Source organism: Pinus tabuliformis, chromosome X (genome assembly GCF_031772625.1).
Source record: "Pinus tabuliformis cultivar Carrire ecotype Pingquan chromosome X, CPIR1, whole genome shotgun sequence".
Taxonomy (NCBI): Eukaryota; Viridiplantae; Streptophyta; class Pinopsida; order Pinales; family Pinaceae; genus Pinus; species Pinus tabuliformis.
Window position 1 is genome coordinate 1597743674 of NC_142308.1, and position 144179 is coordinate 1597887852.

At 40.4% G+C, this 144179-nt stretch overlaps 1 protein-coding gene across 1 annotated transcript; it reads right to left on the reverse strand.

Moving 5' to 3' along the window:
• Positions 1–45870: 45870 nt before the first annotated feature.
• Positions 45871–116707, reverse strand: LOC149146137 (GDSL esterase/lipase At5g45910-like). The gene is made up of 4 exons (XM_089452675.1): positions 116512–116707; positions 46567–46800; positions 46248–46481; positions 45871–46058 (listed from the first exon to the last, which is right to left on the reverse strand). The coding sequence occupies exons 1-4, from the start codon at positions 116705–116707 to the stop codon at positions 45871–45873; spliced, it is 852 nt and encodes a 283-aa protein (XP_089308801.1).
• Between the last annotated feature and the right edge of the window lie 27472 nt (positions 116708–144179).

The following is a 144179-nucleotide window of genomic DNA, read 5'->3' on the forward strand; positions in this document are numbered from 1 at the left end:
GTTAAAGTGACCGGAAGAGCTATCCCTCCTCTAGATTTTAATCTTTTTGGACCCGAGGGATTATTACACAAAAAGGTCGAGCGCTTGTTTTATTCGGCTCGTTAAAATTATCGAAAATTCATCCCTTCTGTATTGTTTTATACTTTTTCAGACTTAAGGGATTAGATGACGAAAAAGGAATTTTGGAGTTAACTTTCTGTACCTTTTCAGACTCTCTAAAAATGAAAAGGACCGAGTTTTCCTTGTCGTTAGACTCGTTAAAATGATTAAATAGCGACAAACTTGTCTTTAGACAAGAACGAGTTTCCCTATCGCTAAGCTCGTTAAAACATAGCGATGGGCTTGCCCGAAGGGCAGGTTATAGAACAAGCATATGTTATCCTCCTCAAGCTTGACAAAAATAAAGAGGTACTGGTCAGAAATGACTGGGGAAAAATTGGGAGAATCTCAAAGCTTTAATGGTAGCAAGTCGCTCTTGAACATGACACTTTTCCTCCGTATCACATCGGGTTGGGTTGTTTCATTCACCGGTCTCATCACCATGGTCTTCGCCAAACCATCCACATTTGGGGTAATGCTACCGATCCATCGCATCAGTGTCATTATATGTTCAAGAGATGTTGTTCAGAAAGAGTCAACCGTGTCCCATCCACTGCCATACATTATCCTTCATCCACCCATGATCGCCACCCTGAATCATATCTCACAGATTGTTTTCACCTCCACTAAAATCATTAGCTCCGTTCCGTGTCACTAATGTGGGATTCATTAAGGCCCTCCTTTGACAGATCGCTTCTTGTCGACTTCAGCTCATTATGCAAGATGTTGATCTAGGAACAACCCCCTCAGTACTTTGAAGCTTGCATGCCTCAATGGCAAGTTTCTCACTTCCGGCGACAGGTATACATCAATGACCTTCGACCAGAAGATTTTGCGTGGTGTTTGACGCCAAGTCCTATATTCGCACCACGTGAATTGTACTGCAGTACCTTGAGGGTCATTATCATTATCGGTGATTCCTCTCACGCTTGTTAACGGTTTACATCATTGACCGGTAATCAAGCGATGTCTTTCCATGTTCGACTTCAGCGCAATTTTCGCATGGATCGACTTGTACTTAGAGTGAAGATCGAACGAGTTTGAAGACCCCAGATCTAGTTTCATCCATCTGGGCTGCGATATATATTCAGGAAACATAAAGACATTTGACATGTACATCATTGCAGCAAAGGATGATAATTTCAACAGAAGAATTATCAGTCTACCATCAGACGGTCATCTATTCTATGTACCAAAATGAATTTATAAACCTGAGCATGGGAATGCCCGCCTCAGCTAGATCATGAAAGTAGAATGAAAAATAATGTATTGTATTGTATTTTATTACAGGTCACCTCTCCGCGATTGAATGAACTTCGGATCCTCCTGATAAAGCATTTCACCCGATAAACAACCTCATACTTTAGGGGGCAACTGTTATAGACATTTTTGTGCCTTACAGCATGAAGCATGAAATGTCAATAATCTAAGGGATCCAAAGTCCCTAAACATGTTGTTCCTACCCCTAGAGGAACAAGGTCAGCAAACCACAGCACTGAATATCAGTTCTCCACCTGAAAACACTCAAAAACAAGCTAATTCTGGATCATGTCAACTGCTCCACTGAGCATCTGCGCTGAATGTCAACTGCTCCACTATGTACCTGCACTGAATGTCAACTGTAAAGAAGGCTACCTGCGCTGGGCGAGTTTGGCCAAGTGGCACAGTCATTCCTCAAGGTGTCAATGCTCAGGAAGCTTCCAAAATGACACTTGGATCAGAGAATTCGCCTAGTGATGAGTAAGAGGGTCTAGATCTCCAAGTGGAAGCAAGAACCTCCAAGTGGACTCAAGAACTGAAGAATAATTGAAGTGGGAGAGGACACTAGTCAGCTTCATGCCAGCCTCAAGCTGACTCATCCTTTCTCCAAAACTCTTATATATAGAGCTCTCTCATGAGGTCTAGGGAGGCTGGAATCTTGTGAATGTAAGGAAGTGCTGTTGGTTTGAGTATAGAACTATTGGGTGATTTTCTTGAAGGAGGTGAAGAGGAGATTTCTTTCTGCTGGGAGGTGATGCTGGATTGGGCCTTTTATGGTTGTATCACTTCCTGAACTTTACTTCTTCCATTAATAAAGCATTTGAGGTTCTTCTATATGCATGTGTCTCAATGGTGTATTGTTATACTTGTGTATTTGATTTATTCTAATCCTTGAATCAATTATGAATGTATGCTTCTTGTAGTTTCCCTCTCTTGTCATTTTGTAGGATCTTGGTGTAGCTGGGCCAGTGAAAGAGCAAGGAACTGGGAGCAAGCAGCAAAGAGAGAAGACTGGATCAAGCATTAGCGGAAGACATCGGTTAGTGGATCTCTTCCTCCTCTCTCTTACATCTCATAAAGAAGTAATCTTGAATAGCTTTGCTTTGATTGTTGCTGAGGTACTATCACCCTTAGAGTGGGATAGGGTCATTCCGTATTGGATACTTTTCCCAACAACAGTATGCTCTTTTTTCAACACAATTTTCAAAAATTTGAAGTTTTTGGATTTTCAAAATGGTTTAAGATATGAGTTTCTAAATAGAATGTGAGACTTATTAGACATGGAATAAGGTTGTTAGAGTTTATTTGAATATGAGAAATGAGAACTTTGAGACTCCTAACCTATCCCCTACCCATTAAAACATAGGATGACTTGACACTTATCTAAGACCATGACTAGGAACAATGTAAACTCTTATTTTGGTGATAACATAATGTATTGCTTGACGCATAAGTAAAAATAATTAAGAGATAAAAGTACCATTTATAATACGTTATACTCATGCGCTCCAGCAATATTAATCTACTTTCAAATCATCCAACATCATCTAAGAGTACAGAAGTGCAATTTCAATACAAGATGTCAAATTCAGTAGAAAATAAATCTTGTTCCATTAATTTCACTAGAAATTCCTCAAAGGGAGTAGAATTGCATGTTCTGAAGAATGTTTCTGATAACATTTCTGGACCCCTCTCTAAATGCATGAGAGGGGTTTAAATACTAACCTATGAAACTAAAAATAGATTATTACAAAAAAAGTTGAGGAGGTTTAAACGACCTACCTCAATTTAAGAAAAATAAAACAAAAATAGAGATGTGCATAATGACTAATCCTGCATTTGATCTTTCAAATCGCAAATATCTAGCATGGTCTTGAGGAGTGTAGGTTGACTGACTTCGGCTTTTAGTTGTCCTGTAAACATGACATTGATGAGCGCTGGCACCATTTTCTAGGTAGAAACAATTAGGAATTTCATGGTCATACATTGGCTATGCAGTTTTACTAGATATTTCCAATATGCCTCCCACTTTAACCCGGTCACTTTCCTAATTGCTTCTGTTCTTTCTTCTGCTACCTGTTTCCACTGTAATTCAAGTTGTTTTGCATTCGGAAGGAAACTAGGAGTGGTCTCTGCCACAAGATTAACACTACGCAAATTTTCATTTAAAGTTTCAATGACATTGTTTGTTGCTGGTATTGCATCCTCTATTGCCTATTCTTCCTCTTTGAGTCGAGAACCCCAACTTGCAAATAAGAACTCCTTATGTGATTCATCCATTTTGGGCATGTCGTCTCTTCTCCCATTCTCAGAATTTTGCCAAGTTATGAAATCTGAAACCTTTTTAAGAATTTTATCATATTCCAGTCACAATTCCACAACTTGGCTTGTTAACTTGTCGCTTATTTCACAGTGAGAGTTCCACTACAAGAGTTTTTGGCATAGCAATTCTTTTTGGTGTGTGAGCTAGGAATTGAGGCTGAGTACTTCGGTGACAAACTGATCGATCTTTGGGTCATATTTATGCAGAGCTATTATGCTCTGTATATGTGCCTCATTACCTGCCAAGCTACTTTGATGTTCTATTTGCATTTGTTGGAACTCCTATTGCAGTTTAGCCAATTGTATTTATGCTTGTTGGTTGGTTTTGGCTTGTTGTAACTATTGTTCTAGTGACAAAATTTTGTTTTCTTTTTTTTTAAGAAACATTTGTACTTCTTTTGCTTTGTTAATGGTTGTCATAGCGTATGCACCTACGAGCTGCAAGAGCCTGGTGAGGTTGACCGATGGGTTGGTGGATGAGTCTTTCCAAAGGACATCCATCGGCTCATTGTCTGGAGTGGTAGCAGTTGTGGATTCCACTTTTCTTTTCTTTCTTTGTCTCCTAACAAAAACCTTATTTTGTGGGCTATAAAATACATCAAGAGGGGGAATTTATTTTATTCTTAAAACAATCTCAGAGGTGGGGGTAACAGGAATGTGTTCTATTTCTTGAGTATTCATAGTTCCCTATGTTATAATTTCCGGAGTTGTTTCTTGATGTGTCATTTGTGTCTTCGGTGCTTGTTCCTCTGCGTTGACTTTTCTGTTGAAATTATCCCACTCCTCTTCCAAATCAATTACCAGAGGCTTTATTAGCTGTATAGGGGGAGTATGGGATTCAGTCTACTTGATGGTCGAAGTCTGTTCATCTGTCTTTGCTACAGACGGGGTTGTATCCTAGATTGATTCCCTTTTCTTGCTTTTCTTATTTTCTGAAAACTTCTCGGATCCCTTTCTAATTTTTTTTTTTTTTTTCCTTAGAGTCACCATCTATGCTTACACTAGGAGTGGGCTCCCTTATTGGTTCAATTAACAATTGGTCCAATGGGACCTTTGATAATCTCTTTTCTTTGTAGCTATAAAATGGTTCAAGACCCTCTCGATAAAAAAATATCTGTGCCATATGCTTCACTTCTCTAAAGGTATTCTTCTATAAGAAAACATCATCAAATGGTTCCTTCTCATGGCTGAATATTTTTACTTTGACCATAGCGGTAAAATCCTTGACAATATCGAATGGGTCATATTGTCTTCCAGGGAACTTAGGTAATCGTAAAGACAACATATTATCTACTTCCGTGAACGCATGTCCAAGGTCATGTAATGCAAACACTCCACATGACAAAGAAATTGAAGCCAAATGGCGTTCTTTGACTCCTTTAATGCTTTGCTCATCCCTCCTTCACTGCATGTCTGATAGGCTATCTCTCTAGCCATTAATTTATCTGGGACACAGAAAGGAAGAACATGGGGAGAGGTGATGTTTCCAAACACTCTGATATATGTAAATGTTCCTTCCCCGAACCATCGGGCTATTGGGAGGATGTCTATCTCGGCTTCTTGGGAGAATCTGGGGGCATCTCGGTTATAACTTCGTTTATGGATGGGAAGCATAACCCTGTGACAAATCTTGAAAAAATTTGGTTTAAAATTGGATTCCCACGTATTTGTGGTGGATGTGAATAGGAAGTGGATCTTGAATAGTCCACTTCCATCCCATAAGAGGGAATTTAGAACCAAAACAAATAACGTCCATAACAGAAGCACACATGAAAAATGGAGGGTAAACCCTCGAAGCAATACTCCTTTTCTTTCTATACTCTATAATTTCTTTAGCTAAATTATCAAACAGGATTTGTGCCCAATCTATTATTATTGAATTAATGACTGCATCTATTAAGGGCAACCATTCTGAGGAGAATTTGTTACTGTTGGGTTTGCCAAATAGTCTACAGAGCATATCCGTAACAAAATAGAAATGGGAACAAACAGATGTGGTGGCGTACATACCATTTTTGTCTTTCTTGGTTCTTTCTTCATTTTTGACCCCTCATTTTCTTTAATGAATTTCTCAACAAATTGCGTGTTGTAGGTAACCTGTGGCTTCAGTAGGTGATACATAAGCCTTAGGTTATCTGGAGTGAAAGATCCTATAATTTCTTGGCCTCCTGTATTGAATTCTTTGTCAGATATATTAGCGTCGTCAATTATCCACTTAACCATGTCGGTATAGGGGATTATTTTTGGTGGAGTGGCTATTAGGTGCAGAAATGAGCATGCAAGCTCAATTATGGAAGCATCAAAGGAATCATTCCCATCAACTATAATCATTGTCTCAAGAACCCTTGGTTATTCTTCCTTCAGTAACTAATACATAGCCTCCCATGTAGACGTCCCTGCTTCCCTATTACATGTAGTATCCGTGAACAGAGGAGTCATTTCCGACTTCTAAGAGGTGACTGCTTTCCATTTCTTCACCATTGTTTTCAGCTCCCTGTTCTGTGGCTTTTCCCTGAAAGTTTCAAGAGGAACAATTTATTGAATAAAAATGATACGGAATGAATCAATGAAGAAAACCAGTAAAGGTGATAAAGGTGTTTTATTTGAAATCACGTAAGAAGATATCAAATCACTCTAAATGGCCTTTCACACATAAATGCAATTACTTATTCATAAATTCCCACTAATGATCCATTATCTTTCAACTTGAATGTCCATAAATATTCACATCATAAATCAGAAAACAATCTCCTAGGGTGGTGAGCCTTTAAATTGTGATAATAATGATTTTTTGATTTGCAAAGCAATATTGCAGATTGCTATATCGCATAATTTGTTTTTGTTTAACTTACCACTTTTTGAGTTTGTGCGAGATGATGTGAGATGCGAGAAACAAACATCATTACTTATCGGGCTTCTTTTTAATGAATAATGGACCTCCGCATGTGTTGGTGGAAAGATTAAGAGGTGGGTCCAAGACGTGATCGCATTTTGCAATATTGGTTTATGATAGGTTGAGGCTTGTGTCGTATGATTGAAATGCAATGCGAGAAGGCTATTATACCATCGCAATTTTGGAGATCGCAATCTCGCAGATCGCAATACTTCGGGGTAGCCTCTTAAGAGAATTCTTTTATAAACAACGATGTTGTGATGCGAGACTTTTAGCTTTTTAAAGAAGCTTTAAGGACTTTCTAACATTATGACCATTTTTCGAATATAGATTTACTTTTTTTATTGTTTCATCGTAGATCGTGGTGGGTTAAAAAGGTATCGTTTGTGATGCATTTCATGCTAAATATGGAAAAGTAGCATTTTAATGGTTTTATAGGTTTTGTTTGATATCTTGATTTATTCTAAAAACAAAAGAAATACTTATTTGCTAGGATTTATTTTTTTAGGTATATACATTTTTTGAAAGGGTCCCCATTTATTAAAGTAATATTTTACTACTAACTTTAATAAATGGGGGGTTGTTGACAAGCACAAAACCTACTTATCCATTAGTTGGTTAAGGGGTTCATTATTGTAAAATTTTCCTAAATTATCAAGCCCCTCGATGTCCAAATATATTTTCTGAGAGGATGCAAAAAGCATATATAATTCAACCCTATTAAGAGGAGAAGAGTTAGTTCTAGATATTTTGAGTTAGACTAATTGATTGGGAGCTCAATTTCACTTCCACTTGGTATGAGATTATCCTTGATTTAGGAAGTGGCTAGGATGAAGGATGAGAAAGATCAATAGGGAGATAAAGGTATAATGTATATATTTCATTGATTAATAAGAGTATTTATGAATTTTCCTTCTTATATTTCACACATTTCTCATATGTGTGTTCAATTGATTATGGTTTTCACATGCTAATCTACCCTTTATGGAGGAACAAACATTTTTTGTTTATTGATGCTTGTCTGTAAAGGTTTGAATCAAAGTGGCTATGAGCGGGATCCTTGTGAAGAAGCAAGATCTCTAGCAACATATTTAGATTCTACAATCTTCACCATCTTGCGAGTGATCAAGTATGTATTCCATGGCCCATTAGCTTATTAGAGCCATATTATGTATGTGCTTGCCTTACATTGAGGAAATTCATACACTTTACCACACACCATATAACATATTTAGGGAAAGATCCATGGATCAATAACTCCTTGTCTCGGGAACATTTCCTAGTACAACACTTACTAACAAGATCTTTAACTTGTCCTTGTGTGCATTGATGATGAATGATTTTATGTTCTTAATGAGGCAATATTAGTTAGCTCTCCACGTGAATATTGCATCTTGCATTTACATATAGGGACTCCCAAACACAACTCCATATACATTAAGTTGAAATACATTCAATTCGACCTAATGAACATAGTTAACACTGATAGGAAATTTTACTATGCATTATTTAGTTACCTTTATCTCTTCTTTCTTGTTGACCAACCCAATTGATATGGACTAGGATGGTCATGAGAATCTAGTCCCAGTTTCTTGACCATATCTTTTTCTATGAGTTTTGCTTATGATCTTGAGTCAAATAAAGGATCAATTTTCATATTCTTGACCTATGTCTTTATATGGAAGATCCTGTCCTTTTTGTCTTCTCTTATTATTGAAGGATACTCATATTCACACCTTTCTACTCTAATTTATATACAATATTCTCATCCAAATTTGTGCTACTTTCGACTTTATTACTATAATTTCTCCAGAATATTTTTCTTCATACCATCCTTCTTTCAATTCTTCGGGTTGGGCTCTAGAAGCAACTTCCAACACTTCTCCCTAATATGACCATCAATGTTATAGTGGTTGTTGGGATATTTTCACTAGTATGTTGTTGCTACTATTTATTTTTCATTTTCCCCTTTCATTTCTTATTCTTTTCCTTAGAAGAATTCTCATTCTACTTTGATCCAATTGTTTTCCCTTTCTTTTGTTTGATGTTCTCTAGATATTGTATCTGTACACAAGCCTCATCCATTAGTCTATGTATGAATGAAATCACTTGCTTCTACAAATGGCTATGTAGACCCCCAAGATACTTGACAAGTACATTTAAGTTATTTTTGGAGATATCCAACATTATGACCATCCTTCTAAATTATGTGGTTTAATCCTATACACTTTTCCCCTATCTATACCTGAAGTAATGCCATCAGATCCACTAGTCCTATACATGCGTGATAGGGTAAAATTGTTATTTTATAAGAGTTTGAAATCCTATCACTTAGTCACTAGAGGATCTCCCTCCAACATTAAGATCTCCATGTGGATTTCCCACCAACATAGGGGATGGCTATCTAGTTTTAGACTAGAAAGTGACATTTTCTATTCTTCCTCTATACGATGAACATTAAAATAAACTTCTAACTACTACAGACAATGATTTAAATTCAAAGCATCAATCTCACCTTGATATTTTTTTATTTCAACCTTCACTTCCATCTTGAATAAAGGTTGTGACTAGTTCACAATGCTTAAACTAGGTTGACCCTTTTCGAGTCGTCTCTTAGACTCCGTCTCTAGTTCTTCTTAATCACCTAGTCTACCCTCTAATCTAACATGTTAGCTCTGCTATACAACACTAACTTTCTAAGGTCATGGAAGAGTTATGGTATGTGTGATGGTGTCTTCAAAGGGGCCCCTCATGGGTCATTTTCCCTTTTCCTTCTATCCCGCTCTCTCTACACCACCTCCATTCCTCTATTTTGCTTCTAAACCCTCCTCATTCCCTGAATAAGCATTCCGAAACTTGAAAAAGCCCCTTTTGGCCTTAGCCCCAAGTACCAAACCCAAATCCTATCATAAAACCTTACTCATACGCCATCACGCTCTAATAAAACCTCTCATCGCATTCCAACCGTTGATCACACCCCGCCAATCCAACGACCCACATCGTGCCTGATAAAGTAACCTGTCTAACCACTCTCCACCGTCAAATCCATCTCCGCCCGATCCAACGCCTTTCGCCCTTATCACGCCCGCAACTCAATCAAATGCTAGTGCGCAATAAGAGCGGTTTTTCTCTCTCATCTGCCGCTACATGTCGATTGCTGAATGGAATCGCATGACCTCTGGCTTTTACCGCTTAGGGCCCAAAAGTAGTGGGATGAATCCCTTTACCACCTGACTAATCCGCCCACCTGATAATGACCATGCAGCTCCATAGCCCAATCACCATCCGATCTGTCTGCTGAAGATCTGATGGCCCTAATTCATCCTGCTCCCACCTCGGCTGACAGCCTCCGTCGAGCCATCTCTGCCATCCATTTCCTCGATCTAACGGCCATTCTTCCCGATTATCCAAATTATTCACCTGCCCATGCATTTCACGTCCTCCACCATTCTATTTGCCCAAAGTAAGTTGACAAGTTCCACCATCATCAGTCACTATTAGACCCCCGAACAACCATATTAAATAGAAGACATGGCGAAGGGAGAAAAGGACAAGCACAAACCTGTAACTGAATTTGTAAATTATGGACTCCACTGGTACGAGCACCCCAACAACCTAAAAGGACAGCACAACACTTGAGCAAATTAGATTCATCCGTTGAAGCAAGAAAATGCATTCAAAGACTCCATCAGGCAATTAAACGCGGTTGGTGGTCAATTATGACCCCTCCATACCAAGAATCGCCAAGTGCCCTTGTAATGAAATATATAAATACTCAGAAACAAGAAGTAATCAAGGTTGGAATTTGATGTAAGGTTCAACTTCTGGAGACTATAGATATTTTTTCACTTGCAGTGTTTCGTCTTCATTTTCAGCTAATACAAGCTTCTTTTGTTGTCAACTTCTCACTTTCCATTTTCTTCTGTTCTAAGTTGTGCCTGATATGCTATGTTCTTGATCTCTTGATAGCTAGCACTAGATAACTGTCATCTTATCTCTGTGATAGAACCCTGTATGCATCATTGAATAGGTTGTCCAGGTTTCTTTATATCTAATGCAGGAGAGTTGTCATCCTGTCTTTGCATTAGTAGATTAGATTTACAGACTTATTTACTAGTTGCATTTACTAGTTGCAGCCGACCATCACATGGTCTTGTGCATCTGCTGGTGTGGTTAGTATTCTCCATATTCACCTTATAACTCAAACTATGAGCAATTGGTTGTCTAAAGCCTTATATTCTGGGGGTGTTCATTCACGCATGTCTGGAGTAAAACAATGTAGAAGTGGTTATTTGGCTTGAACCAAACCATCATTCATTCCATTAAACCCACAACAATAGCTGAATTTATATGTTACCAGGCACCTCCAAGCTACAACCGAGGAGAGTTTATTGGAATCCTAACATAATTGGCACTGTTGCTAGGGAGAGGAGATTGAAGCTTAGCTTCCCTGGGAGAATGACAGAGACCCTACTTTGATGATATAAAAAGTTTGGACACATTATTGGTTGTAATCATTTATCTAGCGACTCTACTGGAGGACTGACCTTTTGGCAACTCCACATCACAGTTCTAGTTCAGTTTGTGAGACATACTCGGAGAAATCCTCAGAAATCACCGGCTAACCCAGTGCCTGACCCTTAGAAGATTGTCAAGCAGAGAAATACATCACAAAAAATAGCATCAGGATCAGGTAAGCCTAAACAATCTTATGTATCTCTGCAAGTGAGGCTTGTAGCTGAGCATGTTCATTTTGAAAATATAGAGCCTAACACTATCAGTGAAGAAATAATCCCAGAGATTCATAAATATACTTGTACAATAAGTTCCCCTTTGGATCTCAGTCCAAAGAAAACCTCCCTTGTAGTCCATCATATTCCTTTATCCTTGTCAGTCATTTCTCAGCTCCCTACCTTTCAAACTGCCAGTACCCTTCCATCTACCCTAGTCATGGCAGGCCCACAAGCACCCACTAAAATGGAAAGAATCATTGCTTCTAGGTATGGACCCTTGGTCCTACCTATTCCTTTGAATGCCATGCCTATAGGAGAATATCAGACATACATGCCTAAGTTCACTGGTACAGCAGGAGTAATAGCTAAAGAGCACCTTGGGTCTTTTTATAGCTATGCTGATAACCTAGATATCAATGAAGATGATGTGTGGATGAGAGTATTTATCCAAAACCTTAATGGACAGGCTAGAAAGTGGTTCAGAGAGTTGAACCCTAGGTCGATAGCAGACATCGAAGCATCAAATGATGTGTTTTTAAAGCATTGGGGAGATAAGAAAGACCTACTATACTACCATACTCAGTTTGGCAACCTCAAAAGGGAAAATGGGGAATCATTGTCCAACTTTAATAAAAGGTTCAACCATATGTATAGCAAAATACCAGCTAAAGTGAAGCCTACCCCCACCTCTGCAAAACTCACCTATGTTAATGCCTTTGATTTTGATTTCTGCCTGATGTTAATAGAAAGAAGATGTGCTACTCTAGCTAAAATGCAAGATGCAGACTTAGAGGTGGAATCTAATATCATGGCTGTAGAGAAACTTAAGGGTCATGCTGATAGAAGGAGGCAGAAAGGTGAGTATTCTTCCTAGTCTTCATCTTCAGAGCCTAAAATAGACAAAATGGCTAAAATGTTAGAGTCATTGGCTGCTGAGATATCCAAGCTAAAGGTTGAGCAGAGTTTTGGGAAGGTAACGCTGCCTAGCACATTTTCTCCTAGAAATCCAAATCCATTCAAAAGAGCAAATGAACAATTGAAGATCATTCAAAGAGGCAAAGAGACCAGTGAAGAACAAAGGGTTAAGACTCCTTTCCAAAACATAGTCATGGAGGAGGAGTAGTTTGATGAAGAGGATGACATTCATTACATGGAAGGCAAGGGTAGTGCTGCCTTTTTGATGTTGTCTGCCTATGAAGAGTCATTACTCAAGGACCAGACTAGTCAAGAGTGGGATAGAGAAGCTGTTCTACAGAATGAAGACCAGAAAAGATACAACTTGAGGTCAAGAACAAGCAATGTCAAAGAGAATGATGCCCAAAGAGTTGCTGTCCCCACGGAGTAGCAGGGCAACAAATAGAAAAAATCAGCAACTGATCCCATCATCCTCAAAGCACCAACTCAAGTGGTAAGAGGCCCTGACAAGTCCCTTTCCCTTTTCATTTTTGAATCAGAAGTCCAGAAGTTGAAAATACCGGTACCTTTGTTAGAACTTGTAAAGAGTGAGTCCTTTACGAAACCTATCCTTCATGCCCTTGAGCTAAAAGCCACACAAGCATCCAATGACTACGTGAATTTACCAGATGATAAGCCTGCAGTTGTGCTTAGCCCAATGACTAAACCCTCTGATAATAGCTCCACATCATTTTATGTCTCCATGACCATTCATGACAAAACCCTCCATAACTGCCTATTGGACACAGGTGCCAGTCATAACTTGATGCCCAAAGCTGTCATGGAAGAGTTAGGCCTTGGCATTACCAGACCTTATCATGACTTTTTCTCCTTCGATTCGAGGAAGGTGAAATGTCTAGGGTTAATCAAAGACTTAGCCATCACCCTAAATCATTTTCCCATGAAGAGCATGATGATGGATATTGTGGTAGCAGATGTTCCCCCTAAGTTTGGCATGCTACTTTCTAGAGGATGGATTAAGAGGTTGGGTGGGACATTGCAGAATGATTTATCTTATGCCACTATCCCAATTTTTGGAGGAGAAAGCAGAAGACTATACAGGGAAGCCTAGCTGGCCTATATTATCAGTGATGAGAAAAATCCCGCTAATCATCCTATTTTCACTGTGGACACTGATTTTGGAGCATGTATTCTCCAAATTGAAGAATCCTAGAAGGCCTTGGTGCAGCTCAAGAAACTAGTATGCCAAGCCATGGAAGGGGAAGGGACACAGGTTTTGGATATGTTCTTTGATGGAGAATGTTCAAGGGAAACTACAGGAGCAGGAGTGGTGCTGGTGTCTTCCAAACCAAGAAAGCATACTTCTGTCTTTTAAGCTGACTTTTCAGGTCACCAACAATATAGCAGAATATGAGGCTCTGATATTGGGCTTAAATGCTACCAAAGACAGAGGGATCAGAGACATAAAGGTTGATCTCATCATTCAGCAAGTGAACAAAATGTTCCAAGCAAGGCACCCAAGGCTGAAAGCCTACAGAGATGAGGTATGGAGACTCAAAGATTCTTTTAATAGTTTTTGTATCTCATATATCCCTAAAGTCAAAAATCATCTTGATGATTCCCTTGTTGTGTCTACTAGCATGTTCATCTCTCCCATGCCCCCTAGATTGGTCTACGAAATTCAGATAAAATATAGGCCATCCTTGCCTGATAATGTCCAGCACTAGAAATTTTTTGAGGATGATGATGAAGTAAATAGGTTTCTACAAGTCATTGATCAATTCTCTGAAATGAAAATTGATCAAGAGAATGAAACCTTGGAAGAATGTCCCCAACCCCAGCTAAGGAACAAAATTGGCCAAGACAACATTGTTCAGTTGCCTAGCAATCATATCCCTAAAGGGCTAGTGCCTTTAGAGAAGTTGTTTGACCAAAATGATGTGCCTCATAAGGTTCCCTAGAGAGAAGATCAGTCTACAGTCCATAAGCATAACATAGGGAGTCCAGAGCATCCAAGGTATATAAATCTATCCACCAATTTTTCTGTTTCCTAGAGTTATAAGTACTTCACCTTAATGAAGCAATTTGCTGATGTCTTTGCCTGGGATTACAGTGACCTCAAAACTTATGACAAAAAGATCATCCATCACAAGATCCCATTAGAGAAAGAAACCATTCCTTTCAAGTAGAAGCTGAGGCCCATAAATCCTGTGCTCCTCCCTTTGATTGAAAAGTAAGTCAAGAAGTTGTTGGCTGCCAAAATCATAGTTCCCCGGAGATATTCAAAGTGGGCAGCCAACTTGGTAGTGGTGAGGAAGAAAAGTGGAGAAATCAGGTTGTGCATTGATTTCAAAAACTTAAACAAATGCTCTAAGAAAGACAACTATCCTCTACCCAAGATGGAGCATTTGTTGTAGAAAGTCTCAGGAGCCAAAGTCATGCCTTTCCTGGATGGGTTTTCAGGGTATAACCAAGTTGTTGTACATCCAGATGACCAAGAAAAGACTGCTTTCACCACTCCTTCAGGTACTTTTATGTACTCAAATATGCCCTTTGGACTGATGAACGCTGGAGCTACCTTACAGAGAGCTATGGATATAGCAATTGTAGGAGAGAAGGATAAGTTTGTCCTTGTCTACCTAGATGATATAACAGAATACTCCAGCAACCATCAAGACCATTTGCAGCATTTAAATGTTTTTGAAATGCGGGAGGTTTGGAATATTAGTGAATCTCAAGAAGTCACAGTTTTCTTTAGAAGAAAGCAAGCTGTTAGGACACATTGTTTCTCCTGTAGGTGTCAAAATTGACCCAGAAATAGTAAAATCAATATGAACCTTGTTTGTCCCAAGATAAAAAAAAAAAAGGACATCCAATCCTTCCTAGGCAAAATAAATTTTGTAAGGAGGTTTATTCCTAATTTTGCAGAATTGGTAAAACACATCACCTCCATGCAGAAAAGGGGGTCAGAGGTAAAATGGAATGATGCAACAAGAAGATCTTTTGAATCCATCGAAAGAGCCATTATGGAAGCTCCCACTTTGATCAACCCAGACTATGGAAAGGAGTTCCATATTTTCTCCTTTGCCTCAAGTGACACCCTTGCAGCAGTCTTGTTACAGAAAGATGACAAGGGTTCAGAGCATCCAGTGGTATTTTTTAGCAAAAAATTAAGAGTGTCAAACTAAGATATCACATCATTGAAAAGCATGCTTATGCTCTGATCAAATTCTTGAAAGCCTTCAGAATATACATTCTACACTCCAAGGTAATTGCATATGTGCCCTCTGCTATAGTAAAAGATGTCTTAATGCAACCAGATGTTGATGGAAGAAGGGCTAAATGAATTGCAAAGCTTATAGAATTCATTATAGAATTCATTATAGAATTAAAGCCCACCAAGCTGGTCAGAGGTTATGGCCTTGCCAACCTAATGGCTGAAGAAAATTGCAGAATGCCGGACATGAATTGGATAGGCACAAGCTCAGCTGATAGACAAATAGGGGAAGAAACAGTTGAACCAGGGCTGAACCAGTCATTAGTAGAAAATCTAGCTTCTTGTGAATGGTATTCTATAATAGTTCATTTTTTGCTGAAGCTAGAAGTGCCTCCAGACCTAAGTTCGAGCCAAGCCAAAACTATTAAGATCAGGGCAGCCAAGTTCTGTGTTCATGAAAACCTGCTTTATTGGAGCGATGCATCTGGAATCCTTTTGAGATGTCTGGACAAACAACAATCCATGGAGGTCATGAATCAGTTCCATTCCAGTATCTGTGGAGGACATAACTATTGGAAAACCACGGCCCACAAAGTCCTTAAAGTTGGGTATTATTGGCCCACTTTGTTTTCTGATGTCTTCTCATTTGTAAAATCTTGTGACAGGTGCCAGAGGTTTGAAGGAAAACAATAGTTGAAGTCTTTGCCCTTGGAGCTAATACATGCCAGTGGTCCTTTCCAATAGAGGGGCTTGGATTTCATAGGAGAAATTAATCCACATTCCAATGGCCAGCACAGATGGATCTTAGTAGCCATTGACTATTTCACTAAATGGATTGAGGCCATCCCTACTAGGAAAGCTAATCACCATGTGGTCATGAAGTTCTTGACAGAAAATATTTTCACCAAGTTTGGATGTCCACACAAATTTATTACAAACAATGTAGCAGCCTTCAGGGAAAAAGAGTTGGTGGACATGTGTGACTCAATGGGCATTAAGCTAGTGCATTCCACCTCATATTACCCTTAGGGTAATGGCCTAGCAGAATCATCCAATAAGAGCCTGATAAGGATAATCAAAAAGCTACTAGAGGACAACAAAAATAACTGGGATTCCAAGTTGAAGTATGCATTGTGGGCTGACAGAGTGACCACCAATAAATCCACAGGGAATTCTCCATTCAAGCTAGTATATGGTGCTAAGGTCGTATTACCAATTCAGTTGACCCTCCCCGTGGCTAAATTCTTGCAGAAAGAGCAGAATGAGGAAAATTACATGACAAAGAGGATTACTGACTTGGCAAAAGTACATCAGATTAGGGATCAACTGGTTGAAAAGTCTGTAGCACATCAAAAGAGAGTCAAGGAAGCCTTTGACAGAAAGGAAAAGATGGACAATTTTCAGGTTGGAGACTTGGTGCTTAAATGGGATGCACTCAAGGAAAAGAAAGGAAATCATGGGAAGTTTGATGCTCTGTGCACTGGACCCTTTGTCATTTCTCAGATCCAGGGGAACAACACCTTCATGCTACAAAGTATGGAAGGAGAAATAGTTTTTGATGGCCTAGTCAATGGGCAGTTTTTGAAGATTGATGTTGTTTAAAAGCCTTTAGGCCTCAACATTGTAAATATTTTCTTTTACAAGTTTTAGTATAGGCTTAATTAGACTCCATGCCCAATGGAACACTAGGAATTTTTGCTGATCTTGTTTTGTATGAAAGGCAGTGTTCTATGGTTCTTGAAACCTCACAAGGGGATTTCACCCCTAGAAGGAGCCAATGTTAGCTTTGCTATATAATGCTAACTTTCTAAGGTCATGGAGGAGTTCCGATTTGTGTGATGGTGTCTTCAAAGGGGCCCCTCATGGGTCATTTTCCCTTTTCCTTCTATCCTGCACTCTCTACGCCATCTCCATTCCTCTATTTTTCTTCTAAACCCTCTTCATTCCCTAAATAAGCCTTCCAAAACCCGACAAAGCCCCTTTTGGCCTTAGCCCCTGTTATAGACAATTTTGTGCCTTACAGCAACAAGCATGAATTGTCAATAATCCAAGGGATCCAAAGTTCCCTAAACATGATGTTCCTACCCCTAGAGGAACAAGGTCAGCAAACCAACAGCTCTCAGATCAGTTCTCCACCTGAAAACACTCAAAAACAAGCAATCCTGAACTCAAAGCAGGTGCTCCACTAGGTTTCTGCGTTGAAACTCAGTTGCTCCATGGTGTACCTGCGTTGCAAAGCAAGTGGGACAAAGGCCACCTGCGCTGAGCGAGAAGGGACAAGTGGCACAGTGAGTCATTGCTTTAGAATCTTCCAAAAATGACACTTGGATCAGGTATTTCGCCTTGTGATGAGTCAGAGGCTCTGTTTCTCCAAGTGGAAGCAAAGTTCTCCAAGTGGACTCAAGAACTGAAGATCAACTAAAGATTAACTGAAGAGAGAGAGGACACAAGGCAGCTACACATCAGTTGCAAGCTGACTCATCCTTTCTCAATTCATCTATATATTGAGCTCTCTCCTATGAGCTCAGGAGGCTGGAATTTTGTGCAAAGTAATGATATGCTGTTGGTTTCACTATTGAGTTATTGGGTGATTGTTTGAGAGAGGTGAAGAAGAGCAATTCTTTCTGCTGGGAGGTGTTGCTGGGTTGGAGCCTTCAATGGTTGTAATACTCTCAGAACCTTTACTTCTTCATTAATAAAAGCTATTGAGGTTCTTCTATGTGCTCTTGTTTCAATAATATATTGTGATGATTGCATGTTTGGTTTACACTAATCCATGAACCAGTTATGATTGCATGCCTCTTGTAGTTTCCTTCTTTGTTATTTTGCAGGATCTCATTGTAGCTGGGCGAGCAGAAGAACAAAGAGCTAGGAGCAAGCGGCCAAAGAGAAGAGTTTGGATTCGACATTAAGCGCAAGGCAACGGTTAGTGCATTTCTCCATTCTCTTTTGCTTTCATAAAGAAGTAAACCTTAAGTAGTTTGTTTTACAGTTGTTGCTAAGGAACTGTCACCCTTAGAGTGGGATAGGGTCATCCGAGTCGGATACTTTTCCCTACAACAAACTGGCGACTCCGCTGGGGATCGTATCCGTTTGATTGTGTTTGTAGTATTTTGCTATTCATTTCCTGAACAAAAGAGTACCAAATCGAAAAGCTTTTGACTATATCAAAAGCGAAGTAGAGGGCAGCTACTCTAGCTCATTTCTGAGCAAGTTCATGATTTGAAGAGCTGATCTACAAAGATCCTTGTAAGCTCTTAGTGATAGCTTTGCACCTTCCTAATCATCCCTTTGAGTGTGCTTGACTGATTGCTTCTGATTTGAGCAAAAACCGTGCATTTTTGAGAAAATTATGACCCGAAAACTGTGAAAACGCAATTCTCGTTTTCCAAAGCAGGTAGTACACAGGCTACTTGCTTTGCAACGCAGGTCCCGAAGGGGCTACCTGCGCTGAGAGCCAGTTTGGCTGTGCAGAGCCTGCGTTGGCCCAAATTTGCCTAGTGCATTTGGGGTTTCCTCCTTTCTCTTGCCTGTTTTCACTTAGTTTTGCTGCTAGGTGTCAGTCTTGTGCCTGTTTTGAAACCAATATTACTTGCCATCATTCTGCCTCTGTTATATAACGAAATTGTACTTGTTCTTTGTATTTCTTACTCATTTACAATTTCCCATAACGAAAAGTAAACTAGTCATGCTTTTGGCCTCTTAGATCTGAACCTGTGTTAGGCATTTTGCTGGTCTAAAGAGTTAGCTTGTTTGCTGTCCATAGCTGATTAGTCATTTTACTTTCGTTAGTATGGTTTGATTTCATGTATTTCCAGTGATTAAGCAAGTGAATCTTAAGGTGTCTTTTGATTTTGGACAAACTTGTTTACTTTCGCTTTAAATCGAAATCAAAGTTATATAACCACTTTCTTTTTGTAATCCATCCACATTAAGAAAGGGAAAAGAAAATACATGCATTGTGCATTTTGCATTTGAAAAAGTTTGCATGATGATTTAGGAGAAAGTGCATTAGTTTGTGTTGTATGAACTGTGTGAAAAGAATTTGCCTTCCTTCTCTCTCAGTAGTTAAGATTTTCATCAGTCAAAAAGATTTGAAAAAGCTTGCTTCTCATCTTAGGCTGCATTTAGGAATTTGTCGTATACATCTCGTGGTGAACCTTGAAAGGCAAACTTTAAAAAGATCAACTTAAAATATACTGAATGAACCTAACAACGCATTTGAAACATAACGCAAACATCTAGAGGTCTAGGTAGAGACGTGTTCCGGCGTCGTTAAACATAGTGACTGTCGATCTCTACGAAGGTGGGTGATTCCTCCTGAGAGTCGGTGGCACTAATACGGACTTGTGCTCCCACGTACCGTCGCGTATATATTGGGAGACCCCTATAGGCAATTATCCTTTATCCATAGGAAGCTGTGTCGGCTGCCCTACTGATCGCGATGCAGTGAACACAGCATTCACGAAGATCGACCACCCGTACCGTAAAACGTATTTTGTGGTTTCGCGAAAGGTTTGGCACACCCTCTGCCTAGATCTCCAGAGCAGTTTCTTTTGGCCCTTTTCAAACTCTATAACTGAAAAGGTCCAACCGAGCATTTGTCACTTCGGGCTCGTTAATACATCGAAGGAGACTAGAGTCATCTTTAGCTTTTTCTCGACTCTTAAAACATGAAAAAGCAAAGTTATGTTTAAAAGCGTCTAATAAAATTCATTCAAATCAGAAACACAAATTTCCCCCATTTATATTTTAGTTGATCGAGTAATCCGCAATCGTGGAAGAAAGTCAATTGAATATCCGTCGTTCTCAGAGGCTTGCGAGTCAACCGTCTTTGTCTCCGGAATCGAAAACAATCCGGACAAAGCGAGCTCGTCGAACCAGTTCAAAATCTCCTTTAAAAGTTAGAACAAGTGTTCCAACAACATCTGAGATTCTGGTCACTCCAAACATTTCCGGAAACCCTGCCTCCATAGAAGAAGTTCAATCGCCACGGAGGGACAGTAATACTGATCCTAGTCTGGGGGCAAATACTTGTATGACTGAACCAGTTCCATCTGTAACCGCTCCAGAGAGTTTTGTTCCTCAAACATCCGTCGCGGTCGATACAACCCCTTCTTCGGCACCGGAAATCTTTTACGGACCTGACGGTCTTCCTCTTCCACCTGGTCTGATTGCGATAGAGGAAATTATAGAAGAACCGCAAGTATCCACTCCAATTCAATTTGGAGTAGGGGTCACTCTATTTCCTGCTACAACAGAAGTTTGTCCATCACCAGTGGAAGTTCCTGTAGAATCACTAGGTGATCAATTGGATAGACTAAAAATGACTGAACAACCGTCGACATCTAGGACTGTGTCGAGTGACACGGCGACGGCAGAATTACCTGCTGCAAATCCAACAATGTTCGCCGGCATACCATCTGTCCCAACTAGCTCTCAGTCGCTAGAAGGAGTCCACCAAGAGACTATCTCGACAGTATGGTCTGTTCCTGTTTGTTCCGGAGTAATGTCTGGTAACTCTCATGGTGAGACTCATCAAATTGACCCTTTTGGGAATCTAATTAGGCCATCCAGTCCTCCAGGACAATCAATTGCCTTGAGTTCTGGATTGCTACCGTATGGGGGGCAGTATGCCCTTTCATTACCCCCTTCGGGAGGGTACCCATACGGGAGTTCTCAACCTTATTCAAGTTATGGCGGAATTGCAACGAGTAGTTGGGTACCTATGATATCCCAGCCACCGAGAGTTGTATATTCTATGCAACAGTGTGTACCTGTGACAAACATCCCAACTACATCGGCTATTGTGACCGTGTCGCAAGTTCAAACAATGCCTGTTGTATGTTAACCTCATATTTCTCAGGTTCTCATGCAACACCCCCTTGACCCTGCAACCCAACCACAATCACCTACTGGTGGGGCAACACAAGTACAGTTGGGTACAACTACCCCACATCTTGGTCCAATGGTTAGTGTAGCGCAACAACCCATGGTGTCTCAACCGTGGATAGTGCAATACCAACAGCCGCAATTCCAACAAGTGTACCAAGGTTCTGAACAGCAAATATTTGCGAATACTAGACAACCATATATTCAAAATGGTCAAAATCAACCACTTTATAGTGGTCAATTCCATCAACCGTATTCATCATACCAACATCAACTCCATTATGCTGGTATGCAAAGACCAACTGTTCAGGCGATTCCATCGTATCCTGGTTACGCTTCACCTAACTTGAACCAGCAGTTACCATTCGTGGTGACTTTAGAGTTGCCTGATTTACATCGGTTAACCAACGATCCAATTGCTTACGCCCCTTGGTGGCCAGTGATTCCGCACAAACTTCCATCCGACATTCCTAAATTCAATGGAAATCCAGGTGAAGACCCGTCGAATCATGTGATGACATTTCATCTATGGTGTTCGTCGAACACTTCGAATGGCGATTCGATAAGGCTTCGCCTCTTTCAGAGGACATTAACAGGTCCAGCGGCAAAATGGTATATAGAATTACCTAGAGCTTCGTTCGACAATTTTGGCTCCCTTGCCACGACATTCTTGACCCACTTTCAATTACCAATAAGGTATGAAACGGGAACAGAGATATTGACTAACTTCAAACAGACAACCGCAACCCATATATCAGATCATATACATGAGTGGCGACGTCGACGAAGAATGGTTAAAACATACGTTCCTGATCAGCTTTTAGCTGAGTGGTTTATAAAGTCGTTACTTCCGGCCATAATGGAAGATGTAGAAAAAGGAGGAGTCGTAACAGAAGAGCAGGTTATCGCTCGTGCACAATACTTGGATTTAGTATACACTCAGTACGGCACGCTCTATGACAAAATACCAGACGCCCCTAGACCAGAGTTTTCAATCCCTCCTCCTCCTAAATCAAACAGTGACTCTCATGCCGGTGATGGCGTGATTGGCACGGCAAACACGAATCCGAAAAAGACATAACAAAAGAAGGCCCATAAGGATTCGAATCAAAATGCGCATGAAGAAGTTCTTGCTTCGGAAGTAAATGCCGTATCGACAGATAAGGGCAAAGAAACCAATCAACCAGGAAGCAAGAAGAATCAAAACAAAGGGAGGAAGAATAAACAAGATGAGTCATCCCCTAAGAAAAATTCTTCAAACCCTCCTGGGAATAGGAAACAGTTTCCGTGTCAAATATGCGATGACAAAGATCACAACACTAAGGATTGCCCATTCAAAGCTGAGTTAAAGAGGTTCTTTAAAAGTCCTCATACCTCAACTGTGTCAAGTGATCAATTTCCTAACCCAGGTCAAAATCTGGTTGATAGTGGAAACGCTTCCCCGTCCCAAGTACTTATGTTGTCGATTTCAAAACAGCAAAATGATGCTTTGATTTCGACAAGGAGCAAAGATTATGGGAATCCACAGGTGTCGAACGATAAAGGGACAGATCAACCTAGTAGTTCAACAACAACTTCGGCAGAAGTTGTGCCCCCCATCACACATGAATTAACAATAAAACCGCCAAAGGGAGTAGTACACAAGTCGACATTTCTTCCTCGTGCCCGAGCGGCACAACATTACAACATAGTAGAAGATTTAGCGCAATCGCCATCTGCTATGTCGACTCTTGAGGTATTACAGCATTGCCCATCCCAAAGGCAGGCATTGTTATCAGCAATTGGTGGGGTGGATCCTAAAGATTCCAATCTGGTATCCTTTGATCACAAAGGGTATGATCCTCAGTTGCCGGCTCAATTAGCTTTCCTCGTCCAAGTGAAAGCCCTCAACAAAACAGTTCACAGAACGATTATTGATGAGGGAGCATCGACGTGTATTATGTCAATGAGTTGTTGGAAAAATTTAGGATCTCCAACCTTGTCGCGATCATCGACAACATTAAAAGCATTCGACGGAAGGATATATACCCCTTACGGTATCCTTAGTAACCTGAAGGTTGAACTAGGGGGCAAAACAGTAGAAATAGATGTTGAAGTCATCGATGGCAATCTTGACTATAACATCCTACTAGGAAGGCCATGGATTTATGCCATGCAAGCTGTTGTGTCGACTTATTTTAGGAAGATCGCATTCCCCTTTGAAGGAGGGATTACGGTCGTCGATCAACAAAACTTCCTCCCTAATGGTTCACAAGTTACAGGAAGCGTTCCCATGATCCATGGCAGCGACCGGTCGATTCAAGACATTGGAGTAGGTCTGTTGAAAGACCCCACTATGATGGGAACTTTCGCGCTACCACCTCCTATTTGTATAGGAAATGTACCATTTGTAGCAACATGCAATATGGTATCCACCTTGAAAGTCACAGAAGGCAGAGTCGCTATGGATCATGCAATGGTTTTTCCACCAAGCCCCATTGAAATATTGTAGCAATCAATGTTTCATGCATGGGAGGCAAACCCAAATCAACGCTCGTCGAGCGTTTGGGTAGATAGATCTAGAGAATATGGTACCCCATTAGATCCTTGGTCGAAAATACATGGGACTGACGAAGGAATCTTACAATCAATGATGATTGAGGGGGCACCATGGAATGATCACCACCATCGTTCCCTTCTTCCAGAATACGAAGAAGATACTCAGAAAGATCTTTACCACCCTTCAGTCTTTGAATTCCTAAAAAATACTGTAAACACGGTGGATTCCGAGCGAAACTTATCAAATATCGAAGAGACTATAGCCATAAATATCTCGACAAAACCTGATGTTGTAGAGAATATTCATGTTGGCAAAGGTTGTTCCCCTTCAGAACTGAAAATATATAATGCTCTCTTTCGCAAATTTAGAGATGTCTTTGCTTGGTCATATGATGAAATGCCAGGCATCGACTCGAGTATCGTTGAACATGAAATTAAAATGTATCCTGATGTCAAACCAGTAAGACAACGGCTTCGATAGGTGCACCCTAAGAAAGCCGCTGCCATTAAAGCAGAAGTTGAGAAACTTCTCCATGCTGGATTCATCTACCCGGTTCCTCTAACCGATTGGGTATCGAATATTGTCCCTGTTATGAAAAAACAAGGGACGATAAGAGTGTGCGTCGATTATAGGGATGTAAACCAAGCTTGTCCAAAGGACAACTACCCTACACCCTTCATCGACCAAATAATTGATGAATGCGCCGAATGTGAAATCTTTTCCTTTATGGATGGATTTTCCGGGTATAATCAAATAAATATCCGCCCACAGGACCAGTCGAAGACTGCATTTATATGTCCGTGGGGCACGTTCGCTTATCGAAAATTACCCTTTGCCTTGAAGAACGCAGGGGCAACTTTTCAGAGGGCTATGAATTACGCATTCCATGACATCAAGAGCATTGTTCAACCATATCTCGACGATCTTCCGGCTCATTCGCGAAAGCGGACTGATCATCCGCAGCATTTAAGAGCGATATTTCTACGTTGCCGAAACTACAAGATAAGACTCAACCCTCACAAATGTGTGTTTTGCATCGGTTCTGGTCGTTTACTTGGCTTTGTAGTCTCTAAAGATGGGATTCGTCTCGACCCCTGTAAGGTTCAGGCAATCATTAATTTGCCTCCACCTTCGAATTTGCTTCAGATTCAGAAAATCCAAGGGAAAGCAAACTTTCTGAGGAGGTTCATTCCAAATTACGCAGAACTTGCTAAAGGTTATACACGTCTTTTGAAAAACGATGTACCCTTCGATTGGGACCAGGTTGCGCAAGCTTCCTTTGACGCTTTGAAAGAGTCCCTAGTAAAAGCATCATTAATGTACGCCCCAGATTATCTTAGGGATTTTAACCTATATCTAGCTGCGGCAGATACAACCATTGCGATGGTTTTAGTGCAAGAAGTCGATGGAGTTGAACATCCTGTATATTATTTAAGTAAAAACTTAAATGATACAGAAAGTAAATATTCTTACGTTGAAAAGCTAGCGCTCGCTGCTGTTCAAGCGGTACAGAGATTTCGATATTATATCCTCTTTAGGAAAACTACCATTCTGTCAGATTGCAACCCCATGACTTATATACTGTCGCGACAGTTGCTGGGGGGCAAATATTCCAAATGGATAGCGATCCTTCAAGAGTTTGATATGGAATTTGTGAAATCCAAGTCAAAGAAAGCTCTAGTATTCGCAGAATTATTATGCGATCTCCCATCATCGTCCAACGACGAAACTTCCAAGGAGTCAGTAGTGGACGAGACTTTATTTCTGATATCTGCAAGCGATGAATGGTATGGAGATATAATTATCTATCTCCAAACCAAAAAGTTTCGGCCTGACACCTCTCACTCCGAACAGAAACGTATACGATACCAAGCAAAAGACTACATGATCGTCGGTGATACTCTTTACCGTCGTGGTATCGATACCATTCTGAGGAGGTGTCTCACCCATGAAGAAGCCGAAAAAGCCCTGAATGAGTGTCATTCAGGCGCGTGTGGGGGGCATCAATCAGGTTTCGCTACAGCCCAAAAGATATTAAGAGCAGGATATTTTTGGCCAACAATGTTCAAAGATTGCATAATCGCAATCCGAAGTTGTCATTCCTGCCAAATCTTTGATAGCAAAACCAGAAGACCACCCGCACCGCTGCAACCAATAGTTGCGGTTGGGCCTTTCGCCAAATGGGGCATCGATTTCATGCAATGTAACCCCACCTCGACCGGGGGGCATGGGTATATTATAGTCGCAGTTGACTATTTTACCAAATGGGCCGAGGCGATGCCTACATTGGATAATACTGGTGAAACAGCTGCCCTATTCTTTTTCAATCATGTAGTCGCCAGGTTCGGTGTACCCCAGGCTATAGTTACAGATCATGGATCGCACTTCCGCAATCACATGATGGTCGAATTAGCTGCCAAACTAGGGCTATCTCACGACAGCTCTACTCCGTATTATCCACAAGCCAACGGACAAGTTGAAGCAATCAACAAGGTCCTGAAGCGTATGTTGCAGAGGATGATCGGAGTTCATAAAAGAAGATGGCACCTAATCCTGTATGCAGCCTTGTGGGCCTACCGAACCTCGGTAAGAAACGCGACCGGTTTCACACCTTTTCAATTGGTTTACGGTCTAGAAGCAGTCTTACCGATCCAGTGTGAAATTTCGTCGCTTAAACTCGCAATTGATCTCCTCCCCGGAACTTCGGAAGAAGAGGCTCGTTTCATGGAATTAATCCAATTGGATGAAACCTGTCGTGATGCCGCTTTGGCTAACGAAGCCCATAAGAAACGAGTCAAGGCTCAGTTCGACAAAAATGTCAAACCCCGTGTCTTCTCAGAAGGTGATTTGGTCTTGCTTTATGACCAAGAATCCGATAAATTAGGAGCAGGTAAATTCAATTCCTTATGGATGGGCCCCTATATTGTTAAAAGAGTATTAGCAAAAGGAGCCTACGAGTTAATAGATTACGACGGAATTCCACTGGCACAGCCCCGGAACGGGCTGTACCTCAAGCGTTACTATGCTTAAATAGTAACCTGCGTGCTTTTGTTGTATTTTGTTTTCGCCAAAGTTCTTGCTCTGGTTGAGTGATTCCCCTTTTTCATTCGTTGCAGATGTCAAACCTTATGGAGACATGTGTTGGATATGCCGACGGAGCAAGTCGTAGTTCGCAGAACCTATCCTCCGCAGCATGGGCCATTTTTAATCCAAATGGCGAGTTAGTAAGTTTCAGAGGTGTATGTATTGGGAAATCAACGAATAACATCGCTGAATATAGCGTGTTGATAGAACTACTCTCTGATGCCATCACACGAGGCATACGCCGACTAATTGTCAGGCTAGACTCACAGCTCGTAGTACTACAACTCAATGGTATATATTCTGTTCGTAATCCAGCTATTTATCGCATGTTCTTAAGAGTAAAGATCTTGGAAAGACGATTTGATTCAATTCAATATCAACATATTTCAAGAAATCTAAACACATTAACTGACTCATTGGCAAACTATGTGTTAGACAGACATTTGCAACATTTATAAAGGACACATCATAAAAAGTGTACATATGAATCATCCAAAGCAACCAGAATAAGACTCGAAAATCAAAATATATATATAAGCTGTTCATAAAGTTCATACATGATGTTCTGTAACCAAGACAAAATTGGTCATATGACCTAAAAACTCAAAATGCTAGGGGGCACCCTAGCCTAGTGATGCTCCTGATAGTAAGCCACAGTATGTGCGATCATGCGCAGAAGACGGGTCCATCGTCTAGGTACACCGATAATATGCTGCTGCATCGGTAAAGGTAACTCGTCAATCTGTACATCCGGAAGACCACGGGTAAGGTTCTCGACCTGCCCCTGCACAGCTGTAAGGGTCTCTGTGTCGCTAAGATCACGGATAATAACTCTCCGAGCAGGTTCCTCTGCCGGAACAGTAACAGGTGGTCTCGGACGAAATGCCGGACGAACAGGACCGACATCTGCAAGCGCACATGAGTTCAATTAAAGTCTTGAAAGAATAAAGCACAAGAACATTATGAATGAAAACAATGAACGGTAATATGGTTGAAGTTCTTACCAGTAGCATCCCACTGAGCACCGTCTGGCAGTACCATATCCGGATCGCCCCGGAAATCCATACCAACATATGGGTACTCGGAAAAAGCCATCTCCTGGCGATCGAACCACCTAAAGAAAGCAACATTGAAAGAAATATGGGATTGACCGGCATGCCTGGACATTGTTGCAGCAAATTGAAAATGCAGTGCTATCAATGAAAAAGAGAAGCTAATTATGGTAAAAATCAAAAGTAAACCATATAATCGAGCAGTTTTAGCAATGTTCATGCTCGTTAAAAAATAAACGCAAGAATCGAGCAGTTTTGTACAGAGTTCATGCTCGTTAAAAAATAAACACAAGTTGTGAGCAATCTTTCCCTACAGTTCAAGCTCATCCAGAAAAAATGAACCGGTAAATAGCCTGGAGAAATGTAACCTTTGAAAGCCATATTAAAAGCCCTTGGTCGTGTTTTCACCTCCATCCGTTCATTTGGCCAATCGTTCACCTCCATATGTTTGTTTACCCATTTTGAGGAACAGCTGCGAAGAGTGATTTCACTTAGCCATCCTTGTGACACTGCCGTGATTGGAGAATTCCAACCTATACCTGGAATCTGCTGCTATCCCTGTTCATCACTCGTTCCTCAAAAGACGAGTCTTCTTTGAGCTCTTTTCACTGACTCGTAAAATATGAAAAGTTTGCCGAGTTTTGGCCTTCCAGCTCATTAAAGGACAAGAAGAGCTATCCCTCCTCTAGATTTTAATCTTTTTTGACCTGAGGGATTATTACACAAAAAGATCGAGCGCTTGTTTTGTTCGGCTCGTTAAAGAAATCGAAAATTCATCCCTTCTGTATTGTTTTATACTTTTTCGGACTTAAGGGATTAGAAGACGAAAAAGGAATTTTGGAGTTAACTTTTCGTGCCTTTTCAGACTCTCTAAAAATGAAAAGGACCGATTTTTCTTTGTCGTTAGACTCGTTAAAATGATTAAATAGCGACAAACTTGTCTTTAGACGAGAACGAGTTTCCCTATCGCTAGGCTCGTTAAAACATAGCGATGGGCTTGCCCGAAGGGCAGGTTATAGAACAAGCATATGTTATCCTCCTCAAGCTTGAAAAAAATAAAGAGGTACTGGTCAGCAATGACTGGGGAAAAATTGGGAGAACCTCACAGCATTAATGGTAGCAAGTCGCTCTTGAACATGACACTTTGTCCTCTGTATCACATCGGGTTGGGTTGTTTCATTCACCGGTCTCATAACCATGGTCCTCGCCACACCATCCACAATTGGGGTAATGCTACCAATCCATCACATCAGTGTCGTTATATGTTCAAGAGATGTGGTTCTGTAAAGAGTCAACCGTGTTCCACCCACTGCCATACATTATCCTTCATCCACTTCATGACCGCCACCCCGAATCATACATCACAGTTTGTTTTCACCTCATCACAATCACTAGCTCCGTTCCGTGTCACTGATGTGGGATTCATTAAGGCCCTCCTTTGACGGATCGCTCCTTGTCGACATCAGCTCATTACCCAAGGAGTTGATCTAGGAACACCCCCCTCAGTACTTTGAAGCTTGCATGCCTCAATGGCAAGTTTCTCACTTCCGGCGACAGGTATACATCAATGACCTTCGACCAGAAGATTTTGCATGGTGGTCGACGCCAAGTCCTTTATTCCCACCATGTGAATTGTACTGCCGTACCTTGAGGGTCATCATCCTTATCGGTGACTCCTCTCGCGCTTGTTAACGGTTTACATCATTGACCGGCAATCAAGCGATGTCTTTCCATGTTCGACTTCAAGAAATTCTCACATGGATCGACTTGTACATCGAGTGAAGATCGGAAGAGATTGAAGACCCCGGATCTAGTTTCATCCATCCGGGCTGCGATATATATTCAAGACATAAAGACATTTGATATGTACATCATTACAGCAGATGATCATCCTTCTCAAAGGATGATAATTTCAACAGAGAATTATCAGTCTACAATCAGACGATCGTCTGTTCTATGTACCAAAATGTATTTATAAAGCTGAGCATGGGAATGCCCGCCTCAGCTAGATCATGAAAAATGTATGAAAAATAATGTATTGTATTGTATCTTATTACAGGACACTTCTCAGCAGATTGAATGAACTTCGGATCCTCTCAATAAAGCATTTCACCCGATAAACGACCTCATACTTTAGGGGGCATCTGTTATAGACAATTTTGTGCCTTACAGCAACAAGCATGAATTGTCAATAATCCAAGGGATCCAAAGTTCCCTAAACATGATGTTCCTACCCCTAGAGGAACAAGGTCAGCAAACCAACAGCTCTCAGATCAGTTCTCCACCTGAAAACACTCAAAAACAAGCAATCCTGAAATCAAAGCAGGTGCTCCACTAGGTTTCTGCGTTGAAACTCAGTTGCTCCATGGTGTACCTGCGTTGCAAAGCAAGTGGGACAAAGGCCACCTGCGCTGAGCGAGAAGGGACAAGTGGCACAGTGAGTCATTGCTTTGGAATCTTCCAAAAATGACACTTGGATCAGGTATTTCGCCTTGTGATGAGTCAGAGGCTCTGTTTCTCCAAGTGGAAGCAAAGTTCTCCAAGTGGACTCAAGAACTGAAGATCAACTAAAGATTAACTGAAGAGAGAGAGGACACAAGGCAGCTACACATCAGTTGCAAGCTGACTCATCCTTTCTCAATTCATCTATATATTGAGCTCTCTCCTATGAGCTCAGGAGGCTGGAATTTTGTGCAAAGTAATGATATGCTGTTGGTTTCACTATTGAGTTATTGGGTGATTGTTTGAGAGAGGTGAAGAAGAGCAATTCTTTCTGCTGGGAGGTGTTGCTGGGTTGGAGCCTTCAATGGTTGTAATACTCTCAGAACCTTTACTTCTTCATTAATAAAAGCTATTGAGGTTCTTCTATGTGCTCTTGTTTCAATAATATATTGTGATGATTGCATGTTTGGTTTACACTAATCCATGAACCAGTTATGATTGCATGCCTCTTGTAGTTTCCTTCTTTGTTATTTTGCAGGATCTCATTGTAGCTGGGCGAGCAGAAGAACAAAGAGCTAGGAGCAAGCGGCCAAAGAGAAGAGTTTGGATTCGACATTAAGCGCAAGGCAACGGTTAGTGCATTTCTCCATTCTCTTTTGCTTTCATAAAGAAGTAAACCTTAAGTAGTTTGTTTTACAGTTGTTGCTAAGGAACTGTCACCCTTAGAGTGGGATAGGGTCATCCGAGTCGGATACTTTTCCCTACAACAGCCCCAAGCGCCAAACCCCAATCCCGTCATAAAACCTTACTCATACACCCTCGTGCGCTAGTAAAACCTCTCATCGCATCCCCGCTGTTGATCACACCCCGCCAATCTAACGGCCCACATCGCACCCGATAAAGTAACCCATCCGACCACTCTCCACCGTCAGATCCATCTCCGCCCGATCTGATGTTTTTCGCCCTTATCGCGCCCGCAACTCAATCGAACGTTAGTGCGAATGAGAGAGGTTTTTCTCTCTCATCCACAGCTACGTGTCGATTGCTAAATGGAATTATGTGACCTCCGGCTTTTACTGCTTAGGGCCCGAAAGCGGTGCGATGAATGCCATTTACCGCTCGACTAATCCACCCGCCTGATAACGACCGTACAGCTCCATAGCCTGGTCATCGTCCAATCTGTCCACTGAAGATCTGACGGCCCCAATTCATCCCGCTCCCACCTCGGCTGATAGCCTCCGTCGAGCCATCTCTGCCATTCGTTTCCTCGATCCGACGGCCATTCTTCCCAATTATCCAAATTATTCACCTGCCCATGCATTTCATGTCCTGCACCATTTTGTTTGCCTAGAGCAGGAGTTGATCAGTTCCACCATCATCAGTCACTGTTAGAGCCCCCAACAACCATATTAAACAAAAGGCATGCCGAAGGGAGAAAAGGACAAGCACGAACCTGTAACTGAATTTGTTAGTTATGGACTCCACTGGTATGAGCACCCCAATAGCCTAAAAGGACAACACAACACCTGAGCAGATTAGATTCATCCACTGAAGCAAGCAAATGCATTCAGAGACTCCATCAGGCAGTTAAATGCAGTTGGTGGTCAATTATGACCCCTCCATACTAAGAATGGCCAAGTGCCCTTGTAATGAAACCTATAAATACTCAGAAACAAGATGTAATCAAGGTTGGCATTTGATGTAAGGTTCAACTTCTGGAGACTGTAGATATTTTGTCACTTGCAGCGTCTCGTCGTCATTTTGAACTAATACAAGTTTCTTTTGTTGTTAATGCTCACTTTTCATTTTCCTCTGTTCTAAGTTGTGCCTGATATGCTATGTTATTGATCTCTTGATAGCTATCACTAGATAATTGTCATCTTATCTCTATGCTAGAACCTTGTATGCATCATTGAATAGGTTGTCCAGGTTTCTTTCTTTCTAATGCAAGAGAGTTGTCATCCTGTCTTTGCAATAGTAGATTATATTTACAGACTTCCTTACTAGTTGTAGCTGGCCATCACATGGTCTTGTGCATCTATTGGTGTGGTTAGTATTCTCCATATTCACCTTATACCTCAAACTGTGAGCAATTGGTGGTCTAAAGCCTTATAGTCTGGGGGTGTTCACGCATGTTTGGAGTAAACACAAAGTAGAAGTGGTTATCTGGCTTGAACCAAACCATCATTCCTTCCATTAAACCCACAAAAATAGTTGAATTTATATGTTACCAAGCATATCCGAGCTACAACCTAGGAGAGTTTCTTGGAATCCTTACATAACCTATATCATTTAGAAGCTCGATATTCTTCAATAACCCAAGCTTATTGTCAAGGCCGCATGAGGAGGATCACATTGTTGTTTATATCTATGATACTTAATTCCTGCCATGCAAACCTCTCCTTCGTGAGATCTTGAGGGTTATTAAGGGATTTGTTGGTCATGGTTGGGTTTTTATGACTTTCAACTTAATTCCACAAAATATACCTAAAGAAACTTTGTCTAAAACCAATATGATCTGTAAATTGCAATGAGTATTCCACTAGAAAGTTTGTCACAATAGATCTACTAATATATAATGAAAATATGAAATCTACACTATGAGTGTTAATTTTTCCTTAGATTTTTTTATTGATTAATTACTGTATTATTCTTAGGCGTGTAATATATGAAATATGCAAAATAGAGAATAGACACAAATACAATCACTCACAAACATAATAAAACACAATATGACCTAGGAAACCATTATGCGAAAAAACCCAAGTAGAAGGAGCATAGAACCCTTATGAGAGAAAACCCAACTAGAAGGTGAGGTTACTCTGCTCTCTTTTTCTCTAATTAGAAATGGGTGCAAGTACAAAAAAGTGAGATATGTGGCCCATGGGATGCTACAATTCACAAACCTTCTTTTTTCTTTTACACACTCTATCCTCTCATAGTTACTCTGCTCATTTATGGAGAAAAATGCACTCGAATAGAATGGAACCCCTTTTCTTCCTAATGGCTTGATTATAACACAAATCGATAGCCTACTAGTGGTTAAGTTTAAATTCTTCAACCCTTAATTAGAGTTACAATATTGACTCTTCTAGTGGCTTCTTCATCATAATCACATGGCTAGCCCCTTTTGCATGAATAATGGAGGTTGACGTGGGATCATTTTGAATCATGGTGGTAAAAATATAAAGGTCAACCTTCAAATGTCATAACCTTTGAATATAGACTCTCATTGAGGTGATTATTATGCGTTGGAAAGGTATTTGTGTGTAAAATATCTCTATGGGATCCAACATTTAAGTTGTAGATTTTTACCCCCCAAAAAATATCATTTTATGCCTGAAACCACTTTTAGAAGGTTTAAGATCCCAATTCGCCAAATTGGGACTTGTTCATAAAAATGGTCTTGTGAGTTTATTACTCCTTTTTTCTGCTCAAAAGCATCAATATGGATGAAGAAAAATATAACAATCCAATATGGTTCATAAGTGCATTGTAAATTCCATTACTAGGCTAATAGTACAAAATACAAAAAATTGTGGTTTAATTCCTTTGTTATATGTGCCTGCTTGAATTTGGTTAAGATTCTAGTTGAGTTGTGCATGTGTTGTAGGTAGGGGTGATTCATGTCCATTTTCCCTTGTAGTTTAAACTAAATGTTTCTAATCAAACATTGATGATTTTATTGAGTTCTTGTCAACTACTAGGCCTACGCACATTGAATACAGATAATGTTGTCAAAGTACTAGACTATCCTTCTCTTCGACTAAAAGTAGTGCCTAGTTTTGGATGTGGCATCTACGAATGATATAAAATGATTTTGGAACCTAGTTTTTCAAGGAAAATTTTGAAAATTTCTATGAATTTGTGAAGAACTATATATAGGAAGATAGGTGGTCACAATAATTATTTTCCTTTATTTGATTCAAGGATAGAGTAAGGATTTACCAATAATGCTAAATGGGATGCATATATCTTTATCAATTAGTTGTATAATAATTGGTTTCATGAGATGCGGTCTTGCTTATGGTGATTTGTCATCATGCATATTCCTACAATATGACGGAGGAGTAAGTTATGAGAATGATGAAGATCATGAGAAGTGGTTAGAGATGACCCAACTAGTTAATCATAAGTGACAATTTCTCATGAGGCTTGAAAGAGGATAGAGAACAACCAAAAAGAGAAAGTGGTTGTGGCCTAGGTTTATGCCAAATATCGTATGTTTAGGTGGTTTTGTTCTAGTTCATTCGTTATTTCATGGGAAGGAATTTTGGTGCTATGGTTGAAAGGGACATTCTCAAATGCAATTAAAAATTGGCTTCCATTCTTATTCAAAGAAAAAATCATACATTGTTGATGGAAGAACTTTTCTTAAATCTATCATAACTCAAGAACACTAATAAAGTATATAAAGGTTATTATATATACATTGGACATATGCCTACTTGGTGATGATTGACTATAGTAGTGTAAATTTGAAAGCTTTGTATTGGCCTTAAAATAATGGTATTTGGCATGGAAACACAAATTATTAATGGAAATTCTTTTTCTTGTGATATATTAATGAGAGCCTTTCTATGTGAACTTAAGATACTTGTGTTAACTATGTTTTGTTACATTTCATGGAAGCCATCACAAGATACATTTTAGCTTATAATGAGGAAAATATTCATGTTGATAAATTAGGTTAGGATGGTGCATGAAAGGTGAATATTGGGATCATTTAATAGTGTGGGTCTGCTATGAGAGATGGTAAGGTAAGAATAATCTTTGAAATCTACGCTATTTTGTAATGCATATACTAGTGTTTATCATAGTATTATATGTCACATGATTGCTCACCAGTGAATGAATTATCTTCATGTTTAATGGTTATCGAGTTTATGAATGAGTTTTTCATCATGGCTAAGGGAGTGTTATTTTGATGCGCGGTGACTCAAGAACACATGATGGTAATTTTTTAAAGAGAAAATTAGTCTCTACCTACTCAAGATTCTTAAAATGTAGACGAGGGAACAATAATGGTGGAGTCATCAAGGGAGGAAAATACACCTCACTGGTGGTTAGAAAGTATGATGAGGTACTTCATGATGAAGGTTATTCTTTGAATTTTTCTATCGAATTCTATAGTGTGGGACTGATAGATAACAAGTTCAAAGCATTATAGGGAAGGAAAAAATTATTAGAACAAAAAGAAAGGATAATGTAAGAGATTGAACCTAAGTTACCGGAAACGGCTGCCTGAACACAGGAAACGCCGTTTTACGTTTCTGATACGTATGAAGTACGGAAACGTCAAAAAAACGACTTGAAAATGTTTTGGGTGTCGTTTTATGATTTGGAAACGGGTCGTTTTTTCCCTAGCCGTTTTCCAGCCGTTTTCCAGAAAAAAACCTCCCGTTTTAAAAAAAAAAATACGTTTCAGGGCCTTGCTGTAGTGAAGAATGACCAGATTGGATGCAAAATCCAACCTCCACACGGATATCTAACCTCTGTCCAAAGTGTGAGGCCTGCACACTGTTCATATTTCAGAATTTGTAGAAGGGGCAAATTCAAACCCTTTGATGGTATTTTTTTTGAATGGGCCATTTTATTTGGAGGAATTTATATACTGCGGCAGTGATTTTTTTTCAAGGGTTAAATGAGTTGTCCTAAAGGCTAAAACATACTTAGGTGACCTAACCTTAGGTTTTGAAAACTTGGATTGATTATATTCAGAACTGCTAGGCCAACCTGTGCATATATACTTAGAGCTGACCCGTTTTCTGAGCTGAGTTTAGTTCATGTGTTTTGTGTGTACTTTGAAAGGAAAGAGATGCTGAGGTATCTTGTTTTGTTGGGGGTTGGTGTGTCCACTTTGTTCGGACAATCTTTAGACTCCAGACTCTATGCCAAATTCATATTGTACAGCAGTTCCCCAAATTTTTGTCACAAGATAATAGCCATTGAATGTTTCAACTTTCATAATGTACATTCACATTGCCATTAATTGGCATTTCCATGGTAACCTTGTACAGACAAATTTACACTGTACAGACTTAAAACTTCAAAGTTCAGTCTTCAATCTTGAATCGACAAAGTGGAACTGTGGAACACATACATCTAAAAGTACAGTCAACATCTTGATATTCAAAAAAGATTATTAAACTTTAAAAGAGAGTTGTGAAACTATTTGCAGCTAAGTAAGATCTTAAATTTATCTAAAATGATGGTAATATATGTGGTGGGAAAGTGTTTGCTCATGCTCAGTGCTGAGGTACCTTTTTCTTTATTGCTGGTGTTTCTGCTACATGCATTCACGTCATTTAATCCTCTAGGAAAACCAGTAAATGAACTTCCTTGATATTAGATAACTTGATGTTTGAAATTTGAAGCAAAAACTTGATGATATGTTGAAACTAGAAACTTGAATCATGAATGTTATAATAATCGTTAATGATGATGGCAATGTTGAATGTTTATGCCATATGGCATATGTTGAAAGTTGAAACTTGAATTGATGATGATGAATCATGAATCATGATAGATCATAGATGATAATTTAGATTCTGAAATATGAATGGTAATATGAATTTTTTATTTTTAATATATATATATATATATATATATATATATATATATATATATATATATATATATATTTATATTTATATATTTATTATGTGCCGTTTCCTGCCGTATCGTATCCAGATTTTTTGAAAATTTGCCGTATCCGTTTCAAACCCCGTACCCGTATCCGTTCCCGTATCCGTTTTCTGGTAACTTAGGATTGAACATGAAAAAGTGTGGTAACATAGTTGTAGTTCCAAGTAAATCATAATGCTTAAGAGATTCAATCTATGGTATCAAACTCTCGTTGTTCGAGATTTGTTTACTCTATTCAATGTTCTTATAGTGGAGATTTTTTTTGAAGAAAAAGAGAGTGGACAATATGAAGCACTTCCTTTGCAAATTGGAGTTTGGTGAGGAATCTTGATAAAGTCAATGATTGTATTTAATTACTTGGAACAAAATTTTGTAGTTGGACATATGAGGCAATGGAATATTAAGAGGACACTAGAATGAAGAGTACTCAATATAAGTGTTGATAACTTTAATTGTATTTGTTGTATATGAGGAAGTTTCCTAAGAGAGTGAATTTGGTACTCTCAAAAGAAAATGTTGTTCTTAGAAAAATAAGACCATGGAATTTGAAAATGAAAAAAGAATATAGTATACATGGTACAAGCATAATTATAATTATAAAAATAAATGAAAAATTCATTATTAAATTAACCCATAAAATTAAAGAAAAATATATTGATTACTATACCGGAAATCAAATTTAAAAAAAAATAAAAAAATATTAAATTAATTAGATTAAATAACTTTAACACGATAAAAATGTTTACAACACATGATATTAGTTACCATAATTTAACAATTCTCATTATACTCTCTCTTTAAAATCTACTTCAAAACCCAAGTACACTCAAAAGTAATCACTAATATTTTAGCTAGGATAAGATAATAAGATAATAATTTCGATTTTAACATATTTTCTAAATTTATTATTAATTAGATTTTCACAAAGAAAAATAATTAAAAAATTATGACAATAATTTAAGTAGGAAATATTTTCCCATCCATATAACATTAACCCAACCCAATATTTATGTTGAGTAGTTATAACCCAATATCTATATACTTAAATAAGATATAAGTACTACCAAAACATATTTTATATATATATATATATATATATATATTATTTTTTTTGGTCACTTCACGGTAAAGCTTTATACTAGTGAAATTATTTCACAAATCAGTAATAATTTACCGATCACTTATTTTACAAATTAGTGAAAATCACATTATCAATTTTATAATAAAGAATATAATATAAATATTGGTACCAGATTTATTAAATTGGTCGGTGAAAATCTAAAAAAAAGGGGGTCAGAAACCCACCCCAAATTATATATTATAATAAAAAATATAATATAAATATTGGTACAAGATTTATTAAATTTGTCGGTGAAAATCTTAACTAAAAAAAATGCTTAAAAACCCACCTCAAATTAGATAAATAAAAACTGAGTAGATACATGACAGGAATACAGATAGTTTATTTTAATTTATTTCCATCTCATTGATTGGGAGTCAATGGGCATACCCGTGATATCATAATTTATTTCCATCCCATGGATCGAAAGTCAATGGGCATACCCTTGAACGCAATTGATGATTCCTTCTCTGAGATTAAGCTCCGCATAGAGTGTGAAGAGGGGGAGCTGCGTAGGTGCCGTCCAAAAACGAAGTGGCGATTTCACCATAAGCGACATCCATCAAATGAATCCCATCCTAGTTGATATATTGTGCAGGATTTGTACAAGAAACCGCTAACACTAATCCGCAAGGCATTAAAGGATTGTAGTTATACGGTCCACCCGCTCCGCAGCATGCATCTAAAACAGTTTTGCTCACGAACCCTGAACAGGAAAATCAAATATTTTGTCAAATGTTTCAGAGTATATCTGATTTTCTTGTAAAGATTAAAGAAAAATGAAAATCAGTCAAAGAAATCCTGTAAGATTCTTCTTTCATTTATTTGAATCCTGAACAAGAAAATAAAAATTCCTGTCAAATGTTTCAGAGTATATCTGATTTTCTTGTAAAGATCAAAGAAAAATGAAAATCAGTCAAAGAAATCATGTGAGAGTCGTCTTTCATTTGTTGAAAATATAATTACAACTCCCGTGCCGCTGAAAACCGCTGAGCCATTTATCGCACCACCTTTTCACGGACAGTGGTATTCTCCGGAGGGGAAGCGATACAATCACCCTCTGACGCGTGTTCTCAGTGCATTTTCAAAACAGCATTTCATCCGAGCATCAAGTTCGAATGAAGAGGGCCGCGCGATATTGTTGTCAGCCGTCGGATTAGATTTACGGTTGTGAAGAAGCCTGCGACATTTACTTGAAGTGAAATTTTTGATTTTGACCGGCAGCTTTTATCATCAAAATATTTAATGAGTATTTACTATGGATCAGTGAATGTTGGTAATGTTTTTAATTTTAATGTTTTTTATTTTAGGGAAGAATGGGCATAGGATATGTATTGTTATGTTTTTTTTTTGACAGCATATGAAATGTAATATGAAAAAACGCAGAAGCATGAAGTTTTTAGTTGTTCATTGTATATGAAATGAAATGTGAAACTCGCAGCATCGAAAGTGAAAGGAGAAATTTTTCAGTAGGTTGGATGTAAAGCGCACATCCGTGTGAAGGTAAGGGAAATGTTTTGTTGAGAGAACATATATGCAATGTAATGAAAAATAGAATGAAGAAATTTGTAATACACAGCAATGTTAATGTTGAAGAAAAGACAGAGTATTTTCCAGAATAGACAGTAATTTTTTTTTATATGTAATGTGTAATGCAATATGAAGCATGCAGCGAGCGAATGTAAGAGATTTTTACAGCAGTAAATGTAAGTTTTATTTTTACACACAGTAGTGTAAAAATTTGCAGCTGAAACAGAGTGAATTTGCAAGGAGACAGTAATTTTTTTGTGAGGAACCAAAGTGTTTTTGTGTAGATCCCTCTGTGAGAGGAAGAAGTCTGTAACAGGCAGTCTTTTATTAATGAATACAAAGAGTTTGTTATGCGTGTGAAACTCTGTTCTTCAGAAATCAAGTTTAGCTTCCCTGTGTTAAGATCCTGTGTAAAAATAGAGCATTGTTCTCTGTTCATTATTTTGTATTGGAATTTAGCAGAAAATTCCCAACAGTGGTATCAGAGCTTATCCAGGCTCTTTGAAGGTGTCAAAGAAGCTGAAGGAATGATTTTTTTGTTGCAGCAACTTCTCTAGCAAAGTGAAGACTCAGTCAAAAAAAATCCAAGGTATTTCTCAAGATTAGTTTTTTGTTGAAGACAATCAGTGATTTTAAATACACAGTCAAGTATTTTGAAACATAGTTTAGAGTGCAAGAATGGCTGGCTTCAGCACCAGCACTAGCATGGGTATCTTTAATGCTCAGCTCCCATAGTGTAATGGAAAAAACTATGACTATTGGGCAATAACCATAAGAGTTTTGCTTGCCTCACAAGACTTATGGGAATTTGTTGAGGATGGATTTGAAGAACCAATAGATGAAGATGAGTTTAATAGGTTAACTCAGGCAGAGAAAGATCTGTTGAAGAGCTATAAGAAGAAGGATTCTAAAGCCCTCATATTATTGTATCAAGCAGTGGATGAGAGTGTGTTTCCAAGGATAGCAGCAGCCAAGACATCCAAAGAAGCATGGCCAACCCTCAAGACAACCTATCAAGGCATGGAGAAAGTGAAGACAACAAAATTACAGTGGCTGAGGAGAGATTTTGAAAATCTGTGCATGAAGGAGTCAGACAATATTGACTCATTCTTCACACAAGTGATTGGTTTGGTCACACAGATAAGGTCTCATGGAGAGATTTTTGAAGAAAGGAGGATTGTGGAGAAACTATTGAGGGTCCTACCTTCAAGGTTCGATGTGATTGTCACCACCATAGAAGAGACAAAGGATCTCACAAACTTCATAGTTGATGAACTACATGCATCACTGATAACACATGAAAAAAGATTGAGTACGAAAGAAAACTCATCTCTAGAGCATGCCTTCAAGACCCAGATGTTCTTTGGAAGAGGAAGAGGTCAAGGCAGAGGAAACAAGAGAGGAAGAGGCAGAAGCCAAAACAGAAGTAAAAGAAATAGTCTAGCAAATGCTCAACGAAGAGGCAGCAATCCAAATCAGAATCAAGGCCAAGGCAGCAGCCAACAAAGTGGACAACATCATGCTTAAGGACAAAGGTATGAAAAATCCAATGTTCAATGTTACTATTGTAAAAAATATGGGCATTATGCAAATGAATGTAGGAAGAAGCAACATGATATGAATAATAGATCTAATGCAAATTTCACTAGGGAAAATATCAGCCAAAATAATTTGTTTTTAGCTTGTAATATGGCTGAAGAAAAGAGTGAAGATGTATGGTTCCTAGACTTCGGTTGCAGCAACCATATGACAGGAAACATAGCCCTGTTTTCTATGTTAGATCAGAGTGTGAAATCACAAGTCACACTAGGGACTAATAATAAAGTTTATGTTATGGGAAAAGGAGAGGTAAATGTCTTAACAAAGAAAGGTGAAAAGAAAACCATAGCAGATGTTTATTATGTTCCTGGAATGAAATGTAACCTCTTAAGTATTGGACAGATTGTTAAAAAAGGTTACAATGTTTTCTTTGTGAATGATGTATGCACCATCATGGATAGAGCACCCAGCAAAAAATGTATTGCTGAAGTGAAGATGACAAGGAACGGGATGTTCCCTCTCAGAATGAAGACATATTTAAAAAATAAAAAAGTAATTGTAGCAGTGACTCAAGAGGCTTTCCAAAGCGAACCAAAGGATGAAAATTGGTTATGGCACTTGAGATTTGGACATCTCAACTTTGGAGGTCTTAACTTGTTGAGTAGAAAAGGAATGGTAGGAGGATTATTATTGATAGAGAAACCAGACAGCCTTTGTGAAGGTTGCATTTTGGGGAAACAACACAGAGAAAGTTTTCTATCAGGAAAAGTATAAGGGCAAAAGAACCCTTAGAGATTGTCCACTCAGATTTATGTGGACCGATGCAAACTCCATAACTTGCAGGCAGCCACTACATATTCACATTCATTGATGATTTTACAAGAAAAACTTGGGTTTATTTCTTGAAGAACAAAAGTAAAGTGTTTGAAAGATTTTGCAATTTCAAGGCACTTGTGGACAACCAAAGCGGGCTGCATATCAAAGTTCTGAGAACTGATAGAGGAGGTGAGTATATCTCCAAGGAATTTCTACGTTTTTGTAGAGAAAATGGAATTCATAAGCAGTTTATAGCTAGGTACACCCGCAGCAAAATGGAGTTGCTGAAAGGAATAACATGCCAATAATGGATATGGCAAGGAGTATGTTAAAGGAAAAGCATTTGCAAAATAATTATTGGGCTGAAGTTGTACATTGTGTAGCATATATTTTGAATAGATGCCCTACAAAAGCAGTGATGAACAGAGTGCCGGAAGAAGCATGGAGTGGGAGAAAGCAAGGAGTCACCCACATGAAAGTTTTTGGATTTGTGGCTTATGCACACATTCCAGATCAGTTAAGGAAGAAGTTGGACAAAAAAGAGGAGAAATGTATTTTCATTGGATACAGTGAGGAATCCAAAGCTTACATGTTGTATAACCCATCCACCAAGAAGCTCATTGTGAGTAGAGATGTTCAGTTCACTGATGAGGAAGCTTGGGATGGAAGCATAGAGAAAACAGTGAATGTTAAAAGCTATGTCACATGATGAACGTGATGAGGAGATGGCTGAAATACATCCCCAAACAGCAGCACCTACACAAAGACAGCAAGAGACACCCTTGAGGAGAAATGAAAGTGCTTCTACAAGCACAACACAAGGAGGAAATTCAAGTGCTTCTTCAAGCACTTGTACACCAAATGAAAGAGGTAAGAAGTTCAGAAATTTAAGTGATATTTATGAGCAAGAGGCAGCAAATGAAGGTATGAATTCTTTGTTTGCATTATATTGTCATGTTGATGACCCTGTTCATTTCGAAGAGGCAATTAAGGATAAGAAATGAATAGAAGCTATGGATGAGGAGATCAATGCCATAGAAAGAAACAAGACATGAGATTTGGTTGAACTACCAAAAGGAAAGGAAGTCATTGGTGTTAAATGGGTCTACAAATCCAAGAGTAATGCTGAAGGCAAAATAGAAAGACACAAGGCAAGACTTGTTATCAAAAGATATAAGCAGCAGTATGGGAGAGACTATGAGGAAACCTTTGCACCGTTTGCAAGAATGAAAACAGTGAGAGCAGTGTTGTCCATAGTAGCACAAAACAAGTGGAAAGTTTACCAAATGGACGTGAAGTCAGCATTCCTAAATGGAGTGTTAATGGAAGAGGTTTACATTGAACAACCTCTTGGCTATGAAAAGAAAGGCCAAGAGCAAAAAGTGTGCAGATTGAAGAAAGCTCTTTATGGGTTGAAGTAAGCACCAAAAGCATGGTACAGTAGGATAGAGTCCTATCTACTTGAAAATGGATTTGATAAGTGTGAGGGAGAACCCACGCTCTACATCGAAGAAAAGGATGGTAAATTATTAATTGTTGTGTTATATGTTGATGATGTTATTTTCACAGGTAATGATGATTACCTTATGGAAAATTTCAAAACAGTGATGAAAGAAGAATTTGAAATCACTGATGTGGGTTTGCTGAGATACTTCTTAAGAATAGAAGTAGAACAAAATGGAAATGGGATTTTTATCTCACAGGCGAAATATGTCAATGAAGTATTGGAAAGATTTAACATGCATGAGAGCAAGGCAGCAATCACTCCCACAGTGATGGGATTAAAACTCAGCAAAGAGGACAACAGCAAGGATTTTGATCCTAGTTTGTACAAGAGCATAATTGACAGCCTCATGTATTTGACTGCAACTAGGCCGGATATAATGTTTGTTGTTAGTTTAATTTCCAGATTCATAGAGAGGCCAAAAGAAGCACATTGGCAGGCAGCAAAAGGGATTCTGAGGTATGTTAAAGGTACTAAAAGGTCTAGTATTTTATATACTACTTCAGAATGTTCAGATTTAATTGGATACACTGATAGTGATTGGGATGGAAGTGTAGATGATCAGAAAAGCACATCCGGTTATGTTTTTCACATGGGTTCAGGAGCTATTTCATGGGCTTCTAAAAAACAACCTATTATAGCATTGTCTACAACAGAGGCAGAATATGTGACAGCTACAGCAGCAACATTTCAAACAGTTTGGATGAGAAGGACGTTGAGGAGCTTATGCCAAGAGAAAACAAAAGGAACAGTGATTTTTTGTGACAATAGATCAGCTATTGCATTATCCAAGAATTCGTTGTTTCATAAGAGAACGAAACACATTGACACAAAGTTTCATTACATCAGGGAATTGGTAAATAGTGGAGAAATTGTCTTAGAACATTGCAGAACTCAGGAGCAGGTTGCTGACATTCTGACCAAGCCTTTGGGGCAGAAAAGTTTTGAATTTTTGAAGAAATGTCTGGGTATGAGTGATAACCGAGCAATTGAAATTAAAGGGGAGTGTTGAAAATATAATTTCAACTACCGTGCAACTGAAAACCGCTGAGCCATTTATCGCACCGCCTTTTCATGGACAATGGTATTCTCCGGAGGGGCAGCGATACAATCACCATCTGACACGTGTTCTCAGTACATTTTCAAAACAGCTTTTCATCGGAGCATAAAGTTCGAATGAAGAGGGCCGCACAATATTGTTGTCAGCCGTCGGATTAGATCTACGGTTGTGAACAAGCCTGCAACATGAACTTACGTGAAGTGAAAGTTTTGATTTTGACCGCCAGCTTTTATCAGTAAAACATTTAATGAGTATTTACTGTGGGTCAGTAAATGTTGGTAATGTTTTTAATTTTAATGTTTTTTATTTTACGGAAGTATGGGCATAGGATATGTATTGTTATGTTTTTTTTGTTTTTGACAGCATATGAAATGTAATGTGAAGAAACGCAGAAGCTTGAAGTTTTTAGTTGTTCATTGTATATGAAATGAAATGTGAAACTCGCAGTAGCGAAGGTGAAAGGAGAATTTTTCAACATGTAATGCACACAGCCGTGTGAAGGTAAGAGAAATTTTTTGTTGAGTGAACATATATGTAAAGTAATGAAAAATAGAAGCACAGTAGCACATATGAATGAAGAAATTTGTAATACACAGCAGTGTTAATGTCCAAGAAAAGACAGAGTATTTTCGAGAATAGACAGAGTAATTTTTTTTTGTGAGGAAACAAAGTGTTTTTGTGTAGATCCCTTGTGAGAGGAAGAAGTGCAGTGTTTTATTAATGAATACAAAGAGGTTTTTTATGTGTGTGAAACTCTGTTCTTCAGAAATTAAATTTAGCTTTCCTGTGTTAAGATCCTGTATAAAAACAGACTATTGTTCTTTGTTCATTATTTTGTTTTGGAATTTAGCAGAAAATTCCCAACATCATTTACTTACCGAACAGCTGTAGAGATTGTAAAATTCTGAGAACAGCGTTGTAATTGTCTGCAAACACAAATTTAACATCCGGATATTGAACTTGCAATTCTTCCACTCCTGCTTGAAGAAGATCATTATCCCGTTGAGCGAAAGCATTAAACCTCGGCATACACCCCATTGCGTCCAGTGGTTCTTTATCAAGTCCAGTTGCATATTTTGTTAATAATAACGCGGAACAGCCGATCGGTAAGTTGTTCTGAGCTAAAATCATCCTTGCGCCGCCTACCGTAAAACGAAGGAACAGTGAAATACAGTTTTGCTTTAAATGAACGAATCTTGCCTTGCTTAGCTTCTGTGAAATGGCATGAAATTATTGAGACTCGCCTGCATTGCTTTTACTATCTTATCGACGACTAAGGGGATAAAGGTCTCCACTTCATCCATTGCCCGTCCCTGAATCAATGGATTATTGTAGTCGTTTCCGCCAATCTCTCCTACCATGAACAATGCATTTGCAAAATGATCCTCACTGTCTAAATAGTTTGACACAATTAACACAAATTCGAATCCCTTAGAGTTAGAGGTTAATAACTCACAGAATGAGTGAAATTTAGCTAAATAATTTTATAGAGATCGAATCGCTAACAGTTAGAGGTTAATTAATAACTCACAGAATGAGTGAAATTTAGCTAAATAGTTTTTTAAAGATCAAGATCAAGAACCTGTAGAGTTGGAACAAAAATTCTTTCTGTAATCCAAAAAATACTGGATCTGCGTGTCCAGCGAAAATAAAGTAAGAGGCGGCATGATTAACCGTTCTACGAAGAAAGAAGGCTCCAAGGCCGTCGCTCCAGCCACTGCAAAGTTAACACCGCTAGAGTAAATCGTGGTTCCAGCCACCGCGAAGGGATCACCGCCCAGATATGGAGGCAAGAACGGCAGACCTGAAGCTTGAGCTGCAAATACAGAAAGGAATTAGTCCATGACTGGAAAACAGCAAAAGCTCTCTATTGTGATATTCATCACAGGATTCCAACATACCGATGTAATCAACGACTAATCGGCCGTCCAAAAACCGGCCAGTTGCTCTTTTAAAATAAGTTTCGCCATACGGCAGTTTACCGACGATTATAGGGGCTATGGGGTTTGAGGCTAACCAATTCCCCGTGTCCGCCAAAGAATCTCCAAAACTGTAAATAGCGCTGGGACAAACTGTCACAGCATAACTTTGCCTCCATGAATGAGAGTAGCTTATCACAACAAATGCTAATGAGACTGAAAAATTCATCATAAAGCTTCATTGTGCAATGTCCAATTTGCATATGGAATATATCTCTCTGTTAATTGATTGCTTAAGATTACGGTTTATAGCGAAAATGAGCTGTGTTAGAACTCTTAATAATAAAATAGTATAATTTAAATATTTTGAAAACTTAAAATACTGTGATGATCTGAATCACAGATTTCCAAATCTTTAATGAGGTGTGGATTCGAATCTTGTCGCGTTTTCAAGAAAGTTTTCTTCATGTTTATATATTTAAAAAGGTTCAGTTTAACTGAAAATATTTTTGACACGCATTTAAGCTCCAACGACGCTTAGATTTGAATCTTGGAATCCTGGCAGATGTTAATTATTTATAAATACAGTGTTGCTGGAATTCGTTTTGCCAGGCATTTAGCTTTGACGAAGTTTTGTTTCGCCGATCCTTTTCGTCTCCTTTTACATGAATATTTTGTTACTTTTATAATACATCCAAACAGCTTCGTCTTACCTATTCATTCCTCTGATCTCCTTATTTTATTCCAGTGAACTTGAAAGATATTTTGAAGCAGAGTATTAGAGACTGTAACATAATCAACTCTCTCCTCAATAATTACCCACCATATTGATCTCCCAACCAAGTTTGATGGCCTAAACTCTTCGGAATGGAGTCTGCACAAAATTTAACTTTAAGCCTTTTCCTATCTTTCTGTAGCTCCTCGCACAACATAATAATACTGAATCTTTCAGCTTCGAAACATTCTCGTAATACATGAGTGGTCTCTGATATATATTTTTTTTTCATTTTTCTTTTTCTGCTATGCTATTTGGGTAATGCCTATGTTCATAAAATATTTGTATATCTACCATTTTTTGCCAGCTCAATCTGGAAGACTGACTTAGAGTGTCAACCTGATTGAATTCCGAATAAAATATTTTATTATTTTATTATTTTATTTATAAGGGTTGTTATATTATTTAATAATTGATTTATTAAGTGAAAATTCTAAAGATTCATATAAAAAAAAGTCGATTCTTCTCGACGCGCTAAATTTAAAATAAATTTATACTAATTTTAATAATATTATTTATATTTATATAAATTTAAAATATTTTTATTTTATATATATATATATATATATATAATATGATATTATGATTTTTTATAAAAAATGTTTATAATTTTATTAATAAAAAATATAATATAACAAATTATTTTTAATTTTTTATTATTTTTTAGCTAAGTGTGAGGAAAAATTATCTTAAAAAGAAATTATGTTTATTTTAAAAATTTTAAACTTGGGTAGCAAATATTGTTTTCATTTAATTTTGGGACTTTATATCCATTTATACATACATAGACAGTGAAAGAAATAATTATAATTTTTTAATAGTTTTTAACATTGATAAATAAGATGTTTAATTAGTATTTTTTTAAAATAATTTTATGAATAAAAATCACTCAAAATTCAAGGGTTCAATCCTCTTGATCTTTGGGGCAAGGCTTCCTGATTGAGCGAAGTGATCTCTTCCCTTGGATCTGCCTCATATAAATATTCTATGCACATAACCATCACTCGTATGGGTAGAATGTTTGGAAGATGTAAGATTCAACATATAAAAGATTTATTTGATTTACTAAGTGAAAATTTTAAAAATTTGAGAAAAAATTTACACTAGAAAAGAGTTGTTCCTCTCAACTTTGGTAGATCCAAACTTAAATTACAATTATATTGATTTTTAATAATATTATTTTTATTTATATAGCTTTTATATATATATATATGATTTTATTAAATTCTCATAATACATATAGTTATATATACTATGAGTATGAGTAGTCATATCACAATTTCAATTTCATATATATATATATGCTTATATATTTTTAATATGAATCATTATTATTTTAGTTTATTTTAATGTAATATGATATTATTATTTTTTATCAAAAAGATTTTTGTTTCTAATTTTATGAATAGAAAAATTATAATATAGTAAATTTTTTTTAATTTTTTTAATTATTTTAACATTATATTTTTATTATTATTATTTTTATTTGCTCAATTAATATTTTTGATAGTTTTTATAAGTGATTTCTTTTTCTCAATAATTTTAGCTAAGACTCCATACCTTTATAACAATCCCACTTGAATTTGAAAATATATTAGGAAGCATATTATCTTCCATGTTTATCTTGGCTTGTACATTAAGCATCTATTCATAGCCTTGTTCTCAATGAGGGAAATACTTTATTCTATAAAGAGCACAATATATGCTGTTTTGTCTTTGGTTTTCACATTATAAGTTATATATATATTTTATTATTTGTTCTATCTTTCTCCATGATTCCCTAGAGATAATGCAACCTTAAACTTCACAACAATATAAGATAATATAGGAGTGATGACAGTCTTAAAATATAATTTCTTCTTATCACATAACCCAAGGTACATTATTTTACAATTATTTTCAACTCCATAATAAGAATTTCACCTTCCTTCCATCATATTCTCAATTTTATAGTTCCAATTAAGCCTTTGAAAAATATTGATTCCAACATATTTATATGAATTCACTTCCTCCAAGTTGATTTTGTTATATATGAAACATATTGTAAGTGATCTTTTTGGATTTAATTATCATAACCTTCTGTTGACAGTGTTGGACCCGCCAACATGTCGGGGGATCTCCCTGGTAAGAAGTCCCAACTAGACCACAGGTCGTTTGGTGTAGGAGTCCCAGCAATGGGTCATATGGTATCGCCTTGACCGTAGTTTCGCATAGAGGCAAGTAAGATTTCCCTGTTGCTGGTAAGGGTGTGATATATGCAGTAAGTCAAGGAAGGTGGATGAGCAGTTCTAGCACATGGAGGGTGAGGTGAGTGCGCCCCTTGGAAACTTGTGATAGCACAGAGTTAAGAAGGGAAAACAAGAGCAAAGATGCATCACAACATGGAAGGAAAGTAAGCTAGAAATCCAAAGTGATGGTTAAACCAACAATACATTTCAGTAATATTCATACGTACATATAGCTGAAATACAATACGACATATGCACAAAACGTGATGGCTCTATTATATTAAGAAGTGTAAGTTCTAGTCATACAATACAACCATGACAAACCACTAGTTCCGACAACAGAACGTTACAGTCACTGTCCCTTGGTCCTCCAAAGAGATATACTAGCTCTACACAGTGAAGAAGCCAAGGCTCATTACAATATTGTTCAAGCTTTATCTAATATACTCCTAGTGGAAGCTTGGCTGACCAAAAGCCTCTACAATGACTTATGAGGGACTATTTATAGAAAAGGGTGGGGTGACCCTTAACATTCCCCTTTATGACCTTTCATCTATCCTCATGACTCTTCATCTACTCTATGACTATTACATCCAACTATCGACACTTGAACTTACACTTGACAAGACATTACATATAATCTGCACATGTAGCCATGTGAGACAAAATAGGCTTGAGCAAGCTATGCAAGGCATCACTATGACTTGGACAACTGTGAGAAGACCAGCTCTTCGACATCCTCATGGTGGTCAACAGTAGCGAACTGATGTCAAGCTCGGTAGTCCGCGATGGTGTCTGTGTACTCTAAGGTAACATCATTCTAGAAATGAGCACTTGCCTCCATAACATCTGGGTACATTGCTCAGGCTCCTCTGTCCAACTCGTCTGATAACATGCACATCATTGTCTTGAGTGCAACTAGACCTACAACATAGTGATGTATGGTGTCTACACTAATCGTCAAGTCTAGGTTGGTGGTTATGAGCATCAACTCGTCAAAGTAAGAGTCAAGCTCCAGTTAGACATGTGCCTTTATCTTTGCCTAGGTGAGTGTCCCAATAAATGGGATTGCATGTGCGTCCACAACAACATCCATACTCCTAAATACCTGTGCATGGGAAGCCTGTAAACTAGTGATGAGTTGCGGGAGATCTTCATAGTTCTGAATCTGACTAAGGATGTGTGCCTTCAGCTCGATTGTTATGGGCTTCATCATCTTGGGCAAGTGTAACGGGGCTCCCTTGTATCTCATTGTCCATGTTTGCATGTAATCAATAACAACATGCACGTTCGACAAGATATGTGCTCTCCTAGCACATCGCTACTGCCAACCGTTGAGATGGAAAACTGCCTTATGCATGGTACCAAACTTGGAATACAACGCTTGCATGACTGTGTCAAGGGACAATACTTCATCCATTATTGCCTTCTTCAACTCTGCTCAGGAAAATGTTGTAAGTAGTTCTCCTCCCTGCTTGGCCATTTGTAACTCCTTAGTCATTCGCTCGTTCTCAACTATCAATAAGCAAACACTTGAGCTAGTGGCTTCAACATATGCTCTGGTAGCATCGGTAAATGCTGTTGGATGTTTGCGAAAGTTATACACGATCACTCGTTCCTCAAACTCAGCAGGAGATGTGTGATCATCCAGAGTCGACACTCTGCAAGATTGCACAACTCTATGTTGGGACTCATCGAATGAGATGTTGTGCATCTCTCCCTCCGGATTGTATCCAAGGATTTCAGTGTCTCCTTGGTCGCTTGGGACTTGCTTCGCTTCGGGATTTGGTGAAGTTGGTGGTCGATCTCTTGGTTGTGAGGCATGAGGTCAATGTCTTGCTCTAACTCATGTTGCTCCATGTCCTTATCCATTTGCTCAAGTGCTTGTTCAATCTCTTGAGCAAAGTCCTTCTCCTGCGATTTCTCACCCTAGTTTCTTAGTGCCAGTTGTTCAGATGATTCAACTACTTGTACGGGCATAGTTTCATCTATTTGTACATGTTGTACCCCCCGTATTACCTATTCTTGCTACGCTTCCTTCTCATGTCTGCGTAGCTCTTGTTCCTTATAGAGTTGCTCCTTCAACTCATACAACTCCTTCTATGTCTCCTCCATACTCTATTTTTCTCTCTGCCTTTACACGTTCCTCTTGTCGTGTTGTTGCCTCTTCGCCTCTATTGCCAAAGCTACTTTTTGCACAAGTGGGTCTGCTCAAAACTTGCAACTTTATTCCTCCTCCATGTTGTCGAAAATCTTCCTTTTCCTTTTTCGTGCGCTGGTATGTTTACCTCTTCTGCTGCTATTGTTGGTTCTCTCCTGGATGCTGCTTCGCTAACCATTCCACAGTGATTCTGATCGGTTCATTGGGCCTAGAGAAGTTGTAACAATATCTCCATGGGTCCTTCTCCGCCCAATGACATGCCCCATGGATCCACTGAAACTATACTCTCTTGGAGTGATCTTTTACAAAACAATGCGGGTCATACGGATTGTAGCTTCAAGTGTCGAATGGATATTTCTTGATCTCCTCTACTTTGGCATATGTATGCTTGAAATTTCATATCTCGTATAGCCTGATTTACAATGGAAGAGTGGGCCAAGGTGCCTTCTTCTTCTGGTGTAGCCTAGCTTTCAATCTTGCCAAGATGTGGTATGATGCTTCCTACATGACAAGCTTGTCCAAGGAAAACTTCGGTAGAACATGCGGAGGCTTATCCGTATTGTACATCCGTATGAAGGTGCCAGATGGTGAGGCATACCAATATGCTATATTGATCAGTTCCTCCATTGTTGCCTTCGACATGCAAGGTTGATCCTATTCAAATATCATGTTGTACACTGGGGTGACAAAATGATCAGATAGTGTGTGATAACTCCTCTGAAGCTGCATTTGGACAACATTTTACAATAAGCGCTCACAGAGTTCTCCACTGGTTTCCATGCCCACTTCAAGCCTGGGAACTCCTGATGGGCACAGATTGCATCCAAGATGTAAGCGGACATGTAGATTTCTGCTTGATGACCTTTGGGTGGTTGTTGAGCTCTTGTTACTTGTTCCTTCAACCTATGATCCAACATGTCAAACCATTTGCATGGCTTTCCTTCACTGGCCAGTTGGTCCAACGTGATCACCCAAATCTATGGGAAGGTTTCCTGCTCTCTTGGTCATACAAGCAACATGCAAAGATGACCAAGTATTGATATGTCTTCCCAAGTATCTTCATCTTGTAGACCTGGTTGGGTGTCATCCTGAATTTGGCTAGCTCCTTCACCCAGTTGTTCAAGATATCTCTAGAGTTGGCATTGCTGCTAGGTATGCTGAAGGGTGTCTCCATGGTGACCATGGGCTTTGACATATGGTAAATCTGTTCATAATCCTATGCCCTGAAGGTATAAATCTTCGTCCCGCTGACACTACTCAATGTCATCATCTTGGGACCAGCGTGTGAAACGATCCAATGTATCATGTCCACGCATGGGAACACGGGATACCTACATGCAATCCGGTACAAGCCAGAATTGTGGATGTTCACATAGACTTGGCATCTTCGAGGTCTTCCCAAAATGTGCCTGCAAATGCATCATTGACCTCTTGCCATTTAAACTTGATTTCCTTGTCTAAAATCAGCTTGGTGTCTTCATAGATCAGCAAATTTGTATACACTCGCTCAATTGCTGCTCCAGTTGCACTTCCTTTAGTGTCCTTTGATCCTGCTCTCTTGGAGGCCATTGATCCTAGACTGCTGAGAGGCGGACAAACACCTGCTAGATTTGGAGACATGCCAACATGTCTGGCAAGAAATTTGTCATCTAAAACCAAAGAAAACTTGAGGAATTACATGCAACATACCTGGTGATTGACTAGCAAGGATTGCGTAATTTTTTTTGGGAGGCCAGGAGACTAGCTGCCGGAACTACGCAAAAGTCATTCCGGGCTACTGTGGGCTAGCTGGCTACTGGAATAGTGCAATGCACAATCCAGACTTGCCTACTGGTTGTTGGTATTGTGCAATGCACAATTCCAACTATCAAGGGTTGTAGGCCCAGTGCCTGCATTGTGCAATTTTCTGGGCGAGTAATCACCTCCTATCAGAATTGCATAGTGCAAGATTGGAGGAAAGTAATTGGGGATAAATGTGTATTTTCTGATAGGAAGCTAGAGCCTTCCCTCTCAAGATTGCACAATGTTGCCTTTGTGAGGCAAAGTCTGGGCCAAGGCTGCCTAGACCCACCGACGGGCAACTGAAAGAAAATGTGAATGTGAATGCATGGTGATACTGAGTGTAAGCAGGAGTGAATGATCGTGCATGAAAACAGTGAATGAAAGATTCAAATAATGGAACAACATGCATGTGTGTGAAGCGAATCACCGAATCGGCCACTTTTTGTGCAAAACAGTGTCGTGCATGTGACAACAATGAGATGATAATGAAAATTGAAACAGTGCTAGTACAAGATAATATGCATCCAAATGACAACAAACATTCATATAAATCAAACAGACAACACTGACACAAGCCAAAACACAAAAAATGACAGAAATATTGCAAAAGACAAGTTAAGCAAACTTGCCTAGAAATAGCTGAGCTAGATGTGTCAAATATTCCTGGATGTGTTCTGGGGTGTTAGAGCTCCAAGATCAATGTGAAGAATTGAGCTCTAAAACGTCGAATAAATAATTTTGAGGCTCATGACATGCATGCCACAAATCTAGGAAGAAGCGACACTTGGAGGAAAGATTCTAAAACAATCTTTACATGTAACCTCCGGCTGTTAAAAATAGCTCCCTAAAATCTAGGGATTATTTTTTCATGTTGATTTTTCTATTTTAGGAAAAAGCAACTGATGCATGCAAGTCAATTTTTCTTTGTCCCAAGTTGAATTGGTCAACCTGATGGCACATGCAACAACCTTCCTGACTGAGGGTAACTTTTTTGTAACTTCCGGGAGGAAGCTGGGTTAGTTGCCCAGAGGGATTGCACAATTTTTGGGCTGAGCAGCAGATTGCCGCCTAGGATTGTGCAATTTCTGGGCTGAGCAGTCCTGCTGGGCCAGATTGTGCAGTTTTTAGAGGGAAGGTTAACAGGCAGAATTGTGTAGTTCCTAAGGCCAGCAGGTTGCTAGTCAAGATTGCACAATTTTTGGAGGGAAGGCTGGTTCACCTCAAGAATTGCACAATTTCTTGAGGGATTTTCCCAGCCTGCAGTTCGACCAAGTCCGGGGAAACAGCCCGTGAGGGGAATGCAACAAGCTATCATGCATAGGCTATCATGCTACTAGAAAACCACTGAATCTTGTGTACTTTGTAGTAAAAGGCATGCTACTAAGGATGCTTGGTAGGGAGGCTCCAAAATGAAGCTAAGGAAAAATTTTGGGGGGTGGTTGTAGCCGCTACAACACTAGGTGACACACTGGTAGAACTCCAGCTCTCTGAATGGACCTTGTTCATGAAAATCAAGTCTAACACCTCCGGAAGTATTGTTTTGTTCTCTATTCATCTTGGTTTCCACACTTGCTTTATTGTAAGATGTAGCATCTGCCAAGCTCTTGGTCAGTTGACACACATTCCATGCCAAGCCAACACAGTTGTTTTGATTGGGGATGAGGGGTATATTGGTGCACAAGTATTATAGTCATCAGAGTTTTAGTTTCATCTCTTATTTTGCTCCACTGCCAGCAAGCCTAGACAGTACCCCGATGGAGTCAAGCAGGAACACAGGCATCAATCTACTGCTAGCGAGCCTGGTCAATACCCCAACGAAGTTACTTGCATCACCTCTCTGTGCAGGAAGCCTTTCTCTTCTTTCATGTTATCCATTTTTCATTTTTCAAAAGTTTTCACTTTTCATTTTTCGTTTTTCATTTTTATAACTGTGCATAACACTTATTCATTTTAGAGGTGGAAGAGGGATCCTGACTTATTAAGAGTAGAAGAGGTTGTTCCTTCAGAGAAGTAGTTTTATATATACCTATAACGTGCTTGTTAAGGTTTTCCCCCTCACCTTACTCTACTTGATTGCGCTGACAAGGGTTAACCCAAAAACAACCGACTAAAGTATGTGACACTAGTTAGCACACAGCCATTGTGTTTTCACCAAGGTTCACTTCGAACAGTACATATTTTCCATTGATGTATCATGGACTAAAGATAAAAAATTCTTCATACAAAGTTTGAACGATAGATAACCAAGTATTGATAACTGTACAAGTCCTCTTGTACTTTACCAAACTTGTTTCTACAGTCACACATGGTTTCATGTGAAACTAACCTACAAGTGCAAAACAAGCAAACAAACACAAAACAAAGCAGGAGCAGAAGTAAATACGAAAGAAAAGAAAGTAAGCAAACAAACAAGTAGACAAAAAAACATGCGAGGTAAGTAAGCAAACAAGCATTCAAGAAAACACTACTCCTACTCCTAAGCTAATGGTGCATGGGCCTAATCACATGAAGTGATACTTACAATGCAGCCACAGACGCATTGGTTGACCCATGTTGGTAAAGGCATGGTCCGCAAGCAACTTGGTTGTGTGAACCAGTAAACAAGAAAGATATAATAATGAAGACAAACACACTCCATGTTTCAAAGTGTCTATGGAACATAAGTGGCTGCAAGTGCATGACATACATTTTGTGGACTTGTCATGGTGTTGTGTGACACTACGTGCAACTATGAAGCATACACATACTCTTGACTATGACATGCAAGGAAAAGAAAGAAACAAAGACAACTAGCATCGCACACATTTTCTTGCAATGTAAGATTCCTCCAATGCATGAGAGATGGGATTGTGTAGTTTGAGTGGAGGAAGTATGATTTGTGTGTGAGATTGATCTTCAATGCATACAAATGAGTGATGAGGAGCATTGAGTGTCTCGACAATTTCATAATCGAAAGTGAAACGAACTTGAGGACAGCGAGGGCCTGACATAACCATCAGCTCGGGTTGAAGTGCCTTGATGGTCTGGGGGGTTTCGACTATGTTGACAAATAGATCATCATATACAGGTGGCTTAAAAAAATCAACTACGATAGTGTTATCACAAAATCAGGCACTGACGGGCTGCTGATCAGGTAGACTCTGTGTAACTGTTTCAGACCAATCTTTTGACTAAGGCTTAGCCTCCTTAGCCTGAGAGGGCTCTCTCAAAAGGTTATTGATTTTGACTATTGATGAGATGGCTAACTCTTGCAAAGTAAATTTAACAAATATGTTGGCTGGACAGGCATTACATAGACTTCCATTGGGCTTATGGAGTTAATCATCCTTCAGTAAACTATAACACTACTCATTCATAGAAGTCAGGGCATGTAATGTTTAAATACTCAAAACACATCTCATAGAAACCTCAGCTTATAAATACACACAGGAAATCAGAGCAACAAAGTGAATTCTGAGTGATTGTGTATCTATACAACTGTAAAAACATAAAGGATAAAACAAAACCACATATCTTGAGCATTTGAAACACTGTATGAATCCTGAGAAGAAAAGCAGTCACTTGTATTACTGAAAATGAGTTTGTACACAAGCCAAAATAACACTCTGTTTTCTCAAATATCCAACCCTCATTACATAAAAGTTTCATCTATATATAGAAACATAACTTTAACTACTTTGAGCTTCCTCCTCCAGCATGAGGGGAGCTCGATGACTGCCACTAATTACCCCTATCCACTATTGAACTAACTCATTAAATACAATAAGTGCTAAACTGGAATTTTAAAGAGTCCTAATTCAACTATAACTCTAATTCTATCCTCCTCGTAGAATGATTCTTTCTTGTTCTTTGACACCTGTCTCCTTTTAGTTTGGCCGAGATGGCTGAGAAAAGGATTCAATGTCCCATACTAGCTTTGGATGCTGAATGCTTTGATGGTTCAGTGATGTTAGGAGAAAACCCCTGTTTTTCCGGTTTCAGTCTTCCACCACTTATTCGAAAATGCAGCAGCATGTCTCCAGCTCTTTAATATCCCAAAAATGTAGAGCACCACCATGTTTCTAGATGTGTTGGAGGCTTCGTTGATGGATAGGTGTGCAAGCCAAATCTCCTCGTATGCAACTCCTTCCAAACCCTAATGACCGGTAATAAAGTGCCTTTATAATCAAAACTTTAACTTGAGCCAAAACATTTCACTTTTACAAAGGTACACCTGTCATCATTTGAATGGCTATGCTATCTTCATTTGGTCTCCTAAATGTCCCTCAGATGTTTCCTTTGAAAATTTCTGATCATCCTATCAAACTGTTTGTCTACGTTAAAAAACAACACCTACAGCAGTTTCGTAGCGCGCTACGAAACTGTTGAATTTGCTAAAACAGTGTGTATTTGCCCTGAGGTATTTACTGCTTGGACCTTTAATTTTTTAAACCTCCTTTACATGTGGCAGAGATCTATATGTCCTCAAAATAATGAAACTAAGCAAAATTTTACAAAACTTAGAACAACACCTTTCTCAACATCAGTTAGCAGCTATTTGACCTAGTTGTGCCTTTAAGTCTGCAACCTCCTTCCTCAAGGCTTTGTTTTCAGCTCTTAAATGCATGTTTATTTTTCTAATTGATTTGGCATGTTTGAGAGCTGGAACAGTCCATGTGTAAACATAAGCTATTGAATCCACCTGGCTTACTAGGTTTTTACTTCCTCTCAAAACAGCTTTTCGATAATTTGCATACCTGACTGCAGACTCCCTAGTGGCACTCTTCACCTTGGCAATTACATTTTTTGTTGCCTCCAACTGGTTCTTTATATCTATAATGTTACCTCCTTGGGAAATAATGACTGTTCTATTCTTGTCTTTTTGCTTAATTTTCTCTGCCTCCTCTGTTCTGGACAATTTTTCAACTTCCTCTGCTCTACGCAGTTTCTCAGCTTCCCTTACTTGTTTTCTTGTAACAGGTCTTCTTGGTTTGAAGATAAATTCATCACCTGGTTCATCAAACCTCAGTCTTTTTGAAGCTTTAGATTTCTTAGTGCTTTCTGGTGATGATTGAGTCAAATCAATGTGCATTGGTTCAATATGCACCGGTTCAACCTGCTCAAACTCAATGGCCTCAAGCAAATCACTCAAGCTGGCCTTAGATATCGGGCTTTCCTCAACAGTTAATGCTTTGCCTTTTTCTTTGCTTATTTGACTCCTTGTCCTAACTCTTGACACTGTTTCAGATCCACTTGGTCCAGGTACAACTTTCTTATGCTTAGCTTCTTCTTTTGATGATGGCTGAGGTTGATCTTTAATGATCAGTGGCTTCACTGATTTTCTCAACTGTGACTTGGCCTTCTTTTTATCTTTTGCCTCCTTTCGAAGCTCAGCTATCGTGGGTTCTTCAACTGATTTTTCTTTTTCTCTAACCGGCTGTGGAGTAAGACCTATTTTACTCTGGAAACCAGCCATGAAGATGAAGGAGTTCCAATCCCTACCTATTTTCTGAAGACCATCCAAAACCAACAATTTAACCAAACCATGGTGAAATAACGATGCTTCACAGTCATCCTTCCTTAATTGCACTTTGTCACACATTTTGCTTAGACTATGAAACAAGTAAAAGGGAATATCTATGGATGCTTTACCAGTAAAATGTAACAGCAACTTGAAGTGGTAGGAGTAGACCTTATTGTATCTTCCCTCACAGGTTAAGTACTTCTGAATACAGGTGAGAAGAATGGCATAGTGCTCCTTAACATAGTTTCTAGGCACTACTTTTGTTAGGTCTTCATTCACATATGCCTCTTTTAAAAACTCTTTGTAGGGGTTCATATCAAATTTAAAATTCTTAAACCATTCTTGCCCCCCTCTTGGAATCTCAGTTACAGCAGCAATTGCCTCCGGAGACACTTGAACTTCTAACATAGCTATTTTAGAATTCAAACACGTGAAGTTTAAAGCAAAATCCTTTGTTACCTGAGCATGGCCACCCTGCAGCTTCTTACAGAAATTCCAACATCCGGCATCCTTGAAGGCTTTCTTCACGCCTTCATCTCTTAATGCAAGGTCCAAACCTTCAGGCTCTGTTCTCTGACATTTTCCAGACCTATGTTCTTTCCTCTCCATTTCGCTTTTGAAATTTTCACACAGAGAATGGCCAACAGCTTCAACTCAAATGGTAATTCAATTCTTTTTAACGCGGGCTCGCTTGTAATCAGGCTCACTTGAAAAACTCGGGCTCGCTTGCAAACTCAAATATCTCATGACACAGGTTGGTCATTTATGCATCATCTACGATCATCATAAAAAATCCTTGCACGGTAAAACCCATTTGAATAATATTTATGTGCATGCCTACAAATCTATTGGTGGAGTGATGGTTAATGAGTGTTTGGGAGGTACGCCCACTGACATGAATGGACGGAAGTAGTGACTCATCAACAGACTTGACCCTTTGAGGAATATACGCTGCAAAACGCACGAATCTGCGATTTCGTAGCGCAGTTAGTTATGAATTGGCATAATGCGCTGCGAAACGGCTTGATGCTGACGCATTGCGAAATGGCTAAACAATGATTACGCTGCAAAACTAACCAATGAGACTACGCTGCGAAATTACGGAAAGGATCGGTGACATGGATAAGACAAGACATGGCTTTAGCAATCATGATGGAGGATGACCAATAGGATTAGAGAACGATTTACATCAAACACCTTTAAAACTTCAACCCTAAGTAAGAAACATAGGACAAAAACCATTTGACACCAACTTTTGACATTTAACTTGGACAAAGGATTATATACATATGTTTATAGTTCTAAGTGATAACAGATAGAATCATCATCATGATCGAATAAGGGAGTAAATAGATCATAATAATTAAGATCAACAAAATCAATGATTTCATTGGCATCCTCATGATTTGATGAATCAAGTAGAGGGATAGATGAGAAGTAGACAAATTCACCCTCTGTGTTTCCAAAAAAGGCATATGAAAATTCAAGTGTATTTTCAATGAATATTTTATCGTCTCCATTTTCGGATAATGGACTGACATCCGATGTGTCCTACAAATGATAAACAATGGGTGCATTAGTAGACAGAAATACACATGTGAAATCATGGATGGAAGGTTCACCAAAGATGTCAGGAAAGAACGGAGGAGGCTCAGACAGAAGGGGGTCATACTTTGCCAAGTTTTGATGCTCAAGCTCCCAATCATACTCTTCATGAATGACAATGCACGTTGGTTGTACAACTTCAACTCCATCAATGGCTTGATCCTTGTTCATAGCAAGTGTAGAGTCTGGAATGGAAGAACACAAGACAGTATCATTTTGAGGATCATTCATGTACGAAGATGGAGGTTGTGGTAAAAAATGCATGTGACAACTCAATGGACTCACAACCAAATTTGCACAAAAATTAAGTGAAGTGATGTTGAGAGGATATGACAGTTGAACATATGTGTGTGCCTATTCTCCCACATCACTCTACAGTGGTGGAGCTGTTTGATGATGTTAGCACAGTTCTAGGCCAAGTCATGAGTAGGTTTTAAATTTTTTATTTTTTAGGATTAATGTTGTAAATTTCAAAAGAAATTAAAACACTACCGGAATCTCGGGTACCGCCTGATTTTCTTGTTCAGACAGTCTCCCTTGTGTTTCAGATAGTCTTTTCGTCGTTGTTTTATTTCCCTTTTTTTTCTGATGCTACCGAAATTTCCGGTAGTGTCTCCAGTTTAAAAAAAATAAATCTGAAAAAGCAACCATTTTCGTTTGCCCACGTGTCATAATGGAAAAATGATTAATCCAAATCATAAGATTTCATGATTTGATAGGTCAAAAAATTCAATTCAAGTGAAGTCATAGTGGAACTTAATCGATTTGGTTGATCATATTAGCTAGGTGTCAGTCACAGCCATAGCCAACCATTGCTCACCCCACTGATCTCAAATAAACTCGTGTTTCCAAAGTTAAAACGTGTTTGCAACGTGATTCTTGGCCATAGGTTTAAATTCTAATTGTTGTTCTTTCTGTTCTACGTAATACGCTACTGAAATTTTTGGCCAGTCTGAATTAAAGTAGGAAAATTGCCAGATTTGCAAAAAATCTTGTACAACCACCTGTAGCAGATTAGCTGGACTCTCCAAAGCAACTCAAATTCATCATTACTATTACGTGTTGTATATTATGACATGAAATCTCATGTAATCATGAAGGATTATATGCATAGGAGATTGAACCAAAACTTCGTCTCAAATATTCGAAATGGAGGAAATTTCATCATTTCGAATTTCTGAAGTGTAGCAAAGGAGACAATGATTGAGGAGGTTAAGAACACATCCAAAATTTTCATGCAGCACAATTCAAGCTAATTGCAATATTTTTTGGGTAAGCTTCCATACGTTGACATCTATTCTTCATAACAAGCAAGCAGATATCTATGGCACCAATGTGTAGGAAAGGTGGAAAGCTTAAGAGAATCAAACCTTAGGGAGCTGAACTAGTTGATGCTAATCCAAGTGTTAGAAGATTGTTTATTCAGGCAGGCCAGTATCCAATCTGCACCAGGTTAGGAGGCTCACATCAAGGTGTAGCCCAAGAGTTTTCTCAAACTTTCAATGGACATGAAGCTACCATATTTGGTTTTAAATTGCAGGTTTCAGAATAGTCAATTGTAGAAGCTTTTAACCTTCCCTAGGAAGGAGAAAAGTGGCTTAAGGGAAAACTCATTACAGGATGAGATCTCAATACTTTTATTAGAGATGAATACAAAGATCCTAACTTGACCAAAGAAATTCCCAACAATTATCTTAAAAAGGAATGGGAAGAAGCAGTTAAACTGGTTAAGATTTTTCTCACTTGTGAGAGAAGGTATACAATAGTATTTCTTTACCATATGAGGTTTCTTTTTTATTTTGTAGGTATGAGGACTCTTAATATGCCCTATTTCATATTGAAGAGTCTGACCAAAATGGCATCAAGAATTCAAACACACCAGGAAGCATCAGAATACAGCTTGTATCATCAGGCAATTATCAAGGTTCTGGTTGAAGAAGAACAGAAAAAGAGAAACCAAACTTGGGAAAATTTCCTGTTTTATAGGGCAGGCCAACCTACACCAAAACCCCAAGAAACTGGTAAATCTTCTTCAACATAGGTTTAGACAGAAATGACATCAACTACATCAGCTGAAGGAAGTTCCAAAACAAAGGCAAAGAAGGAAAGTGTAATAAGAGGTACCAAAAGTAGCAAAGAGAAGCCTTTAGCTACTGGATCTAAAAAGAAAAAGGAGCAAGCTAAAAGCTCTTCAGCCTAGGAAACAAAAAGCATGAAAATGGTTGCTCCTATTAGACCTTTTCCTAAGGTTTACATAAGAACTTGGAGAGAAAAACTTACACCTAAAGAGAAATCTAATGTGTAGGTGCTTCCTGAAATTCTGGAAGCACATAAACAACAACAATAAAACCAACCTATTGATTCTGATGAGGAGTTGATGAAAGAACCAGGGTATAAAAGGACCAGTAAAAACAAGAAAAAGGAAATAAAACCAGTTGCTAGAGCTTGGAAGAGGCATACTAGGGAAAGAAACAAATACAGACTAAAATAAAAAGCCATAAATAATCCTAGTTTATTGGCTGAAGTAATAGTCATAGATGAACAACATACATAGTTGTAGACTAAGGATCCTTCAATTGAAGAAATCAGAAGATCTTTGAAGAAGCAAAGAGGTAAAGCTCCCATGGAGCAACCATCAGAGCTTTCCAAAAGAAGAAAGGTCTAGAAAGAAGTAGAAAAGAAAGAGATCATCATCAAAGAAGACAATGCCAAAATCACAAGGTCAAAATCTACTGCCAGAAATAAAACAAACTTAGATAAGCTTGTAGAGGCTGCAGTTTAGATGGAATGAAAGGGTAATTTTCCTTAAAAATTACCTTTTTGCATATTGAGTCAAATTTTTGAATATGAAAATTAAAGCTCAAAATATCCAAGCATATACAGGTGTTTCGAAGCATTTTCTATTAAAATTTTGAAGTAAAAATGTTATCCTACCAGAAATCATGGAAGCGTTTCTAGTTTTTCGCTATTACAGGTATTACCGGAATTTCTAGTAGCACCTGTTTCAACAGAAATATACAGTTGTTAGTAGAAAACCTCTAGGCTAGTTCTGGAAAGACAAAAACCCATAATAATATGGATAAGGAAGATGATGGGTATCAGATAGTTATGAGGTTGTTAAAGGTTGTATTTAATGGAGCCATGTGGTCATTTAATAGTTAAGACAATAAAGAGAAAAATCAGCAGCAAAAGGGGCAGCCAGTCATTTTTTCCAGTAGCCAAGTGTCATTCTTCCTCTTCTTCTCATCTACACCTGTAATTTCTGTTGCAATTTGATGCAAGATGATCTTAAGATATAAGAGACACCTATGTAACAAGGAAATAGTGGAACCACAAATTTAGGAGAGTTGGAGTTGGTGCCTCTCTCTCTATATATATCTCTTGTAAATATCATTTCAGGGTGGGATGTTGGTTCACCAGAGAACTTAGCTTAATAAATATATTTTTCTGCACTTCATGATGGAGGATTTTTCTGATTCAAGTTATATCTAATGTGTGGTTTGTCTATTTCCTTGTTTCAATTTTCTGAATTATAAATTTGCAATAGCTAGTTTAGTATGAGTTAGAATCATTAAGAGGATCTAATGATAACTTATCTACTATCCAGTTTTCTGAAAATTATAATATATGTTCAAGTAGAACTTGTTAGTGAAGGTTTCACAAAGGATTTGTGAGATACTTTATACATGTTATTACTTTCTAGTTGTTGTCTTCCTTGTCAAGCCTATTTTAATCTTTTAAATGATAAATTACAACAACTAGTATAGTATGAGTGAGAAATCATTAAGAGGATCTAATGATGACTTATTTACTATCCAATTTTTTCTGTAAATCATAATATCAGTTCAAGTAGAAATTGTTAGTGAAGGTTTCACAAAGGATTTGTGAAATACTTTATACTTTTTCTTACTTTCTAACTGTTATTTTCCTTTACAAGAAACATAGTTTGTTACAAGGTTGTTTATGTAGTTGAAGTGACCGTCTTAAGATACTTAGTTTTCTTAGGATATTTATCAGCTACATGTTCTCTTTCCTCTGCTCCCCTATATTACTCACTTAACCATGCAATTTATGCTTGCCATGTAGGTTTTAACCCCATACAGAAATTACCTGCATACGAATTCTAAAAACACAGAAAATAAACAATGCAAGAGCATAACACATAAAACACATATACATATAGATTTTCCCCTAGATCCCAAAACTGGGACTACCAGCTTGATTTTTCATTATGTTCCTTTCAATGTTACAATACATATTTATGCATGCTGAAGCATCCAATACCATAGACCGAAAACCATCACATTCAAAACCATGGACCGAAAACCATCACGTCCAAAACCATGTGAGAAAAACATGCACAAAACCATAGGTAGGCCTGTCCATAGAGTGGGGTTACCTGCACCCCTCAAACACCCTGTGACTCCCCCTGCTACGCAATCAGTGCAACGAAGGGGGGGCTCTGCCCCCCTTCTAACCCCCTAGTTAACTACGAGGGCTAGTTGTGGAAAGAATATAACACAACCCAATATTCTCCCACTTGTTGTTTTCTTTCCACAAGGGGCCATAAGAGAGCTTAGTCATTTATCCAGCCCTACAATTCCCATTGTTTCTCTCCACCAAGAGAACTTCTTAGAGCTCACAGATTTTGTTAATGCATCTACAGTATTCTTCAAAGTGTCCACCTTTACCAGCAACACCTTTTTGTCTGCTATCATATCCCTCACAAAGTGATACTGAACATCATTGTGCTTTGTATTTGAATGATATGTAGGGCTCTTTTCCAAGAAAATTGCACTTTGGCTATCACACTCTATCGTTATAGCTCCCTGTACTAACCCCATACTTGAACACAATCTCTGCAACCAAACTACTTCCTTGCTTGCATGAGTGGCTACCATGTATTCTACCTCTGTAGTTGATAGTGCCACTACATATTGTTTCTTACTCATCCAACTGACTGCACCTCCAAATAGTTTAAACACATACCCACTTGTAGATCTTCTCTGATCCAGATATCCAGCCCAGTATGCATCAACAAAGCCACGAATATCCAACACTCTATCCAATCCAGGTCTTCCTTGGTAGCACAAACCATAATCACTAGTGCCACACAAATACCTGAAAACTTGCTTCACTGTTGTCTAGTGCTCCTTCCCTGGTTTTGACATAAACCTGCTCAATACTCCCACTGCATGTGCAATGTCTAGTCTAGTACAGACCATCGCATACGTCAGGCTACTGACTACCCTTGCATATGGAACATGAGACATTTCCTCTTCCTCTTCTTGTGTCTTGGGACACTGTTCAGCAAATAACTTTACACCTATAGGAATAAGAACCTTCACCAGTTTACTATCCTGCATATTAAACTTCTGCAATATTGTCTCGACATACTTCCTCTAGTTTAACTAGAGCCTCTTCTTTGTCTGATATCTTTTAATTTCCATGCCCAAAATATAGTTTGCAGCACCAAGATATTTCATGTCGAATTTGGAGGACAAATGGATCTTCAAATCCTGGATAATTTCTTTGTCATTTCCAATGAGCAACATATCATCCACATACAAGCCAAGATAAATAACTCGGTCACCAATTAATTTAAAATACACACAGTGATCTGCTTTTCTTCTGCTGAAGCCAAGTCCCCATATAAATGTATCAAATTTCTGATACCACATCCTTGGTGACTATTTTAACCCATACAGAGACTTCTTTAACTTGCATACTAGTTCTTTCTTACCCTTCACCACAAAGCCTTCAGGTTGCTTCATGTAGATCTCCTCTTCCAGATCCCCATGAAGAAATTTTGTCTTCGCATCCATCTATTCTACCTCAAAATCAAAAGCAGTAACAACATATAAAAGTAATCTAATAGAAGTTACCTTGGCAACAGGAGAAAAAATATCACCAAAATCAATTCCCGGTACCTGGGAATAACCTTTTGCTACCAACTGAGCTTTGTATTTCTCCACCTTTCCTTATGCATTTGTCTTCTTCTTGAACACCCATTTGCTGCCATGGGTTTCCTTCTAGCCGGCAACTCCACTAGATCCCAAGCCTAAGTTTTGTGCAAAGATGTCATTTCATCAACCATGGCCTCTTTCTAGAGTTTTCCATCCTCTGAATCTACTACTTCCTTCATAGTTCTGGGATCATCATCAGTAATAGATAAAGTAAAATTTGAACAGAAAGCAGATGGACTATACCTTTCTGGCTGCCTTCTTTCTCGAACTGATCTTCTCACACTCGTAGTTTATGGCTCTTCATCTTCTAATTCCTCCTCTGCTGTCAAGTCTGATTCTTCCTCCTTTATCTCAAACACTATCTTCTCAGGTTCCTTTGGTTGGAATTCATGTTTAAAAACATCATTTACCTTTCTGAACCCCACATCTCAGTTGTACACAACCTTCCTTGTTATTGGGTTCCAAAGCTTATAACCCTTTAAACCATCCTTACACCCAATAAAGATGCACTTTTCAGATTTACTATCCAACTTGGTTCATTTCTCCTTTGGAACATGTACATATGCATCACATCCAAATACCCTCAGATGTGAAAGAGAGGGTTTCTTACCAGTCTGTACCTCTTATGGAGTCTTATCCTGCAACGCTGATGAATGTCATCTATTGACTAGGTAACATGCTATCTCGAATGCCTCTGCCCAGAATTCCTATCCTAACCCGGCACCACTGAGCTGATTCTTGCCCTTTCCATCAAATTCTTCTTATAGAATTCTTCAAATTCCTTACCGCAAAACTCTCCACTGTAATCTGTCCTGAGCACCTTTATCTTCTTCTCTGTCTGGTTTTCCACTAGAGCCTTAAATTCTTTAAACTTGTCAAAGACTTCAAATTTCTTCTTAAGGAAATATATCCATATATTCCTTGAGAAGTCATCTACAAATGATACATAGTACACAAACTTACCCAGTGATGGAACCTTCATAGATCCAAACACATCACTGTGCACAAGCTCTAATATTTGTTTCCCCTCTTACCACCAGAGAGGAAACTCACCCGATTCTGCTTCCCATTGTTGTGGGGAAAAATGCCTATGCAGGACGATCCTATCCACCTAAGGTGTGACAGTACCTTAGCAACAAACAGATACAGCTATTATGGTTTCTTCCTTTATGAAATGTGAAAGAGGGGAGATCGATAGACTTACCGTTGTCTTCCGTTTTTCCCTCGATCTAGATCCTCTTCTCTTTGGGTGTTCACAGCTACTTGCCTCCTCGCTTGCTCAAGAGAACAGCTACTTGATTTCCACGAGATCACAAGAGAACAGCTACTTGTGACAAGAGAACAGCTACTTGCGACAAGAGAAGAACACAACACAAAGGAAAATATTCATATTCATAAATGATTCAGGATTAGAAGTAAATCAAATACACTAATGCAATCATACAAAATACACCAGCATATAGGAAAGAACCAAGATAACTTTATTGATTGATAATAGGGTTCAGGAAGAGATACAACCCAAAGGGCTCCAATCCAGCATCTCCTTCCCGGCAGAATGGAATTCCTTATTCAGCTCCCTTCAAAGCATTAAGCACCCAATGTTTCCAGTCACAAACCAACAACAATTCTTTGCAATAACCAAGTTCCAGCCTCTAGATCCCATGGAGGAGAGATCTGTATATAGTTATTTTGGAGAGAGGATGAGTCAGCTTGAGATCTGACTAGTGTCCTCTCCTTCTCTTAGTTCTTGAGTCCACTTGGAGGTTCTTGCTTCCACTTGGAGATTTGGAACCTCTTACTCATCACCAGTTGAATTCCTTGATGCAAGTGTCATTTTGGAAGCTTCCTGGGCATTGACACATTGAGGAATGAGCCTGCCACTTGTCCAATTACGCTCAGCACAGGTAGCCTTTGTTGGAGTTGACATTCAACGCAGGTAGACAATGGAGCAGTGGACATTCAGCGCAGATGCTCAGTGGAGCAGTTGACATGATCCAGAATTGGCTTGTTTTTGAGTGTTTTCAGGTAGAGAACTTCTGTGAATTGTTGTGGTTGGTTGGCCTTGTTCCTCTAGGGGTAGGAACAACATGTTTAGGGACTTTGGATCCCTTAGTTTATGGACATTTTATGCTCAATGCTGTAAGGCACAAAAATGTCTATAACAGTTGCCCCCTAAAGTATGAGGCCGTTTATCGGGTGAAATTCTTTATGCAGGAGGGTCTGAAGTTCATCCATTTGCCGGGAGGAGACCTGTAATAAGATACAATACAATACATCATGATTCATACTGCTTTCATGATCTAGCTGAGGCGGGCATTCCCATGCTCAGCTTTATAAATTCATTTTTGTACATAGAACAGACGATCGTCTGATGGTAGACTGATAATTTTGGCGAAATTATCATCCTTTGAGTAGGATGATCATCTGCTGCAATGATGCACATGTCAAATGTATTTATCTTTCCTGAATATATATCGCAGCCCCGATGGATGAAACTAGATCCGGGGTCTTCAAACTCGTTCGATCTTCACTCTAAGTACAAGTCGATCCATGTGAGAATTGTGCTGAAGTCGAACATGGAAAGACATCGCTTGATTACCGGTTAATGATGTAAACCGTTAACAAGCGCGAGAGGAATCACCGATAATGATAATGACCCTCAAGGTACTGCAGTACAATTCACATGGTGTGAATAAAGGACTTGGCGTCGAACACCACGCAAAATATTCTGGTCGAAGGTCATTGATGTATACCTGTCACTGGAAGTGAGAAACTTGCCATTGAGGCATGCAAGCTTCAAAGTACTGGGGGGGGTGTTCCTAGATCAAATTCTTGGATACTGAGTTGATGTTGAGAAGAAGCGATCTGTCAAAGGAGGGCCTTGATGAATCCCACATCAGTGACACGGAACGGAGCTAATGATTTTAATGGAGGCGAAAACGATCTGTGACATATGATTCAGGGTGGCGGTCATGAATGGATGAAGGATTATGTATGGCAGGGGATGGGACCGGGTTGACTCTTTCTGAACGACTTCTCTTGAACATATGGCGACACTGATGCGATGGATCGGTAGCATTACCCCAAATATGGATGGTATGGCGAGACCATGGTGATGTGACCGGTGAATGAAACAACCCAACCCGATTGTGGTACGGAGGAAAAGTGTCATGTTCAAGAGCGACCTGCTACCATCAAAGTTTTCTTGATTTTCTCCCAATTTTCCCCAATCATTGCTGACCAGTACCTCTTTATTTTTGTCAAGCTTGAGGAGGATAACATATGCTTGTTCTATAACCTTCCCTTCGGGCAAGCCCATCGCTATTTTTTAATGAGCCTAGCGATAGTGAAACTCGTTCTCGTCTAAAGACAAGTTTGTCGCTATTTCATAATTTTAACGAGTCTAACGACAAGGATAACTCGGTCCTTTTCATTTTTAGAGAGTCTGAAAAGGTACATAAAGTTAACTCCAAAATTCCTTTTTCGTCATCTAATCCCTTAAGTCCGAAAAATTATAAAACAATACAGAAGGGATGAGTTTTCGATATCTTTAACGAGCCGAACAAAACAAGCGCTCGATCTTTTTGTGCAATAACCCCTCAGGTCCAAAAAGATTAAAATCTAGAGGAGGGATAGCTCTTCCTGTCCTTTAACGAGCTGGAAGGCCAAAACTCGACAATCTTTTCATATTTTACAAGTCAATTGAAAAGAGCTTAAAGAAGACTCGTCTTTTGAGGAACGAGTGATAAACAGGGATAGCAGCAGATTCCAGGTACAGGTTGGAATTTTCCAATCATGGTAGTGTCACAAGGATGGCTAGGTGAAATCACTCTTCGCAGCTGTTCCTCAAAATGGGTAAACAATCATGTGGGGGTGAACGATCGGCCAAATGAAAAGTGGAGGTGGCAGGTGCAAACACGACCAAGGCTTTAATGGCTGATGATATTACATTCACAGTGGTTATTTACCGGGTAGGTTCGTTTTTTAATGAGCTTGAACTCTGGAGGAAACTCTTGCTCACAATCACTTTTCTATTTTTTAACGAGCATAAATTCTGCGTTAAAACTGCTCGATACTTGCGTTTATTTTTTAACGAGCATGAACTTTATGTTAAAACTGCTCGATAACCCAGTCATAAGATAAGAGTGTCTCATCAAGATTCTATTTTTTATGGAGCTTCATCTCACTAAGCTTTGCTCCTGATCCTTTCTTTATGCAAGTTTGGAAACGGCTAATCCTACGAGTTTAAAGGGTTAGACCTACAGGTTTAAAGGGAGGACCTAAAAATTTAAAAAATAAATAGTCGCCCCTTGCTTGCACTCCAAAAGGTTTGCATGCCCCCAGGTATAAAACAACATTTCAAGGTTACCTCTACTTCTCTTCCGTCAAAACATTTGTTTTAACGAGAGAGGCTTACCTCTTTCAAGTTACCCAAAGATTGTCTCATTACTCTTTCAAACAAAACACTTCCTCGGCAATGTCTACCGAAATAGACAAGGGTGAATGACTCTGGTGCCAAACACGTAACTTTGACAAAAGAATCCTATTCTAGAACAACCCCTCTTCCATCCACGGACGGGGTACGGACTAGTCATATTCTCCCGCGGAAACCTACCCTATACCCAAAGTTTTCCTGCCGAAGCAGGCCAGGACGCATGCCCCCTGGGTTCCAGTCATATCCTCCCGGATTACTCGCTTTCATCGGGAGGACGGACCGTGGATTGAGACACTTCTTGCATGAATAGACCATTTAGGGATGGTACATGACTATTTGCGATGCGTGATCCGAAAACGAAAGTTGGTCCACGAGCTTGACCATTCTTCCTTCATGCGGAAAACACATTACTCTAAAGAGTGAGGAGACTACAGCTCCCATGCAATATATATAGTCTTGTCCAAGGAGTAGGCTATAATCCAAGGGTCCTTGAACGACCATTACGTTCATTTGAACAATCTTCCCTTTCAATGTTATAGGCACATTGGGGAGGATCCCTAAAGGTCGACTGGTTCCTTTATCAAAACCTGATAGACTTCTCATCTCAGGTAAAAGCGCTGGCGAACCAAGCACTTTCCAAGCAATAGAGGAAAGGATACTCACAGATGCCCCCTCATCAATGATAGTGCCAGCCATTACCATTCTGTATATTTGACAAATAATTCTGAATGGTATACTGGCTGGCAACCGGGGTCTGCCTAGTTGGTTCCAATCAAAGGACACAACCAGGTTGCTTGGTGGTGGGACCAAATAGACGGCCGGATATCGCTCTGACGAACTTCCTTCCTACCATAAAGGAATGGTGGCATTGCCCCCTTGATCATCAGAGTCAGTGTTAATGAAGAGAATTTGGACGATGTCGTCTTTATTCTCCTCTGTGATGGTGTCATTCGAAGATGGAGCCTCTGAAGGCAAAACCGGGTCAACTGCCGTATCGACCTTTTGACTTTCGTCAGGCATGGATCCAGATGGTTCATCTTCAATGACAGGTGCTTCAGCTGACCACCTGGGCGGGTCGGCCGGGTTCTCAACTAGTGAGGGACTTGGCAGGAGTCTTTGATATCCAGGAGGGAGATGTGCCCGTAAAATCGGGCGATCTTCCAGAACTCCTTTCGCCTCGTCTAAGAAGGGACAACGGTGGATGGCGTGATCGCCTTCACACAGTCTGCAAGGAAATTTAGCTTTCCCGCTCTGTCCTGTGGCTTCACTCCCACTAGTTGACGGTGAGCATTCGACATGGCTATCAGAGGTCGATGCTACCGAATTGTGCAAACAGGGGGACCAGTCCCTTAGTATCCGGTGGATACAGGGACAATCTCTATGGAAGTGGTCTCCCTGGCATATGACGCATGGCGATTTAGGCCTTACGAGTGTTGTGTGTGGATTTTTGTTAGATGACACTTGTTTGCCCCAAGTCGCCTTAGGCTCCTTCTTCTTCCTTTCTTTCTTCTTCTTCTCCTTCTTCTCCTTAGGAACCTGGTTTTTTGTTCGACCAGTTCCGTCAAGCGAAGAGGAAGGAGGGGAGGAAGATGAAGTGAAAGGATGGGAGGCAACTCTTGTCTGATCTAACTGTTGACTCGACTGTTCAAGAATGGTGGTGTTCTGAACGACACTGGTTGAAAAGAGCCAAACTGGTAGGCCAATTGTCAATCCTGGAAGCGACAATGTGGCCATGTGGGGCACACCAACATCTCCCCAAGAGGAGAAGGGACTAGGATTTCCACCAAGAGGAATTCCTTGGATGGTGTGCTCCATCTTTTCAACCTAAAGATCAACGCAGGATTAAAGGGTGATTGTTTCGTTTAAAATAAATTGTTAACGACGCTTTAGACACAACTTGCTTTTTCAGTTTTAAAGAGTCGAGAAAAAGCTAAAGATGACTCTAGTCTCCTTCGATGTTTTAATGAGCCCGAAGTGACAAATGCTCGGATGGACTTTTTCTGTTATAGAGTCTGAAAAAGGCCAAAAGAAACTGCTCTGGATTTCTAGGCAGAGGGTGTGCCAAACTTTTCGCAAAACCGCAGAATACTTTTTAGGGTACGGGTGGTCAATCTTCTTGAATGTTGTGTTCACTGCATTGCGATCAGTAGGGCGGCCGACACGGATTCCTAAGGATAAAAGATATATGCCTATAGGGGTCTCCCAATATATACGCGACGGTACGTGGGAGCACAATCCGTACTAGCGCTATCGTCCCTCAGGAGGAATCACCCACCTTCCACGAGATCGACAGTCACTAGGCTTAACGACGCCGGAACACGTCTCTAGCCTAGACCTCTATGTTTTGCGTTATGTTACAAAGCGTTGTTAGGTTCATTCAGTTTATTTTAGGTTGATCTTTTTAAAGTTTGCCTTTCAAGGTTCACCACGAGATGTATGATACAAATTCCTAAATGCAGTCTAAAGATGATAAGCAAGCTTTATTATCTTTTCAACTTTGAAAATCCTAGCTACTAAGGGAAAAGAAAAACACTATCTTTTCTCAAAGAGCAATCAGCACACTCTAATGCACTTTCCCTAAATCCAACATGCAAACTATCAAATGCAAAATGCACAATTCATGTGTTTGTTTTCCGCTTTCTTAGTATAAATGCCTATAAAGAAAGCTTTTTGCACAACTTTGAATTTGCTTTTAAAATGATCAATACAAACAAGTTCACTTTTTTCGAAATCAGAGAAGATAGAAGAGATTAGGACACTTAACGATTTTCGAAATAAAGACTTGTTTTGACACTTCAAAAGAGACAAATTCAAACCAATAAGCAAAAGTAAATCTATAATCAATCTGAAAACAGCCAATGAACTCTCTTCTAAGATCCCAATCAATCAGATCTGAATCAAAGGCTACAGGGTCACTACTTTACTCATGCAAAGGAAAACTGTAAATGACACCACAAACACATAAAAACATTCACAGTCTTTTTGTACAAAAGGAGGCGGAATCTAAGCAAAGAAAAGGGGTTATCTGACTGGTACCTATGCTGGTTAAAGGCTACAAAAAATAGAGATCAAAACAGGGAAATAGACAGTAAAGAACCCCAGCTGCACAAGGCTAAACTGGTTTAGCGCAAGTCCAACACTGTGGAGTTGACATTCGGCGCAGGTAGCCTTCACGGGACCTGCGTTGAAATGCAGACTGCCTTCACAGTGCCTGCGCTGAAGGAGAAACTCTCGTTTCCCCTGGGTTCTGGGTCATAAAATGCTCAAAAATCAACTGTTTCTGGCCAAATCAGAAACACAAGCAAGGTATAAACAGAGGGATGCTTTGAGAGGGTACTAAATACTATCACAAAGGATCATCAAATAATTTGCAGATCTATTGTTTAGATCATAGACAAGTCCAACAACTGGATCAAAGCAACAACTTTCTACTTTGCATCCGGGAAAGATGCAGTTCGATTGTTGTTGTCAAGTCTATGAAGTAAACAAATGACAGAAACACAAATGAAATGAACAAACAAATTCTCCCCAGCGGAGTCGCCAATTTGTTGTGGGGAAAAATGCCTATGCAGGACGATCCTATCCACCTAAGGTGTGACAGTACCTTAGCAACAAACAGATACAACTATTATGGTTTCTTCCTTTATGAAATGTGAAAGAGGGGAGATCGATAGACTTACCGTTGTCTTCTGTTTGTCCCTCGATCTAGATCCTCTTCTCTTTGGGTGTTCACAGCTACTTGCCTCCTCGCTTGCTCAAGAGAACAGCTACTTGATTTCAACGAGATCACAAGAGAACAACTACCTGTGACAAGAGAACAACTATTTGCGACAAGAGAAGAACACAACACAAAGGCAAATATTCATATTCATAAATGATTCAGGATTAGAAGTAAATCAAATACACTAATGCAATCATACAAAATACACCAGCATATAGGAAAGAACCAAGATAACTTTATTGATTGATAACAGGGTTCAGGAAGAGATACAACCCAAAGGGCTCCAATCCAGCATCTCCTTCCCGGCAGAATGGAATTCCTTCTTCAGCTCCCTTCAAAGCATTAAGCACCCAATGTTTCCAGTCACAAACCAACAGCAATTCTTTGCAATAACCAAGTTCCAGCCTCTAGATCCCATGGAGGAGAGATCTATATATAATTATTTTGGAGAGAGGATGAGTCAGCTTGAGATCTGACTAGTGTCCTCTCCTTCTCTTAGTTCTTGAGTCCACTTGGAGGTTCTTGCTTCCACTTTGATATTTGGAACCTCTTCCTCATCACCAGTCGAATTCCTTGATGCAAGTGTCATTTTGGAAGCTTCCTGGGCATTGACACATTGAGGAATGAGCCTGCCACTTGTCCAATTACGCTCAGCGCAAGTAGCCTTTGTTGGAGTTGACATTCAACGCAGGTAGACAGTGGAGCAGTTGACATTCAGCGCAGATGCTCAGTGGAGCAGTTGACATGATCCAGAATTGGCTTGTTTTTGAGTGTTTTCAGGTGGAGAACTTCTGTGAATTGCTGTGGTTGGTTAGCCTTGTTCCTCTAGGGGTAGGAACAACATGTTTAGGGACTTTGGATCCCTTAGTTTATGGACATTTTATGCTCAATGCTGTAAGGCACAAAAATGTCTATAACACCCATATACACAATTTTCACAGAAATCAAAATCCAGAGAGCTATTACTCATACCTTCTACCATACCTTTACCATGAAGTATTCAAAGGCCCTTCTCTCCAATATGTCCAAGCCTTTGATGCCACAACATGGTCTTCTCTCCACAAACCATTAGATTTTCTGCTCCAATTTCAGGAACCACATAACTGTTGCACCCATCAACAACAGTGCTACCTTGCATCTTGTACAGAGTTCCAATTCGAACTCCTCACATCAATACCAGTGCTCCCAGAACCATCTTGCAGGTATCCTTCTCAAACATTGTTTTTACACCTGCATCATCCAGCTTGCTTACAAAAATTAGATTTCTGGCTAATGCAGGAATATGCAGAACAATGGGAAGTGTTCTAACCCTTCCACCTTGCAACTTCAACTTTACTTTCCCACAACCAACGATTCTAGCCTTCCTATCATCCCCTAAGAAGACATCACCACCGTCGTATTTCTCATACTCATAGAACCACTCTCTATGGGGAGTGAAGTGAAAGGATGCACCTGAGTCAATCAACCATGCCTCATGATCTACATGTGTACCTGAAGAAGCCAAGTACACATCCCCACATTCATCTGAGGTGGTTTTCGCCTCTACAGAAGGAGAATCATCAGATCCATTTCCTTTATTAGGAGATTTAGATTTATAGTCCCTTTTGTAGTGCCCTTCCTTTTCGCATTTCCAGCACACCACCTTTATAGGTTTTCCTGGAGATTTATATCTCCCTCTAGATTTAGATCTCCCACTCAATGACTTATTTTTGTTGCTGTTCTGGGACCGTCCTCGTACAAACAAGGCATCACCATTCTGGCTCTCCATATTTTTCTGTCTCATTTCCTCCGTCAGCAAGGATGAGACTATTTCATCAAACTGCAAGGCAGTTGCATTGCTACCTATTGCAATAACCAGACTATCCCACGAATATGGTAGAGAACACAACAAACTGATGCACTTATCTTCATTTGAAATTTTGATATCAACAGATGGTAACTGACTTACCACAGTGTTAAATGTGTTTAGATGCTCTATCATTGAGTCTCCATCTTTCATCCTCAGGCTATACAACTTTTTCCGTAGGAATATTTTATTCACCAGAGACTTAGATTGGTATAAATTCCCTCACTTGTCCCAAAAAGCCTTCGCCGTAGCTTCCCTTGATACATTCAGCAATACTGAATCTGAGACACACAATCATATTGTGCTCTTTACCTTCTGATCCAACTTCTTCCATTCTTCATCGGACACTCTCGTTTGTTTAGTACCTGGATCTACCACAATCCACTGATCTTTATCTACTAATAGATCCTTCATCTTGAGTTTCCATAACTCAAAACTCTGACCATTAAATTTCTCGATCTCTACCTTTCCACTGCTCGCCATCTTCTTTTACCACCATAATCGATCCCGCAGATCTCCCACTGAACAGGGTCTACCACAGGCCCGAGCGAAGCCCCTCAGCAGCAAAGGCGTACCCCTTGAAGCCAAAATATCTCTGATACCAAATGTAGGTTTTAACCCAGTACAGAAATTACCTACATACGAATTCTAAAAACATAGAAAATAAACAATGTGAGAGCATAACACATAAAACACATATACACAGAGATTTTCCCCTGGATTCCAAAACCGGGACTACCAGCTTGATTTTTCGTTATGCTCCTTTCAATGTTACAATAAATATTTACACATGCCGAAGCATCCAATGCCATGGACTGAAAACTTTCTCATCCAAAACCATGGACCGAAAACCATCACATCCAAAACCATGTGCGCAAAACATGCACAAAACCATAGGTAGGTTCGCCCAACCTAATATAGGGTCCAAAACCAAAATTTTCCATGGTGTTGACCCGGACCCCATAGAGTGGGGTTACCTTCACCCCTCAAACCCCCTGTGACTCCCCCTGCTACATAATCGGAACAAAGAAGGGGGGCCTCCGCCCCCTTCTAAGCCCCCGGTTAACTACATGGGCTAGTCTTGGAAAGAATATAACACAACCCAACATGCCACAGATTGCTAAATGCATGAAAGTTAAAGAGTAACACAATCATTTCAAAACTCCTTCAAAAGCCATCCCACTACTCAAAAAACCCTTTAAATTTTGAAATGAAATCATGATGTGTAAGGCTTACTCCTTTTGCAATCTAGGAGTAACTCCTTGCGCTAACATATGAGGGGACGACAGACAATCACTAGTGACAGTGATCATATCTGTCTGTAATTGTGCAGCTCCATCACTAAAGTATGTTGAGCAAGGCTTGGGCTCAAACTTATTCTTGGGATTGACAGATTTGATAAGGAAATATTCAAATCTATCCATGAGATACTGAAATTTCATGTGGCTTTTCGGAGCTTGAAACTGTAAAACACAGAAGCGCTGCCAAAAATCATCAGGCAATTCATGTGGGGCCTTCTGTTGTTGTAACAGTTTTTGGTCAAGATGTTTTGGATCAAAATGATGGGAAGTATCTTCAATGAGATCAAAAAAATTCTCGAGCGAGTGCACGCTGCCATACAGTAGGCTGCAGCACCATTTTCATGGGCATTCGTGAAGTGTGTATGCAAGAAACACACTGGATTGTTCATCAGAACTTCCATCTTCCTCGTCAAGCATGGAAAGGAAGTCATGTAATAACACAAGCCAGGCCACTTCACCTTCACCATCATATGTGAGTTCGGACAAGAGATCCAAAAATTCCCTCGTGATATTGAGAGGTTTGGCATGTGAAAAAAAATTGTGAAGGGTTGAGTGTAACAAAATCCATGATAGATGTGCAAAGGTTCAACATAGGATGAGAGGACAAAACTTGTCATCTGGCCCTCCTTCTAGCACCAAAATGTTGACATTGTTGGACCTGCTAACATGTCAGGGGATCTCCCCGGTAAGAAGTCCCAACTAGACCTCAGACCGTTTTGTGTAGGAGTCGCAGTGGTGGGTCGTACGGTATTGCCTTGACCGTGGTTTCACACAGAGGCAAGTTAGATGTCCTTATTGGTAGCAAGGGTGTGACATATGTAGTAGGTCCAGGAGGATGCATGAGAGGTTCTAACATACAGAGGGTCAGGTGAGTGTGCCCCTTGGAAACCCGTGATAGCACAGAGTTAAGAAGGGAACACACGAGCAAAGATGCATCACAACATGGAAGGCAAGTAAGCTCGCAATACAAAGTGATGGTTAAACAAATAGCACATTTCAGTAAGATTCTGTTGTAGCGGCTACAACCACCCTCCAAAATTTTGTACTGCACCAATTTCAGAGTCTCCCTTGAAGAGTTCACTTGATGATTGCACACACTCGGGTTCACTTTGTGAGCTCGTGTGAGTCTTTACATTCGCCTTTCTTGTTCATTGCATCTAATTCCTTGCATGTTGATGTCCAAGTCATGCTTGCGACTGTGTTCTAGTTATGCTCAAAGTATTTGCTTCGTATGTGTTTGTTGTGTTTTCCATGAAAGCATCTGTTGCACTCACACATGGAGTCACATTCACTGTCACACAAGAGTCGTCTCGATCATGAACAAGAAATCATGAGTGTTGTGCTTGTCGCTTGCACCGTCGGTCAGTCATGCTGAACATGTGTAATTGGATGGTTTGGTCATTTCGTCGTCAAGTCATGCGAGTGTTTGTTCGTATGATTGGCTATGCATCTTTTGATGGTTTACACACTTAGTCATTTTTATTGAAGTTCTGATGACCAGAATCCTCACTGACGGCCATAATATCACTCTACTTTCGACTCGATCAACTGTCAACCAGAACAACACAGAAGCACCAAGTTAGTCCCTTCAAGCTGCGCTGCCCGCAAGCAACTCAATCAACTATCATGCTGGCCACTTAGACAGTTGGACCTGGCAGTCACCCCAAGACTAACTCCCCTCAAAATTTGCGAAGAGGCCATTGACCTCACCCATTCAACTAACTGAAGAAATTTCACAGACAGGATGGATAGACACCAAGTGCCCATCCTGTCTCCTTCAAAAAATTGCGTCGTTTTCCCAATCAGTCATTCGGATAGTGAACCGACTGTTCATATCAGAAATTGTGCAGTGCTCATGAGAAAAATTTCTACTACTCATCAGTCAGCTCAACTCAGAAATTGCACAGAGATGATCATTAGGTTGGCCTCCCAACCTTAGTGCAATTTTCCTAGCCAGCAGCTCCTAGCAACACACTACCTGTTCCCTCCAGGAATTGTCCAATTTTTATTGCCAGTGACCAAGCAGCCAACTGAAAGTTCCTTTTGGTAATTATGCAGTTTTGGCTGCTAGTGACCCTAGTAGCCAACTTCCAGTTCCATCTGGGAATTGCGTAGTTATGGCTGCCAGTCTACCAGGCAGTTCCCTAGAAAAGTTGCACAATCCTTGCTTACTGACCCTTCATGCAACCTGACCCATTCCTCTAGAAAATTGTGGAAATTTGGCTATCCAGCTCTTGGTGACTATTCATTTTGGAAAATGCACAGAACATGTCTACCTTGCCCTCTTGCATCTCAGACTGTCCTTCCCAGAATTTGCGCAAGTTTGCCTCACAACTGAGCCAGACCTTGCAAACAGTCATTGTTGACTTAGAGTGTCCATCTCCATCCCTCAGTAACTCTTGTGTAGTTTTAATCAACAGTTTCCTGGAGCCATCATCCTGCATCACAACCCTACTACCTCTCCTGGTCACCTGCATCTGAATGATCATGTGTCATGGTAAACTAGGAGCTTTTGGATTTGATGTCGTCTAGTCATGAGTGATTGAAGGTACAGGTAGACTAACAAACATGTTAAGACGACAAACATGATGAACGAAGGGAGAACATGCAAATGGATAGGTTCACCAATAGAAGAATGAATGAAGCATGCAAAGTGGATGAATGCAAAGAACATGCACCTTTGCGAACAAGTGAGCCTGTCAAACCTTCAAGCATGAAATCAAGGAACAATATGCTAAAGCTTCATCAAGAGAACCAAGGACCATCGAAGACTCCATGCACTTCACCATGCAGAGGTGAAACTATGATACACCATGGAGACATCCATCACTCAACAACATTGTAGCTCGACATGCACTCTAGCAGTAGCACGAATGTATCGGCATTGTCATGTCGAGTCAAGTCATGAGTCATGTTGCCCACATCTCCACTATGGGCTTGTTGCCAATTAATGTGATGTAATGTGGAAGTCCAAGAGACCCACTTGTTGAACATAGAGTCATGTAAGTCAAAAATTCATGGAAGTCGAATGGTCATGAGGGTAGTCAAACAACCACAAGGGTCAGTCTCACCCTTGGCTATAAATACCTCCCTCATTTGTACATGAAAGGGGTTTTTTACCTCAACTCCTCCCACATAGCCAAGAGAGTTTGCAATATTTTCTTTGAGGAGTAAGTGGTGGCTCCAATGCCCTGCTAACGGGGTTAGTGATGTATGGTGTAACGATGTGTCTTAGAAATTTTTCTTAATTCAGAAGCCCGTTAACATGTTAGCACGTTTTCACACATGTATTGTATTTATTGTAAGAATTATCTTTAACACTTGTAATGCATGTTTCTTTAACCTGTGTTCTACATCGAAACTGATTTATTTGTTGTAATGCATAATCTATTAATGAAAATGTGTTGTATATGTTGTTAATGTTGTCCCGTCCATGTCGACTACTCTGCTGGACATGAGACAGACCTTTCACATGAACCTTGTTGTAACAACCATTGCACTCGTTTGGAATAATCCATGAGTGTTGTACGTGTTATATTATGTTGTATGTTGTGACTGCCGCATCCGAGTGGATTACTCTGCCGGAAGCTGTGTATGTCCTTTTGTGTTGTGTGTTCCTACCCAAATTGGGACTAATACTTTTCAACTTGGAACTCACCTTCACCTTCTTCCCCTCATAGTGAAGGAACCATTGACACAAGTACACTTACACTCACTAGGCATGCGAACCTCACTTCTCGAAGACAAAGAAAACCACTCTCTTGTGATGACAAGCAAGAGTTGAGGAAAATACTTAAGACAATGGCAACCACACCATCATACCATATGGGACTCCCACAACAAATGGTGTGAGGTCTAGTTGGGACTTCATATTGAGGTGATCCCCTGAATGTTGGCGAGTCCAGCACCGTCAACACTGAAATTCCCCTCACACTGGTTCAACAAACATCTCATCAATGCAGTAACTCGCAGTTTCTCTCACCTACACGTGACTCAGTGGTTGGTTACTCCTCACCTCCCAGTGGTGAGCACGAGACTTTAGATCAACACCTTCGCTCCATTCATCCCATCACTCGCCAGTTCGTGAAAGCAGTCAGACTGACCCCAGACAGAAAGAATCTTCCACGTGTAGCGAGGAAGCTGAAGGCCACTCCCACGAGTGTTGTTGTATCATCAATGGAAGAAGCAACCCTTACCACACTTGAAGGTCTAGGAGAAGCTATCAAAGACGAAAATAAATCTCCCATCCTCCAGCAATGTGAACAAGGAACTCTTGTGATCTCAAGATCAGACTCTAGTGTAGCAGGCAAAGGGGAAGGTAGTGGAGGAGGCGAAGGTGGACGTGAACCAATAGACTCATAGTTGGAAACATCAGACTCTGAATGGGAGGAAGAGTATGAAGAAGATGAACAAATGGCTGACCCACATATTGAATGGATGACTTAGGGACCATTGGCTCTCCCGACCGTCTTGCGTAAGATGTCGAAGTGAGTGAAGAGAATGAATGTCAAGTTCGATCCTAACAACATGGTAAAGGCAGAAGACCACCTAGACAAATTCTACCTTTAGCTGTTGTTGGCTTGTATGGGCTTGACCCAAGTTCAGAGGTGATTTAGCCAAGCAAATCCCAGTACTACTGGCCCTTTCGGCAATAGTCCACGAAGCGCAGACTGAGTTCTCACCTGAAGTAGTATGGGAGGGTGCTAGAACCAGATTTTCACACCCTAAGGATGTCTAATGGGCTTGTGGAGGTCTGCAGTCTGACCCGTTGCTACGCGCACTTGCTATCTCTTCGCAACTTGTGGTGCTGCTTACACACGGCCTTCATCGGGGTGAAACCCATATAATACCCAAGTTCCTTGCTATTTAATCTATTATTACCCAATTACTTAACTTGTGTGTGTAAGATTAATGATTATTACAACATATTCAGCAATCATATCAGTGCGCGCGATAAATAAACCAAGATAACCGTAAAGAAGACAATGTGCAATAAATACATAGAAATAAGAATCAACTTCTCTTTATTAATCTTCAACCCCTCTTATAGACTCGACACTGCCCTATGCACTTAGCTGCAGGGGTCTGCGCACTCAGCTACGGACTCTACTAGGCCTCTACGCACTCAGCTGCAGAGCCTCTTCATACTACTACAACCCAATACACTTATAATCCTACTCTAAGCTCGAACCATTCCTTCACTACTAACTCTCCTTCCAACTTAGAGCCTCGCTCTATTTATACAATCCCATGGTCCGCAGACCATGGGTAGGCTGACATGACATTACATTACATTATTTTAGGGCGGACAACCCTATGACTTGACCTCTACTTCACGCTCCATGCCCGCAATTCGCGGAGTCTTACAAAACCTTTGACCAAAGCTTGGGCTTTGAGCTCCAAAACATGTTTTGGGGGGATTCCATGCCCAACAGGCCCCCAACACAATCATCATGACTCGTCCTGATTCACTCTTCTAGTGCGGAGATCTTGGCACGGAGTCCCTCCAACTGTTCCCATATTGCCGGGAGGTCTGCGACACTCTATTCTCCAGTTTTCTGGACCTGCTGCATCCGCTCCTCCAATGCTTCTTTGTGAGGATCCATTATCTACCTTAGCACATATATCTCCTACATTTGTGTGATCTTTTCCCTCAATCTCAGCCCTAATGGTGAAGGCCTCATCAATCCAAGGCTAGATGTGCACTTTGAGAGTTGCCTCTTTCTTTCTTGTAGCATCCACCTGTTCCTTCAATGCCCTTGATTTTGCATCTTTTCCAGCTGTTGGGTGAGGATGACTGTCTACGTAGTTCCCGTTACACTATCATACTACTCTTGTAGTTTGTGTGCCTCTGTTTCCAGGCGCTATATGTTGGGGTCCTCCTAAAAGGATGTGAGGACGTCAAAGGCTTGGTCTAACATACTGGTATAGTCCTGCACTACTCGTCCAATTTCTTCCAGTCCTGTTTGAATTGCACTAACATGGTGTTCATTAACTTCTGGAGGAGTGGAAGGGTGTGCCTTCATCTGCAGCTTAGCAATCTAGAGTTCCAGCTCCAACTACACTCGTGTTGTTTCCTCATGTGTTTTTCGGACTCCACTTGCTAGACAATGGATCTAAATATCTGTGGGTAGGTTTGTGGTAATGGACACTTCTGGAACACAGAGGTAAGCTTCATAAATTTTTTGTGTGATCTGTTGATTCTGTGACACTAGATTTTCACGCTGCAGGCTGAGTTGTTCGATTTTGATCTTCTGCTCACTCAATACCTCGATCGCGCGGCCCTCCATGGCATAGAGTTCTGTTGTGATGTCATCCTGTAGCTGATACAAGGTGTCTCACGGAAGGGCAACCAAATTTAGGCCAAGTCCCTTGATACTGCCCACCATGGATCTGTCATCCTCGTTCTCTACTGTTAGCACTCCTTCCAGTAGCACTATGGTGTTGGCCATCTTTGTGTGTAACAACTGCCCTGCTGCCGATGTACCTATGGTGCCATAGGCAGCTACTGCTCCTTCCTGTGGGGGCCGCACCTGAAGTTCCTACAATTGTGCCCTTAGGGCCCCCAACACAATTTGTTTCTCCATCATGGATTCCTAGAGCGCTTCCCTGGTGACCTTGTGAAACATGTCCCCGATGTCGTAAAGTTCGCCTTCTATCAGTGTAATTGGTTCCATGTCTAGTTTGGATGCCTTGATCCTTTTTCGTGGACCTGTTCTCTCTGTGACGTGTGACTGTTTTAGCTGGGTGGACATTGTGCTTGGGTTCGCGCCTTCTTCTATGTCTGCTCCCTATCCTATGGACAAGTTTTGGCCCCCTTCCTCCTGTGTTGTGCTAGCCCCTGTTGTCTGTGCTGCTGCTACTTTTTTGGTGGCCTTTGCCTGCTCTACGACTACTTTGCTACCTCACAGACAACCCTTACTTCCGCGGTTGCTTGTTCATTGCGCTTTTGCTGGGCCAACTAGGTGATATGCAACTTGGTTGTAACCTTCTGCTTTTGTGTCGTTGGTCTATCCTTTTCTGCCAGAACCGAGGTGCACCACTCGGGAGGCCATGATTCCAGCACTGAGAAGATTGCATCATCAATGGCGGTGAAGGGCAGCTTGGTCCAGTTTTGCACCGGATCCTTACACACCTTGATATACACATTATGCATGTCTATCTTGAAGTCTGCAAAGTTCTGTAGACTGTTGTACACTATGGGAGACAGGCGCGGCCTTTTGTTGATCCACATCCAGATGCTCGCCTCCATGAGCACCCAAAAGATCTTTGTTTTTGGGATCCACGTGGAATCTTTAGTATCCTAGAGCAACGCGTAATTTGTGGCCTCTGGTATGTCCTGCTCAATATTAGGGAACTAACTGTCCTCAGGTAGTTCCCTTGTTACCAGTAAAATCGACAAGAGTAACCACACCTAGTGGAAGGTCTTTCCCTAATCCTAGGCTTCTTTGCAGTTAGTTAGGAACTCCTCGTAGAGGAACTTGGTCCAGTTGAATTGGACCCCCTCCGTGCATTGTTCTCCCAGTGAAACTACCGGCACTGGTACCTTATCGCCACGACATTTTCGCATTACCTTCCCGACCAGGAGTTGGGTGGCTATGCGTACCCCTTTATCTTTAATTTTGTTGATTGTGTAACCCCTCTTCTTGTTTTCCAATTTGTATTTCTCCTTCATGGCCTTTGCGAGTGGCAAATCTCCGCTTTTTCCGGCTATCTCCATGGGGTCCTTTCCCTTACAGGGGAGCCGGGAATTCTATGGATAAGATCTGTTGTGAAGGGAATAGGCCCCTCCAGCCATAAGTACCCATCGTTTACTAGGAAAAGCAGCTACCTGATGATGAAAATTGTGATAGGTGCACAGTGAAAGTGTGGAATCCATAGTAGCTGAAGTAGTCCGACCTTCTCCACATCGCACAACCATTTATGTGGCTCTAATATCGTACTGACCCCTCCGTGCTCTGCTTCATGAGGTTCTCAGTCTCTAAATGTGGGAACTTCTTGCTGTCTGTGAGGTCCCAATATTCAAACTTCATTATGGGCATGTGGCCTAGGGCCGAGCCCTCAAACACAATTCCATCGGGGAGGAGCGGGGTTTGGAGTGCACTCTTAGTGGCATCCAAATCCTTGTGTACCTTAGCTTTCCCTTTTCACAGAGGAATGTACTCAGGCAATTTTGCTACAGCACACACCGGCTAGAAGTCTTCTTCCATGTCTTCTACTGCTTCTATCGCATCTATGAGAGCATGGAGGTCCTCTTCTTCTTTGTTTGTCTCAATGGTGACAACCTTGTCCTTTTCTTCCATGGAGAGTTTACTGAACCACGGATTCTATGGGGACATGCAGATTGATCCCACCACCTGATTATCTTTCTTGGTCCTCAACATTCGAGGCAATTTCAGAATTCGTGGCACATCCCCAACATCTATGGTAACATCCTGCACTGTGGGGCTCTGTGCGGCTTCGTCGGTGGTACTTTCTACAAAACCTACACCTCTTCTGGTAGTCGTCATTTTGTTGAATTGTTTGTAGTTGTTCACAAACTTTGGGGCTCAAATATCGCTTGGAACTCAACACTATGTTCTCTACGTAATTTCTCAAATCTCAAATGAACAAGTGTTGTCTCGTGGTCAGCCCTTGGAGTTTTATAGCGCATTTTGAATTCAAATCTGACCATTCCCTCCAATTCTGAGCCATCAATGCTTTCTTGTCGGCAGATTGCCCTACATCTAGCTCTTAATTCGTGTCTCAAATGCCCATCGCTCACTCCCTTCTGCCTTAAATTAGACATTTCATCATGAATAGTGACACCAACGGTTACTTCCCAGCCTACCCACGCAGCAACACAGCTCCCTGTGCATAGGCATGAACCTTGTGTCCTGCTGATTCTGCGCACACATCCCTCATCACGCAGCCCCCAAATAGACTTTTTTAGAGTCCCACACTCTCTTTCGATTATCTAGAGTGTTGAGACTGTACTCCCTATGCCTAGTCAGGTGGTTGCACCACCTCTACAAGACTTCAACTCGCCTTCTAGCATATTCCATGGAAACTCCTCAATTGCCTGCGTGACCGCCGACGTGTTCTATTGTATGTGGTGCACTCCCCTGGTTACTATGTTTAGTAAGGTGCAGTCATAGCCATGGCAGCAGAGTCATAAATTCTCGATGACACTCTTCTAATGCAGTGGTACGATGATCTGTATCTTGCCTTGTCATCCTTAGTTTATTGATGAGACATGCCTGCGTGATCTCGTTTTCCCGCCTCTTGATCTCAGTGTCCATCAAAATGCTTTTCTTCCTCAACTGTACCCGGTCCTTTTCGAGTTCGTGGAGTCTAAGGTTCCCTCACCAGATGGCTTCATGAATCCTTAAATTTTCGTCCTCGCGTAGATGTGTGATTTCTTCCCTCTTGCCATTGTGCACTGTCACCACTACAAGGTCCAGTACGTGCAGATTCCTTTTTGTTTTTTCTTTAGCAATTACGATCTCCACTCTATTCCGCACCTTTCGAATTGTCTCCGCATTCAGGGTTTTGTACATGGCCCAGTAGGCCCATCGAACTGCTAGTGCGGGCAGGTCCCAATCATTTCGCGTTGCCTGGTGAACCTTGTTCAGTACTCTGCACACCCTATCGAATGATTCAACACGGATACTTGGTAGCGTGCGTGGCCTTTCCTACTGCTGCGATTTGTTCCAATTCTCTATTCTAGGGCTGGTGTGCACTTTTACGGGCTTTACAGCATATGTCTGGACCCATCGAGAAATGTGGGCATGCAATTTGTTCCTCCCCTGTTGAATGGCTTGCATTTGAAGCTAGGGTTTCCCAAAATCTAAGTGCATCATCCTTCTGCATCCGCGCCAATCCTCAAAATTTTTTTGACGCGTGCCCCACCATCGTGTGGGTGTTGCATGCAATTCCCACTTCAGTGCATCAAACAACTACTGTTCTAGTATGATGCTTTAAAATTTTCTCAGAAATTCATCCACCGCTAACAATCCATCATATATTGGTAGCTCCCTTGCCTCTATTGTCACGCAACGCAATGATCTGATCATCATGTTATAATTCAGTGTTGTTACTTCATGCAGTCAATTTTGCCATCGCTCTTTCTCTTCATTTGAATCTGAAGTCGATGAGCTTTCACACTCCCACGAAATCCTTCCATCCACAGTCAGATTCACCCAATCCTCTCCTTGCGTAGTTATCTTGTAGGTACAGTCGAGATCGTCATCACTATCATCGTTGCACATCAGTTCAGTGTATCGTGCTCCTTCGGCTAGATCTAGAGGTACTACCATGTGCAGTGACTTTTTCTCAAAGATCATTGCGCTTCTTCAGATTTATGACTCCATTCATATCGGTAGCCCAGTCTACTCCTAGTAGCGCGGGTTGGGGATTTTTGTCATTGACAATCTCGATCACTTCAAAATCCGCCTGCGCACCTGCACCTTCAATATCGACTGTTACCCCTTGTAATCTTCCCATGGGAAAAATATTTTGTTGGTTCACCATTCGTAACTAAATATGGGACCATTGTAGCATGGGTCTGCCCATGTGTTCCCATGTTTTCTTTAGTAGTACACTCACGTCCGAACCCAAATCTAGGATTACTTGATCCATTTCATACTCACCAATTTGCGCAGTCAACCTCATTTCCCTTCCGGTGCGCAATGCATGCTTCCCAAATTTCCGGACCACGTGTAGTTCTCCAGATGCCATGCAACTAGTGATAAGTTCCTGTAGTCCTTTGACTGCCTTTCGGTCGTGTAGTAGTTTCATGCATGTCTCCATAGAGGTAGTGAGCATTGGAGGGTCCATCCCTGGTTCTAGTTGATCCTTACTACCTGAAGTGGAGGCCTCTGTGAAGCTCTTCTTAGCTTCCATGAATGTCTCCTTCATGTGTTCTAGATCAAACTCAGGTTCCTTTGTAGGACCTTGTGAACCCACATGGTTTCCACTGGATTCTTCCTGTTATCCTCTCCGGTGGTCATACCACTCCTGAGCATCATGTTTACATTTGGGTCTTCTTCGCGTGGCTCAAACCTCATCATTTTTAAATTCTGGGTCTGAGGGGGTTGGAGTACCCCCTTTTTGCACATCCTTGCTATCAGCGAAGGGCAGTCTTCTGCCTCATGATCAAAATAAGTACAGTACCAACATGATATTTTTTCCAGGTTTGTACAATTCCGAGCATAATGCCTTGGCCCTCCGCAATTGTAAAAAATTATTTCTCTGCAACCCCTTCCTGCTCCCATTCTACCTCGACCTCAACCACGCCCCTAAAACCCAGCTCGCACCATCCTTGCACTTGGGTCTAGGGATCGCATTTTGATCTGCACCCTATAGGCAGGAGTCCAATCCATCATTAGCTCATAGCTACGGCAGGTGCGTTCATCATGGCCTATTGACCTGTAGAAATTACAAAACAATTTCTGGGATGTTTGTGTATACTTATGCAACAGATGGCAATTATCTATGATGTTGCGCTTGGCCCTTCCTTTGCCTTTGGCCTTAGCGGCATCGGCCCTCCTCCTGCCAAGTAGTTTGTGAACACTAGACAATGGTCCTTGTTGTGCCCTTGGCCTTTGCATTTTATGCACCATACTTCCTTGTACACCTCTGACTAAGGTGTCCTGTCCTATTTCAAACTTTTCATTTCTAGACACAGATTCTGTAGTTGCATGTGGATTTGTTGGACTCCCAACCCCGGGTCCTATATAGGGGTCTCATGCAATCTCATTTCCATATCCAATGCTTTGGCCTGGGTGGAAAGTTTTTGTTGCGACAGCACTGTCCTTAAGTGTGGTGTCAGAGATGCTACAAACCATGCGTGATGTTGTCCATCCATCAACATCATATTGGCTTCGCGAATCGTACTCTTCAGCCTTTGATCCAGATCCCAAGGGGTCTCGCCCAGGATCATCGTGATCTCCTTAAACCTGATGATTGATTGTGTTTCTTATTTTCTCCTGCTAAATTTCTTGTTCAACGTGGCCTGGATCTTTGCAATTCCTACATGCTGGTGGTCATTAGAATTCTTGATATACCACGTTAATGCATGATCCTGCAGTACGATCACCACTGTGGCCTTTTTAATATTATCATCCATGATGCCCTATGCTTCCAATACTGCTCTTACCACGAACTAGAATTCGTCTGGATCTTAATTCCCTACTCCTCTGAACACCGATAGTTTGATCGCACTCGCCATACTGAACAGTGGTGGTGGTTGAGGTGGGGTGGGTGGAGATGGAGGTGAGGATGGTGAAATGGGTGGCAGTGTGGGTGGAGGTGGTAAACGAGGAATTCGTTGTCTTATCAAATTGACTACACTTGTGGGAGAAACCTTCGCGATCTCTTCCTCGCTCTCCTGCAAGGATGAAATTAAGGGACAGGTTTCTAACTCTTCGCTACTTCTGCTTCTGTTGATATTCCCACTCCATGTAGTCCCAAACATTAATTTATTCACATAACCCACTTTTCACACAATAACATCTTAATCCAAGTGTTAAAAGATTTAATATACTTACCTTGCAGTCCCTTGAGAAAACATCGCTCTGCCTCACTGTAGCTAACGGTCATGTTTAACGAAAACTCAGCGATAAATCCTCCTATTATTCGGTCAAGCCAATGGTTCATAGATTGCACCATCTTATCTCCTGATCCTTCTAGTCTGTGCACTACTTCCGGCGTCCACACTAATGGTTTATCGAGACTACACCTTCCTTGGCTATCTGCTAAATTCATGATCCACTCATACAGTTCAGAAGGAAAGGATGCAAAAAAAATCTCATGGATTTCCGTATACAAGTAGCGCTCCAACCATTGTTCCTTAGATAATCACAGAGTTCTGTTTTCCTGCGCTGCGAACTCATGAATCTTCTTGTCCAACCACTCTTCAATTTCTTTCTTTGTTGGATTCCAGTGGCATGACACCAGACATCCTTTATGCAGATCCCAGTCTCGGCAACAGAACCGTTTGCTGGCTTGTATGGGCCTGACCCAGGTTTAGAGGTTATTTATCCAAGCAAATCTCGGTACTACTAGCCCTTTTGGCAACAGTCCACAGAGCATGGACTGAGGTTTCACCAGAAGTAGTATGGGAGGGTGCTAGAACTAGGTTTCCACACCCTGGGGATGTCTAATGGGCTTCTGGAGGTCCGTGGTCTGACCCATCGCTATGCGCACTTGCTATCTCTTTGCAACTTGCAGTGTTGCTTCCACGTGGCCTTAGTCAAGGCGTAACCCATATAATACCCAAGTTCCTTGCTATTTAATCTATTATTACCCAATTACTTAACTTGTGTGTGTAATATTAATGATTATTACAAAATATTTAGCAATCATATCAATGCGCATGATAAATAAACCAAGATAACCTTAAAGAAGACAATGTACAACAAGTACATAGAAATAAGAATCAACTTCTCTTTATTAATCTTCAACCCCACTTACAGACTCGACACCACCCTACGCACTCAGCTGCAGGTGTCCGTGCACTTAGTTATGGACTCTACTAGGCCTTTGCGCACTTAGCTGCAAAGCCTCTTCCTACTACTATGACCCAATACGCTTAGGATCCTACTCTAAGCTCGAACCATTCCTTCGCCACTAACTCTCCTTCGAACTTAGAATCTCGCTCTATTTATACAATCCCATGGTCTACAGACCATGGGTAGGCCGACATGAATTTACAGTACATTACATTATTTTAGGGTGGATAGCCCTATGACTTGATCTCTACTTCGCGCTCCGCGCCTGCAATTCATGGAGTCTTACAAAACCTTTGACTAAAACTTGGGCTTTGAGCCCCAAAACATGTTTTGGGGAGATTCCATGCCCAAAAGTTGTAGACCCTCGAGCTGCGTTATGATGATGTCGCATGTAGATTGTTCCCTTGTACCTTGCTTGGTCATGTAGCTGCTTGGTCTCACATCCTTCCACTAAACTCTATACATAATTGGGTCATATTCAAACGCATGTTCCTTAAGAAGTTCGTTGATGACAAGACCCCAACCATGCTACTCAAAGAGTTGGGAAGCCTCAAGATGGAGGGAAAAGTGAAAGTGAAAGATTCCAATTAGACATTTACATGTATATTGAACAAGTTCCTAGCAGACACTAAGCCTCATGACTCCATCACCACTGGTTACTACACGTCCGCACTGCCAACCAGCATTGCACAGTTCATCAGGTGAGCTATGAGACTGACACTATTGGAAAATTGTGAAGAGGCTATCATTGTTGAGAAAGACCTACGTGTAGTTGGAGTAATCAAGGATGATGAATCAATGAAGGACTCCATGGAAGCACCGATATTGAGACCCTCACTCAACCTGTCAAGAGCTTGACCACTAAAGTGTCTAAACTCAAACAACATAAAACAGAAACTTTTGCAAGTAGTCACCCGCCCAGGCAGAGACGGGAAAGCATCTCATCAAGTAATGACTAGTTTGTTTCAAAAACTACACAGAAGCCTGTGTTCCAGCTCGAACAGTGTGTGGATCCTAAGTTTTGTTCTTTCCACGAAGAACATCATCATGAGAACTCTTGTTTGGATTGGAAGCAAGTCACAAATGCATTCTGAAGTCATAAACTCAATGCACAAATCAATATGTAGGGGCAATTGAAAGACACTGACAATGATTTAGAGGTTGCACTTGATGAGCCATCAAGCTCTGGGCATGAGGTGAACGTGTATCAGTGCTCACAAAAAAACACTGAGAAGAAGCCCTATAAGAAAACTGACCATTACAATCTTAGAAGTAAAGGGGATCCCCCTACACTTGAAGAAATGCAAGAAAAGATTAGACTACTCGTAAGGAAGGCTGATCCACCGACTGCCCCGAAGCAAAAAACAAAAATTAAGTTCGGGATGACAGTGGTGGAAAAGAGTACATCCATGAGCAGCAAGTTGCAAAACACCTTGCCGAACAACATGAACATTTGTTCCAACCCGGACACCTCGGTGATTCAACCACCTCTTGACTACAAAATTGTTGATGACATGAAGAAAACTTGAGCGAACATCAGTTTTCTTGAGTTGGCTAAGAGCCAAAGTCATCAAGATATCCTATTCCATGCTTTGGGACAATCAACAACAAACTGTGCAACCTCTACCAGCCAGGGAGAAAACACACCTCTCGGATCACTTTCCATAGTGCTCAATACACTCTCAATGGAAGAAGCAAACTCAGGTTGCCCTCCATTCCTACTTTCATTTCAATTTTTTAAATACAATGTTCACAACTACTTGGTTGATTCTGGTGTGGAAGCCAATGTCATGCCACTCTCCATTGCTAAGAATATCAATGCACAATGGAGCAATACATCCGCATGAATCATCCAACTTTATCGAACACTGGTACCAGCCATTGGTGAACTAGGGGACATGAAAATCTGATTATCTCATGATAGCTGAGTCCACCAATTCATCAACATAGTTGTTGTGGACATACAAGAAGCATATGGTCTATTATTCATAAGAGACTGGTCTAGAAAGCTAGATGGATATTTCACTACAGACTGGTCTCGCATGTGGCTTCCATACAAGGGCAAGTGCAACCAAATCTGGGTAGAATCTGAGAGGTACATGAAGCATAATGTCACTCCCATCAATGGCGAGAACGAACCGTTGGCTCTCACAGAACTCATGTTTGAAAATTGCCTCCTTGAGACAACGTTGGGGTGTTATCCTGCACGGCTAGCTCCAACCCCACTAGACACACAATTCAGACTCGTTCATTTCCCAACTGATGGTAATGAAACTTGTATAGCACATTGTACTAATAGTAGCAACGACAGTAGTAGCAGTAGTACTAGCACATCAAGTAGTCCTCATATATATGAGTTGTGGACTTTGTACTTCGATGGATCAAAGACACAAGACGACTCAAGGGCCAGGTGTGTTTTGATTGACCCTTGCAATAGGAAGCATCTAGTGTCAAGTCGCTTGGAGTTTGAGTGCACGAAATATGTAGCATAATATGAAGCACTCGCGTTGGGCTTGCAGAAGGCCATTAGCCTTAAAGTGGTCATGCTTAAAGTGGTAGGTGATTCAGAGATAGTGGTACGGTAGGTACGTGACACCATTCATTGTTTATCATCACATCTAAAAAGCTACCAAAAAGAGGTATGGTGACTAATCTCAAACTTACAAGAATTTAATATCATTGTTGTGCCACATACGTGTAATGCAACTTCCAATTCACTAGAAAATACAGCCTCAAGAATGTCATTGATTAGGGATAGATTCACTATTGAAATTTTGTACAAATTGTCTATCCCGAACAACATAACTAACTTACGTGTGTTTAATGATTATCAACATATAATACATTTTATTTCCAACAATGATGTTTTCAAATATGTAGCAGTAAAAGACGACGAGCATGAGTGCTCTCTGCAAGCAGGAGCTGATGGCATGAAAGGCCACAATATCATAAAAGGTGTGGTATCATTGGAAAAGCTATATGACTTGCAAGAGTGGTTCCAAGGGCCAAGAAACAACAAGACCCATAGTTCCACCGTGAAGCACAAACTAATAAACTTGGGAAGAGAAAAGGATCTGAAGTTTGTTAATCTTGGTACATGTTGTACACAACAAGAACGGAAAGCCTTCATCCCTTGTTCAAATAGTACCGACATGTGTTCACGTGGATGTATGACAACCTGAAAACTTATGACAGATGGATCATCCAACATATCATCCCAATCAAGGAAGGGGTCAAGCCATATCAACAAAAGCTGAGAAAAGTACATCCGTCGTTTGAATCCCTCATACCAAAAGAGCTTACTAAATTGTTGGATGCACGGATCATATATAAAGTTCATCATTCCACTTGGGTCTCTAACCTTGTGCCTATACGAAAAGCGTCCAAGGAAATCTGCTTATGTGTTGATTTCTGGAACATTAATCATGTCTTAGACAAAGACAACTACCCCATGCCATTTATGGACCATATTTTGGAAACATTATTTGGGGCACAAATGTTCTCTCTCGTTGAAATTTTTTTAGGATACAATCAGGTTCTGGTACCAGAACCTGAGAGACTCAAAACTACTTTTCGTACCAATTGGGGTACATTCGTGTATAGATGAATTCCATTTGGGCTTGTAAACGCAGGTGCAACATTTCAACGTGCTATGGACATCACCTTTCACGTACTCATTGGGAAGAGCATGGTGGTATACCTCGATGATGTGACTATGTTTTCAAGAAGATGAGAAGACCACATATTCCATCTTAAGAAAAATTTCGAGCGATTCTGAAGATACAAGATTTCCCTGAATTCCAAGAGGAGCGTATTCGATGTGTCATATGGGAACCTCCTCGGACACATTGTTGCCAAGAGTAGGATCAAGGTGGATCCATACCGGGTCCAAGCTATCATGCGGATTCCTCACCCAGTCAACAAGAAACCCATGCATTCCTTCTTGGGCAAGATAAACTTCCTCTGGAAATTCATCTCAGATTATGCACAAATAGTCAAGCCCATGTAGGGCATGATTAAGAAAGATGTAGTGTACACCTAGAGTAAGAAATAAAAGCATGCATTCACCCAAATTAAGCAAGCCATTGTCGAAGCACTCGTGCTTTAAAACCGAGATTTCAAAAAAGATTTCCTGCTACATGTTGTTGGGAAAAGTATCTAATACGGAATGACCCTATCCCACTCTAAGGGTGATAGTACCTCAGCAACAATCGAAGCAAAGCTATCTAAGATTTCTTCTTTATGAAAGCAAAATAGGAGAGAAAGAGGTCCACTAACCGATATCTTTCGCTAATGGTTGATCCAATCTTCTCTCCTTGCTGCTTGCTCCCAGCTCCTTGCTCTTTCACTGGCCCAACTACACCAAGATCCTGCAAAATGGCAAGAGAGGGAAACTACAAGAAGCATACATTCATAATTGATTCAAGGATTAGAATAAATCAAATATACAAGCATAAAAATACATCATTGAGATACATGCATATAGAAGAACCTCAAATGCTTTATTAATGGAAGAAGTAAAGTTCAGGAAGTGATACAACCATAAAAGGCCCAACCCAGCATCACCTCCCAGCAGAAAGAAATCTCCTCTTCACCTCCTTCAAAGCAAATCACCCAATAGTTCTAAACTCAAACCAACAGCACTTCCTTACATTCACAAGATTCCAGCCCCCTTAGACCTCATGAGAGAGCTCTATATATAGGAGTTTTGGAGAAAGGATGAGTCAGCTTAAGGCTGGCATGAAGCTGACTAGTGTCCTCTCCCACTTTATTTATTCTTCAGTTCTTGAGTCCACTTGGAGCTTCTTGCTTCCACTTGGAGATCTAGACCCTCTTACTCATCACCAGTCGAATTCCTTGATCCAAGTGTCATTTCGGAAGCTTCCTGGCATTGACACCTTGAGGAATGACTGTGCCACATGTCCCAACTCGCCCAGCGCAGGTAGCCTTCTTTGCAGTTGACATTCAGCGTAGGTAGACAGTGGAGCAGTTGACATTCAGCGCAGATGCTCAGTGGAGCAGTTGACATGATCCATAATTAGCTTGTTTTTGAGTGTTTTCAGGTGGAGAACTGATATTCAGTGCTGTGATTTGCTGACCTTGTTCCTCTAGGGGTAGGAACAACATGTTTAGGGACTTTGGATCCCTTAGATTATGGACATTTCAGGCTTCATGTTGTAAGGCACAAAAATGTCTATAACAGTTGCCCCCTAAAGTATGAGGTCATTTATCGGGTGAAATTCTTTATCAGGAGGATCCGAAGTTCATTCAATCACTGAGAGGTGACCTGTAATAAAATACAATACAAGACATTATTTTTCATTCTGCTTTCATGATCTAGCTGAGGCGGGCATTCCCATGCTCAGCTTTATAAATTCATTTTGGTACATAGAACAGACGATCGTCTGATGATAGACTGATAATTCTTTGCTGAAATTATCATCCTTTGAGTAGGATGATCATCTGCTGCAATGATGTACATGTCAAATGTCTTTATATTTCCTGAATATATATCGCAGCCCGGATGGATGAAACTAGATCCAGGGTCTTCAAACTCGTTCGATCTTCACTCTAAGTACAAGTTGATCCATGTGAGAATTGTGCTGAAGTCGAACATGGAAAGACATCGCTTGATTATCGGTCAATGATGTAAACCGTTAACAAGCGCGAGAGGAATCACCGATAATGATAATGACCCTCAAGGTACTGCAGTACAATTCACGTGGTGTGAATAAAGGACTTGGCGTCGAACACCACGCAAAATCTTTCGGTCGAAGGTCATTGATGTATACCTGTCGCCGGAAGTGAGAAAATTGCCATTGAGGCATGCAAGCTTCAAAGTACTGAGGGGGTTGTTCCTAGATCCACTTCTTGGATAATGAGCTGAAGTCGACAAGAAGCGATCCGTCAAAGGAGGGCCTTAATGAATCCCACATCAGTGACACGGAATGGAGCTAATGATTTTAGTGGAGGTGAAAACAATCTGTGACATATGATTCAGGGTGGCAGTCATGAATGGATGAAGGATAACGTATGGTAGTGGATGGGACACGGTTGACTCTTTCTGAACAACATCTCTTGAACATATAATGACACTGATGCGATGGATCGGTAGCATTACCCCAAATGTGGATGGTTTGGCGAGACCATGGTGATGAGACCGGTGAATGAAACAACCCAACCCGATGTGGTACGGAGGAAAAGTGTCATGTTCAAGAGCGACTTGCTACCATTAAAGCTTTGAGGTTCTCCCAATTTTTCCCCAGTCATTTCTGACCAGTACCTCTTTATTTTTGTCAAGCTTGAGGAGGATAACATATGCTTGTTCTATAACCTGCCCTTCGGGCAAGCCCATCGCTATGTTTTAACGAGCCTAGCGATAGGGAAACTCGTTCTCGTCTAAAGACAAGTTTGTCGCTATTTAATCATTTTAATGAGTCTAACGACAAGGAAAACTCGGTCCTTTTCATTTTTAGAGAGTCTGAAAAGGTACAAAAAGTTAACTCCAGAATTCCTTTTTCGTCGTCTAATCCCTTAAGTCCGAAAAAGTATAAAACAATACAGAAGGGATGAGTTTTCGATAACTTTAACGAGCCGAATAAAACAAGCGCTCGACCTTTTTGTGCAATAATCCCTCAGGTCCAAAAAGATTAAAATCTAGAGGAGGGATAGCTCTTCCGGTCCTTTTAACAAGCTGGAAGGCCAAAACTCGGCAAACTTTTCATATTTTATGAGTCAGTTGAAAAGAGCTCAAAGAAGACTCGTCTTTTGAGGAACGAGTGATAAACAGGGATAGCAGCAGATTCCAGGTACAGGTTGGAATTTTCCAATCACGGTAGTGTCACAAGGATGGCTAGGTGAAATCACTCTTCGCAGCTGTTCCTCAAAATGGGTAAACAATCATATGGAGGTGAACGATCGGCCAAATGACGGTGGAGGTGGCAGGTGCAAACACGACCAAGGATTTTATGGCTGATAAATTTACGATCACAAAGGTTATTTACCGAAATAGGTTCATTTTTTATTTAAAAATGAGCTTAAACTCTGGGGGAAACATTGCTCACTGATTTTATTTATTTTTTAACGAGCATGAAAACCGCGTTAAAACTGCTCGGATCTTGCGTTTATTTTTTAACGAGCATGAACTTTATGCTAAAACTGCTTGATATACCAGTCATAAGATAAGAAATGTCTCCTGTGAGATCTCTATTTTTTAAGGAGTTTCATCTTCACTAAGCTTTACTCCATATCCTTTCTTTATGCAAGTTCGGAAACGGCTAATCCCAAAAACAGATAAATAACCGCTCTTAGCTTGCACTCCAAAAGGTTTGCATGCCCCCAGGTATAAAATACAATTTCAAGGTTGCCCCTCCTCTCCCCCACCTCTGCTTTTCTCTGGGTGTTCACAGCTACTTGTCGTCTTGCTAGTCTAATGTTAACGATACTTGTCTTCTCGTTATTTTCAACGGGTCTTATGCAGTACTTGTCTTCCCGTCAACCCAACTTTTAACAGATCTTTTGCAAGATCGCAAGAGAACAGCTACTTGTGACAAGAGAGCAGCTACTTGCGACAAGAGAAGAACACTACTCAAAGACAAAACATATGTGTTATTGAGGGAGGCTTACCTCTTTCTGGTTACCCAAAGATTGTTTCGTTAATCTTTCAAACAAAACATTTCCTCGGCACTGTCTACCGAAATAGACAAGGGTGAATGACCTTTGTCAAACACGTAACTTTGACAAAAGAATCTTATTCCAGAACAACCCCTCTTCCATCCACGGACGGGGTACGGACTAGTCATATTCTCTCGCGGAAATTCTATCTTATACCCAAGGTTTTCTCTGCCCGAAGCAGACCAGGATGCATGCCCCCTGGGTTCCAGTCCCATCTTTCCGAATCACTCGCACTCATCGGGAAGGAGGACTGGGGGTGGAGACATTTCTTGATTGAATAGACCATTCAGGGTTGGTATGTGACTATTTGCGATGCGTGATCCTGGAAATGAAAGTTGGTCTACGAGCTTGACCATTCTTCCTTCGTGTGGAAAACACATTACTCTAAAGAGTGAGGAGACTATTGCTCCCATGCAATATATATAGTCTCGTCCAAGGAGTAGGTTATAATCCAAGGGTCCTTGAACGACCATCACGTTCATTTGAATGGTCTTCCCTTTCAATGTAACAGGCACATTGGGGAGGATCCCTAATGGTCGACTGGTTCCTTTATCGAAACCCGAGAGATTTCTTATCTCAGGCAAAAGCGCCGGGGAACCCAGTGCTTTCCAAGCAATAGAGGAAAGGATACTCACAGATGCCCCTTCATCAATGATAGTGCCAGCCATTACCATTCTGTATATTTGGACGATGATTCTGAATGGTATACTGGCTGGCAACCGGGGTCTGCCTAGTTGATTCCAATCAAAGGATACAACTAGGTTGCTTGGTGGTGGGACCGAATACACGACCAGATATAACCCTGACGATGTTCCTTCCTGTGATAAAGGAATGGGCGCATTGCCCTGATTCTCATCAGAGTCTGTGTTGATGAAAAGAATCTGGATGGTGTCATCCTTATTCTGTTCAGTGAGGGTGTCATTTGAAGATGAATCTTCAGTGACGGTGTCATTTGACGATGAAACTTCTGAAGGAAGAACCGGGTCAACTGCCGTTTCGACCTTTGGACTTTCGTCCGGTCTAGATTCAGTAGGTTCATTTTCAATGACTGACGCTTCAGCTGACCACTTGAGCGGGCCAGCTGTGTTCTCAACCAACGAAGGACTTGGCACGAGTTTTTTGTATTCAGGAGGAAGTCTCAACGGTGAAACCGGAAGATCTTCCAAAACTCTCTTCGCTTCATCTAAGAAGGGACAACAGTGGATGGCATGATCGCCTTCACACAGTCTGCAGGGGGGTCTTGCTCCCCCTCTTTGTCTTGAACCTTCACTTTCGCTGGTTGACGGTAAGCATTCAACATGGCTGTCAGAGGTTGATGCTCCCGAATTGTGCAAACGAGGGGACCAGTCCCTTAGTATCTGGGGAATACAGGGACAATCTATATGGAAGTGGTCTCCTCTACATATGACACATGGCGATTTAGGCCCGGTCTGTACTGTGTGTGGATTTTTTGTCAGATGTCTTTTGCTTGCCCCCAGTCGCCTTAGGCTCCTTCTTCTTCTTCTCTCTCTTCTTCTTCTCCTTCTTCTCCATGGGAGCTTGGCTTTTGCCGGCTCTACCTTGCGAAGATGAAGGATTGGATGAAGAGTTATAGGAAGTAGAAGGCTGGTGGACAACTCTAGACTGATCTAACTGTTGACTCGACTGTTCAGGAACCATGGTGTTCTGAACTACATTGGTTGAGAATAGCCAAATTGGCAGACCAATTGTCAGTCCTGGAAGCGACAATGTGGTCATGTTGGGCGCACCAACTTCTCCCCAAGAGGAGAAAGGACTAGGATTTCCATCATGAGGAATTCCTTGGTTGGGGCGTTCCATGTTCTCAACCTACAGATCAACTTAGGAATAGGAGGTGATTATGTTCCGTTTAAAATAAATTTTATAACGACGCTTTAGACACAACTTTCTTTTTCACTTTTTAAGAGTCGAGAAAAAGCTAAAGATGACTCTAGTCTCCTTCGATGTTTTAATGAGCCCGAAGTGACAAATGATCAGATGGATTTTTTCAGTTATAGAGTTTGAAAAAGGCCAAAAGAAACTGCTCTGGAGATCTAGGCAGAGGGTGTGCCAAACCTTTCACAAAACCACAGAATACGTTTTACGGTACGGGTGGTCGATCTTCGTGAATGCTGTGTTCACTGCATTGCGATCAGTAGGGCGGTCGACACGGCTTCCTATGGATAAAGGCTTTGTTCCTATATGGGTCTCCCAATATATACGCGACGGTACGTGGGAGCACAAGTTCGTATTGATACTTATCGCTTCACCGTGGAGGAATCACCCAACCACTCAATGCTAAGATATCACGTTTAACGACGCCGAAACACGTCTCTAGCTTAGACCTCTATGTGTTTGCGTTATGTTTCAATGCGTTGTTATGTAAATTCAATTCATTTTAAGTTCATCTTGTTTAGCAGTTTGCCTTTATGGATCACCACGAGATGTATAATACAACTTCCTAAATGCAGTCTAAGATGATAAGCAAGCTTTTCAGTCTTTCAACTTTGAAAATCTTAACTACTGAGGGAAAAGAAAGACATCATCTTTTCACACAGATCATAGAGCACACACTAATGCACTTTTCCCTAAATCAACATACAAGCTGTCAAAATGCACATGCACAATGCAGGTATTTCTTTTCTCTTTCTTAATGTTGATGTACTACAAAAAGAAATTTGTTGTATAATTTCGAATTCAATTTCAAGTGAAAGCAAACAAGCTTTGTCCAAAATCAAAAGACACCTTAAGATTTACTTGTTTCGACACTAGAAATACATAAATTCAAACCATATGACGAAAGCAAAAGCTCAATCAGCTATGAACAACAAACAAATTAACTCTTAAGATCAAAACGACACTTATCACAGGTCTAGATCTAAGAGGCCACAGCAAGACTAGTTCACTTTCGTTATGGGAAACTGCAAATGATATAAGAAATACACAAAGAAAAAATACAGTTTCTTTATACAACCAAGGCGGAATAGTGGCAAGGAAAGTTGGTTTTAGATAGGTACATTGACTGATAACAGGCTGCAAAAACAAGGATGAAATCAAGGCAACAAACAGGAGGGAACCCCAGTAGCACTAGGCAAAATTGGTTTAGCGCAGGTAGTACACTGGCAGTTTGACCTTCAGCGCAGGTAGCCCCTTCGAGACCTGCGATGAAATGCAGACTGCCTTCACAGTGCCTGCAATGAAAAGATAAAATTTCGTTTTTCTCAGTTTCCGGGTCACAGATTGCTAAAAAATTCACATTTTTAGCCAAATCAGAAGCTATCAATCAAGTACACACTAAAGGGTAATTAGGAGGATGAAAAGCTATCACTAAGAGCTGTTCAGAGTCCTTGTGGATCAGCTCTTCAAATCATAAACATGCCCAGAAACTGAGCTAGAGTAGCTGCCCTCTACTTTGCATTTGAAAGATCCAAATGCAGTTCGATTCGGTACTCCCTGTGTTTATGAAATGAATAGAAAAACACAAACAACCAACAAGATATGATCCCCAGTGGAGTCGCCAATTTGTTGTTGGGAAAAGTATCCAATACGGAATGACCCTATCCCACTCTAAGGGTGATAGTATCTCAGCAACAATCGAAGCAAAGCTATCTAAGATTTCTTCTTTATGAAAGCAAAATAGGAGAGAAAGAGGTCCACTAACCGATATCTTTCGCTAATGGTTGATCCAATCTTCTCTCCTTGCTGCTTGCTCCCAGCTCCTTGCTCTTTCACTGGCCCAGCTACACCAAGATCCTGCAAAATGGCAAGAGAGGGAAACTACAAGAAGCATACATTCATAATTGATTCAAGGATTAGAATAAATCAAATATACAAGCATAACAATACATCATTGAGATACATGCATATAGAAGAACCTCAAATGCTTTATTAATGGAAGAAGTAAAGTTCAGGAAGTGATACAACCATAAAAGGCCCAATCCAGCATCACCTCCCAGCAGAAAGAAATCTTCTCTTCACCTCCTTCAAAGCAAGTCACCCAATAGTTCTAAACTCAAACCAACAGCACTTCCTTACATTCACAAGATTCCAGCCCCCTTAGACCTCATGAGAGAGCTCTATATATAGGAGTTTTGGAGAAAGGATGAGTCAGCTTGAGGCTGGCATGAAGCTGACTAGTGTCCTCTCCCACTTCAGTTATTCTTCAGTTCTTGAGTCCACTTGGAGGTTCTTGCTTCCACTTGGAGATCTAGACCCTCTTACTCATCACCAGTCGAATTCCTTGATCCAAGTGTCATTTTGGAAGCTTCCTGGGCATTGACACCTTGAGGAACGACTGTGCCACATGTCCCAACTTGCCCAACGCAGGTAGCCTTCTTTGTAGTTGGCATTCAGCGCAGGTAGACAGTGGAGCAGTTGACATGATCCAGAATTAGCTTGTTTTTGAGTGTTTTCAGGTGGAGAACTGATATTCAGTGCTGTGATTTGCTGACCTTGTTCCTCTAGGGGTAGGAACAACATGTTTAGGGACTTTGGATCCCTTAGATTATGGACATTTCATGCTTCATGTTGTAAGGCACAAAAATGTCTATAACACTACACACCTTCGCTTTTGATAACTCACTAGTTGTAGTACTCACTAAGAAAGAAGAAGCTAATGATGAACGTCCCATCTCCTTGATGAGCGCAAGCATGCAGGGACCAGAGATTAACTACCCCTCCATTGACAAATAGGCTTATGCAGTTACAAGGAAGTGAAACACTTCAAGCCCTATTTGTTGAAGAACCACTGCATAATCTTCGTCCCCCACCAAGTAGTTCATACATTGCTAGTAAAACAAGACTTGGGAGAACAACGTGCGAACTAGATGACATGTTTGCAAGAATATGATCTTGAAATCAAGCTAGTACACACAATCAAAGGACATGGGCTCTGCATACTTGCAGCTGAGGTAGTACATGCTCCAGAGAACGAAGAAGAGCTCACTGGTTGGGAGCAAGAGATTGAAATGTATGAAATAAGGAAATCAAACCCCATGGAAAATAGAACCTCATGTTACGTAGATGTACGCCAGTACCTTGAGCATGGAACCATACCCTATCACTTTTATATTAGATAGAAGAGGGAATTTCGCCTAAAAGCCTTAGCATATCAGTCAGTGCATGGAGTGCTTTACAGAAAACACAGTAATGGAGCTTTTCTCAGGTGCCTGGAGGCACAGGAATCAGAGAAGTTACTTCAAGATCTGCATGATGGAACTGCCAGGGGTCACTTTGTGGGAAATACCATGGCACACAAGGTTATGTAAGCTTATTTTTGCTATCCCAAATTATTCAAGGATGTGCATTCCTATGCTTGCAAATACTTGGTCTACCAGCAATGCACTGACATATTATGAAGATCAGTAGCCCCACTACGCCCTGTTGTAGTGATTGAACCATTCCAATAGTGGAGCTTGGACATTGTTATGGAAATTTTCCTTCATTCTTCAAAGAAACACCACTATATCCTAACAACAACTGAGTACCTTACACGGTCAACAGAGGCGGTTCCACTCAAACAAGTGAACGACCAAGAGGTCATAAAATTCCTCCAGCATAATATCATTTCATGCTTTGGAATTCCAGTATCACTTGTTTTTGATAATACAAATTATTTTTCATCTTTGAAACTCTATGAATTTGCATTACATAATGGTATTGTGTTAAACCATTCATCGAATTACTATCCATAAGGAAACGGTCTAGCAGAGTCTATGAATAAGAACCTCATCCGCATAATCAAGAAGAAAGTTTTCTCTGAGCAATGTAACTGCCATACCACCCTGATGAATGCACTATGGGCTGACCTTGTAACCGCTAAGCCCCCTCTGAACACCTCACCATACTTCTTGGTTTATGGTAAAGAAGCTATCCTCCCACCAAATATCTACTTGCCTGGTCTTCAACTTTCCCAAGAGTCCCAAGGCAAGCCTTGCTAGCTAGTTTGGCATAGGATGGATGCTCTCCATAAGCTCAAGGAAGAAAGGATGAAAGCAAAAGAAAAATTCAAGCTCCTCTAGAACTGTATCAAGAGGCATATTGATAAGAAGTTTGTAGGGAAAGCTAGCTTCGATGTGGATGACTTAGTTCTGAAATGGGATAAGCCCCATGAAGACAAAGGAAAACATACAAAGTTCATGTCCCTGTGGATTGGCCCGTACATAGTTCATGAGAAGCTTGGCCCATACACGTATCATTTGCGATCACTTGACGGGATGATTGACAACCTTCCTATCAATGGCCAAGATCTCCAGAATTATTTTCAATAGTGTTATCACTCAGATTTTCCTTGAAGTTGTTAGGAAGAGGAAAGGGGTCTGAGCTAACCACAAACCAACTTTTAGGTACAAAATCTAGCCAATCTGTACCTAGAGAGGGCTCTCTCTTTATGATTTAGCTTGGTTTTGAAAGATATTAGGCTAGTTGTGAAGTTTAGGAGTTTTCTTTGAATTTGGGTGGTGAGATTCAATAGCCGAGGGGTAAGACTGAGTAGTTTAGGCCATCGGGCTAATGGAGTCAAAGAAGATGGCTTAATTGGACTTGGTTTCTTAATAAAAAATGGTTTCACAGAGCAAGATGGTCAAACAGGGAACGAATAACAACTTGGAATAGATGAAATGGGTTTAAAATGGGTGAAGGGCAGTTAAGAATCCTTCAGCCTATTTAAAGAGGGTAAATTGAATGATTACTACTAAAGCACAGTTAAGTATTCTTTAATAAATAATCAAAATGAATGAACTAGAAAACATGAGCAATTAAGATTTCACTGTTTATCCTAATTAGAAGAAAACATGGAGAATAATAACGATTGAAAACAAAGTGCAATCAAACATATTCTGAATTAATCTTTTTCATTTTTCATTCAGATATGAAACATAGATGATATAATAAACAAGGAAAACTTTTAAAACGCAAGGTATAGAGGACTTATTGATCCGGTGTTTGATTCAAGAAATCTGTGGAAAGTCCTTTGCATCAGTTCTTTATGCAGCAAGCCATACAAAAGTTGGTTCAATCAACACTTTATTCCAAAATAATCAATATTATAGCAATGTCTAAGAATCCACCCTCAATGCTCCAATTGAGGGAGTATTTATACAAAAAAAATTATAATGAAATATCTCATAACAAAGTGAGATATAAACTGGGGTGACTAATCATATCCTTCAAGAAAATAGGGCTAGAAGACCTCATAGATGACAGATAAGGAAACCGAATGGTTTGTTTTCCCTATTCTCGAGAATGTGTTGGACTTAGGCCCTATGATTTGGCCTCTCGCTGTCCTTGGTGTCATTATGTGTTGGTTTCTCTGTTTTGACCTTCCTACTAATACACTTTACCTACATCTGATACTCTTTATCTATTGATCTCTTTTCATCCTCTTTACCTTCATTGATTGTAGTAAAAATCAAAATTTACCTTTTACCTAGAATAAATTACGAAATTTCAAGCATTTCTTCCCACCACTTTGGCTGTGGTATTCTAGTTCTCTGAAGCTTTCTGAGGGTTTCATCTATTTCTGTATACCTGAAAAATGTAGGCTGAATTGAGAACAAGTGTTTTAGTTCATGCTCGAGATAGAATAATTTCTCTAAGTTGTTGTTGTGGGGAAAAATGCCTATGTAGGACGATCCTATCCACCTAAGGTGTGACAGCGCCTTAGCAACAAACGAATACATCTATTATGATTTCTTCCTTTATGAAATGTGAAAGAGGGGAGATCAGCAGACTTACCATTGTCTTCCAGTTGTCCCTCGAACTAGATCCTCTTCTCTTTGTGTGTCCGCAGCTACTTGCCTCCTCGCTTGATCAAGAGAACAGCTACTTGAATCCCACGAGATCACAAGAGAACAGCTACCTGTGACAAGAGAACAACTACTTGCGACAAGAGAAGAACACAATACGAAGGCAAATATACATATTCATAAATGATTCAAGATTAGAAGTAAATCAAATATACTAATGCAATCATACAAAATACACCAGCATATAGGAAAGAATCAAGATAGCTTTATTGATAAGTAACAGGGTTCAGGAAGAGATACAACCCATAGGGCTCCAATCCAGCATCTCCTTCCCAGCAGAATGGAATTCCTTCTTCAGCTCCCTTCAAAGCATTACACACCCAATGTTTCCAGCCACAAACCAACAACAATTCTTTGCAATCACCAAATTCCAGCCTCTAGATCCCATGGAGGAGAGATCTATATATAGATGTTTGGAGAGAGGATGAGTCAGCTTGATATCTGACTAGTGTCCTCTCCCTCTCTCAATTCTTGAGTCCACTTGGAGGTTCTTGCTTCCACTTGGAGATTTGGAACCTCTTACTCATCACCAGTCGAATTCCTTGATGCAAGTGTCATTTTGGAAGCTTCTTGGGCATTGACACCTTGAGGAATGACTCTGCCACATGTCCAAACTCGCTCAGCGCAGGTAGCTAGTGTTGGAGTTGACATTCAACGCAGGTAGCCAGTGTAGCAGTTGACATTCAGCGCAGATGCTCAGTGGAGCAGTTGACATGATCCAGAATTGGCTTGTTTTTGAGTGTTTTCAGGTGGAGAACTTCTGTGAATTGTTGTGGTTAGTTTGCCTTGTTCCTCTAGGGGTAGGAACAACATGTTTAGGGACTTTGGATCCCTTAGTTTATGGACATTTCATGCTCAATGTTGTAAGGCACAAAAATGTCTATAACAATTGCCCCCTAAAGTATGAGGCCGTTTATCGGGTGAAATGCTTTATACAGGAGGGTCCGAAGTTCATCCATCTGCTGGGAGGAGACCTGTAATAAAATACAATTTAATACATTATGATTCATACTGCTTTCATGATCTAGCTGAGGCGGGCATTCCCATGCTCAGCTTTATAAATTCATTTTTGTACATAGAACAGACGATTGTCTGATGGTAGACTGATAATTTTGGCGAAATTATCATCCTTTGAGTAGGATGATCATCTGCTGCAATGATGTACATGTCAAATTTCTTTATCTTTCCTGAATATATATCGCAGCCCGGATGGATGAAACTAGATCCGGGGTCTTCAAATTCGTTCGATCTTCACTCTAAGTACAAGTCGATCCATGTGAGAATTGCGCTGAAGTCGAGCATGGAAAGACATCACTTGATTACCGGTCAATGATGTAAACCGTTAACAAGCGCGAGAGGAATCACCGATAATGATAATGACCCTCAAGGTACTGCAGTACAATTCACGTGGTGTGAATAAAGGACTTGGCGTCGAACACCACGCAAAATCTTCTGGTCGAAGGTCATTGATGTATACCTATCGCCAGAAGTGAGAAACTTGCCATTGAGGCATGCAAGCTTCAAAGTACTGAAGGGGTTGTTCCTAGATCAACTTCTTGGATAATGAGCTGATGTCGACAAGAAGTGATCCGTCACAGGAGGGCCTTAATGAATCACACATCAGTGACACGAAACGGAGCTAATGATTTTAATGGAGATGAAAACGATCTGTGACATATGATTCAGGGTGGCGGTCATGAATGGATGAAGGATAATGTATGGCAGTGGATGGGACCCGGTTGACTCTTTCTGAACGACTTCTCTTGAACATATGGTGACACTGATGCGATGGATTGGTAGCATTACCCCAAATATGGATGGTATGGCGAGACCATGGTGATGTGACCGGTGAATGAAACAACCCAACCCGATTGTGATATGGAGGAAAAGTGTCATGTTCAAGAGTGACCTGCTACCATCAAAGTTTTCTTGATTTTTCCCAATTTTTCCCCAGTCATTGCTGACCAGTACCTCTTTATTTTTGTCAAGCTTGAGGAGGATAACATATGCTTGTTCTATAACCTGCCCTTCGGGCAAGCCCATCGCTATGTTTTAACGAGCCTAGCGATAGTGAAACTCGTTCTCGTCTAAAGACAAGTTTGTCGCTATTTAATAATTTTAACGAGTCTAACGACAAGGATAACTCGGTCCTTTTCATTTTTAGAGAGTCTGAAAAGGTACATAAATTTAACTCCAAAATTCCTTTTTCGTCATCTAATCCCTTAAGTCCGAAAAAGTATAAAACAATACAGAAAGGGATGAGTTTTCGATAATTTTAAGGAGCCGAATAAAACAAGCGCTCGACCTTTTTGTGCAATAATCCCTCAGGTCCAAAAAGATTAAAATCTAGAGGAGGGATAACTCTTCATGTCCTTTAACGAGATGGAAGGCCAAAACTCGGCAATCTTTTCATATTTTACGAGTCAATTGAAAAGAGCTTAAAGAAGACTCGTCTTTTGAGGAACGAGTGATAAACAGGGATAGCAACTAATTCCAGGTACAGGTTGGAATTTTCCAATCATGGCATTGTCACAAGGATGGCTAGGTGAAATCACTCTTCGCAGTTGTTCCTCAAAATGGGTAAATAATCATATGGAGGTGAACGATCGGCCAAATGAAAAGTGGAGGTGGCAGGTGCAAACACGACCAAGGCTTTAACGGCTGATAAATTACATTCACAGTGGTTATTTACCGGGATAGGTTCATTTTTTAGTTAAAAATGAGCTTAAACACAGGAGGAAACTCTGATCACTGCTTATATTTATTTTTTAACGAGCATGAAGACCGCATTAAAACTGCTCGGATCTTGCGTTTATTTTTTAACGAGCATGAACTTTATTCTAAAACTGCTCGATGATAAGCTTGTATGACCCCAACATAATAACACAAATCGAGGTGCATGCCCCCCAAGCTTCATTGCATTCAACTTCATGGTTGGAATGAAGGTTTACCTTTGAGATTTGGAAAGGGGATTGTTTCATTTTTTAAATGAGGTTGACACTGTAAAAGAACTATCCTCATGACTCCTTGTTTCAGTTTTTAATGAGGTTGACACAAGATAAGAACCGTCCTCGGAGTCTAAATCCATTAGATATAGAAGGTTTCATATTCCACTGTGGCCACTTCCGCCAGATTACTCGGAGGTGGTAGGGAAAAAGTACCCATTAAGGCAGGGTCTTTTAGGAGATCTACTCCGATATTTTGGAGCGAATGATTCCTTCCATGGATCATTGGAATGCTTCCCGTAACTTGTGAACTGTCAGGGAGAAATGTTTGTTGGTCGACGATTGTAATTCCTCCTTGAAAGGGAAATGCAATCTTCCTGAAGTAGGTCGACACAACTGCGGGCATGGCGTATATCCAGGGCCTTCCCAGTAGGATGTTGTAATCGAGGTTTCCATCAATTACTTCAACATCAATTCCTACTGTTTTTCCCCCTAGTTCAACTTGCAAGTTACTTAAAATCCCGTATGGAGTGTATGATCGTCCATCAAATGATTTTAACGTTGTTGAAGATCGCGACAAGGGTGGTGAGCCTAAATTTTTCTAGCAACTCATCAACATAATACATGTGGATGCCCCCTCATCAATAATTGTTCGATGAACAGTTTTGTTGAGGGCTTTCACTTGAATAAGGAAAGCTAGTTGAGCTGGTAATTGAGGGTCATATCCTTTATGATTAAAGGCCACAAGATTGGAGTCCATTGGGTCAACCCCACCTATTGCTGATAATAAAGCTTGTTCTTGGGAGAGACAATTTTGCGGTACTTCAAGCGTCGACATAGCGGACGGCGATTGGGCCAGGTCCTCTATTATATTATAATTCTGTGCTATTTTTACACGAGGATTAAATGTCGATTTGTGTACTACTCCCTTTGGTGACTTTATCATTTGTTCAGGAATGATGGGTGGCACAACTTTGGTCAAAGTTGTTGTCGAACTACTAGGTTGTTCATTAGCCTTTTTGTTTGACAGCTTTGGATTCCTGTAATCTTTATTTCTCGTCAAAGCATCATTTTGCTGCTTTGATACAGAGAACATAAGCACTTGGGATCGGGAAGCATTTTGATTAGCAACCAGTTCGATTCCCGAGCTTGGAAACGGATCAGTCAACACAGCTGAGGTTTTCGAACTCTTAAAGAATCTTTTAAGCTCAGCTTTGTATGGACAATCTGCTGTCCAATGATCCTCATCGCATATATGACACCCCGTAGGGGGTTTCCTTTTTCTCCATTTCTTTTTCTTCTTGCTCCCTGGTTGCTTCAGTTGTTTGCCCTTGTCATTCGACACGACACTTACTTCCGAGGCAAGAAGTTCCTCATTTGCATTTTGACCGGAAATCTTACGAGCCTTTTTAGATATAGCCTTTGTCGATTTCATGTCTGTTGCGCCAATCATGCCATCACCGGCATGAGAGTCATTGTTTGATTTAGGAGGAGGAGGAATTGAGAATTCCGGTCTAGGGGCATCAGGTATTTTTTCGTAGAGCGTGCCAGACTGAGTGTAAACCAAGTCCAGATATTGCGCACGAGCGATGACTTGCTCTTCCATTACGACTCCCCCTTTTGCCACATCTTCCGTGATGGCAGGAAGTAATGACTTGATAAACCATTCAGCTAATAGCTGATCGGGAACGTACATTTTTACCATCCTACGACGACGTCGCCACTCATGTATATGATCAGATATGTGAGTGGCCGTTGTCTGTTTGAAGTTGGTTAGGAGTTCCGTTCCCGTTTCATACCTTATCGGTAATTGAAAATGGGTTAAGAAAGTCGTGGCTAAGGTACTGAAATTGTCGAACGAAGCTCTAGGCAATTCAATATACCATTTTGCCGCTGGACCCGTTAACGTCCTCTGAAAAAGGCGAAGTCTTATCGAATCATCATTCAGGGTGTTTGATGAACACCACAGATGAAATGTCATCACATGATTCGACGGATCTTCACCCGGATTTCCATTAAATTTAGGAATATCAGACGGAAGTTTATGCGGAATCGCTGGCCACCAAGGGGCATAAGCAATTGGATCATTCATCAGTCGGTTTAGATCTGGTAATTCTAGAGTTGCTACAAAGGGAAACTGTTGATTCAGGTTAGGCGAAGCATATCCAGGATAAGATGGAATCGCCTGAGCAGTGGGTCTTTGCATACCAGCATAATGTATTTGATGCTGGCAACTTTGACAAGGTTGATGGGAATAACCATTATAATATGGTTGTTGATTACCGCTTTGGAAATGCGATTGCCCATTACTTACAAAGACTTGTTGCTCAGGTCCTTGATATGATTACTGGAATGGGGGTTGATGAGTTTGAACCAGCTCTGGTTGTTGGACCAGTTGCTGTTGTCCAATATTGGATGATTGACCAAGATGAGGAGTCATAGTATTTGTTTGAGCCTGAGTCGCTCCATATAAGGAGGCACTAACTGGAGGTTGTGATTGAGTTGTCGAGACAAGAGGTTGTTGTATGGAAACCTGAGAAACTTGGGGTTGACATACAACAGGTAGCGCTTGTACTTGCGACACAATCACCATACCAGGTATAGTGGCAACATTCGACACAGGGTGGACTGGTTGCATTGAATATGCAACCTTTGGTTGCTGAGGCAGTATTGGTACCCATCCGCTGGATGTAATTCCAGTTTGACCTGAACTTTGTTGTAAACTCCCATATGGTTGTTCTCCGGGGGGGAACAATGAAAAGGCATACTGCCCTCCATATGGTGGCAATCCGGTACTTAAAGGGTAGATGGGCCTTTGAAGACACATTGGATCAATTTGTTTAGTTTCAACATAAGAAATACCAGATGATAATCTGGATGAAGAAATAGGAACTAACCATGTCGTCGAAACAGCCTCTGATTGGACTCCAGCTTGTTGTTGACAATTTGACGGGACAGATGGTATACCAGCGAACATCGTTGGAGTAGCGGCAGGAGGCTCTGCCACTGCTGTGTCAGATGACACAGTCCTGGATGTCGACGGTTGTTTAGACATATCTAGTCTATCCAAAAGATTTTCTAGCGATTCTACAAGAACTTACGGTGAAAAGAGACTAACTTCGAAGATCAACGAGGGAATGGTGATGATTATTCTGTTTAAAATAAATTTTAACAATGGACACAACTTTCTTTTTCAATTTTAAAGAGTCGAGAAAAAGCTAAAGATGACTCTAGTCTCCTTCGATGTTTTAACGAGCCCGAAGTGACAAATGCTCGGATGGACTTTTTCCGTTATAGAGTCTGAAAAAGGCCAAAAGGAACTGCTCTGGAGTTCTAGGTAGAGGGTGTGCCAAACTTTTCGCAAAACCGCAGAATACTTTTTAGGGTACGGGCGGTCGATCTTCCTGAATGTTGTGTTTAGTGCATTGCGATCAGTAGGGCAGCCGACACGACTTCCTAAGGATAAAGGTTTTATGCCTATAGGGGTCTCCCAATATATACGCGACGGTACGTGGGAGCACAATCCGTACTGGCGCTATCGTCCCTCAGGAGGAATCACCCACCATCCACGAGATCGACAGTCACCAGGCTTAACAAAGCCGGAACACGTCTCTAGCCTAGACCTCTATGTTGTGCGTTATGTTACAAAGCATTGTTAGGTTCATTCAGTTTATCTTAGGTTGATCTTTTTAAAGTTTTCCTTTCAAGGTTCACCACGAGATGTATGATACAAATTCCTAAATGCAGTCTAAGATGATAAACAAGCTTTATTATCTTTTCAATTTTGAAAATCCTAGCTACTAAGGGAAAAGAATAACTATCGTTTCTCAAAGAGCAATCAACACACTCTAATGCACTTTCCCTAAATCCAACATGCAAACTATCAAATGCAAAATGCACAATGCAGGTGTTTGTTTTCCATTTTCTTAGTATAAATGCCTACAAAGAAAGCTTTTTGCACAATTTTGAATTTGCTTTTAAGATGATCAATACAAACAAGTTCACTTTCTTCGAAATCAACAAGGGTAGAAGAGATTAAAATCACTTTGCGATTTTCGAAATAAAGACTTGTTTTGACACTTTGAAAGAGACAAATTCAAACTGATAAGCAAAAGTAAAACTATAATCAATCTGAAGAACAACCAATGAACTCTCTTCTAGGATCACTATCAATCAGATCTGAATCAAAGGCTACAGAATGACTACTTTACTCATGCAAAGTAAGACTGTAAATGACGCCACAAACACATAAAAACATTCACAATCTTTTTGTACAAAAATGAGGCGGAATTCAAGCAAAGAAAAGGCTTATCAGACTGGAACCTATGCTGGTTAAAGGCTGCAAAAACAGAGATCAAAACAGGGCAAAAAAAAACAAAGAACCCCAGCTGCACAAAGCCACACTGGTTCAGCGCAAGTCTAACACTGTGCAGTTGACATTCAGCGCAGGTAGCCTTCACAAGACCTATGTTGAAATGCAGACTGCCTTCACAGTGCCTGCGTTAAAAGAGAAACTCTCGTTTCCCTTGGCTTTTGGGTCACAAAATGCTCAAAAATCAACTGTTTCAGGCCAAATCAGAAACACAAGCAAGGTATAAACAGAGGGATGCTTTGAGAGGGTACTAAATACTATCACAAGGATCATCAAATCATTTGTGGATCTAGTTTAGATCATAGGCAAGTCCAGCAACTGGATCAAAGCAACAACTTTCTACTTTGCATCCGGGAAAGATGTAGTTCAATAGTTGTTGTCAAGTCTATGAAGTAAACAAATGACAGAAACACAAATGAAATGAATAAACAAGTTCCTCCCCAGCGGAGTCGCCAATTTGTTGTGGGGAAAAATGCCTATGTAGGACGATCCTATCCACCTAAGGTGTGACAGCGCCTTAGCAACAAACGAATACAACTATTATGATTTCTTCCTTTATGAAATGTGAAAGAGGGGAGATCTGCAGACTTACCATTGTCTTTCGGTTGTCCCTCAAACTAGATCCTCTTCTCTTTGTGTGTCCACAGCTACTTGCCTCCTTGCTTGATCAAGAGAACAACTACTTGAATCCCACGAGATCACAAGAGAACAGCTACCTATGACAAGAGAACAGCTACTTGCGACAAGAGAAGAACACAATACAAAGGCAAATATACATATTCATAAATGATTCAGGATTAGAAGTAAATCAAATATACTAATGCAATCATACAAAATACACCAGCATATAGGGAAGAATCAAGATAGCTTTATTGATAAGTAACAGGGTTCAGGAAGAGATACAACCCATAGGGCTCCAATCCAGCATCTCCTTCCCAGCAGAATGGAATTCCTTCTTCAGCTCCCTTCAAAGCATTACACACCCAATGTTTCCAGCCACAAACCAACAGCAATTCTTTGCAATCACCAAATTCCAGCCTCTAGATCCCATGTAGAAGAGATCTATATATAGATGTTTGGAGAGAGGATGAGTCAGCTTGATATCTGACTAGTGTCCTCTCCCTCTCTCAGTTCTTGAGTCCACTTGGAGGTTCTTGCTTCCACTTGGAGATTTGGAACCTCTTACTCATCACCAGTCGAATTCCTTGATGCAAGTGTCATTTTGGAAGCTTCCTGGGCATTGACACCTTGAGGAATGACTCTGCCACATGTCCAAACTTGCTCAGCGCAGGTAGCTAGTGTTGGAGTTGACATTCAACGCAGGTAGCCAGTGTAGCAGTTGACATTCAGCGCAGATGCTCAGTGGAGCAGTTGACATGATCCAGAATTGGCTTGTTTTTGAGTGTTTTCAGGTGGAGAACTTCTGTGAATTGTTGTGGTTAGTTTGCCTTGTTCCTCTAGGGGTAGGAACAACATGTTTAGGGACTTTGGATCCCTTAGTTTATGGACATTTCATGCTCAATGTTGTAAGGCACAAAAATGTCTATAACAGTTGTCGTAGAGCACTCCACCTGTAGGCAATGCTTTTATTCCTAATGCACTTGTAGATGAACCTACTTGGTTTCCTGCATATTTATTCAATTTCTCCACATAATCTTTATGCCTCATTAATCTGTCATTGATCACTAAAGGACTGGGTAGCCCTTTACCCTGCAAAATATTAAACTTCTCCATAAAAGCATTAATCTCTGCCTGCATGTCATGACATCTTCTTTCTAAATTATGCATCAAAGTTTTCTTGGTTAATACCCTTTTGATTTCCAAAATGGTTTTTGTCCTGTCATTAATGCCTAACTCTTCGAGTTGTTCTTTATTTCTAGTATTCAAAAAATGTATAAGACTGTTGGCTTCCTCAGGCTTTTTTCCTAATTCTACTCTTTTCCTTTGGACTTCTTCTTGGGTTGCCTTCACAAGATCAATCTACTCAAAAATCACTTGAATGGATGGCCAAACATGATTTATGGATTGAGTGATGTTGGCCCAAATAATTCTCTTGATTTCTGTTAGAGGCTTGTCAAATGTAAGATCTTTCTCCAATGATTTCACTTTGTTTTCTAACACTTTAATCTCTCTTATCTTTTCTGCCACATTTATCTTTGAGATATCATAGCTTTGTTCCATTTTGGCATATTGCTCCTTTACCTTATTTAGTTCTAAAACTTGTAGTTTTAGGTCCTCCATTGATTTTATTAGCTCTTTTGTGCTTAAATTAGCAGTACTTCCCTATGCTACTCCTGTTGTTCCTGTTGTTGTTGTACCTGTAACTACTTCTGTTGTGACTGCTGGAATATTTGGTTCCAATGCTGCTCCTAGAGTTGATGGGACTACGATTGATACTACTGGTATGACATTGGGAGGCTGGGAGGTCGACTCTTCCGACTTATCCTTCAATGCTTTTTCAAGTGCTTTTTCAGTATCATTCAGTTGTTCATTGAGCTTTAAGAGTAAATCCATCAACTCTTCTTTAGATTTTTGCTTTATCACTTCATCAGTCTATGGATGCCTTGAAGGTGGCAGTTTTAGTTGCTTCCTTAGGGCAACAATATCTTCATCTTTCTTTTTGATCAAGGCTTCTGTAGCCTTTTCATCTTTGGGATCATGGCCCAATCCAATAATTATTTCTTCTAAGGTTTTTATTCTATTATCTTTGGCTTGAGAGGAGGCCTTTTCCATGTGTAGTTGAGTAGTAGTGTTGTCCAAAGAATTTTGTAACCTGTGGGCTATCATTGCCTTGCCATTCAAGGTTGAGTAAATCATTTCTCCTGTTTGCTTATGCAACTCAATTTGATCCAAAGGATGAATATCCTTTGCCATGACTTCAAAATTTGTTCTGAGATAATCTGCTGCTAATTTAGGTTGTTGTACCTTTGGCTTAAAATAGCTCATTATCATCTTGCCTTCTTTGATGTCATAGGCTAACATCAATCTCTGTTGATTTGTAGCATCCATCTTCAAATATTGATTATAAACTTGTATCCTTAATGGATCATTCCTGGCTTTTATTTCTGTGAATGTTTTCTTGATATCTGAGGCATCAGTTACTGGTGGCTTGAAATAAGATATCTCTACACTTTTCTACCTTTCTAGCTCCTGCCTCTGAGAGCTAGTGGATGTTCCTCCTGTTGGGAAAGTTTGTTGGCTTTCCACTCTTTCTTCCCTATGACTATCTGTATTTTCTTCAGCAAATTCCTCCTCTGAAAGGGGATTTAATCTCTATCTTTTTTTTCTAGGTAGTCCTGATGGTTCATTGGTAGGGGTAGTTTTTTCCCTGTCTCTTTTTTGTTTCTTTCCTCATTTAGAGGAGTTTGCAGAACTGGAGGCTCTCCTATGTTGGTCTGAGTCAGAGGAGTCTGTATTTGAGCCTGTTCTCTGGAAATTTCAAGCTACTTGGACATTGTAGGATATTCAGTTTGTTGAAAGTTGGTCTCTAATTCCTTGCCCTTGGATGACCCTGTAGCTGGTGTACTTGTTTCATGTGAAGGTTGTTGAGAGGTTCCAGCACTAGAGGCCCCAACTCCTGATCTTTGAGATAACTTAAATGATACCTGCCCAAAAGAATCCAAGTCAAGTGTTTTCTCAATATATCTCATAACTTTCTCAAAATTGACCTATTCACTATCATGCTCTACTAGGGTTCCTTCTCTCCATTCATCCATATTTGCATATTGTTCAATTTCTGGAATCCTATGGTGAATATATGGGGATAACCTATTCTTCATTCTTCTATCACATATAAAACTATTAGGATCATATGGTTTCCACCCAAAACTCTTTTGTAACTAAGATACCCTTCTAAAAAAATTTCTGCTTCGTTCCATGCTTCCCTAGTGTTGTAGACAAAAGGGCCTAGCTGGTTCTTTATTCTAAGCTGAGCTTTCTTCTTAGCATTACAAAAATGGACTAGGTCTGCATTTATCATTTTCCTGAAATATTCCAATGCAAAGAGTCTCATTAGAACATACTTTGGTAGCTTAAAATGGCAGAGTTCACACCCATAAATCCTGATTTCTATGTGATTCTTATATAGGTACCAATCACCTATCCTTTACTTCTTGGAAAGCTGGAGGATTTTCTTCATATCACCATTTATCCTAAGAGGGGAAACTCCGGTCAATAAAGTGGCTACTGGATGGATAGATAGATCAATGAACTCATTTTAGGTGTAAGGGGTCTCAATGGAATTATGGAAAATGTGACTCCAAAAAATGACAGACCTTGGAAAGGGAAGTTGTCTGAGTAATAATACAATAGAAGATGATAGATGAAAGTAGTGTATTTGAAGACTCCTTCATTGTCTAGTATTAGGAATTGATCATGAATTTTGTTGGCAATATAAGATGCATAATCATATTTAACAGCAGGGGGCTATCCAGGAGTAAAAATAGACAACAACACTAAGGTTACCTCATCAACATACTCTCCAGAGTTCAATCCCATGATTGAGGCTATCATATCAATAATGATTTTTCTTGTATCTATAAAGAAAACCTACATATAAGGAGGTGGGCCTTTAGGTTGATGTTTAGGGTCCATGAACATCTGACAGATGCGAGTCAGTTCTGATTGAGACAATTCGGGAGCTCTTTCAAGTAGGTATCCCGTAGAAAGAGGAGTGAGAGCGTGACTGGAGTGGAATTGTAGCATTTCATTGATGGACTGAGCAGTTATGGGAAAAAGGACTGTTTGACTTGGGGACATGACTGTTCTTTAATTAGGGTCATAATTGGCACAATAATGATGAATGATATCTCGGAAAACATGGACTAAAGGGAGGAAATACATGGGAAGGTTGGATTACCACATTCCTAAGATGTCAGAGCCATTAAGATAACTGTCTCTGGCTTGGCAAAAGATCTTAAGGTGGTTTTCTTTACCAGATAAGTCTTTTATCTGAAAATGTTTATCAGCCAGAGGCAGATAATCTAAATTTTTGTGAGGAGCATTCATAGGTACAACATTCAGAGCTATAGGAGTTTCCATCTCTGGTTCTTGTGGATTCAGGAATGGAATTTTGGTTTTCTATGAAAAATAGTGAAAAGAGCAGGTTTGGGAACCTATATAGTGAAACAAAGACTAAATGTATAGTGAAATTGGATTTTTCTGTGGAATATTCAGTATAAAACCAAAACTTGCAGGGTTTCGGTGAAAATGGGTAAATACCTGTATTGGGGAAGTGAACAATGCAATGGTAGGATGGATAACAGGTTCCGATCGATGTCGCTGCAAATTTCTTGACAAGATGGTGGTTGAAAAGCTTCAGCGGTTGACTGGGACGTCACTTTGCATGGGAACACAGTTTTCCGTATAAAACATTGAAAATGACATTTCATTGGTGTTATTCACAAAATCTAGGTTGGTGGGGGTTTTTTTGGATTATCGGGCGGGTGACGTACACAGGGAAATGACGTTTTGTCATTTATGGAGGGCGGTAAGCAGTATGTTATCGCATCGCTTTTGGGATCAGGCAGTATTAGGCCAAAGGACAACGATTCCACTAGTCGCATGCCACGTGGCAGAGGTACGGGAGGAATATCGCTTGGTGATTGCGCGTTAACACGCAATCACCAGGGGGGCGCGATATCGATACAGACCATCGGATGATAAGGACGAGATCTAACGGTGGACGGGAGGCGTATTGCGGTGGAGTTTGAATGTGGCAAGCCCAACACAATAAAAAATATTTAATTGTATCAAGGGTAATGTGATTGGTTGGGGGGTGGTTCTTGATTAACCGTAAGGGTTAATTAATTCCAATTAATCCTGTTTGACAAGTATCTATGGTTATATTTAACCAGGGCGGGATATGTAATATTTCAAGGTTTTAAATAGTTAAATAATATGGGAGTGGGTTAATTTTTCCAAAGGATTTATATAATATAATTTAGAAATTAATATGAAGCAATGTGAGAATAAGCGCTAAGTAAAACATTAGAGAGTATATTTAACTTAGGCTTAAATGAAAAGGGGATTTGTGTAATATTGTGTAATTTTCCTAAGTAAAGTGGGATTTTACTTAGGAAAAGACTTATAAGAAATGAATGAATGATGATTTTTAAGTACTTTAGGCTTTTAAATTATTGGGCTGAGGGTCCAGTCCCTCCAGAAGTCAGAGAAATGCTCTGAGCCCCTTTAATTTTCAAAGACCTTAATACTTTAGGGGGAGTTAGTGAAATCTTTAGGGAAAAATGTGAAGGGAAGTTAATTATTTGACCTTATTTTACTTGAACTACATCAAGTGAAATGTCTACCTTACACTTGTGATAAAGTGAAAATTAACACATTTAGAGACATTATCCATCACAAGTAATTCTACAACACCATTTACCTACCCTACCTACTTTAGCCTGACATTTTTTCTTCTTTATTAGGGTGCACTTGGACTGGCAAACCCTTATCACACTTTTTATTTTACATATAGAACTCTATCTAAGTCTAACCTTATTACATCCAAGGGCTCAGATTAAACTGTTGAACTCCTTTTATTCACTCTACCTATCTACTTATCTGCCAAGATTAAACAGTTTGGTCAGATTTTATTCTCTATCTCTAAAACATAAAATTGAAAATATGAACTAGCCATGTTTAAACTATTTGACTGTTCACAAATTGTGGCATAAGTTAACAAGCTACACACAATTGTTTATTGTGCAAGAGTAATAACAAGAGTAAAAAGTAGTGGCATTTAGACTTGCACACTTTCCTTGGTCTTTCTTTTGGTGGGGTTCATTTTCTTTTACTTTTTTGACCATCTTATTCTTTTTCACCCTTTGATTTTTCTTTTAGGGTATACCATCTTTACATTTTTTAAATTATTTTGATTTTTTGACAATATGGAAAACCTTTGCAACAAGGAAAGGTATGAACATCTTCACAGCTCATCAAGTCAATCATGAAATATGACACCTATTGGTATAGGAGCATAACAAATAGGATGGGCCGCTCTTGTGCCATGTACACAATCTTCCTGCTACTTGTTTTTTTCATTTGGATTGTGTTGCTTATTATCTTTGCTTTCACTTTGTCTGATTTTGCTTACTATTTTTGTTCACGTTCATTTTGCTTGTTTGATATATTAATATTTTTTTTTGGAAATAAGTTTTGCAAACTACTACGTTCTGGATTTTGAATAGAGTATGTGGTTGAAATTTGAAGAGACTTATGACACTATAGAACTTGGCCCATCTTATGTCCATTTTATTTGTTCTTGGTTACAACCTTTGACCGATGAAGTCCTGACAGAAAATATGAACCTTCTATAAGGGAATATTTTGTCCAACTGTGAACTTGTGTCCACACTGGGAAACCCCATGCCTGTACTCAGCTATTTTCTTTGTGTGTTTAAGCTAATATAACTAATAGAAATGGAGAAGGGGAAAATCTAAACAAGAAAACCTATGTAAAAGGTCTTACATGATTCTCTGAAGGAACAACCTCTTCTGCTATCAATAAGTTGGGATCCCTCTTCCGCCCCAAAAATAAATAAGTTCCTATGCACAACTCTCTTTGAAAAATACAAAGGAGAAAGAAGAGAAAGGCTGCATGCGCATAGAGGTGAAGCATGCAACTCCACAATGTACTGACCAGGCTTGTTGGAAGTGGAGCAATGTGTGTGCTCCTGTGTGACTCTGCTAGGGTACTTTCCAGGCTTGCTAGTAGTAGAGAAACACCAGATATTAAATCTTATACTCTGAAAATCTTCAACTCGCGAACTAAACTACCCTTCTGAGATTCGAAGCATTGAGATTGAAGCTAAACTTTTGATTGTGTTTGACTGAGTTGGAAAAGGGTGAACTATGTATGTTCATGGGGTAAGTGGGGAAACTGAAGTAACTTGCATAGTGATTCAATACTCCATGAAAGACCAAGGCCCTATCCTAGCAATGAACCAAAACAAATAAGCTAGAGTTCTACTAGTGTCAAGTGTTGTAGAGGCTACAACGACCTCCAAAATTTTGTCCTACACCAATTTTGGAGCCTCCCTTGAAGAGTTCCACTTGATGATTGCACACAGTCGGGTTCACTTCGTGAGCTTGTGTGAGTCTTTACATTCGCCTTGCTTGTTCATTGCATTCAAGTCTCTACATGCTGATGTCCAAGTCATGCTTTCTACCGTGTTCTGGTTATGCTCAAAGTCTTTGCTTCATATGTGTTTGTTGTGTTGGCCACAAAAGTATCTATCGCACTGACACACAGAGTCACATTCAGTGTCTCACAAGCGTCATCTCGATCATGAACCATCAATCATGACTATCGTGCTTGTCACTTGCACTGTTGGTCATAAATGTTGAACATGTGTATCTGGATGGTTTGGTCATTTTGTTTTCAAGTCATGCAAGTTTGTGTTCATATGATCACCTATGCATCTTTTGAAAGTTCACACACTTAGTCATTTTGTTGAAGTTTTGATGACTAGACTCCTCATTGAGATTCAGACCATCACCCTACTTCCGACTCCATCAACTATCAACTAGAATAGCACAAAATCACCAAGCTAGTCCTTTCAAGTTGCGTTGCTTACAAGCAACTCAATCAATTCTGATGCTGGCCACCCAAAGATTGACTCCCCACAAACTTTTCACAAAGACCATTGAACTCACCCATTCAACTAACTTAGGAAATTGTGCAGACAGGCCAGTTTTCATCAGTAGTTTCCCAGAGCCATCATCCAGCATCACAGCCCTGCTACCTCTCCGGGTCACCTGCATCATGATCATGTTTCATGGTAGAATAGGAGGTTTTGGATATAATGTCGTCTCGTCATGAGTGATTTCAGGTATATATACACCAACAAACATGTCAAAACGATGCACGAGATGAATGAAGGGAGCACATGTAGATGGATAGGTTCACCAATGGACGAACGATTGAAGCTTGTGAAGTGGAAGAATGTGATGAACATGCACTTTCACGAACAAGTGAGCCTCTCAAATCTTCTAGCATGAAAGCAAGGAACAACATGATAAAGCTTCATCAAGCGAACCAAGGACCTTGAAGACTCCGTGCACTTTGCCATGTGGAGGTGAAGCTATGATACACCATGGAGACATCCATCACTCAACAACACTATAGCTCAACATGCACTCCAGTAGCAGCATGAATGTACCATCATTGTCATGTCAAGTAATTTCAAGTCAAGTCATGAGTCATGTTGCCCACATCTCTACTATGGGCTTGTTTTCAATCAACGTGATGTAACATGGCAGTCCAACGGTCATGAGGGTAGTCAAACTGCCATAAGGGCTAGTCTCACCCTTCGCTATAAATACTGCCCTCATTTGTAGATGAAAGGGGTTTTTCACCTCAGCTCCTCCCAAATAGCCAAGAGAGTCTATAATCTTTTCTTTGAGGAGTAAGTAGTGGCTCCAATGCCCCACTGACAAGGTTAGTGATGTATGCTGTAACAATTTGTCTTGGAACTTTTGCTTAATTTAGAATCCTATTAACAAGCCAACACATTTTCACACATGTATTGTATTTGTTGTAAGACTAATCTTTAACACTTGTAATGCATGTTGCTTTAACCTGTGTTCTACATATTAACTGATTCATTTGTTGTAATTCATAATCTATTAATGGAAATGTGTTGTATATGTTGTTAATGTTGTCCCATCTGTTTTGGCTGCTCTGCTGGACAACAGATGGACCTTTCACATGAACCTTGTTGTAAAAACTTTTGCACTCATTCAGATTGATCCGTGAGTGTTGTACGTGTTATCTTACCTTGTATGTTGTGACTGTGGCATCTATTGGAATTCTCTGCCAGAAGTTGTGTATGTCCTTTTGTGTTGTGTGTTCCTAGCCGAGTTGGGACTAATCCCTTTCAACCTGGAACTCACCTTCACCTTCTTCCCCTCATAGTGAAGGAACCATTGACACAAGTACACTTACACTCACTAGGCACTCGAACCTCACTTCTCTAAGACAAAGTGAACTACTCTCATGTGCTAACAAGCAAGAGTTGAGGCAAATTCTTAAGACAATGGAAACCAAGCTATCATAACAGATGAGACTCCCACACCAAACGGTGTGAGTTCTAGTTGGGACTTCATACCGGGTGATCCCCTAAATCTTGGTGGATCCAGCACCATTAACATTTCTGGTGCTAGAATGAGTGTAGCTAGTTGTACATGGTTAAAATTATCCTCACACTCATTCAACAAACATTTGGTCAAGGAGATAACTCACACTCTCTCTCACCTACATGCGACTCAACAATTGGTTACTCCTCACCTCCTAGTGTTGAGCACGAGATTTCAGATCAACATCCTTGCTCTGTTATTCCCATCACTTGTCAGTTCATGAAAGAAGTCAAAATGATCCCAAATAGAAAACATCTTCCACGTGCAATGAGGAAGCAAAAGGCCACTCCCACGAGTGTTGTTGTATCATCAGTGGAAGAAGAAACCCTTTCCACACTTGAAGATCTAGGAGAAGCTATCAAAGATGAAAATAAATCTCCCATCCTCCAGCAAAGTGAAAAAGGAACTCTTGTGATCTCGGGATTAGACTTTGGTGTAGGAGGCAGAGGGGAAGGCAGTGGAGGAGGCGAAGGTAGAGGCGAACCAACAGACTCAGAGTTGGAAACATCAAACTTTGAAGGAGAGGAAGAGTACTAAGAAGATGAACAGATGGTTGACCCAAATATTGAATGGATGACTCAGGGACCATTGGCTCTCCCTGCCTTCTTGCATAAGATGCCAAAGAGAGCAGAGAGAATGAATGACAAGTTCGATCTTGACAGCACAGTAAAGGAAGAAGATCACCTAGACAACTTCTATCTACAGCTACAAACCCTTGAGGTGCGTTATGATGATGTCACATGTAGATTGTTCCCATGTACGTTGGTTAGTTTCACAACTAATTGGTATCACAGCCTTTCACCGAACTCTATACACAACTGGGTCATATTCAAATGCATGTTCCTTGAGAAGTTCGTTGATGAAAAGACCCCAGCCATGGTACTCAAATATTTGCAAAGCCTAAAGATGGAGGGAAAAGAGAAAGTGAAAGATTTCAATAAGAGGTTTACACATATATTGAAAAAGTTCCCAGCAGACACCTAGGCCTCATGACTCCATCACCATTAATTACTACATGTCCGCATTGCCAACCAACATTGCGCAACTCATCAAGCGAGCTGCGAGACCAAAAATATTGGAAAACTGTGAAGAGTCTATAATTTTTGAGAATGACCTGCGTGCAGTTGGAGTCATCAAGGATGATGAATTGACGAAGGACTCTAAGGATGCGAGTAGGAAGTCCTAAGAAACGGCGAGCAAGGGTAGTGACAAGGAAGCAACCGATATTGAGACCCTCACTTGCCTTTTCAAGAGCTTGACCACTGAAGTGTCCAAACTCAAACAACATAAAACAAACACTTTTGCAAGCAGTCACCCACCCAGGTAGAGATAGGAAAGAAGCTCATCAAGTAGCAACCGTTTCATTTCAAAAACTACATAGAAGCCTGTGTTCCAACTCATATGGGGTATGGATCCTAAGTTTTGTTCTTTCCACGAAGAAAATCATCCAGAGAACTCTTGTTTAGATTGGAAGCGAGACACAAACACTTTCTACAGTCATACACTGAATTCACAAAGCAATATGCAAGAGCAGCCAGAAGACACTGATAATGATTGAGAGGTTGCACCTAATAAGCCATCAAGACCTAGGCATGAGGTGAATGTGTATCAGTGCTCACAAACGAACACTAAGAAGCAGCCCTAGAAGAAAACTATCCATTACAATACTAGAACTAAAGGGGCTCCCCCTACACTTGGGGAGATGCAATAAAAGATTAGATTGCTGGTAAGGAAGGCCAATCCACTAACTACGCTGAAGCAAAAAAGACAAATCAAGTCCATGAAGACTATAGTGTATAAGAGTACATCCATGAGCAACAAGTTATGAAACACTCCGCCATACAACACGAGCATCCGTTCCACCCTAGACACTTTGGTGAGTCAACCACCTCTGGACTAAAACATTGTTGATGACATGAAGAAAAATCAAGCGAACATTAGTTTGTTCAAGTTGGCTAAGATCCAGAGTCAGCGAGATATCCTGCTGCATGCTTTTGGACAGTCAGTAGTAGATAGTGCAGCCTCTACTAGCCAGGGAGCAAGCACACCTCTCGGAAAACTTTCCACAGTGCTCAATACGCTCCGGATGGAAGAATCAAACTAAGGTTGCCCAACATTCCTACTTCCATTTCAATTTTTTAACTACAATGTTCATAATTGCTTGTTTGATTCTGGCGTGGTAGCCAATGTCATGCGACTCTCCATTGCTAAGAAGATCAATGCACAATGGAACGAGACATTCGCACGAATCATCCAACTTGATTGCACATCGGTACCAGCCATTGGTGAACTGAATGACGTTAACATCCAACTATCCCATGACAGCTAAGTCCACCAATGCATCAACATAGTTGTTGTGGACATACCAGAATCATGTGTTCTATTACTCAGCAAAGACTAGTCCAGAAAGCTATATGGATATTTCACTATAGACTAGTCTCACATGTGGCTTCCGTACAAGGGCAACTGCAACCAAATCTGGGTAGAATTCGAGAGGTACATGAAGCATAATTTCACTCCCATCAATGGTGATAATGAACCATTGGCTTCCACACAACTCATGTTCGACAACTGCCTCCTTGAGACAATGTTGGGGTGTTATCTTGCATGACCAGCTCTAACCCCACCAGACACACAGTTGGGAATCCTTCCTTGCCCAACTGATGGTAATGAAACTTGTATAGCACATTGTACCAATAGTAGTGGTAGCACTAGCGAAAGTAGTAGCAACAATACTAACACATCAAGCGGTCCATGTATAGATGAGTGGTGGACTTTGTATTTCAACATATCAAAGACATAGGATGGCTCGGGGGTGAGGTGTGTTCTGATTGATCCTTGAAATAGGAAGCATCTGGTGTCAAGTTTCTTGGAGTTTGAGTGCATGAAAAATGTAGGAGAATATGGATCACTCCTGTTGGGCTTGTAGAAGGCCATCAATGTCAAAGTGGTCATGCTTAAAGTGGTAGGTGATTCAGAGATAGTGGTATGACAGGTAAGTGATACAATTCATTGTTTATCACCACATATAAAAAACTACCAAGAAGAGGTATGGTGAATAATCTCAAACTTCTAAGCATTTAATATAATTATTGTGCCACGTACGTGTAATGTAGCTGCCAATGCACTAGCAAATGCAACCTCAAGAATGTCACCGATTAGGGATAGATTCACTATTGAAATTTTGTACAAACCATCTATCCTAGACAACATAACTAACTTACATGTGTTTAATGATGATCAACAGATACTGCATTTTATGGCAAACACTGGTGTTTTCAAAGATGCAACAATAGATGACGATGAGCACGAGTGCTCTCTACAAGTAGCAGTTGATGGCATGAAAGGCCACATTATCAGAAAAGGTGTGGTATCACTGGAAAATCTATATGACTTGCAAGAGCAGTTCCATGGGCCAAGGAACAATCAGACCCATAGTTTCACCATGAGGCATGAACTGATAAACTTGGGAACACTAAAGGATCAGAAGTTTTTTAATCTTGGTACATGTTGTACACAAAAAGAATGACAAGCCTTCATCTGTTTGTTCAAATAGTATTGAGATGTGTTCACATGGGCGTATGACGACCTAAAAACTTATGACACAGATCATCCAACATATCATCCCAATCAAGGAAGGGCTCAAGCCATATCAACAAAAGCTGAGAAAGGTACATCCGTTGTTTTCACCCCTCATACAGAAAGAGCTTACTAAATTGTTGGATGCACGGATCATATATAAAGTTCGTCATTCCACTTGGGTCTCCAACCTTGTGCCTATATGAAAGAAGTATAAGGAAATCCACTTATGTGTCGATTTCTGGAACGTTAACCACACCTCGGACAAAGACAACTACCCCGTGCCATCTATGGACCATATTTTGCAAACAGTATTTGGGGCACAAATGTTCTCTCTCCTTGACGGTTTTTCAGGATACAATTAGGTTCTTGTAGCAGAGCTTGTCAGACTCAAAACTACTTTCCGTACCAAGTGAGGTACGTTTGCGTATAGATCAATGTCATTTGGGCTTGTAAACGCAGGCACAACATTTCAACGCGCTATGGACATCACCTTTCGCGGACTCATTGGGCAGAGCGTGGTGGTATACCTCGATGTTGTGACTATGTTCTCAAGAAGACAAGAACACCACATACACCATCTTAAGAAAATTTTCAAGCGATGCCGAAGATACAGGATTACCCTGATTCCCAAGAAGCTCATATTCATCGTGTCAGAGGGGAACCTCCTCAGACACATTGTTGCCAAGAGCAGGATCAAGGTGGATCTGGACCAAGTCCAAGCTATCATGCAGATTCCTCACCCAGTCAACAAGAAAGCCATGCTGTCCTTCTTGGGAAACATAAAGTTCCTCTAGAAATTCATCTCGGATTATGCACAAATAGTCAAGCCCATGCAGAACATGATTAAGAAATATGTAGTGTACACCTGGGGCAAGAAAGAAAAGCATGCATTCACCCAAATTAAGAAATCTATCGCTGAAGCACCTGTACTTTACAACCCAGATTTCAAAAAAGATTTATTACTATACACCTTCTCTTCTTATAACTCACTAGCTGCAGTAGTCACTCAAAAAGACGAAGCTAATGATGAACGCCCCATCTCCTTCATGAGTGCAAGCATGCAGGGACTAGAGGTTAACTACCCCACCATTAACAAATAGAATTATGCAGTTTACAAGGCGGTGAAACAATTCATGCACTATTTGCTGAAGAACCACTACATAGTCTTCGTCCCCCACCCAGTAGTTCCTACATTACTAGTACAACAAGATCTGGGAGAATGACGTGTGAATTGGATGATAGATTTGCAAGAATATGATCTTGAAATCAAGCTAGTACACACAATCAAAGAACATGGGCTTTTTAGACTTGTAGTTGAAGTAGTACACGCTCTGGAGAATGAAGAAGAGGTCGTCATTTGGGAGTAGGAGATTGAAATGTATGAAATAAGGCAAGAAAACCCCACGGAAAATAGAACCTCTTGGTACGTATATGTACTCCAGTACCTTGAGAATGGTACCATACCCTCTCACTTTTCTATTAGGTAGAAGAGGGCATTATGCCTGAAATCCTTAACATATCTATCAGTGCACAAAGTGCTTTACAAAAATCACAGTAATGGAGTTTTTCTCAAGTGCCTGGAGGCACAAGAATTAGAGAAGGTACTTCAAGATCAGCATGACAGAGCCATTGGGGGTTACTTTGCGGGAAATACCATGGCACACAAGGTTATGTGAGCTAGTTTTTACGACCCACATTATTCAAGGATGCGCATGCCCATGCCCATAAATGCCTGGTTTGTCAGCGATGCGCCGACAGAACATGAAGATTAACAGCCCCAATACACCCTGTTGCAGTGACTGAACCATTGCAATAGTGGGTCCTAGACATTGTTGGGGAAATTTTCCCTCATTCATCAAAGTAACACTACTATATCCTAATAGCAACTGACTACTTTACGTGGTGGATAGAGGCACTTCTACTCAAGCAAGTGAATGACCAAGAGGTAATCAGCTTCCTCCAACAGAATATCATCTCACGCTTCGGCATTCCGATATCACTTGTTTTTGATAATGAAACTTATTTTTCATCTTTGAAAAGCTATGAATTTGCATTACAGAAGGATATTGTGTTAAAGCATTCATCGAATTACTATCCACAAGGAAATGGTCTAGCAGAATCTACGAATAAGAACCTCATCTATATAGTCAAGAAGGTCGTTTTCTTTGAGCAACGTAACTAGCATACTTCCCTTACGAATGCACTATGGGCTAATCGTGTAACCCCTAAGCCCTCTCTAAACACCTCACCATACTTCCTAGTTTACAGTAAATAAGCTATCCTCCCACCAAATATCTACTTGCCTACTCTTCAGCATTCCTGCGAATCCCAAGGAAAGCCTTGCCAACTAGTTCGGCATAGGATGGATTCTATCGATAAGCTCCAGGAAGAAAGGATGAAAGCAAAAGAAAAATTCATGCTCAATCAGAACCATGTCAAGAGGTGGTTCGATAAGAAGTCTGCATGGAAAGCTAGCTTCAATGTGGATGACTTAGTTCTGAAATGGGATAAGCCCGATGAAGACAAAGGCAAACATACGAAGTTCCAATCCCTATGGATTGGCCCATACACAGTTCACAAGAAGCTTGGCCCATACACGAATTGTTTGCGATCACTCAATGGGAGGATTGACAACCTTCGTTTCAGTGGCTAAGATCTCAAGCATTATTTTCAATACGTCGGGCCACGCCTGTGCCATGTACATAGTCTACCTACTACTTGTTGTTTTCATTTGGATTGTGTTTCTTATTATATTTACTTTTGCTTTGTCTAATTCTGCTTACTATTTTTTTTCACATTCATTTTGTTTTTTTGATATATTACTATTTCTGTTTCTATAAATAAGTGTTGCGAACTACTACGTTCTGGATTTTGAATAGAGTATGTGGTTGAAATTTGAAGGGACTTGTGACACTGCAACACTTGGCCCGTCTTGTGTTCATTTTCTCTATGCTTGGTTACAAACTTCGACCGATGAAGTCTTGATGGAAAATACGATCTGGCTGTAAGGGAAGCTTTGGTCCAACCATGAACCTGTGTCCACACTGGGAAGCCCCATGCCTTGTACTCAGCTTTCTGCTCTGTGTGTTTAAGCTAATCCAACTAGTAGAAACAGAGAAGGGGAAAATCTAAAGGAGAAAACCTATGTCAGAGGTCTTACATGATTCTCTGAAGGAAAAACCTCTTCTACTCTCAATAAGTCGGGATCCCTCGTCCGCCCCAAAAATAAATAAGTTCATATGCACATTTATCTTAAAAAAATACAAAGGTGAAAGAGTTGGGTTGTGCTATATTCTTTCCACGACTAGCCCACGTAGTTAACGGGGGGGTTAGAAGGGGGGTGGATCCCCCCCTTCGTTGCACTGATTGTGTAGTAGAGGGGTCATAGGGGGTTTGAGGGGTATAGGTAACCCCACTCTATGGGGTCTGGGGTAGTGCCTCAGAAAATTTTGGTTTTGGAACCTATGTTAGGTTGGGTGGACCCACCTATGGTTTTGTGCATGATTTTCGCACATGTTTTTGGACACGGTGGTTTTTGGTCCATGGTTTTTGACGCGATGGTTTTCGGTCCATGGTATTGGATGCTTCAGCATGTATAAATATGTATTATAACATTGAAAGGAACATAATGAAAAATCGAGTTGGTAGTCCCAGTTTTGGGATCTAGGGGAAAATCTCTGTGTATATGTGTTATGCTCTCACATTATTTATTTTCTGTGTTTTAGAATTCGTATGTAGGTAATTTCTATATTGGGTTAAAACATACATATGGTGTCTGAGCTAGGTTTTGGCTTCAAGGGGATGTCTTTGTTGTTGAGGGGTTTTGCTCGGGTATGTGGTAGACCCTGTTCAGTGGGAGATCTGTGAGATCTTTGGTGGTGAAAGAATATCACAAGAAGTGGAAAGATAAAGATTGAAAAATTTAATGGTCAGAGTTCTGAGTTGTGGAAACTCAAGATGGAGGATTTGTTGGTGGATAAAGATCAGTGGATCGCAGTAGATTTGGGTACTAAACCAATGGGAGTGTCCGATGAAGAATGGAAGAAGTTGGATTGGAAGGTAAAGAGCACAATACGATTGTGTGTCTCAAATTCAGTATTGTTGAATGTATCAGGGGAAGCTATGGTGAAGGCTTTGTGGGACAAGTTAGGGACTTTGTACCAATCTAAGTCTCTGGTGAATAAATTGTTCCTATGGAAAACGTTGTATAACCTGAGGATGAAAGCTGGAGACTCGGTGACAGAGAATATGAACTCATTTAATACTATGGTAAGTCAGTTATCATCTGCTGATATTAAAATTTTAGATGAAGATAAGTACATCAGTTTGTTGTGTTCTCTACCATATTCAATGGATAGTCTGGTTATTCCAATAGGTAACAATGCAACTACCTTGCAATTTGATGAAATAGTCTCATCCTTGCTGACGAAGGAGATGAGATGGAAAAATATGGAGAGATAGAATGGTGATGCCTTGTCTGTATGAGGACAGTCCTAGAATAGAAACAAAAATAAGTGATCGAGTGGGAGATCTAAATCCAGAGGGAGATCTAAATCTCCAAGAAAACCTATAAAGGTGGTGTGCTGGAAATGCGGAAAGGAAGGACACTATAAAAGGGACTGTAAATCTAAAGCTCCTGACAAAGGAAAGGGATTTGATGATGCTCCTTATGCAGAGGTGAAAACCACCTCAGGTGAAGGTGGGGATGTGTAGTTGGCTTCTTCAAGTACACATGTAGATCATGAGGCATGGTTGATTGACTCAGGTTCATCCTTTCACTTCACTCCCCATAGAGAGTGGTTCTGCAAGTATGAGAAATACGATGGTGGTGATGTCTCCTTAGGGCATGATAGGAAGGCTAGAATCATTGGTCGTGAAAAAGTAAAGTTGAAGTTTCAAGGTGGAAGGGTTAGAACACTTCTGGGTGTTCTAAATATTCCTACATTACATAAATATGATTTCTGTAAGCAAGTTGGATGATGCAGGTGTAAAAACAGTGTTCGAGAAGGATACTTGCAAGATGGTTTAGGGAGCACTGTTATTGATGTGGGGAGTTTGAATTGGAACTCTGTACAAGCTTCAAGGTAGCATGGTTGTTGATGGGTGCAACAATTCTGTGGTTCTTGAAAGTGGAGCAGAAAATCTAGTGGTCTCTGGAGAGAAGACCATGTTGTGGCATCAAAGGCTTGGACATATCAAAGAGAAGGGCTTTCGAATACTTCATGGTAAAGTTATGGTAGAAGGTATGAGTAATAGCTCTCTGGATTTTGATTTCTATGAAAATTGTGTATATGGGAAGTAGAATTGGGTGAGTTTCCCCTCTGGTGGTAAGAGGGTGAAACAGATATTAGAGCATATGCACAGTGATGCGTTTGGACCTGTGAAGGTTTCATCATTGGGTAAGTCTATGCACTATGTATCATTTATATATGACTTCTCAAGGAATACATGGATATATTTCCTTAAGAATAAATCTGAAGTCCTTGACAGGTTTAAAGAATTTAAGGCTTTGGTGGAAAACCAGACAGAGAAGAAGATAAAGGTGCTGAGGACAAATAAATATGGAGAGTTTTGCAGTAAGGAATTTGAAGAATTCTGTAAGAAGTGTGGTATAGCACAGCAGAAGACTACTCCATATACACCTCAGCAAAATGGAGTTGCAGAAAGAATGAACAAGACGTTGACGGAAAGGGCAAGAAGCATGCTTAGTGGTGCCAGGTTAGGACAGGAATTCTGGGTAGAGGCAGTGGAGACGGCATGTTACCTGGTCAACAGATCACCTTCATAAGCGTTGGAGGATAAGACTCCATAAGAGGTATGGAAGGGTAAGAAACCCTCTCTTTCACATCTGAAGGTATTTGGATGTGATGCATATGTACATGTTCCAAAGGAGAAATGAACCAAGTTAGATAGTAAATCTGAAAAGTGCATCTTTATTGGGTATAAGGATGGTTTAAAGGGTTATAAGCTTTGGAACCCAGTAATAAGGAAGGTTGTGTACAACTGAGATGTGGTGTTCAGAGAGGTGAAAGATGTTATTAAACATGAAGTCCAACCAAAGGAACCTGAGAAGATAGAGTTTGAGCTAAAGGAGGAAGAATCAAACTCTACAACAGAGGAGGAATCAGAAGATGAAGAGCCACAAAATCTGGGTGTGAGAAGATTAGTTTGAGAAAGAAGGAAACCAGAAAGGTATAGTCCATTTGCTTTCTGTTCAAGTTTTTCTTTATCTATTACTGATGATGATCCCAGAACTGTGAAGGAAGCAGTAGATTCAGAGGATGGAAAACTCTGGAAAGAGGGCATGGTTGATGAAATGGCATCTTTGCACAGAAATGAGGCTTGGGATCTGGTGGAGCTACTGGCTGGAAGGAAACCCATTGGCAGCAAATGGGTGTTCAAGAAGAAGACAAATGTAGAAGGAAAGGTGGAGAAATACAAAGCTCGGTTGGTAGGAAAAGGTTATTCCCAGGTGTTGGGAATTGATTTTGGTGACATATTTTCTCTTGTTGCCAAGGTAACTTCTATTAGATTACTTTTATTTGTTGTTGCTGGTTTTGATTTTGAGGTAGAACAGATGGATGTGAAGACAACATTTCTTCATGGGGATCTGGAAGAGGAGATCTACATGAAGCAACCTAAAGGTTTTGCGGTGAAGGGTAAGAAAGAACTGGCTTGCAATTTAAAGAAGTCTTTGTATGGATTAAAACAGTCACCAAGGATGTGGTATCATAAATTTGATACATTTATACGGGGACTTGGCTTCACCAGAAGCAAAGTAGATCACTATGTTTATTTTAAATTAATTGGTGACCGTGTTATTTATCTAGTCTCGTATGTGGATGATATGTTGCTGGTTGGAAATGACAAAGAAATTATCCAGGATTTGAAGACCCAATTTTCCTCCAAATTCGACATGAAAGATCTTGGTGCTACAAACTATATTTTGGGCATGGAAATTAAAAGAGACTGGGAAAAGAGGAAGCTTTGGTTAAACTAGAGGAAGTATGTCGAGATAATATTGCAGAGGTTTAATATGCAAGATAGTAAACCAGTTGTTAGTGTCAGTCTTTCCAGCCTTCCTCCAGTGATCAAATATGCTCTTACAAAGTGATCTCAGAGTGTCAAGGTCAATTTTTTTCATTTCAAAGAGTTTTCAAGCAAAATTTGGTCACTAGGCATTAGGTCTAGGGTTTGTTTTCACTCCTTTCAAAGTTGCCTAAATGTCAGTCCATGTCATCATTCAGCTGAGTGTATCATCATTCAGAGGGTTGTCATCATCATATTAGGTTCCATTGGGTCATGTTACACCTTGTTCACGCTTCAGTTGTGCCTTGGCAAGGTCATTTCCCTCCCCTAGGGTTTTGAAGCCAATTTCTCTTGTACGGTCAAATCATCGGCAAAACTTGTATCCTGATGTTCATACACCTTCCCCTATCCTTAAAGTACCTTACCAAATGCTTCCCATCACTGAGATCCCCCAAATTCCTCATTTTTGCACAAACCCTAGTTTCTAGCTACAACCTGGCAATTTTCTAGGTTTGGCCTGTGTTTTTCCCTTTTGGACCCCTTCCCCTCGCTCAATCTCTGAGATTCTACTTTCCCCTACTTCCTAACATCCCTCCCTACTCCCAAAAATTTCCTCAAGAATTTAGAAGCCCCCTATCCCCTTCATTTCGCTTCATTTCAACAGAATTCCTTGTCTCACACATCGGGATAAGTTTCACTCAAAAGATGTTTTAGAGAAATAAAAGATGAATTTTGGGAAACGGAGTGAGGTTTTTGTCCAAAGAATTCCAAGGAAGAAAAAAATATTTCACTTTTTGCACAGGTGTCATGGTTTGAGAGAAATGTCAAAAATACCGTTGCCTTAGGAGAATCAAAGGCACCTCTGAAGTGACCTTGGGAAATTCAAGTTTTCTCCTAGCTTGGTTGGTCAAATAACTTGCTTGATGGGTAAAATGATAACTATACATAAATATCTTTCCAATGAGCTATCATGAGATAAATTTGGAGTTGAGGAAGGAATTCAAAAGTTGACTGCAACAACACTCTTCCTTGAGGCAGCCTCATTTGGTACGTTTTGACCAGTCTTGGGAGATTTAATTTTTGACAGGGAAAATGAACTCCAAATTGAAAAATTATAGTTGGGTTAGAAAGTAGACTCAAAGATCTTTCCAACAAGCTATCCTGTGCCTGATTTCAACACCGGGAAGGCCTCCAAAAGCCTCCTACAAAAGCGCGATCCGTTGAGCCTGGCGCGCGACCTGTTGAGGGCGCACGACCCGTCAGGCTGCCTTTGCCAGTGCAAAAATTACACTGGTGCGACCCATTGAGGGCGCGCGACCCATTGGGCAGTGCGCGCGACCCATAAGGATTCACCTACAGAAATTTTCCAGTAAGCCACAAATCAACTTCTTTCTCCTAAATTTCTTCAGGTAGGCCTCTAAATCATGGTGATTTTGCTTGGTAAAGAAAAAATGAGCATGGAAGATGTGTCAAATGCCATCAAGATGAAATGGGAAATTCATGTGTATTGTGCTTAAAAAGGTCAAAGTGCAAGTAAAGCTAGGGTTTTTTTTTGCTGTGCTCAAGGTCATCCTTTTCATCCCCAATTTTTCCCCACATCCCGTTATCACCTCCCTTATCATTTTTACCCAATCTCCCTACCAAAAATACTAAAAGCCCTAAAACCCTACCCCTACCCCTAAGAAATGAAAAATCAAACCCTAAACCCTACCTTCCATAACATCCTTGCAAATGAAATTGTATGATGATTTTGATGTCATGATTCCTCTCTTTAATCCCTGTTTCATATATTTTTCCCGATTTCCCTTCCAAGTCTCCCTTCCCTAACATTTCCCTTGTGCTACTTGTCCCCTTGAAACATCATTTCAAAACAGTTAAAACAACAGATTTCAAAGCAGAAGCAGCAGTACATTTCAGCCACTTTGCCCCTGAAACCATGTCAGAAACTGAAACCGACTATGAGCAAAGTGATGACCGTGAGTCAACACCAGAAGTTGAGCCTGCTCCGGAACATGAAGAATCATTATTGGGCATGGATGCACGTGTGCAAGGCAAAGATGAAAATGTTCCAAAGGTGGTTGGCCAAGGCACAAAAAAGGAGAAAGAGGCCTGATCCCCTCCATATCTTGGCTGAGGCTTCACTGAAGGACCAAGGCACTAAATAGCCCAGCCACAGCACAAATCCCAAGAAATTTTGAAAATTTTGGGTCAATTTTGATTTTTCAGGCAATTTACAGGTTTTTGTCCATTAGCGGGTCTCACCCCGCACGCGACCCTTCATCCCGGCAACTCCATTTTGCAAAAACTCAGCATTTCCAGACTTTTCATGAGAAGTTACATATGCTCATCAATGGACTTGAGATTTTATGAAGTTTTGGGCCTCCAGAAAGTCAAAAAACAAGCAAAAATTGACTTTCTGCCACATTTTTGAGTTGCAGAAAGCAGTCTTGGGAGATTGCAATTTTGGAGGGGCAAATGACCACCAAATTCAGAAATTCTAGTTGGGTTGGAAAGTAGACTCACATACCAGTTCAAAAATCCTACTCTTGCTCAATTTGGCCACCTAGAAGTGCCCCAAATGTGGTCCCAAAGGCGCGCGACCCGTCAAGCAAACTTCTCCAGATTTCAGTGTATAGCTCAGAAAAACGCAATTTGACCCTGTTTTACTTTTTGGGGTGGATTATTATCCTATTTGATGTAATTAATGTACTTTATTGACACTTTTACTCTTATGTACCTCTTCTAGAAGATTCATTCATCAAAAAGGTGAAAATTAAATGAATGAATTGGTTTCCTAGCTTATAGAGGCAAGTTGTTTTGACTGCCTAGTTTGTAGTGCTTAGTTTAGAAGTGGTTGAAACAGCTCCTAGGATAGTGAGCTCGACCCATGGAGGCAGGGAAAGAGGTTAGATGATCTATATTATGTACTTTATTTCTCATTTTCATGGTTGGACTCTTGAGGGAGAAGCTATCATTGTATTATTCACTGTATCTCAGCAATTTTTGGCTAAGGAAGACCAGGGTTTTGCAGTCCTTTTTGGGATTCTTGTGGTTACATGTATTGATGGTGTGTTTCTCTATGTACCTGTAAGTGTGTTATGTGAATCATTTCCTTTCTTTTCCTTCTGCACATTAAACAAACGAAGTGTTAAAGTAAGAATTCATGACTGTCATGCTCTGCTTTTAAGTTTGTTTAATTTCAATGTTTTCTACTGTTTAAGGAGAATTCAAAGTTATTGTTTGCTCTCCTTAGCTCCTCACCTGTCATTCCTGACCATCCACCTCAATCAAAGGCATCAATACTATCACCTACCTCGCCCCAAAGAACCCCCTGCAGAAACTGTGTCCAATCCCCGCACCCAAAATTGCCATCCCCTCAATTTGCCACCAAAAACCCTAAAAACCCCAAATCAACCTTTTTGATCAGTTTACTAGCCTAAAATCAGTGTTACCCTATTGGTCATCTCATCCATTGAAGATTTCACCGAGATAGACCGGAGAGAGCCCTCTCCAGCCCTGTAGGGCTAGCTACGAGGCTAAGTGGTTTGATGTTGCCTTGAGGTTTACCTTTCTCAGCCTGAGGTGAAATTTCAAGCGTTAACACCAGTGAAGGTTCATATTCCTGTAGGTGTAAAGTTATCTTTTGAACAGTGTCCCAAGACACAAGAAGAGGAAGAGGACATGTCCCGTGTTTCATATGCAAGTGTGGTCAGTAACCTGATGTATGTAATGGTCTGTACTACACCAAACTTTGCACATGCAGTGAGAGTATTGAGCAGGTTTATGTCAAAACCAGGAAAGGAACATTGGACAACAGTGAAGTGGGTTTTTAGGTATTTGTGTGGCACTAGTGATTATGGTTTGTGCTACCAAGGAAGACCAGGATTGGACAAAGTGTTGGATATTCATGGCTTTGTTGATGCAGATTGGGCTGGAGATCTGGATCAGAGAAGATCTACAAGTGGGTATGTGTTTAACCTATTTGGAGGTGCAGTCAGTTGGATGAGTAAGAAACAATTTGCAGTGGCACTATCAACTACAGAGGCAGAATACATGGCAACCACTCATTCAAGCAAGGAAGTAGTTTGGTTGCAGAGATTGTGTTCAAGTATGTAGTTAGTACAGGGAGCTATAAGTATAGACTGTGATAGCCAAAGTGCAATTTTCTTGGCAAAGAACCTCACATATCATTCAAAGACAAAGCACATTGATGTTCAGTATCACTTTGTGAGGGATATGATAGAATAAAAAAAGGTGTTGCTGGTAAAGGTGGACACTTTGAATAATACTACAGATGCACTGACAAAATGTGTGAGCTATGAGAAGTTCTCTTGGTGTAGAGAAACAATGGGCATTGTAGGGCTGGATAAATGACTAAGCTCTCTTTTGGCCCCCTATAGAAAGAAAACAACAAGTGGGAGAATGTTGGGTTGTGTTAAATTCTTTCCATGACTAGCCCACGTAGTTAACCGGGGGGTTAGAAGGGGGTGAAGCCCCCCCTTCATTGTGCCGATTGTGTAGTGGAGGTGTCACAGGGGGTTTGAGGGGTGCAGGTAACCGATGTTAGGTTGGGTGGACCCACCTATGGTTTTGTGCATGATTTTCGCACATGTTTTTGGACGCGATGGTTTTCGGTCCATGGTTTTGGATGCAATGGTTTTTGGTCCATGGTATTGGATGCTTCGACATGTATAAATATGTATTATAACATTGAAAAGAACATAATGAAAAATCAAGATAGTAGTCCCAGTTTTGGGATACATGGGAAAATCCCTGTGTATATGTGTTATGCTCTCGCATAATTTATTTTCTGTGTTTTAGAATTCCTACACAGAGAGGTGAAGCATGCAACTCCACCGTGGGTCCTAATCAAGCTCTCCGGAAGTGGAGAAATATTTGTGTTCCTGCAAGACTCCATCGGGGTACTATCCAAGCTTGCTGGAAGTGAAGCAACACCAAAGATGAAAACTTATACTCTGAAAATCTTCAACTCGTGAACTGAACTACCCTTCCCAAATTCGAAGCACTTAGATCTAAGCTGAACTTTTTATTATGTTTGACTGAGTTGGTAAAGGATGGACCATGTATGTCCATGGCGTAAGTGGGGAAACTGAAGTAACCTGCACAATGATTCAATACTCCCCGAAATACCAAGTCCATGTGCTAACAATGAACCAAAATAGAGAAGCTGGAGTTCTACAAGTTTATTGCCAAGTATTGTAGCGGCTACAACAACCCTCCAAAATATTGGCCCACACCGATTTCGGAGCCACCCTTGAAGAGTTTCACTTGATGATTGCACACACTCGAGTTCACTCTGTGAGCTCGTGTGGGTCTTTACATTCACCTTGCATGTTCATTGGATTTGCCTCTGCATGTTGATGTCCACGTAATGCTTGCGATCGTGTTCTAGTTATGGTCAAAGTCTTTTCTTCGTATGTGTTTGTTGTGTTCTCCATGAAAGAATATGTCACACTCACACACAGAGTCACATTCATTGTTGCACAAGCATCTTCTCGATCATGATTGATCAATCACGAGTGTAATGCTTGTCACTTACACCGTCAGTCAATCATATTGAAAATGTGTATCTGGATGGTTTGGTCGTTTCGTTGTCAAGTCATGCGAGTGTGTGTTCGTATGATCACCTATGCATCTTTCAACGGTTCACACACTTAGTCATTTTTGCTAAAGTTTTGATGACCAAACTCTTCACTAATAGTTGGACCATCACCCTACTTTTGAGTCGATCAACTCTCAACCAGTATAGCACAAAACCACCAAGCTAGTCCTTTCAAGCTGCACTACCCGCAAGCAACTCAATCAACTCTCATGCTGGCCATCTAGACAGTCGCACCCGACAGTCACCCCAACACTGAATCCACTCAAACTTTTCATAGAGGCCATTGACCTCACACATCAACGGACTGAGGAAATTGTACAGACAAGCCAGACAGACACCAAGTGCCTATCCATGTCGCCTTCAGAAAATTGCACAGTTTTCCCAGTTAGTCATATGGATAGTTGAACAACTGTTTATCTTAGAAAATGCGTAGTGCTCATGAGCAGGTCTTCTATTGCCCATCAGTTAGATCAACTCAGAAATTTCATAGAGATGATCAGCAAGCCGGCCTCCCAGCCTCAGTGCAATTTTCCCAGCCAGCAGCTCCTGGCAACAGACTACCTGTTCCCTCCAGGAATTGTGCAGTTTCTACCGCTAGTGACTAAGCAGCCAACTGTTAGTTCCCTATGGCAATTATATAGTTTTGGCTACTAGTGACCCTAGCAACCAACTTCCAGTTCCCTCTAGGAATTGTGTAGTTCTAGCTACTAGTCTCCTGGCAGTTCCCCAGAAAAATTGCGCAATCCTTGCCTGCTGACCCTTCATGCAACCCAACCTGTTCCTCTGGAAAAGTCTACAAATCTAGCTATCTAGTCCCCGCTGACTATTCATTCCAGAAACTGTGCAGAGCTTGCCTACCTTGCCTTCCTATAGCCCAGACTGTCCCTCCTAAAATTTGCACAATTTTGCCTTGCAGCTGAGCCAAACCTTGCAGAAAATCACTGTCAAATCTGAGTGTCCATCTCCATCCCTCAGTGACTCTCGCACATTTTTCATCAATAGTGGCCCAGAGCAATCATCCCGCATCACATCCCTGCTGCCTCTTCCTGCCACCTGCATCCGAATGATCATGTGTCATGTTAGACTAGGAGTTTTTGGATTTGATGTCGTCTTGTCATGAGTGATTGCAGGTATAGGTACACCAACAAACATTTCAAGACGACGAATGGGATGAACGAAGGGAGCACATGTAGATGGACAGGTTCACCAATGGACAAATGAATTAAGCATGTGATGCAGACAAATGCGACGAACATGCACCTTCGTGAACAAGTGAGCTTCTCAAACCTTCTAATATGAAAGCAAGGAACAACATGCTAAAGCTTCATCAAGCGAACCAAGGTCCATCAAAGACTCCGTGCACTTCGCCATGCGGAGGTGAAGCTATGATACACCATGGAGACATCCATCACTCAACAACATTGTAGCTCGACATGCACTCCAGCAACAGCACAAATGTACTAGCATTGTCATGTCAAGTGATGTCGATTCAAGTCATGAGTCATGCTACCCACATCTCCACTATGGGCTTGTTGTCAATCAATGTGAAGTAATGTGGAAGTCAGAGAGACCCACTTATTGAACATAGAGTCATGTAAGTCGAAAAGTCATGGAAGTCGAACGGTCATGAGGGTAGTCGAACATCCACAAGGGTCAGTCTCACCCTTGGCTATAAATACCCCCCTCATTTGTACATGAAAGGGGTTTTTCACTTCAACTCCTCCAACATAGCCAAGAGAGTTTGTAATCTTTTCATTGAGGAGTAATTAGTGGCTCCAATGCCCCGCTGACGGGGTTAGTGATATATGGTATAACAACGTGTCTTGGAACTTTCACTTAATTCAAAAGCCTATTAATAGGCCAACACATTTCCACACATGCATTGTATTTGTTGTAATAATGATCTTTAACACTTCTAATGCATGTTTCTTTAACTTATGTTCTACATCTGCTCTGATTCATTTGTTCTAATGCATAATCTATTAATGGAAATGTGTTGTATATGTTGTTAATGTTCTCCCGTCCGTGTCGACTACTCTGTCGGACATCAAACAAACCTTTCACATGAATCTTGTTGTAACAACCATTATACTCATTTGGATTGATCCATGAGTCTTGTACGTGTTATCTTACCTTGTATGTTGTGACTGCCGCATCCGAGTGGACTGCGCTGCCAGAAATCGTGTATGTCCTTTTGCGTTGTGTGTTCCTAGCTGAATTGGGACTGATCCCTTTCAACTTGGAACTCACCTTCACCTTCTTCCCCTCATAGTGAAGGAACCATTGACACAAGTACACTTATGATCACCAGGCACACGAACCTCACTTCTCGATGACAAAGTGAACCACTCTCCAGTGCTGACAAGCAAGAGTTGAGGAAAATCCTTAAGACAATGGAAACCAGGCCATCATCCCTAAAGGGACTCCCACACCAAAAGGTGTGAGGTCTAGTTGGGTCTTCATATGGGGTGATCCCTTGAATGTTGGTGGGTCCATCACCATCAACATATTCATACATACATATATAGAAAATAGCTACACATGCATGTGTAATCAAACAAATACATATATCATTTAGAGTAAAGAAGATAGCTGAAATACAATACGACATATGCATGAAACATGCTTGCTCTATTATATTGAGAAGTGTAAGTTCCAGTCATACAATACAACCATGTCCAACCACTAGTTTTGATAGTGGAATGTTCCAGTCATTGCCGCCTACTCCTCCAAAGAGATATACTAGCTCTGCTAAGTGGAGAACCCAAGGCTCATTACAATACTGTCCAAGATTTCTCTAAGATACTCCTATTGGAAGCTTGGCTGACCAAAAGCCTCTACAATGAGTTATGAGGGACTATTTATAGAAAAGGGTGGGGTGACCCTTGACATTCCCCTTTATGATTGTTCATCTATCCTCATGACTCTTCATCCACTCTATGACTGTTACATCCAACTATCGACACTTGAACTTACGCTTTACAAGATATTACATACAATATACACATGTACCCATGTGAGAGAAAATAGGCTTGAGCAAGCCATGCAAAACATTACTATGACTTAGACAACTATGGGAAGACTAGCTCTTCGACATCCTCATGGTGGTCGAAATTAGCGAACTGATGCCAAGCTTGGTAGTCCGCGATGGCATCCGTGTACTCTAAGGTGACATATTTATGGAAACGAACTCTTGCCTCCATAGCATCCAGGTACACTGTTCAGGCTCCTCTATCCAACTCATCTAATAACATGCATATCATTGTCTTGAGTGCGGTTGGACTAGCAACATACTAATGCATGGTGTTTGCATTGATCACCAAGTCTGGGCTGGTGGATATGCGCATCAACTCGTGAAACTATGAGTCAAGCTCCAATCAGACCTGTGCCTTCGTCTTTGCCTAGGTGAGTGTCCCAATAGATGGGATCATATGTGCGCACACAACAACATCCATACTCTTGAATACCCATGCATGGGAAGCCTACAAACTAGTGATGAGCTGTGGGAGATCGTCATAGTTCTGGATCTGACTCCGGATGCATGCCTTCAACTTGACCGCTGTGGGCTTCATCTTCTTGGGCAAGTGTAACGAGTATCCCTTGTATCTCATTT

Excerpts from the sequence above, each read along its gene's own strand:
- LOC149146137 (XM_089452675.1), bottom strand. The coding sequence starts at position 116,707 with ATGGATTTACTCTTAAAGCTCAATGAACAACTGAATGATACTGAAAAA. Across the intron at positions 46,801-116,511 it reads CACAACAGAAGTAGTTACAG|TCTCATTAGCATTTGTTGTG; the intron begins GTACAACAACAA and ends TGAATTTTTCAG. Across the intron at positions 46,059-46,247 it reads TTTTTGTTCCAACTCTACAG|ACAGTGAGGATCATTTTGCA; the intron begins GTTCTTGATCTT and ends CAAACTATTTAG.